The following is a 144,179-nucleotide window of genomic DNA, read 5'->3' on the forward strand; positions in this document are numbered from 1 at the left end:
TAGGTTAAGTAAAGAAATGATACACAACAGCATTATTAATATGACATTCTAATTGCTATATCAGGCATATTTTCAAGTGCAAAATGCTAGGAATTGATAAAAAGAAGTCGTTCATATTAAAGAACCTGAATGATAGAGGCCGTTTAGAGGCCTTTATTGTACCATGCTGTCAAAAACATCCAAGTGACCTTCTCTATATGGTAAATTTCTCCAAGAAAGATTGTATACAAGCCATTTTAATAGCGCTTTTTTTGCCTCATAGTTTTTTGATTAGATAATGGTGAGAGCAAAAGAAATGCCAAATCCTTAAACATACTGTGAAGATGACCAGTGGCATATCTGAATTACATACTAAGTCTATGCAACCTTATTTAAATTTTCAAATAGGTATTGTTAAATGCATCATTTGCCATTCTTTCACATTTTTATTCCACAACTATTCTTCTGTAAGTGGCAGCACTCCATTAATTCACATTGAGTAACAGAAGGTAGCATATATACATCATCTCAGTTTAATATCTGAGTTTGGTTGAACCATTACTTAAGATAAATAATGCAAAGATGGAGATGCAACATATATTTCCACTCTACCTGTGCTATGAAGATCTAATCTATACCCTTGTGGCAATATTTCAATAGTCCACTGCTAATACCATTGGGTATCAATCCACATTTACCCAAAAGCCATATTGTGGCTGCATCCATGGAGGCCTTTGAAACCTACCAAGCTTCAAGGTAACTAGCAGTCAGGAAGAGTGGGATGTGACAAGTTTTCCATTACTTTGAGAGAAACTGTGGGTATGATGCCTCAGAAAACTACATTCTGGACAGGAAGAAGGGCTGGCTCAAGTAAGGATACACAAAGGATATAGAGAGGAGGGCAAATTCTTTCACCCAGAAAAAGGCAAAGAACAGTCAGAAATGTGCTCCTTTTTAAGACTAAAAAAAATAAAATACGTCAGCTGCTCTATGAAACATAAAGGCACAGCACCAGGGTACCAGCTCCAGCCATCATTTCAGGAAGGTTTTATTGACACTTCTTTGCCCCATTAGTCTGAGGCAGGCCTGCATTCGGTGTCCATTGAGGAAATGGATGCAGGGATGAGGGGGACCACCAGCCAGCCTGGGAAGTTGTCTGCTGCTCTGTGTAGCCAGCTCTCTCCCAGCATGTAACACCCAGCCAGGCAATGCAAGCTGCTGCCCCCAGGCCTGGCAGCTGCCCAGGCAAACCTTGTGCCAGCCAGCATCCCCCCACCTTGGGGAAAGCAAACATGTAGCACATGCTGAGATATGCCAACAGCAAAAGATGCTAGAGGAAACTGTAGCACATCGCACTGACAGAGGAAAAGCAAGCAACAGACAAGGAAGGCAGCCAATTGGCACATCTATATTTGCAGCAGAATAAATGGGCACATGTATCCCACACATGTTTTTAAGGGCACAGGATGTATCAGCACAAAGAACTGCTGTAGCTGAAACTCACAATGGCAATGCAAGATACATCTTTTCTCACCGATTTTCTGTTCAAATACTGGAAAAAAAAAAAAAAAAAAAAAAAAGAGGGGCTTTGGAGAAGGGACTGATGTAAGTTGAGTAGTATTTTCCATCACTTGCAAATGGTAGAGGAAGGGAAGCAGGCTCCAAGAACATCAGACCAAGCCAGCCCAGTCCAATGCTGCAGCCCACAACCTATCTAACCCATGCAAAAAACTCTCAGATCAATGCTTGCTGCAACATAGCTTCCACAGATGGGCTCTGCAAATCATTGTAGGAAATGCTCTGAGACTGCAGTACGGTCAGATATTAATAAAATCTTTCTTTGCTTTTACAACAGGTTTATACATAAGTGTGATTTAGAGTTTTGTGTCAAGTTATCACCAGTGCTGCATTCCAATAACCAGCAGAAACATAAGGTGTTTCTGCACTTCACATTTCAGGATAATAGTGATTTAGGGGCTAATACAATAGCATGAGATACACATGGGGTATTTTATTTAGTTTCTTGGCATTCATATTCAAAAATTGCCCTATAAAGAAGGAGAAAGGCATTAAAAAAGTTTAAATAATCTTAAATCACAGTGAAACATTGAGTTTAAAGTGAACTGAAACATTTGGATAGACTCAAAATTGCTTTTTCCAGGAAGAGAGTCTTCATTGATGTATTAGATTTAAAATAAAAATCTCTCAGTGTGATATCCTCCTTTTTCTTAGTACTTTGCTTGGGTCATCAAAATAAAATAGGCAGTACTCTTCCAGCTGTTTAAAAACTTAGACTTGTCCTGTGATCTGCTTTCGCGTGCTAAAATCTGGTATGACTGGAACCAAAGTTCCCAGTATTGGGAACCTTTAAGTGGTTCAGCTTCCTACTTATGAAAAATCACAAATATTTTGTTTTTCTTTTTCCTTTTCCATTGCTTTTGTTTTGACTTCTGGTTTTAGGGATTTTATACTGTTCATATTTTCATTTTTTTCTGCAAGTATGAGTACAAAAACTATTTTTTTCCCTTTTCTCTTCTAATGAAAGCTGCCAGTCATCTGAACTCTTTCTGTTTTAGCATCAAGTACTTTAATAATGTTTTTTAAAAAATTAAGATAAAATTATCAGAGTTGGACACTTGGCATTTCTCACACTGTTCTTTAGTTTGATTAGTCCAGTTTCTTCCAGGCTAGCTACATATGATAAACAAGTTCATATAAAAGGGAGAGCTGAACTTTCATTATTTGGGACAGGCCAGATCAGAGCAAGGGACAGGCCAGATCAAAGTGAAATACTGAACAAGCATGGGGGAGCCAAACTGCAGAAGATACGCCTTCAAAATTTGAAGAGCTACATTTATTCATGGAGAGTGGGGGGCTATTAAACAATTATTTAAAGCTATTCTCCTTAAGACTGCTTAAAAGTCAGTCATGTTCTACTCACAGCATTCTACTCTAGTTTAAATTTTTCATTGTTAAGTTTTAGGAACTACTGTAGCAGAATAAAACAGTGAATTAGATTAATTTAAGTTCTGTTTGCTCATATAAACACTTCCTAAGTGAAAGAATTAAAACATCACTTGCTAGAGTTGCATGTCTCACTTGGTTTTATCAGTCACGCTATCAAACATTTGACTCCTACATACAGTGTAAGGGGATAGCACTTTGCTGTGGTGGTAGAATGAGGTTGGATGGGTTCTGTTCAGCTGATAAGAGACCCCCCCACTCAGCTGGGATTCTGGTAGAAAAGTTGTGATGACTGTTGAATGTACCTGTGATTTTGCTAGGGTCCATGCAAGCGTGCATACAAACAGATTGCTCCAATGACATGACAAAATACTCACTTGGAAATCTGTTTGTGCTCCAGATGTAAAGGAGTTTTAGCATGGGAATAGCTTTACTGGTGGTCTTACTGTTCTTAAGGTTGTTCAATACTTTAACAAGACTAACGCAGAAATTATGAGGTTAAATAATGGGGAAATAAAAAAAACTAACTTTGAAAAGTGTCTTCTACAGTGAAAAAAGGACCTTGCAAAGAACATCAGTAATGTATATGAAAATGAAAATAAATATGAAGAAATTATTAATTGTTTGGCTTTGCTGCAAAGAAAAATGTTTTCACTTAATTAGGGTATTAAAAAGATTTTTTAATAACATATCCACCTGTTTCTAAAATGTTCTCTTCTATTGAAAGCTATGTTAAATGCCTTCCTAGTAACTCCTGTGATTAGCATCTTTGTAGAAATCCCAGAGGACAGGCTTCTAAAAGTGGCATATGTATTTCTAAAGCATCCCTGTAATTAAGCATCTATCAGGCCTCCTAGTCAGTTCTGTATAACTGTTCTGCAGAAAATCTCTCTTTGCTTGGATAAAAAGAAGAGCTGTTTTTTAAAACTTAGAAAAAGCATTGCATTTATGTTATAAAACATTATAAGAGATTTAGATCATTTTTAACTGAAAAAAATGTAACTATTGCTTACTGGATGCAAGGATGGAAAAGCCAAGTCCGAATACCAGACCTCAGTTCTTCTTTTGCTCAAGTAAGCGTTTAGCCTCGAGTCCTGGTGCAATGTACACACAGAAGTCTTCAATCTGAACTTCAAATGCAGCACTGAAGGATGTTGGCTCCCTACTGAGCCTCTAAACAGGCTGCTGAAGAATTAGTGATCTGGCTTCCAGGTCTTCCAGCCAGCAATGATATGGAATGCCAAGCAGGTCTGCAAGTGAGCTTGATATAAGCTGATATAAGTCAGGTTCCTGGTAGAAACCTGCTGGAAAAAACATGTTAAAAAAACTTGTCAGACCTCCACCAAACAGTGGTCACCTGTGTAAAACATTTTGTTACATTCAGTATGAGGATTACTAAACATAACTAGTTGTGATATTTGCTCACTCACAGTAAAGAAAAAAAAAGTTTTTATGATCATTTATTCCCAGTAACACTGCAGCTGTATATCCACGAGAACATGAAACATATTCTCTTTTTGCTTTGATAACGTTGACACAAAAACAAATCTTTAACAATGAGCATAAGTGAAACATCTTGTCTAGGGCTTTAATATACTTTTCATCATCTGCAATCTTTAAATCCAAACTGAGCATCTTTCAGTAATGCATGCTGTAGCAATGTTTTTTATCATTTATGATTTTATCTCAGCATGTGGACTTCTTTGAAGTCCAGCACACTGGCCCTAGAAGAACGGGATAATTACAGTTCTGATTTTAAGATACGTGTCTCCACAAGTGTGAGAAAAAAGCTTGAAAACATGAACTCACCAAAGCCCAGTACAAAAAGGCAAGTAAGAGGAGTATGAATGTTTTAAAAATAAATCATCATGTTTTTAGGAAGACTCAAGACTTTCCTCTTTGGTGTTTTGACTGGTATTTCTTGTATAGTTTTAACCCATCTTATTGAACATAAGATTGGCATTTTTGGATGACTTCATTTTGTGTAATACAGAGGAAATACAGTTAAGATTGCCATACGGCCTTGCTGTAAGCTTTGTGAATCTGAACACAAGCAGCTAGAGACTTTACCATCTACACTTTGCATAGGCTAAATGTCTATCTTTACTATTGATATATAATCCTAAATTTCACCTCTTGTATAATACAAACCTAGTACAATATCTGCTTTTCATAGTCTTCAGGGAAGGAGCCAAGTTTTGATACAAGAAAAAAAGATACAGGAAAAGTTTGTATCAGCCATAAACAGCACGCTTTCAGTTGCCAGGCGCTGCAGGGTGTTCTACACGCCAGCAAGCCGCAGGCCGCCGCGTACCGGTCACAACCGGTTCCAACCGCTTCTAACGGTCGGAACATCGCACCGCGCGCCCAAACGGCGACCAATCAAAGGAGCCTGTAGCGCCCCTGGGCGCCAAAACGGCAGCCAATCAGCAGAGCGAGCAGCGCGGCTGCCCGGGCGCCTTTGGAAAGGGCGGGGGCAGAGGGAGGAGCTGGTTTTGGAGGGGAAGGTGCGCTGCGGCTCTGCTCAAGCTGCGCCCGGGGGAAGCCTCCAGCGGGGCAAGAGTGCGAAGAGAGAGGAGCCTGGAGCAGTAAGAGGTGAGGAGCGGAGGCGGTGTGCAGTGCCTCCTGCCCGCCGCAATCGCGTCCCCGAAGGGCCCCAGGTGTGAGGTGCAGCAGAGGCGCAGGCAGTGAGATTGGGGGGGAGGGGGAGAAGAGGGCGGGGAGACTTTGACCTGAAGGTGAGCCTGCAGAAAGGCGAGGAAAGGGGTTCCTTATAGTGCTTTCTTAGTAACTGGCTCGAGTTTTTCCCTACTGGACTCAGCAAAGCTCGAGCTGGTTGGCAGTGAGTGAAGTTGAGGGCAGTTGGTGGGGTTGAGGCTCTTCTGCCTGCAGTATAGTTAGTGGAGACTGGGCAGCAGTGGGCCTGGACTGGCTATGGTGGATCAGAGGCTCTGGAAGGAGCCTTGCTTCTGCTGTGGGGAGCTTGTGGTGGTGTGCCAGGTGTGTGTGCATGTGGGGGGTAGGTGCGAGGCATGTGTAAAAAGGGAAAGGGAAGCCGTGGGGGAAGCAGTACCAGCTCCTGGTGAGCAGGAAGGCAATGAGGAAGAAGGAGCTGGGTTCTGCTCCAGGTGGCTGCAGTGGTGGCCTGGAGCTGGGGCTACTCTCATGGAACTGTGAGGGTAGCAGAAGAGCTGTGATCCTCTCCCCTGCCCAGGGGAGACTGTGCTGCTGGGCTCCAGCAGCTCCCTTAAGGTAGTTACGAGTATCAGGTGTGTTGCTTTCCGTTCTTCAAAATGGAGATTACACCACTACCTCAAGTGAATGCTGCTCACTACCCATTTTGGGTGCAGATGAAACCCTGCTGGGACGGAGTCAGGTAGTCAGGTATGTTAATCATTAGCTTATGCCCTAATGTGTAGGGAATATTCAGACTGCTCTAACATTTTTGACTGTGTCTTTTGACTGAAGTTTGTGATAGCAGCTCAGATTGTTACTGTGTTAAACCTAATAATCTGTAGAGATAAAGGGTGGAGCCTGTAACGGATGAATTTTCAAACCATTGCAACTTGGTTTCGTCCAGCACTAGCAAGGGTGGAAGTTTCAGTGGGTTCTGGCTGCTGGGTGCCCTGTGCCGAGGGAAGCCGTGACCTGCCCTGCGCTGGTCGCAGCCGGTTCCAGCCGACTCCAACAGTTCGGAGTCTGCCCTGGGTGCCCAAAGGGCAGCCGATGCGGGGAGCGCGCGCCCTGGGTGCTGTGAGGAGCAGCTGAGGCCGTGAGGAGCCGACTCTCTCTCGCCTCACTGGGGGGAACGAGTGTCAAATGTGCCAAAACGGAGGGAAGCAGAGACAGAGTGGGGGAAGACCAAAGTTGAGCCTGGGGAAAGGGGCATTTCTTGAAGAGTTTAATTGATGTCTTTTTTTTTTTCCTCCTCTTCCCCCTCTCAGTAATTAAAAACTTGTCTTAATTACTACTAAGTTAAGTGAAATTCCACCAAGCAAGCCTATTTTGCTCTCAGAAATAGTACAGTGACAGATTCCATGATAGTGGCACAAAGAATCTACATTACATATGTGATATGTAGACATTACAGAACAATAATTTGCTGCTCCAGTGTAGATCTATTCTTGCGAACTTAAGTGAACAGAACAAAGCATATGCTGAAGTGGTACGATCCTCTTGGCCAGTGTAAAAGCGACATCTTCATGGGCAATGATGGAATATAAACAGGAAAGAATTGAACCTAACTTCTAGTTCCCTGGAGAATTTGTAGAAATAACAGAATTACAGTGGTGATGTGAGAAAATCGGTCTAATAGAAAAAATTGTTAAAAATTGTAAAACTGTACTTAGATACCTATCTAGAGCAGATACTTCTAGTCTTTTCTTAGGTTTTAGTCCTCAACATCTAGATGAAACATGTATGTTCAGCCCTTTCCTTCTCTACTACTACATTTTCTTCGGTGAAAATAGCAAATCAAGATCAAAGAAATCTGCAATTGTTACTAACATGGAAATGTCATGTAAATTTAAACAGATAAAGCATTTCCACTGACTGTTTAAATTAGCTGTAAATACATCAGTGTATTTCTATTTCTAAATGTCATCTACCATAAAAATACTCACTTTAAACAACGTTCAGCAGAACTGTGGGGATATGCATGCCCTTATATACCTGCCTTATAAGCCTGTGCTGAGTGTGTGCTCTCAGAAGCATCAGAGAGATGGAGCAGTTATATGAATGCAAGGTTAATACAGATGGAAGTTAATGAGGCAGTGTCTTCCTTTAAGTTGAATAAACCAAACTGGTAATATTTTGAAGTGTTTTTGTGAATGTGTTGACAACATCAAAATGGTATTTTAAAAACTCATCTTGCTGTTAAAATCGTAATGACTTGACTCTTGTTTGTGACTTTGATTGCCATAGAATTACTTCTGATACTTTGTCTCTGGTTGCATATGCCAGCTGAATTTTGTGGTTTATCAATATCTTGTAGAGCGCGTTAAACTTTTGAGCTATATAGGAAAAAAAATCTAAAATAGTATTTATAGCCATAGTAGTCATTAGTGTTGACAAAACCTCTCTTTGGTAGAGAGAAGAGAGGAAGTTTAACAGCTTTCTGTTTTATTAAGATCAGTCAAATGGATAGTTTTTCTTGCTAGCCTGCCTGAGATTGCATAATGAATGAATCTATGAGTAATTTAGCACTGAAGATGACGTAACACAGATCCTTGACAGCAGTGAAAATGTGCTTGTGAGTAAAGTAGCAAGGAATCACAAGTCCCCAGCAGTGTTAAGAGACAACAAATACCTTTTCACAGACTCATACAGAATGGCTGAAGTTGGAAGGGACTTCTGGAAACTGTCGTTTCCCCCCCCCTTCCCCCCCCCTTCAAGCAGGGTCACCTAGAGCTTTTATTGGGTGCTTGTAAAATTGACACCATTGTGACCACACATTTTAAGCCATGTGCAGTGACTTGAAAGCCATGCTCACTATGGTGTTTATCACTTTAATTATTAGATTAAGGACTTAATTAGGTGACTTTTACTGTATGTCAAGATGAAGATCGATGTTCTTATTTACTTGTACCCAGCCCAGAGATGATGTATGACTTCAAGCTGCAGCAAAAGAATTAACAATACCATCTAATTTTTGAGTAACAAAATCTGCTAGAAAACATATACTATGTTGGAGAAAGGTGCCTGACATCTCTGTTAACTTTGTTCATCTGAATAGTCTTTAGATGGAACAGTCTTTCAAAATGTGTTCGAGACTAGATAGAGTATTTTTGTAATATAAAAAATAGTTTAATTCAGGTGTGATTCAGAGCTTTCTGATGCCAGTGGAAGGCTACTGAATTCTGTGGGCTTTAGACTGTTCCATATGATTGCTTTTATTTATCCGCTTCCCTCTTCAGAAGAAAATAATACCATACACTTAATACATTGGTTGATACAATTTCTGGTAATACAATGTGCAAAAGTAAGTAACTTTTATCCATTGAAAGTGGTTTTCTACAGGTTACAGTGAAGAACATGAAATAAATAATAGCCACTTGACAAATAATTGCAAGTCTCTTAGTTGCAGTAGTTTGGCACAGGTCTTTCATGTTTGCCATACAACTAGAGTGGAGTTTCAGTAAGAATTACTAGTTGTAAAATACGAGACCATTAGCCTTATGACCTCATAGCTATGTTTGGCACCACTCCATTTAATGCATACACATTTTATCTATGAAATTTAAAGCTTATTTCTTTAATACTGATAGTTGCATTTTCTTAATGTTCCATTCATCTCCCTTCCCTATCCCCACTACAATTATCAGGAATAATGGTTGTGATGAAGTATTCGTATTTACAGATGGTTTACTTCTAGAGGTCCATGGCTGAACATTCTTTTAACCCTCAGGAAAGGAGAGTGTAAGAACAAAGCTCAGTAGCAGAATCTCGGATGTCAATATATGATTTACCAGCTGGGAAGACTTTATTCCTCCAGAGCGTAAACCTGTAAAAAATGCAAACATAAATCTAAAAAAGTAAATCTACACCCCAAATCACTTTTCTATTTTATCCACTATAATAGTTGTCTTTTTTCTAATTTTAAAAACGAAATATCATCCACAAATATTATTTGTATTTACTTATTAAAAATGTAATAGTATTTTGATGAAGTATGGACTTGAATGATTGTACCATACTCCACGTGAATATCTGCTTTCAAGAGTGTTCTAGCCAGTGTGTTTGAAAGTGTTCTCCATTTTGTGTGGGAAAAGTATTTTTGAGAGACTTGAACCTCAACACCCACATTCTAGCTGTGTTGAAGTGATGTGGTTATAGGGTCATTTTTTTTCCCTTCCTCTCTATGTAAGAAGCACTTGACTGCAGAGCACTCTGTAGCCCTTCAGCTTCAACATCGTGAAGTTGTAGGAACGCAGATAAAAGTTCTTGCGCAGCTTGATTTAGTCAAGAGATCTGAATCTGTTTACTGTTCTCCACAAACAGCTCTTTATTGCTGGATGTTTTCTCAGTTTTCACCAGAGATTATATCATGAGTGGGCACAAGCTTTACAAAATCAAGTAAGCTGCTGCAAAGCTGAAGTGATTAGCAAAAGGGGAAAACGAAAAAAAATTTTTTTTTGAAACATTTCAACTAGTATTAACTTCAGTGACAACCCAAAACATGGAATTTGAGGGGATTTATAACTAACTAAATGTCTTTAGTTTTAATCTGGTAGGTGTCCTTAAGAGCTGCCTTACATGTGTGAGCTGTAGCTGTTGCTTAGTAAGAAAGCTTATTTTTCTGTACTTGCTGAAGTGATGCAGGCCAGGACATACGGCAATGTGTACTAAAAATCAGGTCATTTCTACATGTTCTACAAAATACTTCCTCTGCTAATGAATGCAGGAGTGCTACAGACCCATCTACGCTTACCATAAGGGACCTCCCATTGCTTTGTAGTGATGGGTAATGGAAAGTCTGTTCATCTGTGGTATGTCTTAGAAACATGGTTTTCTTACTAAACAGTAATATTTAGAGAAAGAAAGCAAAAAAACATACTTGATATTTTTGGAATTCTAATTTCCTCACTACTGCTGCCATCCCCACTGTCACTGACTGTTCTTATTTCTATGAGATAATCCTCTTCAAATGGTACCAGAAGTTCAGCTGAAGTGTTGTTTGTCTCCAGTACATGAGTTTTGCTTTGTCTGTTTTTTCTGTACAAAATCTAAAGAGAAAGGATTTAGAAAATAAGAGTTACTGGATTTCTTGTGGGTTTTTACATTCTAAAGGATTTCCTTTTGCAAGAGTGTGTGTGTGTGTGTGTGTTTTAAAGCATCTCCCAAAATTTTCAGAGTATTTTCAGCACACACAGGGTATTAAACAGAAAAAAGGGACTTGATCTGAAACAAACATGACAACTTAATATGCCTATATTCTACCTCTGATCCCTTGTCTGTTAGAATTACAACAAACCTTGAAAATAAGGTTATAAAAACACTCGATGGAGTTTTGTTCTGGAAAAAAATGTGCACATTTTCAAAAGACTTAAGTATGCAGTATCTCTTGGCTGTATCATGAAAATTATTGAAAATGTCTCCATTGTGGGTACCGAGTTTTTTAAATCGGCCTGTTTGTGACAATGTGTACTCAAAAATAATCACAGTTAAAATGACTCCACTGTAAAATCACCACCTCTTAAAGAAAAGACAGAACGCTTCAGAGCATTATGTTTCAGAGGTCAGGACATTTGCATGATAGCATCTGAGATTCCTCTTGGTTAAGCACATTTCAAGAACTAAATATGATGGATTCAGTGCCTATTTGTACTTAGGTTTTTCTGCTAATGTATCATTGTGCCAATGTACACACTAGCTGCCCACATCCCTTGTGCATGAATGCATCGGTAAGTCTAGATGGGGATTTTGCAGATGACAATAAGTGTTTTTTTCTTTTTTTTTAATCTAAGCAGCTTTTCCGTGCTAGCACAGCAGACTGTTTTGACTCCTCTCTATGGACAATTTTGATGGGTTTTTTTTTCTTTATGCTATAAAGAACAACTGAAGAGCAAAGCAGAAGGGGAAAGTGTTAAAAGGAATAGTCAGTATTGCAGTGAGTATTCTTAAAACATCAAAATGTAGTAGACAAGTATAGCCTTAGAAACAAGTACGGTAGACAGAAGAGCTCGATAGTCTAGTTTTAACTTTACCCTTAATGTGTGGAGCTATTCAAACACACATCACTAGGGTATTAAAACAAACCAGAAAAATTGCAAGGGTGTTCTATTTCTTTCCCCTTGTGGCATAAATAACTCCATAAAAACTTAGACAAAACTTTTGAGCAGCAAAAAGACTTTGGTCCTGAGAACTTTCTTCATGTATGTGTTCTTCATTTTTGTTTTCATTGAAGTTAATCATGAGTATTAAAAAAAAAAAAAGCTGTCTTGTGGCTGGAGACTCTGCAAACAAGCTTCACACTCAGTTTTCTTTAAAAGATGGATTTGCAGCAGGGCTTTTTATTTCAGTCACATTGGAAACACGTACATTCGCATATAGATAGATAGCTATGAATATTTAAACTGCAAAGACTTCCATATGTTTTTATGCCAATCTGCATAAGACACAATGCTTAAGAGGCAGATCTTTTTTTACAGATCTGTGGAACTCTAAGAGATGGGAATGCAAGAACCTTAAATGACTAACGAGATTCTAGTTTGAACAAGAGTCACTCATATTTTTTGTATAAATATCAGCCAACCATCCCAGTAACTCAAGAGAAGTCACTACGTTGCAGATAATGAAGTCTCAAGGAAAGCATTTCAACAAGTCATTTTTTAAAATGCTTTTGTTATAAACAACATGTCTAATTAACAAAATGAATCACAGAAATCACTTACTTTGTAGCCTAACACTTCTGATTCATTCTCCATTGTTTTTACATGTTCCCAGTTCAAGCAGATTCTTGAATTTGTCAGTTTCCATGCGATGTTTGCTGGTGGTTGACTTGGTGCTTAAAAAAAAATTGTGATCAGGATGCAACTGAATATTAATTTGCATAGTGTAATTGAATGAGCTGCTGACATGAAAGTAACAAATGCATGGATTACTGAAATGTAAGAGTGAAAAAGTATTTTTCCAGTCCATCATTGCTCTCATAATAGTCAAAAGAAAAAATCTATTCATAGCATTTACTCTTGAGTTCATTTTAGAATTTAGGCAATGTCTGGCAGTGTCTGACAGTTTGTTACATTTGATAGTTTTTAAGTACTTTGTTCCTATCTATATTTTAATACACTGTAGAATTCTTTGCTGTGAATGTTTAAGGAAATCCTAAGAGTGGACCTAGATTTTTCACAATATGAAGATAGGTTACAAAGAATTACGCATTCTATGATGGCTCACATACAAATGTAACACTGTAGGATTTCATAAATTTTTAGCACAACAGGCTGAACAGGCATAAAAAGCCTTTGACAAATCTGAGTGCCAGGATTTTGAAAATGTGCCTGCAGGTAACTGAAACTGAATCCTGTGTGAACACGTGAAGTTGAAACTATGCCTTTAAAATACATTTCAGATCTAGAATGGCACACTATTTCCTCTATGGCCTTCCCTGCTTGGGAGGACAGCACTCAGAATGTAAGAGGAAATAAGAATTTGAAGAGAATTAAGGAGAAGAAAGATTTGGAGCAACAGGACTTCTAGGTTGTGAATACCCCAGACAAGAAATTCAAATGCTAAATGTCTGGGATCCTTCTTGTCTCCCTACAGTTTTTGTATATTGATGATGATCATGTGTAAAGCAGAAGGTACTGGTAATATGAGAATGCTCTCAATTTTTTTGTTTCCTACAGAGAGAAAATAAACTGTGCGTTGTACAAGAAAAACAGTATAGTCTGTTTTGTAACTGTAAAGAAATTCATTTTTTTTTTATTTTTCATTTATTTCCCACTGGCGGGGAAAGGTGAATCTAGGCAGATGTGATCCTTCCATAAGCATTAATGTGAGATCTGGGTGTATACTCACTTCTGTTATGAAGGCATTTGTATATATTTGCCTGTATAAACACTCATAACTGAACCGTTGTTAGTAACCCCTTTGCTTCCAGTTCATGGTTTGTACTAGCAATTTGCTCGAAGGCAGAGTATCTCAAATACTCAACCAGCGGAGTTCTTGGAAGCACTCAGATAAAGGTCAATGTCAACCCATCCAAAGATTTTTATTGCAATACTTACACTATTTCAACTCATAGGCTTTGGCCTGGAAAAATATTACAGGATGATCTTTCAAACCAAAAATACCCAGTATTGCTATACAGTGAGGTACCTGAATAGGTCATGCATAGCACTTAAAATAATCTACAGTAATAACAATTCAAAGTGTTTTTTTTTTTGTTTAGTTAAGTCCTAAGTATGTGTTCAAGTTTAACTTAATGTTGTGGCATGTTTTACCTAATGCTTGTCTTTGCTCTGTGGAGTTGAGGGTTAACCTTGCAGCATATTTCTAACATATTTGTTGTAGTATGTAGTTGTAAAGAGAAGAAGAAATAGTCTCTGAAATCTGTTGTATCTATGTTAAACAGAAAATAGAACTGAGCCTTACATAGTCCCTAATGAAGCAGTATGTTCAAAGAACATAATTTCTGCTTTCTTAAATAGTTTCCACTTAGACCTCAGGGATATGTACTTGGACCTTAAATTGATCTTAGATAAGTAGATTTCAATCAGAATTGCACATGTTTGGCAGGAAGGCTGTTCTGTTTTTGCTTAGTCTCTATAATAATGGCATGCACAGACTGTTCCAGAAGTCATTGCAGTGAGTATGACAAAGCTATTAGCTTGAAGTCACATCTCCCACTCTAGATGCAAGTTTATTATTCTTCTGACAGTCTCATACTGAAAGTGCCCACATCTCTCAAGAGACTAAAAAATTTAACATGTTTTAAAATATCAAATGTGTTATTTTGACTTTAGTTTTAAAATGAACCATTAGTACAAACCTTGGTTTGATGGAAGACAAAGTCATTGCACTGCAATAGCAGATTTACAGTCCTTCCACTTGACTGCAGGTCTTCAGCCTCTGCCTTTCATATATGTACGCACAAACAAATGCAGAGAGTGATTTCCAGAGTGCCATTTTCTATCAAGTCCCCCTTTACTCCTTGTAAAAGGGGTCCTATCCAAATCCTTGGAAATGATTTGGCTCTTGGCTCTGATTTGTTTTTTGTTACTTGCATTAAATAGTAGCTTTTATCATGAACTCATTTTAGAAGTGGGTTCTTAGCTTGCACTTCAAATAACACTGAATAGCATGTGGATAAGAGAGCAAATGATGTAAGACAGGAGGAGCATCTCCCTTTTTATGCAGAAGATTTGAGCACGTGTTTACTGGGAAGGGGAATTAAGGTATAAAAAGCAGAAACACTTCAACAGTATTACATTCTGGGTACTTAAGCATGTAATATTTCTGAAAAAATTCTGTGTTAGTCAATGTACTTTTCATTTTAGCATTGAATTTTCTATGGAACCTGCCTAGCTGCAGATCATATGCTGATGAAGCAGAGTGCAAGTGTTTTCTTCTATGAACTACAATGGCCTTAAGACTGCTGCAGATAACTTCAGAGGATAAAATGACCCCTCCTGAGGGAGGTAATATCCCTCATAATGATACTATGCAGAGGCCTATTTAGCTGGACATACGGTTCTAATATTTAAAGTTAAAATATGTGCAACTTTCTACTATGGTAATCAACCTTTTTTTTTTTTTTTTTTTTTTTTTTTAAAAAAGAGCCTTTACATAGCAAAGTGCATACAAAGTCTTTACCTAGTTTACTCCAAGAAGAAAGTCACTTTTTAAATATTCTAATGGAAAGATGCAATCATGCTTTATCATTTACAATGCCATAACAATGAAGATAAGTGTTCACTTAAACTACCAGAAGTATTCTGGTGTTGCAGCGAAGAGAGGAGTAGTCATTGCCTGATGGTGATGGCAGTGAATTCAGAGATAAATGATTAGCCTTTAAAGAGTATGAAATGGAAAAAGAGAGGCAAACTCCTTTTTGGCTCTCGGTCCAAATGTTGCATGGACAATTTTTTGAAGCATTAGATACAATTACAATACTTGTAGCTTCCAAAGTACCCTAACACATAAAGGGCTAAATTCTGCCTGCTGTCATTTTACACTGGCTGATTCTATGCTTAAAAAGCTAATCGCATTGGTTCACTGTCCAAATCAATTACTTCAATTGCTGTATGTTTTGGGAAGTTCATGAGCAGGTCTGAGAGTAGTAATTTCCTGACAAGATGTCTTTGAGTAGGGAGGACATTTGCATTATCTTTGTAGCTAATCCAAACAAGATGGATGATTTGGTTCAGCAATCAAATCATGAATTTTTATCTCTTTAATGCACTTAGAGAAGAATAGGAAGTACTTGTTTTTCTGAAAGTTTTTTTTTTTTTTAAAAAAATCATAGGTTAGAACATACAAACTCTTAAGATTTTTTACATTTTTCTTCCAACTCTCCCCTTCTTGCTATTAGGAGAATGAAAGTCCAGTGAGCCTTTACGTTACTTCTGGGCTCCCCAGGACAAGAGACATGGAGCTACTGCAGAGAGTGCAGTGTAGGGCTACAAAGATGATCAGAGGGATGGAGCATCTGCCCTCTGAGGAACGGCTGTGAGAGCTAGGCCTCTTCAACCTGAGGAAGAGAAGACTGAGGGGGGATCTTATCAATGTCTACAAATACCTGAAGGGAGGATGTCAGGGGGACGGGGACAAACTCTTTTCAGTTGCCCCGTGTGACAGGACAAGAGGCAACGGGCAGAAATTGAAGCACAGGAAGTTCTGCCTGAACGTGAGGGGGAATTTCTTCCCTGTGAGAGTGACGGAGCACTGCAACAGGTTGCCCAGAGAGGTTGTGGAGTCTCCTTCTCTGGAGATCTTCAAGGCCCGCCTGGATGCAACCCTGTCTAACATGCGCTAGGTGACCCTGCTTGAGCAGGGAGGTTGGACTAGATGGTCTCCAGAGGTCCCTTCCAACCTTACTGATTCTGTGATACAACATAGTCTTTTAAGTGGCAACCCTGTCACACAAATCAAAAAGATTGAACCTCCCAGTTTTCTTGAGTCTCATCAAGTCTGAAGACTTCAGTTCGGGATTTTCTCTCCTTTAGTGCAATGTTTGCCTTGCTGAACACTACTTTGTGGGTTCAATCCCATAGGATGGTGTTCAGTGTTTCCTTTTTATCTTGGAGGATGGGCCCATAAAACCATTGGTTTCTGTTCTCAAGAACAGAATAGCGTATTTGTTGATACTATTGCAGGAAACTTAAACAATTGGTATTTAGACTATTATTTTCATGTTCAGAATTAATTCAGCATATAAATAGTATAGGGTAAATCAAGCACCCTTCACAGGTTTTATTTAAGTAAGTGAGAAATTTGGCTTCTGTTTAGTCAGAATTTAATCCCAAGTCTCCTATGGCTAAAGATTAAATTGACATCTTATACCAAAGTTTGAGTCAATTTCATGGTGACTCCAAGATTGTTATCAAGGAAGAAGTAAGTTTTTTAGTCAATAATTCGATCACTTAATGTTTTTAGGAAATGTAGGGTCAAGCTTTATTTGGCATTTCCACATTTAGCAGAGATGGATCGTATGTTGAGATGTCATACTGTCAGCACAATTTGTTGTATGAAACTGTGAATACTCACGTGACTTCTTCGTAGTGACATTTACTGGGGTGCTAGAGGGTCCTGTCCCTGCAGTGTTGTAGGCCCGAACTGTTACAAAATAGACTGTGTTAGCTTTTAGTCCTGTGATGTTTTTTGCTGTTACATTTCCCTTGACTCTGACTTTACCAACTGTGCTTTCCTTGGGATCATCTGTCCAATATAAAACCTGAAAAGTAAGAAGAAAGAACCAGCAACTAGTTGTTTTCCACCAATTACAGATTTGGCTAGAAAGCAGACACGCTGACAACTAAGATTTCAAGGAATGCTGGATGTTGTGTTTTCAAAATAAAACTAAACAGGAATACCTACAGAGAATTAAAAAAAAATCAGAGACTGAATACTGATTAAGAAAGCAAATGAAGTCTTTAGCTTTATAGATGTCCAAAAGGAAAATTTTTAGTAAGGTTAGAAATTTAAAAGCTTGGCTGTTTTTATGGCTTGGAGAATCTGAAGAAGACTCTCAGTCATCTAGGCAGATTTTAATTATGTATCTTGTCTCTAGTTTTGATTCAGTGACAGCTATTTAGACCTGCCCCTCCCTCTCTCCCCTCCCCTCCCCCCCCCCCGAGTGATTTAGGCAGGTTTGTACATGCTTCCTGTTATCTGCGTTTATACTTAAATTCTGGCCTGTCATTAGGAATGTATTTCTGATGCCTGTGCTGGTTTTACTTTTATGTACCACCCCCCCCCCCACCATGACCAAAAAAACGCCCAAAAAACTTCAACCATGTGAGTAAAGTGCATTAAGACCCTGAACAGAAATCTTATTTCAGATTACTTTGAAGTATCCCCAGTATTAATATTAAAAAAGCTTGATCTAACCCTGTCCTGGAGGCATATCCATTCTTTGCTATGGATGTCAGAGGCAGTTTACACCGGTTTCCATCCCCACTCAGTGCTTGAGACAGAATCATGTGGAAAGCAGTGTGGCTGGCTGCATCAGCAGAGCCTTGGCATTATCTGCTCCTCCTTGCAGCTTCCCCTCCGGCTCAGACCCTGAAATGCCTTTGCCTGGCTCTGGCCCCAGAACTCATCGCTGTTACTTTGTGCAGCCCTGCTTGCAATGGAATCAGGGTGCTAAGTAGGGGCAAATAGACTGTCAGTCATTATTAAATAAGCAGCTGCTCGCTGAGAACACGCGTGAGAAGCCCAAAGGTTTACCAATATGTAAAAGCAGGTGGCTTTGACAGTAGTAACTTTATTTTATTTTTGGGGAGGTGGGGGGATGGGTAGCAAGGTTAAAATGCTTCCTGTAGGTCATGTACATGCCTCTGAACCATGAAGCAGTACCGTGTAACATTTAGCTAGCATTGTGTTTATGTAAGGGAAGGGATGATAAGCTTTGTTTTATGGAATCGAGCATGAGTCCTTTAATAATAGTCATAAATGATTGTTTTGAGGTTTTAGTTCGTGTTACAGGAAAGCTTAGACAGGACTCAAGTCCTGGGGTGTAAATGCTTGTGATTATTTCAGGTGAAGTGTTACTAATGAGACTTGGATGAAGAGCTCCATTATCTATTAACTTGGAAGCAAGGGAGAAGAAACCAGAATATAAATGCATCTGGAAAATGAGATATTTGAGTATCTCAGAAAACAAATACATCTGCGCCTCACCTCATAGCCCAGCACCCTTCCAGTGTGCCTGTTCCACGCAATGGCCTTCCAGGATACTTCCACTTCTGCTGCTGAAATACTCTGTGCCAAAGTCCCTGCTGGTGCTATCTGTGGCTCTGGGGTCAGAAGAAAAAATACAGGCCTATAGTAAATGCAGCTGGTAGAGCATTTGTATAATGCAAAGATTGCTATATCAGAAATTCAGGAATATTAACAAAAATAGCAGGAGTGTTTTGGTTGAAGCAGCAGGCAAAGGCTCAGGAAACTGGTCACGAATCCCTAGCTTTGCTACCGATTTACTGTGAGCGTGAGCAAAACTAATTTCTTGGAACTGATCATTACCCACAAACTGGGCCAGATTTTGAGAAGAAGTTAGCTGCACGAATGGAGTGATGAGGAAAGCTGGACTGTTTGAGTGTGGAACTGTTTCAGAAGCCCTAATTTTTCCCAGTCTACCTAGTTGGTAGACTAATTAGCCTGTCCTTAGGGCTGATTATTTTGAAATATGTCTTCTGCTTAAATTAGGAAAATCAAGTAAAACAAAAAAAATCAAGGGACAGATTTTCAGATCTTCTGTCTCATTCTGTCTCTCCTCAATCTCCAGTCCTTAAGCTGTCTCTTTAACATCCCTGTAAAGCTGTGTCTGATCTTATCTGGGGCTTAACTGATGCTACCAGAGCACTACCACTAACAACAGTAAGGCAGCTGTTTACCATCTTCTCCTGAGTAGACAATGGATACAGAGCTCAGGGTCCCTTCTCCTTCATTGTTGTAGACACCCACTTTCACTTCAAAAGGAGAGAGAGGTGTGATGCTTTCATTTCTGTAGATGTATTTGCTTGCTTCTACTGAAGCCACCACTGCCTTTATCCATGTTGCTGAGCCAAGAAGTCGAAACATGATGATATAGCCGAAGCCTTCCCCACTTTGCAGTTCTTCAGGAACTGGCTGTAGCAACAAGGGAATCAGTCAATAAGCATTTGCAGTTATACACTGTTTTAATTGAATCTTCATTTTCTCAGTGTATTTCAGTACTATTGATTCAGTTGACGGTGCTTTAGAGAAGATGATAATGTTTGCTCCATCAGTCAATGTAATATTGAAATAAAAATCAAAATCTATTGAAGCAATCAATTTAGAAACAAAAGAGCTGATCAGCTTTAAGAACACTCTCTTTCAGGCATGAAGTTTTCAAAATTAAAAGCATCTCACTCAGCTTAGGCTGTATTTGAATTTCTATTTTCCTAAGGGGCATAGTCCTAGTTTTACAGGATTTTTAAAGGAAAAAAAAGTTGGGAAAGAGTAAATGTATATACAGAAGTGCACCTCAGCTATATAATTGTCTGCATATGAGTACAGTACTTCTTTTTAGCACAAGTGAGGAACAACTTCATGAACATACTCGAGTTTTAGAATAGAAATGTTACTGCAAGTCGACGTGGCAAAATTAATGTTTCTATTAATAAAATCTCCTGTCGAGATACGCATTAATGACTCAAACTGAACAGGCAGTTTCATCAACGCTGCATCGAGCATGAACTTCTTTATTTTCTTGAGATAAAAATATCTTCTATGTTGGCTTCTCAAAGCAAAAGAACATCTGTGAAACAGAAGATCATAACATGGAGAAAGTGTTCCTCAGCCACAGACAGTGGTGTGTGTTTAGATGTTCAGAGCTAAGAAAATTTCACTGGAAAGCAGCCATGCAAAATAGGAATACAAGACAGAGAAACGGTGGGACAGAACTGCAACCCTTTCAGTGACTCATAACTTGGAGCTCCAAGTTCTTCTTCAGTAGATAGTTCTATTATAAACAATAGTGATGTGAGAAGATATTTCAGGGCTATTTTCTTTTCTCCTTAAGTTCCTTGTAACTCCATGATAAGCTGTTTATCAAATAATAACCCTGATCTGGCATATTAGCTAATCTGTTGCTTAAGTGTTCTGCAATCATTGTCTTGAAATACCCCTTTACATCTTAGCTAGTCCTGAGAGAGTTAAACTGTGAAGGATAATGGTGTGGTGGGGGGTTAAAGGAGTTCAAGCTACTTTCTAGAGCTTTTAATTTGTTTTTTGAGACTCCTGTGACCTGAGATTTAATCAAGATGTTTAGTCAGTTCATCACAGAAAGCTGAAGAGTTGTGTTCTGTGTTGTTGGCTTGGCATAATTAGTATTTCTTCTATTTTTCAAGACATACTGTGGAGTCCATCAGGATAATTTGATTGAAATCTCTCAGGTTGTTTTTCAATTTTCATGTTTTTCCTCTCCCAAAGAGTAGATCAGTATAGTAGAAAATGAAGCAAAACAGTGCAAGATAGATATAAAGGAAAATTCAGTTCAGTCAAAGTGAAGCAGTTTAGTTTTTTAATTATTTTATTTTTTTTTAATGAGCAGGAAATCCATGACAGCATTAAAGAAACACGGTTTTGGAGGCCCTCACCTACGTTAAGAGATCAACAGAGGTCACTTTGATCAGCCTTTTGCATATATCTCTCCTGACACTAAGACACATGGCAAACATGCCTAGCCTGCCCTCCAGTCTGGATGCTTCTTCTGGGCTGCGATAGCTCCTGTTGAAGGAGATAACCTCACCTAGCTCTGAAGACATCTACCTACAAAATTCTCATTGATTTCCTAGATCTGATTTTTGTTTCTCTTCTGTAATGAAGAATCCTGAGGGCAAGAGATGCTTTGGCTAGTTTTTCCAGAGACTGGAGCCTTGACCAGGGACCTGCCTTGTCACCTGCATCTGGTTTGTGAGGGAGCTCCTTCCTGAGCTGCTTTAGGCACATGCAGAGGCTGGCAGATGGTGGGAGAAGGAGGGCTACTTCTCATTGTGCTTACTTTCTGCACTCTGTACTGACCTGTGCTCATGCATTGCAAATTGTAGTATATATTTTAACCGTTTGGAAAACACACATACTTTTGCTGGAGCACTAGAGAATTAAAGGGTTCATCTCCTTTAACATGTAATAGGATATGTCTTGTCAGCATAGGATTCCAGAATGAAAAACATGTAAACAAAACAACAAAAAATGTTAATGCAGAAAATGGCCAAGCAGATGAGCATCTTAAGCACCTTCTGCACAATGGAGATAAGAGGGTTATATGGACTTTTAAACATCTTTATAATGTTTTTCTTAAAACTGTTTATTTTATAACTTGTTACTACGACACAGAAAACCTGCTGTATAACTTAAAAATATTTCTTCTCAAGATGCAGGATGGAATCAAAGCTCAGACAAAGCCAATGGCCAAATTCCTGTAGATTTTGGTAGGGATCTGATTTCACTCATATACTTTTCCCCAATAGACAGCATAAGTTGATTGATTTTAAAATTACCTCCCACGTGATGACAAGCTCCGAATGACTTCCTCCTCCTCCGCTTACATTTGTTGGTGCCACTGTAGGAACTGGAGAAAAAACAGGATGTTGGTGCTTGCAGTTACCACTGCTATTGGCAGGAGTCTTGTCAACTGAAAGATCACAGCTTTTCCTCAACTGTTCCTCTGTGCAGCTATTCTGCCTTTCAACGTGTAGAACAGGGACTATAACAGCACATTTTAGATAGATCTGTGGCTTCAGCCTTAGAAACTTGAAAACTTGTAAACATAATTTCAATCTATGTGATACATGAGTACCCTGGTTCAAAAAATTAAAGATGCTAGTAACATCAAGTATCTGACATTATTATGCCTCATCAGCTAATGGGCAAAATGATGTTCCATTCAGACAGTAGCTGCAACACTACTGATTTACTAATTATGCATTTGTTTTATAAACATGTTGTTGTAGCAGTATATATTTTTTTTAATTGGCTATAAGCTTTTCTTAGAAAATTCGAGACTTGTAATGTGCTTTTCTCCTTTTTCACTAGTCAACAAGTGGTCAATAGTGTATGTAGAGATCAGGTAAGATGCTCGTGTCCCCAGCTAAAGGGGCTTCTGATCATTCAAAGGACTGTACAAAGATGCAAGGAAAACACTGGTATTTCTTGCCTCTTGCTCCCTCCTTTTTTCTATTCATGTGTTCATCACATTAACTTATAAATATTACTGGATTTTGTAAATTTAGTTGTGATGCTATGGATGGGATTTTGGCAGGCCAACTCCCTATCACATACCTCACTAGATTTACTAGATTTAGATGATACTGTGTTTATTTTCTGCTCTTGAAGTATAAAAAAAGAGAACTCGGAAACTGGCCATGACAGAAAACCCTCTAAGAGGTTTTTAAGAGACATTTTTTATTGTTCGCCACCTTCAAGCATTTGGTATTACTTTCAGTAATTTCAGGACTGTTCTGTTGTATACATCATTCAGCTTTCACTGTCTGCAAATGGAGTGTGTCAAAGAAATAGAAAGGACAGCTATATCTCAGAAGCTTTTACAGAGATTTGTGCAGATGAACTCTGGCCCTTCTGCAGCAGTTGTCTTCCTGTACTACCACAGCCGCCAGAGGGGCTGCTCCATCTTGCTCCTTGCTGCCTCCCTTGAGAACAAGGGCACTGGGCAAAATTACAGGTGGAGCTATGTAACAAATAAACTATTGCTGTATCAGGATCACAGAATCAGTAAGTTTGGAAGGGACCTCTGGAGACCATCTAGTCCAACCTCCCTGCTCAGCAGGGTCACCTAGAGCATGTTAGACAGGGTTGCATCCAGGCAGGCCTTGAAGATCTCCAGAGAAGGAGACTCCACAACTTCTCTGGGGAAGCTGTTCCAGTGCTCCATCACTCTCACAGGGAAGAAATTCCCCCTAGATCATAAGTAGTCTCTGTTACGTTCTTACGGTAATCTTTGATGAAACTAGTATGATGAAACAAAAGAGTGCTTGTGTCACCTAGGTTTAAACTTCTACCAGATACCAGTTAATCATCTTGTTTGCCTGATACTCAGTGGAGAAAAACGAGCATGTATCTCCCTTGGGCTTATACTTTGCTTCCTGTAATAGGTCTGTGAAACAATGACACTTTGAAAATGTCTCCAACTCTCTACTGACTATAAACAACTTGCCTAGATTAAACAACTAGTTTAAGATAGTTATAAAAAGTAATAGCCTCTTAAAAGTTCATGGTGATTTATGTCGCTATTAAATAAATATGCGAACACACTTTCACTACTAGATTCAAGCCTACATCTAAATCTTTGCCTGATAGCATTATCCCTAGAAATGTAGAAATTTCAAGAATATTTTGTTCTGTAGCCATAAAAGTTACTGCAAGTAGAAATGGACTAAACTTTTGGAGAGTTTAACATAGATACTCGATTTTGTCACTCACAATCAATATCTTTGTGCACATCAGAGGTAAGCAATTTAAGACTGAAAAGAACAGCACTAAAGGGTAAAAGTGACTTCCAAGTTTGGCTGAACTAGTATTTCACTGTTCCATGAACCAGTTGATGCTCAGTACATACATTAAATGTGTTCAGTGCTTACTGTAGTTGCATGGGGAAAGAACGTATACTACTGTTCAGCAGAGCTTCAGCTGGGTCATAGTTGAAAAAGGGCTGGAAATCTACAGTTGAGTACACCAACAGAGGCTCAATTAATTCTCAGTTCCATTTTAATGAAATCAACGGTGGCTCATTTGCATCCATAAATCTAGTAATGCTCAATCAGATTTTAGCTTGTAAAAGAGCTATTATAACAGGGAAATGCAAATTGAAATTCACCCTTTCACTGCTACACTCTGATTCTGCTTTCAGTTTCTTCTGCTAAGAAACTAAAGGTGAACTGTGTCTTGCCTATATAAACAGAAATATATTGGGACAGAATGATTTACAGGAGTGAACAGGTTAAGTAACTAAAACCTGGAGCCTTTTCATTCATTTTGCTGAGCTTCAGATTAGGCTACACTGTACAAAAACCTATTCCTTATTGCCATGATAAGTAATGTCCTTTCTACTTTTTTTCTTTCTAGATCTGCCCTTGTGCATCTCTCTAACAAGAAGCAAGCTTTTACTGATTGTACAGGTGGTTTTGAATATCATACTTCAAAAGCCCCTAAGGTGGCAGCAAGAAGAACCCTCTCCAGATTACTTTTGACTTCATGATCAGTCATGTTATGCAGAGCATGCATCTGTGATACTCTAATAGGGACTAGAAAATCTGTCATCTTCCCGTCTGCGGCTTTTCTTCAACCTGACCTATTTGCATGGAAACTTTGTGGAGTCATATACCACCCACCTTGTGGCATAGATTCCCCCCAGCTGTCTGTAAGCCCAGGCAGGGTTGCTCCCTGTATTTGTGCTGGAGGCTCTCAGCTCTTGCCTTTCGCTCTGTGTGCAGCCCTTTTGTCCAGTCACGCAATCTCTTTAACTGCTGTACTGGTCAGGAGTTCTAGATTGCTAATACGCCTCATTTGGTCTTTCTGCATCTGGCAGTCTGGCTGCTGTTGAAACTGCTGTTCTAATGATCAGTTTTTTTCCTGTTACTGATACTCAGGAGAAACTTCTGCTTCAATAACAGAAAAAAAAAATCTTGGCAAAAATCAGTGGAGTTAATACATTTTTAAGTACCTTGGGACAAACATGGCCTGTTGACAAAACAGTCTGGTAAATATTCTGAAGAGCAAGTTTTTCTGAGCGTGTGTATTTTTTGCTGTATAATCTACTGTATTTTGAGTTCAGTCTTGAAATGCAACCTGCCAAACTTCAGATTGTGGCAAACAAGATAAACACAGAACAGAGAATGTATTATAAAACCTACTTCCATGTGACTGCTTTCCTTCCTATAAATACTGATTTTATAGGTAGAAGAGAGTTGATAGTTACAAGGCTGAGAGAAACTTGAACCAAGGGCTTGGGCTTCAAATAAATTGTACTTAATGGAGTAGGTCAAAGGACTGACAGTGTCGGTCAACCAAGAATGAATCTTCTTCCCATGAGGATCCAAGTCCCGGGAAGATGAATGTGTAAAGGTTAGACTGATAGGAAGGAAGGATCCCACACTGCAGTCACTAGAAGCTATTAGCTTCAGCGAGCTTTGGATGTTTTAAGTTATTTGCTCTAGTTAAAGCCGGTATCTTGTCCCTGCTGATGCTCAGGTATCAAATATCCTCTGCAACAAAGGCATTACTTGTTTGTAATAGGATATATCAGAGTGGGTATTACCGCTTTCTATTCAAGTAACAGAACAGGCAATATAAACAGTTATACCTGGAAGAAAATAAAATGGCATTTACAATTGCCTGTCTTCAAGATGGGTGTTACGTATATTTTGGGAGATGTCAAAGGCAGCTCCAGCCTTTATTGCTGGCCCAGGTAAACTGACTGCAGGGGCAAAGCATGCTGTACCTAAGCCAAATCTGTCCGTGCTCCATGTTTTCTCCACAGAAGACCGAACACTGCAGGCTAAACGGCAGATAGGTGTGTAAGTAATCCTATTGGATGGAGCTGCTCTGCTGTACAGAACTACTAACAGCCTAGAGCTAGCAACATGTCAGCGTGAGGTACTGACTTTCTAAAAAAGACTGGCAGAAACCAGGAACTTACTTGCTGCTTTAGTTTTCAATAGTGCTGATGATCTACTTGGCTCCCCAATTCCAACACTATTGCTGGCCACCACACGAAATTCATACTCGACCCAAGGGCTTAAGTCAACCACTGTTGCTGTGTGAGTCCTACCATTAAGGACTTCAGGAACTAAAGACAAGACAGATAGGTAAATTATTATTTTTTTTCAGTAAGTAATGGTTTATGCAAAAAATAGAAGGAGCTCTCAAATTGCTCACCTGTTGAAACTGCCTGCCATCCAACTGAGAAAGGAGTCCTTGTCTGAATATTGTAGATCTGGACTGGACTATTATTATCTATTCCCGATTTCCATGATAACAGAGCAGTAGTACTAGAAATTTGTTCAACTTTAACATCTTCTGGTGGACCTGGGGGGCCTAACATGAATATGTATTTTCAGATAAGGGTATTTAAAAGAGAAAATTAATTGTGGGACTAGGCAGGCAACTCTTTCTTAGGATGGTGAAATTATTCAGATGCAGCTTCATAATAGCACAATCTCTAAGTGATGTTTTAAATGTAAACCAATGTAATGTCTGCATTACAGTTTTTAAATTCACAAGGGATTTTTAGGTCAGGAAAACATGTACCTTTATGTTACTAGTAAGAAAAACATCAGCGGGGTATGAGTTTTGTCTGGCAAAGAAAATTACCTAGTGTGTCATTTGTTGAACCATCAGCATTCACAGACCTTCTTTCTCTCAAATTTAACAAAAACTGAGGGTTGGAAAGACTGCAAGACTGCACACCACACAGTGGATCCTCTCCCATCACAGAACCTCTCTTGCTGCTGCAGTGAAAAGTTAGCTAAAACTTCAGTCCTGTCACTCAGCTGACCATAGAAAATCATCTTTCATATAATCTCAAGGTACTGGAAAGAAGACAGATCTTTTGTTTTTTGTGTCCTTTTGCTAGCCCACTGAGTGCTGCAAAGATACCCATTGAGGAGTAGGTGACATCCATATGATGGAGGAAGACTTGCCTGGGCACAGCAAGAGAAATCTGCCGTTCCAGATGGCCAGGACAAAACTGCACAGATCTCCCTGGATTAGCTGCACACCTGCATCATTTTGGCCAGCATCTCAGCTGAAACTTAAGACTCAAGGGTACACAGCATATACTGCTGCATTATTGAAATGTTGATTTAACATCCTAGAACTTCTTAAAGAACAGCTGATGTTGAGAATTTTTAATTCTTTCAGAAGATATGAGAGGAACATCTACGTTTAACAGACATACCTCTTACAATTATATCCCCTGTTGCAGATTGACTGTCTATAGTTGTTTGTACTGTGCATACATACTTCCCAGAATGATGCAGCTGAATATTTCTTATCATCAAATCTCCAACAGATGCCTGGAGACACAGGGAAAATAAACTAATTACTTACAGCACGCTTTCCATCCTAGACACTTCTATAAATTGCTCAATATTAATAAAATATTTAGCTTTTAAATTAAAATATTCATAGCTATCATCATTTTCTTTCATGTGGACGTTTTTATTACGGCTTCACAAATAAGCATCTTTATGAAATTTAATAAAGAAAAATAAAGGGCTGCAGCGCTTATAAAGAAACAGTTATTTGCCATGCATATCAGTAACAATGGAAGAATTATGATAAATGTTAATGTGGTCTAAAGACTGTGGAAAATAGCTTCATGAAGCACTATGGAATTTCAAAAACTTACTTCTCCAATTCTTTCAAAATGACGTATTCCTCTTTTAAAATCAAGTATATTGCCATTGAAGGACCATGTGAACACCACATCAACAGAGGGGTCATGAGACGCCTGGCAGGGAAGGACTATGCTTTCTCCAACTGTAACATCCATATTAGAAGGTGGAATAGTAATTACAGTCCTTTCTGTGGAGATTTTTTTTTTTTAAAGAAAACTTTTATTAAAATGCTTACAAAAATAGTAAAATCTTGAATGAGTTTTGTACCATTTGTGAAATGGTTTAAAATTGGCCCAAATGTTCCATAATAAAGAAAATTATCTCTAATACAGTGATGATTTTAGAACACTCTTACCCATACATAGCCTATTACTTTTCCAGTATCAATAAAACGAGTACACTGTGTGTCTCACAAGAGTTTGCAGATGTCAGAGGCAACATACTAAATGACCTACACGTTACTTTGTAAAGCCCATAGTTAATAGATAGGATTTCAGCTCAGGAAGTGCAGAATTCATCATTAAAACTGTTAAAAAATAAGCTCATGGTTGTTCATACTTTGAAACTCCTCTTACAGGAGACTACAGCAAAAGCAAAATTGGTGTCTGTCTTCCTTTATACATTGAAATTACTTTTTAATTTATATTACCATTAGTGGTAGTTTACTGCATAGTGTTGCTTACTTTACATCTTCAAAGGAGAGTTCTCTAAAGACAATAAGTAGCTATGCAATTTCTTTAATTCTTTACACTGAGAAACCAAGTTGCTCTTAATAAGGGGAGTAGGAGTTTGTTGAAAGAAAAAGAAATGGGTTTATATGGCTTCACTTTTGTTGACATGACTGGCAGATAGATTAAAGATAACAACCACTTTATTGTAAGCAATTCTCTTGAATAAAGCTTTTGTGCATGAAAGTGTTATAAAATGGTAAAGATTCAGAAGCACATGAATAAAACGAGAGCAGAATCTATTCAATATTACTATGTTCTGAAAATAATCTGAGAACAGGAGAAGAAAATTTGCAGGCGCTATATTCAGCATTCATTCTGGCTTAACCCTATGTGTTAAAAATGTATTTGAAAGTTCAGGATTTGTTTTACGAAGACTTGGTTTCAAAGGGTTGACACATGATAGGACATCCAACATACTACCTTCAAATACATTTTCATTCAGACTGCCAGAGTCATTGCAGGAAGTGATTAAGCAGAAATGGGCAACAGAGGCTGAAATTTGAATGACTTCACAGAGCTATACTTAGTGACTGTTAAAACAGTGGTCAAGGAGTAGTGAGGTATAATACTGCATTTTTTGCTAGCCTTTCTGGACCTCACAAGTTCCAGTGATACACCTGATGCCTTAGGTATCAAGTGGTATTTTCCAAGGAACACAAAGAGCAAGTCTATCTGGTTTGTATTGTATCATTAAGAACCTTACAGTCTAGAGAAAGTATTCTCCTAAGGAGTTAAGACCTGGAACACACTTACTCAGTTTTTTCTGCATATTCTGATTGTTTGGTGTCAAGAACGGCAGAAATGTGAAGGCCTCAGTTGATAGTCTTGAAGATCCTTATTCAGAGAAATTTCATCCCTTTTGCTGAAAGCATAAATTCCAGATGACTCAAGGGCTATATTCTTCGCTGGCCCAAAGAAATTGGGCCAATGCACTGCAATGACTCTGGCAGTCTGAATGAAAATGCATTTGAAGGTAGTATGCTGCATGTCCTATCACGTGTCAATCCTTTGAAGCCAATTTCAGTATACACTGACAGAGAACCTGGTTCCATAAATCTTAAATGAATTCCACTGTGAAGCACAGTTTTACGGTAATGTAAAAGTATCTGGGAACTGCAGAGAACCTCCACAAAGGGTTTCTTTTCTCACTACTTTGCTCCTGTACTTTTTATTTCTCACAGCTGAAGTAGAATTTCTCTCCATGAAGTATTCTTCTGTTACTTGTCATAATGCTGTTTATGTTAAAAGAAGAAAAACAATATGCAACTGTATATCAAAAATTGGAAAAGTCTCTCTTGTGATATTTGGAACTTCTCTTTGCCAGTAGGAGGTCAAGAAGTATTAGCTACTATAGCCCAATACAGTTCTCACCTCTACTGCCAGAAGACTTGATACTACTTCATTCTGTAACTCTTACTTCTCTGTATTGGATAGTTAGCGTAAGTGTGTTTTGGCCTTTCTGCAGTGTGTGAAATTACAGCATTCCATAGATAAGTAAAATACTCTTAAGTAAAATCAAATTTCTTCCTGGAAATTTTGAAGTAAAACTAAGCAAGAACTATGCAAACAAGATTGCACAGAATTTGTTACCAGGTTCTGAAGTTACATTCCCAAACTCCTAACACACAAATAGAAAATGTCCTTTTCGTAAATTCTTCAAACCTCTGTTAAGTCCGCTATTCTGTTCTACAGAAAGGAGCCATTAACTCCAGCTGGTTGTGATGAAACTGAGTTTTTTTGAAACCTTTCTTCATCAGAAAGTGCCAGCAGTATTACAGTTGCCCCTAAGGTTAGTCATATTATTACTTCTTGTACGATTATTTAATCACACATCCAAACAGGTAAAAAATAAGACAACTGCAAGCCTGTTACAAAATGTTTATAGTTGGTTTAAAAATTCTAGAGACCATTTACCATTCTGTTAAAACCTGCAGGATGCCACCTTAAGTGACAGATAAATAATGTGAAAAAAATATGTACTATGGAATCCACTATTAAAACTGTATTTTGGAATATAAGAACATAAAGGTTTCTTTTTATAATACGACAAATTTCAAAAATCACATGCTGTTTTATAAGAATTCTGCTTTCTTATGGCAGGAACCTATTTGCCAAATAAATGTTCAAAACTGTCCTATAAGGAATTATACTGGGTTTGTGTGGTGTATGTTTTTAGCAGTATTAGCAGGAAATCCATTTTAGGAGCTTATCATCCTATTGTGTTTTCTGTTGTAGCCTGCTTATATCCAGTGACACCACTGATGCAGATGTTCACTTGTGCCGTATTTTCTGCTTCTTTTATGGAGTTGTGTTTCACTCTCACCTCAAATACTTTGAAAAGCTTCTTAAAAGCTCCTGGTTATACATTATCTATCCATCTTGCTTAGCAACTGCAGATATGTGTAATACAGCAAATCCCATTCCAGCAGAGAAAACAGATAAGATGTTGTGAGTGCTTGAGGTATAATAAAGACTTCTCAGACAACGAATAAACAACTCAATGAGCAGCAATAAACTTAATTTGCACATTAGATATGCTTTTCCAAGTTCTGACATTTCAGTTGAAAATAACGCTGAAGCAATGAGGCCTATAATTGAACAGCCAAAACTTCTCCAGAGGGGAAACAAAAACAAATGTTCCCTGCAAACAAGATCATTTTTATACCATGTTGTTACTCAGTGTTTTAATAAACTTTGTAGATGCCAAACAATTTTTTTCCCCATTTTTTGAATGTGATTTTCCCATACTGTTTCATTAGGAGGTATATATGTGCTATGTGAAATGGTATATAACCCTAATGAAGTCAGAGCTGCCTAAACTCACATTTCTGGTTTTATTCACTGCTAGCTGTGCTGTAACGTTGTCTCAGATTACACATTGCATTGCACAGTGCTAACTGCTCTTTCATAATACGAGTATGAAAACCATTTTAGCCACGTGCAGTAGGTTAAGAAGGAAGTCACCCCTGCAGGTGAGAATAATTATTCTGAAATCATTGAAAATAAGTATATTAAAAAAAAACAGAGCTGCAAATTACATCTAATAATATATTCTTGTAACTTCAATTATTAGTAATGTTACATTACGCATGTTTCCTATTATCTGACAGGTTATACATTTTAACTTGTTCTTATTTCTGATCAACAAATATGAATACTTGTATAAGAAAATACTTGCATTGAAAAGATCATGCAGGAGATAAGAGAAAGAAAACATACTAAGTTTGCTTAGTTTTTCTTTCTTCCTCTTAAGTTCTCAAAGATCATAGGATATAGAACATAGCATTTCATATGCTGCTCACAGGAATATCTGTGCAAGCAGTATCTCTTTTTAAAATGTCCTTCAGCTCTGGACCAAACCACTTAGAGGACAGGACTGTACTGATGCCTAAATTTACTAATGGAGATAGACTACCCATCAGCATAGCAAAAACTTGAAGTGAAGGACTATTTTGGATGTAATATAATTTAACGCGTCCCAGAACGTACTGTGTTTCAAAGAAAGGTGGAAAACACTGAAGGGAAGATCCACCTCTGTAAAGCACCACTGGGTTGGTACTACAGTCAGAATGCGCATTTATGCCTGTAGCTCAGCCCTGCTGCAGACAAAGCTGTAGTTCTGGAGGGAAGAATTGCAGCAGACATAACCAGTCTTAAAGGTTATTTTGGTTTTATATCCAGGTATCATAGAACGAGAGAGGCAGAAAATAACCTGCATTTAGTGATGTAACTAAAAAAAGGGGGGGGAGGGCGAGAACCAGACATGATCTGCATCGGAAGCAGTAGTGTTACGCAATGAGAAAAATTATTGCTGACATCCATGCAAAGTTTGGGAAACATCATGTACTAATTTGGTGGTTGCACTTTGGCACATCTCGTCAGGTCACATCAGTTACTTGGTCTTGGGATTTGACTTACAATGAAAACTGACGTACACAAGTTCATAGTGATGGCTCCCAAAGAGGCAAGTCACCTTAAGGGACAGAATTAATTACATTATATAATTATATAATTACATTATAGAGAAGAAAATAATGGTAATGTGAGGTTCCTCTCACTATCCTTCAGAAAAAAGATCTGCCTAGTTACATGAACATTTGTATTGTCAAATTGGTCTAGCTCAAACATATTTAAAGAAATAGAGGCAAAAAAGATTGTTTTCAGGTAATGGAGTGTTACGTGTAATGAGACACCTTAAAATATTAATATCCTGGAAAATAAAATAGTCTGAAAGTATAGAAGATACCCTAACCAGTTCCTTGATTTATTAGTAATAGAATTATTAGATTGGGGGGAGCTTTGTTGAAGCAGCCATTTTAATATTCAGAATCCAAAGTCATGTAAAGAACAAAAGAATAGCTTTTTCTTGGCTCTGCATTGTTTTGGAGTTACGCACCAAAGTAGCACACAGCAACTGGGACAGAGGTAAGAAGTGGGTGGTTTCATGATTAGGAGTAGAGCATAGGAACATATATGCACCATGCTGAAGAAAATAAAACCACCTGAACTTCAGATTAATTCAGAACATCTTACTACTTTTTGCTAGCACAGCTCTGAGGACTCTTCTGTAGTCTGAGATGTGATATGAATTAAAAATGAGCTGAATAAACTTATCTAAGCACACTGCAAAAAGTCCACTGAACCTCCAAACTGCCTCTGCATCTTCTAAAAACACTGTTTGCCCAACAGCTGCAATAGTGTAGCCTATGCCTGCAACTTCTTAATGTTACTGGAATGCAGATATTAATGCTACCACACATTCCTGTTGATGTTGTTGGAGACCTGCCTGATAAACAAACTGATCATCAGAGTGGTGTGGTCACGACATTTTCTTTGCTACAAGCAAAAATTTCAAACAGTAAATAAGAATCCGTCAATACTGATTGGTACAGTCTTGGGCATCCCAGTGTGTTTCATTAAAAAAGCACATAGTCTCTAACATTCGTAAAGAACAAGAGAAGACACTAAGATACCTTTCACAACCAGGTTCCCTGAGTTTCTGGCAACTCCAAATTGATTTGTTGCTGTACAAGTGTACACTCCTGCGTCTGATTTGGTAATGTTGTAGAGCTTAAGACTGCCATCTTCTAGAAAGGAGACCCTGCAGTGGAGGCCGGGGGGAAGAGGAGGGGAGGGGGGGAAGAAAGCAAAAAATTACTTGTTAGAAGAATTGCAATAAAAAATGCAGTGCTCCTTTTAGTATTTAAATGCTCTCATTATGCTTCTCTGCTACAGCAAGCTGAACATATACCAACTTTTTTTCACCTCTGCTTATTGCTCTTTCTATCCTGGGAATATTATATTGACACAATGCAACTGACCAGTAACTGATGAAGCTCCTTTCTTCTGGGCAACTTGGAGTCTCCGAGAAGGAATTAAGACCCAACTTGCTATCTAATTGTGCTCATTTTACTGAGGGATGCACTTCTCCTTTCAGATCCCCTTGATCTTACGCTATCCTAATGTCTGAGGGCCAACTGCCTGTGCAATTTTGTCAGGATTATTAAAGGATATTAGCAGACTAGCTGAAATGCCATCTCACAAACCAAGGAACCAAAACAAATACACTGCTGTCTCACAGGGCCCCCAGACTACCCTGTTAGTGACTATGTTGTTTACACCAGTTCAGAGTATTGGCTAGATTGCTTTTAACAGTAATTCCAGAACCACTCTTGGGTTTTATGGATTAAATTAATTTCTGAGCTTCTTTATAAACCTCTTCATGTCAATGAGGTACTTCAGGATATAAGAGTTTAGACTAAGGTCATCTTTGATAAGCTTTCACTGTACTTTGTCTTACACATACAAGGGCACCACCTTTAGGTTTTGGTATTTTCTTCACAAATATATAGAGAAATTAGATTGAAAACTGAATTAAAATGAACTTCAGCAGAGAAAATAATACTATGCTGTTGTGCTGTGCTCATTTTGTATTAGTTCTTCCACCTACTCATTCCAGCTAACAGATGCTGAAGTTCTTGGCCATTTTTCCTGAGTTTAGAAGGATAATGAGCTCAAAGATATAAAGTTCCTAGAAGCTTCATGGAAATGTGTTCAGGGTTTCTATTTATAGCCCCTACAGCCAGGAATGTTACATTATTGTATGAGCACAGTCCTTACTAGGCATCAGAGAATCCGCACAGGACAGAGCTGTCACAAATCACCTCACTGTGGAAAAGCTGCACTCAAATGAGACTCCTTCCTACATGTGACAAAATTCAACCAAAGTCACACATCTAGAGAAAACCAGGCTTCAGTCATTCCACTGCTAGCAGAAACACTGCATTTTTTAAATATTTTTTACTTGACATTTAAATCAAATACAAAAACCCTTTCATATAAAGAAAATATCTAATTCATGCATCACAGCTTGGGTATTTAATATTTATTACTAACTAGAAGATTGGATGATGTAATGAATTATTAAAAATGAACAATAACAAGAGCAGAAGTTGAAGCTGACAGTAATATCATAGCCATTAAACACACAAAAAACATCACATCACCTTGCCATGTTCCACTTTTGTATTTATACACTTGTAGTTACACGCGTAACACCCATTAGGTCTTGTTCTGCTTCCTGTTACAGGTACTCAACCTCTCAACTGCTTGAGCAAAGAGCTGGACTCTGATTTCTGATCTCTTTGAAATACAAGTAACAGTCCATCTCGTAGCCCTGCCGTGGTGTCTGCAGAGAGCACGAACCAGCTCTGCCTCCACTGGAGGCAGATGCATGATTTGGAGTTAATTATCACAGGCTGTGTCCAGCTAACTGTCAGATGAAGAGGAGTGCTCCCACCTGTGCGTAGTGTGCCAGCTGATCAGATGTTGGAGCGAAGCTAGTCTGGGGGCTGTCTGTAATGGTTTAATTTTTTTTCCCTGTTTGTTCCCACTGCTGAATCAGCAGGATGCTCTAATGTGCCTCAGAGCTGATTAAATTCACCTTCAAATCTACATTTTTTACCAGCTGTGACTCATGCTGCTTCTTCCCCTCATTTCTCTCCTTCAACCCTACCAGGTTTGCAAGGAGAGGACCAGCCCCCTTCACAGTGTAAATTAGTGCTGCTTCAGTGAAGGCAAAAGAAAATGGGTTTTAAAAACAGGAGTCCTGCTGCTATGTCATGAAGATGTTTAAAAGGACATATCAATAAGCGATCCTCTACGCAGCTACTTCAGGCAGCTGAAGCTCGAGTCTGAAGTGAACAACTTAAATCCGAAGGGGTGTGTGTGTGTGTGCGCGTGCGCACACCTAATTCGTAGGTAAGAGGAGAAGTACCCAGTGGACGTGCGGTCCTGAGTCCTGCCCTGACACAGCAGCCTGAGTTAGAGCTGCGCTGCCAGGTGGCTGTCGGCGACGGGTCATCCCAGCTTTCAGCGCCAGCCCGTGAGATCCCGCTCCCAGGGCAGCACGTTATTTCCCTCTCCATTTCACACGCACCCCTGACCAGAACACGTGCCAGCCGTGCTTCCCTCACCTGTCCTGCCCGTTGCCCCCTAACGCACGGGCTCGGGCTCCACGCCACCGGCATCGTCCTGTAACGGGACACAACAGAAGGGAAAAGCCACGCGCAACCAGCGCTGTCAACTGTGAACCAATTCTTGACCTCTGTTACACAGGATATATTTTCAATCCTGTGTTTTGCTATGCAAATCTGTTCAGAGCGTTCTCCGAAGCTCAATTTTTATTCCCTGTTCGTTAGAGTACTTTTCATACTTTGTGCATTCGATTGTCTCAGCTCAGTCTTTTCACTTACACCACTCCAATTTCACATCTCTCAGTCATCAAATTTTACCCCATTGAAACATCTGGCCCTGAATAGAGAGAGATTTAAGAATGAGAAATGCGTGAGTTGTAGATCCTCCCACCGTGCTGTGCAGTGCAAAGGCAAAGGCTGCTTTCACCAACTTTTTAATAATACGGAGCTGCTGCGTAGCCGCCGGCAGGAGGATGTCCTTGCACCGCCAGCCATGGCGCAGCGGTGCCACGGCGCGGCAGCGGACACTCGGCCCGTGCAGCGTGCCAAACTCCCTGCTGATGGCAACTTTTGTCACTGGAGTGTGTAACTGAAAACGGAAGGGGTTTAGACTTCCAAGGAAAAGCTTTGTTATCTTGACAATGGTCACCACGTACTGCAGCAGTTATTTGCATGCAATTTACAGTATGATGAGTAAGTCTGAGTTTAATAATCCATCATATATCCATATTAAATTGGAGAAGAGCAAAATATGAAATGACAAGATTCATATACGACAATATAATGCTGTAGCAACCAAATGACATTTTGAGATAAGGAAGGATGAGTAAGCAGGGAAGAACCGCACTTTTCAATTGACACCACTCCGCTGCACATCCGAACAAGAGGCTACAGATGCCTCTCCTTTTCAGCTTGGAGAGGTACGTAATGACAGTACTTTAAGGGTGGCTTTAAATATGAAGAAACATGTGCAAGTGTTTCACTCCTGCCTCTGCAGCTTTTCGGAATTTAAAATTGGTTTGAATCAGCATCTTTTCCTCTCCCTGAGTTGCAGGTCAGCTGGCGGCCAGTACTATTCCGTCTTCTCTAGTTTATACCAGGTTGCAGTAGGTGCTAGAAACCATATTAGAGGAAGCAGCACTGAAGCAGTGAAAATGCTGTGAAAATGCTTGTAATGCTGAGCAGGGAATAGGAGCATGTGAGAGATCCAGCCATGCCATCTCCAGGCAAATGTACCCTGTGCCGAGCATTCGCCTGTTACACTTCACACTGAAGTACGATGGAAACTGATGTTTGAAGGCACCACGACACTTAGTCATGGGCTTGCACAATACAGGAACAGGAGCGGTGGGTTTCACACTCAAAAAACTGAGAAGCATGGCTCTCTCTGTTCTTATCTCAACGTATTTTAATGAAGAAATGCTTCAGCCAATTAAATGTAAAATTTTCCCCTGAGATATGAAGGAAAGTTATGTTACTAAAATGTTTAGTGTCTTATTTTGCCAACTAAGTCATGGAAAAATCCTTCTAATTGTGAAGTTAAGCCAGCTCTTTTGCTGAAGTTTTGTGATACTTAGTTGAGACTTTTTTTCTATATTCTTTACTAGGAATTGAGACTTGAGTAATTCATGACATCCTGGTTTATGCACTAAGCGGGCTTTGTACCCACTCAAATGCTGATTAGGTAATCTTTGGCCTGAAGAAACATTGTTATGAAATAATATTTCAACGATTAGGCAAACTAAGAATGACACGGCTCTTCCAACTGATCAAAGCATGGCTTAAAGAGGAGCAACCATGATGTGAGTTAATAACATTTCAGAGCTGTTTGAAACAGAGGTCACGTTACCTAAAGAACATTAGGAAGCTAGCAGTATGTAAGAGACTCTGGCAGAATTTATGTAGAAACACAATGGACTCTTGAGTAATTAGTCACCAGGAAAGCGAATTAAAGCAATGAATGTGAGCAATTTCCAGATGTACCGAGATCCGCTTCAGGAGAGGGAAGAGAGTGCAGAGCAGAGCAGAAAATCAGGATGACGCATTTCAAATGCAAGATGATGTGAAATACCAGCCCAGCTGGAATGAACAGTAAAGTTCCCATGATCTTCAGTGCAGCCAAGGTTTTATATTGTGGGTAGATTCAGATGGACTGCATGTCACACTCTTCCATTTGTCTTTCAAATAAAGGCAGGCAATGGGAATATTTTCTTTACTGGACTTTAGATCAAACTCCTTAGAAAATGATTAAAAAGAAGCTGTGAAACACAAGTCTCACCTGCTCAAAGGCTTGCCAAAAAACATTACTTTTCATAATATTTTAGACTCTGAAGACTACAGATAATAATTCTTAGCATTTGCATCAAAAGACAAGGTAATTCCAGGAACTTCAAGAAAAAAAGGAAAATTTAATATGTTCAATACAGTAATAGTATTTCCTCTGCCAGGAAATCTGGACTTTTGTCAGTAAATAAACTAACATCTGTCAAAGGGCAAAAGGCATAAAGATTTGATGCCAACCTGTTAAATACATCCTTGCTAAAGAAGCAGCAGCAAGAATGGAATAAGCTACTTGGGAGAAAGATGTTCATAAAGCCCTGTTTCAGCAAGGGACTGTTTAAGCATAAGCCTAACTATGAACTGATACCTCTGACTTACAAGATGCTTAAATACTTACCCAACTGATGTTTGATACCTATGCTGCTGCCTAAATTATGCTGGGTGCTACCTCTGGGAGAATAGCCCAATTAAACAAAGATGCTTTAAGAAAAAGAAGAAATGAGGACCCAGTTATATAAACCTGTAAGAAGTTCCTCCACAAATGGGCTAACTGGAAATGCCTAGAAATACCATTCCATATGTTAGAAGCATGGGAACTTTTCTTCTACAAAGAAATGATATGGTAGATGAAATTCACTTCACAAAATCCATAATATAAGTCAGCTCTACTGAAGACCAGTTCAGTGATGCATCTAGCCAACCTTCTGTCTTTGACAGTAGCCAGCAATGGGCACCACTAGATAAGGGCAGTGGCAGGGCAAGGAAGCAGTGGCAGTTCCCAGCATCCTTTCCCAGCATCAAGTGATCTGTGACTCAATGTTTTTGATCCAATGACAGTGTCTTCTTAAATAGGACTAATTCTGCCTTCAAGAAAGAGTCCAAAGCTCTCTGAACCTCTGTAAACATTTTGTCCAACAGTTTGTGAGAAGTCTTGCCCCAGTTTGTTTAAGCATAGTGTGACCTATCTTCTTTTGTTTTTAATCAACTATTTTTATTTGATTGATTTGCATCCTTGTACAGCAAAGGGCAGCAAACACTGGTTCCCTCCTCAACTCTGAGCACCTTAGAGTCTACTAGGTGTTATCCTATCTGTTTGGACAGTTCAGTGAGAAACTGTTCCCTTTCTGAGTGACTCCATTAACATACAAGATAAGCATTATATAAGGAAAGGCAAACCATACACCCACCCAAAATCTACTCAAGTCAAAGCTGTAAAGCGCTCAGACAGAATAGTTTGCAATGTTTGTGCAGGAAACATGAGACTGGGAAGAAGTGAGAGCTCATTAAAATTGTCACACATACCTTTTAAGTAAAGAATTTGAGAAATCAGGCAGGGATGATAGGTACAGCTTTTAATTAACGAGGCCAAACAAATCATCTCTGAAAGTGTTGTCTCATGTGAACAAAAGATTGTTGATGGCTATTTGCTTTGATCTTAAAAGCATGAAAGAATAATATGTATTTAACAAGGAAAAATCTGAGAAAAGAAGGAGGCCTTAGATTTTAAAGTGCAGCCAAGGTAATTTTGTGCACTGCTGTACTGTTCAGCCAGCCTGTTTTAGAGAGAGGAACAATTTTAATTCATGTATGTGAACTGCATTAATTCAATACAGCAGGTATCTCTGAAATTCCCATCCAAAACAACTGAGTTAGATTGGTGTAAAACTGGAGGTGAATAAAACCTATTTTGTATTCCTTTCATCATTCCTCTGGCTTGGTCGGCACTTTCTGTTGTTGGATCCAGTGTGCAGGTTTCAGCACTGCCAATAGGACAGTTATCTTTTCAAAGGCATAAAATAATGCCTTTCAAAATAGTGAGCCTAATATTTAGTGTGAAGATTCACCCTTCTCCTCTCTGCCTCTAACATCAAGTGTCTGACACCTCATAATGTTACTGAGGTTATCATCACCGTACTGTACAGATAAAAAGGAAGTATTCTGGATCTGAAATCAGAGGCAAAGGAATTTTTATTAGCTGAGCTCATATAAGATACCCTCATCGACACCATGTCTTCTCAGTCTCAGTTTACTGCTCAAGAACAAGATACATTGTTTACACATTTCTTCAAGTGCGCCAGCAGACACTAAGACATTAAATCCACTTTTCTAATTTTACAGAAAAGCTTTTAAAAATCAAAAATACGAGGCAAAGTAAGCAAGGCGCAGAAAAGTGAGCACAACTGATGGTGACACCTCTAGTATTTTCTTTGAAAAGGTCCCCACTGAGTCCCATCTAAGATCCAACTCTACTATATGTTTATGATCTTTGTAACTGTTTATTCTATTCTATTTTGTATGCTAATACAAAACGTCATTTAATAAACTATGTTTAAGAGAAGATTTTGCTCTTGTGCGTGTTGATATAAATGAACTTTAAAAATGACTGGTAATTAACTGGAAATAAAATAAATGCCATTATACTCTGTGTTAACTATCTGGATCAAAGTTACAGTATCTAGCTAGGGTTATTAAAATATTTTAGAAAAGAATACTATTAGCAATAGTAAAAAGTGGCAATAAGACATTGTTCCTTACTTGTTGAAAAGGAACATTATTTTTGCCATTTTTCTAGATAACTTAGGGAGTAGAATCTCTGCACAATTTGTGAACACCCACAGGTCTGGCCCTTCCCCACATAGACAACTTAGCCTAATGTCCTATTTACAGGATATGCCCTATTTATGGCTCTTCTCTTCCCTATGTCTATCTTTGTCCTATTTCTAAACAATCAATGTCATGACATAAGGCATCTAGTGTAGTTCCTGACTTAGACAAGTGCCACACAGTAAGACTGTAGCATACCGAGCCAAAAAGAAAGATTACTTGGTTTATAGGTCAACCCTGTGGACAGGACAAAATGAAACACAGAATTTATTTAGCCATTAGTCTCATCAGTCTGAATATTCATAGCTGAAAAAGTTATGATATAGTAGTATACTGAAAAGGAAGGAATCAGAGTTTGCAAAATCCTATGGTAAGAATCCAAGTGGAAAATAAACATAATTGCCACACAAAAAGTTTGCCATTTTTTTATATTTGCAAGAAGTGCTGTTTCTTACAAGAACTTAACAACCCTGGTACCTCGGAGAAAAGTTCTTCCAGCAAAGGATGGTATACCCACACTACCATTATTCAATCTAATTGCAGCAGTAATCATTTTTTATGATGATTCAGACATTATTAGGAGTTGAGATGCAGCCATTTATACAACCATGTTCATTCCAGAGGTAAAACTAAGCCCTTAGTATGAGACTTTAGTAGCATTTGAACAGTATATAAGGCCCTGGCTTATTCTCTATGTACGAGTTTAATTAACTTACAGGAATATTCTTCCCAATCTGCTTGTCAGAACATATTTTGGAAGTACAAGTATAGTACAACCTGCTGTTGCCTTTAAATTATTCTATACATAGACAACAAACAAGTTGTCTATATATAGACAGGGTGTTGCAGGGTGGTACTCACTCAGTTTTTAGAAACCCTGGACAGCAGATTCATAAGCACCTGCACATGCATGCACAGGAATATTCCAGATATGTAATAAAGGAGATGCTCATGCAGTAGATAGGTTCTTATGTTGGAGTCATTAATTTTTAACGGTCAAATCAGGAAAGGGTTTTTGGATGAATAGCTCATTTTTCCTAGTACAAGCAAATAAATTCTAAAACAGCGAAAAAGAGAGACCCAAATTTCCATTTTCCTCCCCCAAGGAACTACTACTTTGCCATCAACCATGACAAGCTTAGCTTGACCCCCTCTATTCTCCTCCTCAGTCTTACAGCATTCATCTTTGGTGATCTCCACTTCCATACTGATGACTCCTACTACTGTATGCATATGCCCTTCCTCTCACGTCTTTAGCTCATCATCACCTCGAGCTTTCTGTGTTCATTGGTTTGGCTATATTTGTCGTAGGAAACTCAAGAAAAATCTTCATTACGCTACAGATTTTGTGCTTAATTTGCATTATAGTAATAGGGACTGTGTATTCTTTACTGAAGTCTTAGATCCACATCTTTGTTTAAAAGTACACAAAGCATAGACATACTATATCTTCTTGAGCATATGAATAACATTCTATCACTTGTATGGGTCAACGAAGGGGTGTTTTATTCTGCCTTTCACTGAAAACCTTAAAACATTTGTGTTAGTTCTTATAGAAAAGGAAAAAAAAAGTGTATTTCTCTAATAACATTACTGTTCTCCAACATCTTCTCATAGGTATTTAGTCACTAGCTTCTGCACGTGGCTAGAACAGCAGTGTTAGCAGCCTCCTACAAACCTTTCATGTTGATCAAGCATTAGCCACTTCCTCAGGCTTTTTTTCCTATGCTGTCTCATGTAACCCTTCACTCTCCAAGGCACCCCATAAACTCCTCTCTAGAAATCTCTTTGTTCATCATGCCTTTAGCTTAACTGTCTGTCATGATAATCAATAATGTCTTATTATTTCTTGTAATATCCTCCCCAACGTATCTCACTCTATCTCTTGCCTCTCCTTTTACTCTTTCTTTGAACGTTTTTTGGATCAGGCCCTATGATTTGGTGTTTATACAGTACAGCACAACATACTTCTCATCTATTACAAGTATTCCTGCATCCTATGGCAGTACATATAATACATATAATAAATACAATGGCAATGATGTGCACAACAGCACAACTTGGACTGGAGGGGAAGCACAGAGGGCTGCATTCTATCATTTTTTGTTGTTGTTGCCTATTCCTAATTATGAACCCTGATTCAAAGCCTGTTGAAGTCAACAGAAAAGCTCCAGAGAGAGTAGCTGGCTTTGCATTAAATCTTAAGCATCAATCAGATTGTGTGGGAAGAAGGAATAGAACATGGACCTGAAAGGCAGACAGGGCACAACTCTGACACTTACTGGGCTTCAGTTTATTACAACACCATATGACATGGAAAAGTGACAAATTGCTTGGGACATCTTCAGCATGTAGTATAGCCCCTCAGAAAGGTTCACCTTAACAAGGTTCCCAGGAGTCGAGTAGGATCAATTTAAAATTCTATTACAAAGATGTCATACAGAAGGGGAATCGTAATAAATCCAGTATCAGGCAGGTTGTCATTCTACTTTAAACATGAGAACATATGGTTCATTTGCTTATTTGATGCTCATAATATCTGATGTGCTAAACACTATTTCATTAAGTAGTCAGTAACACATGATAAAATTAGGTTTATTGGCTCGTTCCATTATGAAACTCTCTAAGGAGAGAGTAAAGAAAGGAGAAGCCCTTTTCTTACGTCTTATATTGCACTATTATTTTCTGTCTACTGCCTGCCAGCACTTCATTGGGTCAAGTAGCAATGGGGGTCCCCTTCTGCCTTCTTATTACTTGCAGTGAATTGACTTCAAATGGAAAGATAACAGAGAAAGAAGAAAAGGGAAAAACAAAGCAAAAGCAAGATTAGGAAAAATAAAATATTGTCTTTTTCTTCCCCTCATCTTTGCTCATTCTTCCTTTTCCCTACATCTCCCTACTCATCTTTTACTCACTTATATAGCTTCCACTCCCCTGCCTTCCCTCTCATCTTAGAGAGGAAGACAGAAATAACGGGAAACATGGAAAACAAATTAAAAAAAGGGGGGGGGGGAACATTGAAGGTACTTCAGGTCAGTGAGAGATACTTCCTAGCATTCCTTTGCTTGTAAAGCTTTTCTTATGCCAATATCATCAATTTTGTTAGATCAGCAAACATTTCTGCTCACGCTTACTCACTGTTAAGTGAGTACTGCTATGTTTATGGTCCTGAGAGATTCAGTAACACTACTGAGAAGTAAGCTTAGACAAATGTTTGCATATTTATGCATGCCTCTACTCAATGCTGAGAGCAGGAAAATACCACTATGGTTTGCAATTAAATATATGTGAAAATATTCCTACCTCTACTATCTTTTGTAGTATCATCTTTTGCTGCTACCTTTCATAAAAAATAGAGACCACTGTACTTCAAGCAGAAGATACTTCTTTTAGACAGAATATCCTTGCGACTCTCAGCATTCCCTTGGGAAAGGTGTAATGATGGGTTTTGTCTTGTTAGTGTCAAATATGTAGTAGCAGTGTGGCCTGGGAGATAAAAAGCCAATGCAATTCTGCAAAGCAATCTCTGCAGTAGTTTTCATATCTTAATGTGTAGCTTCAGACCAAGCACTGAAGGCAGGCACATAAATCCATGTCTTTGATTTCTGTCTACCTAGCTGTTAGCAAGGAATAGAACTGAAATGATTAATAAAATTTAGCAGATGTGGAATCAATTCCATTGTTTCCCTAAGTAAAATCAGAATTTCATCAAGAGATACACTTTATTTACATTCATGTTGGCTTACAGTGATGCTGTACAAGGTATCTGGTATTGCTCTGATTACCAGTGTGCACAATTCAAGTGTTCTAGTTCAGAACTAGAATAGAAAGTGAACTACTTTACAAGCACACAGGCTCTGATGGGATAGAAGAGTTAAGGCATATCATTAGTGCTATGCAAAGCTTCTTGTGATAGAAAAGCAAGAATGATAAAATGGAGGTACACTTAATCCAGGCTTCAAAAACTGGACTTCAAAAATAAGTATATTAATATCATATTCCTATTCACTTAACCATATTGCTATAGAAAGCTGGGAATAGAAGAAGGGTAAGTGTGAGAAAGTACACTGTACATAAAACTAGCTACCAGCACACAAGTGTCTATACTACCTTTATCTGCAAACACTGACTGCTTAAAGCAGGCTGATTTCTGGTACTAAGAGAGATAACAGGGCTTTTCTTTGCCTCTGCTACAGATTTAGTGCAAGTTCAATATAACCTTTTTCCTCCAAACACTGTGGATAGGTTTCATTCACCCAACTTTGCAAATCTGAAAGTTAGGCATCTCATTTAAGATGGAGGTGCCTGCCAATTAAACATAAATAACCATCTTAAATTGCATATTGACTTCAGCTAAATGAAAGTGACATGGTATCAGTCCTCTTTTGTTAGTACAGTAGTACAAAATTTGGAATTTTCAATCTATTTTGCTATGATTCTTCCCCTCAAGCATTATTTATTTATTTTAAACAAAATGGGTATTTTGGCAGTCTTCAGCACAAGCTTAACACACACTGCTGACAATCTGATAATTGAAATGTTTCATTGCAGTCTGTAGGACTGCTCTGACTCATTTCTTCTCAAATTGGTTCAAGTCAAAATGCTATTTCATAGAACATATTTGGTATATTACTTTTAATCAATGGACTGAGAGCTTTAAACATTTACCAACAGATGGCTTTTCTTTTATAATTTTCTTTTTCTAAATCTAACAGTAGTTGACATAAATACACACTTTTCCCCAAATAATAGAAATTTAAAGTGGAATAAAATTTCTGACTCCAAATAGCATAGCAAAGTAGATCACAGCTACAGGAACTAAGAAAGCTGCACAAGAACAGTCCTGCTTAGGAGAAGGATAGGGTAGTTCAGATGCAGCATATGGCTGCAAGCAGACTGGACCCCCTTTAGTTAATAAAGCCTATAGTGTTATTGCATTTTGCATAGGAACAGGAGAATCCCTCAGGGTTTGATGCTCCAAAGCTGTAAGACCTCAACAATTACCAGATAATTCCTCCCTTCCCCTAAAGAAATCTACAATTACATCTACTGAAGTTTATTTGCATAAGGTTGTTGAAAGACCACTTCTCATCTGGGTGCTCAATTGTCCTCCCATGTTTCCTTTGATGAATGGCAAGAACTTGTATGCAAAACATCAAAACCAAGTGTGGTATGGGAGAAATATCTAACCATATATGAGGGATGTTTACAGCAGAGAATCAGTTCTCATCCTTCACAGAGATGGAACTGAACTGTGTCCTACAAGACTAGCAGTCAACAAACACTGAACATATTTTATTGACTTATAGACATACTTTGTCCACTCCTAAGACAACATTTTGAATATCTGCTTATTACTGATTAATGCATAGAAAATGCTGTATATGACAAAGCATTGTTTCAGCCTACCTTAGTCCTATGTTTTCCTTCGACTATCACTTGAATTCTGGGTGAGGCAAATCATGTATGTTTACATGCATTCACTAGTGTGGGTGAGGATCCTTGACCTGTGATGAGGAAATAGCACAGCTCTCCAGTAAGCAAGTGGGATTCAACTCTCATTTATTAAAATGTTTCAACAGAAAAGAATTTTTCAAAAACAGTTAAGTTGTCCATGAGGATCCTGAACCCACTGAAAGCAAGCTGACAAATACATACACTGATAACAGTGTTTAAACTTGCAAGTTTGCTTCAATATACAAATTGCTCCCTTCTGTTCTTTCTTTCTCCCTTTCCCTCAGTGGGCCTACATGACATGATGATATGAAGAAACTCTGTGCTTCTTATTGAGAATATGTAAGATACATTCATATAATTCGTATCATGTCAAACACCATCGCAGCCTATGCGAGTTTTTCCTTTTCGTCTTTCATCTTTGCATTGACCTAAAATCCACACCATGTGCCATGAAAAAAATCTTGCATTTAGCATGGGCAAACAAAACAACTTTAAATTTTGACAGTTGCCCTCTGGACAAGTAGTACTGCTCCTGAAAGACCATTTCTCAAAACTTCAACTCAAAAGGACGTTAATTGCCTAAAAGAAAACCTGAAGCTGAATTAGATGATTCAGAGAAGTTGACTGGGGGACACTGAGGGCAGGAGATTATCTGAAGAGAACAGTTAAAAACAGAAGGATTTATGATTTGACAATTGTGGAATTTCTTTGATTCCTCCGGCTGATGAGCTTGAACTCCCTCTATAAAATGGCCAGCTACATAAAACAAAAATAAACCCAACTACTCCAAGGCAAAGCCTCGAGGGTGGATTTTAGCTATTTTAGGTAATTTTGAAATAGAATACTGAACTGTAGAAAGGATATTAAGATAGGAAAGAGTAAGCAGACCTTATTCAGGTATGTTTAGGTTTGTCTGATCCTCTAATGTAAAGACCGTTTTTGGAATTTCTTTTGAAGGACATGTGCATGCTCCAACTGTCACATGTCATAAAGTGTATTCTGCAAATCAGAGCATCCAAGTAGTTGAAAATCCAGAGATGTGTTTGAACTACTGAGAAGGATGGAGACAAGAGGGGACAGAGAAAGCTGTCTCTGCCCTGAGAAGGGGATTAGGGACTGAGGACCTTCACCATTAGACTGTGGCAGTAGAGTCAAAGGAAGGCTCTTCAGACTCAGGAAATTTAAAGTACTGATCAAATAGCAGAGGCCCAAATATTGCAACTTGGTAAACAAAAAAAGCTTGAAGATTATTTCAAGATTTCTTCCTTCGTTTTTACAGTGCTTTTATTAACTACATAGCTTAGTTAGCACATTATTTACACACTTACAAACTGATGTATGTATAAGGTAGTATTACCCTGTGATATCAAGAGCTCAGAGATCAGTGAGAGCAGTTATATACAACCATCAGAAACACACACCGTGAGTACAAAGGTGAAAAAGAATATCCTTTTTCCTTTAGGGTGAAATATTCCCCAAAGGTCTAGCTGCACTATTTCTGTACCAAAAGATTGAACTGGTCTAAGACATTTTAAAGATTTTATGTGGTTTGACTTATATAGCAGTAAGTCTATCACAGTATTGCTGTCAGAGCTGAGGGACTGTTCCCCCTCTTCCCTCACCCCCAGCATATATATCCCAGGAAGATAAAGAAGGGGGGGGGGGGCATGCTAGGAGTCCATAGAAACTTTAAATGCTGCACAATAAAATAGGAACAAAACTAACAAAAGCTTTAGTTAGAATAGTTCACCTATATGTCACATCAGGATTTAATCATATTACTCAGAGCAGCAGAGCAGTTTCTTTCTCTTTATGAGCAAAGATACATGTGATTTTAGTACTTCAATTAGGTGAGAATAAAAATTACAGCCATACAAATCCTTCTTTCATTTTCTGTTTTCCATCCTAAAGACGTCTGGAAAAAATATTGTACAGATTATTTATTTTATCTTCTTTAAAATTGTGGTGTTATGTATTTTGTCATTTAATAACTGAAAAGCCCCATAAATACTACTTTGCACCAGTGGACACATTGGCATAGTGTTTTGTACATGGAAAATTTAAACTACTTTCTTCTTTGTCTCAGTGTAAAATTTTTTTTTTTTTAAAACACCTTTTGCTAAGCAGCAGAAGGTCTTATGGGATAGTCAGAAATCAATACATGTTTATAATTATTAGTAAATTAATACCAAAGTACAAGTAAATGCCATATGCAATATGTAAATATTGTTTTGTTATAAGCAAATCTGATGGGAATAGCCTGATGCTGGAGCCTGACAATCCAGTCTTAGTCAAGTTGTGTTGTACATCTTAGACAGTGCTGATCTCCCTGCTGCCATACTCACAAACATCATAAAAACTTGATATTACGCTTGGCAGTAGCATGTAGAAAACAGTCAGTATGCATAGGAGTAGACTGCATTCAGTAGGAATGAACAGGCATTTTCACTGAACAGACTACACAATCAAAATGCAAGTAAGTGAAAGATTTGACTAAACACTAATTAGAAAAATACTTCTATTTAATAACCAAGCAGTTAAACAGAATAAAACTGGCATTATTGAAAAGGTGAAAAAGTCATTGGAGAGCTTTTTTTCAAAAAGATTCTACAGACACTGGCATATATCGCTGATCCAAGTTTTGCTGTGTTTCATTGTGAGTACTTATGTAAAAAGAACAAACAAAAAACCCACCTCTCATTAGACTTGCACTTTCACATACACTTTTCAGATTAAAGCTGTGTGCAAAGCAGCAAATTAAAGGTTTAATTTACTTTTATCAGCACTGTATGTCGCTGCAATATGGAACAGAAAGATACTTCTGTGTCATAGTTCTGGATATCGTGTTGTTTCAATGAATTATAATCATTTTAAGTCTTACGCAATCTGAACCAACTTCCCTGAGCAACTGCTACCGTATGCATTATCTTGCATTTGATCTCCAGAGCTTTATGGATGACTGATTCCAGTCTGTGAAAACAACGATGTGATAAAACAGCATTGCTGTTATTTGCTGACTGAAAGAACGGCTGAGAAAGATTCTTAAATACTGTTACCCATTTCATCCGTGTCTACATTTATACATACAGAAAGCACCTTGTGAATGAATATATATTGCATTACTACTCAAAACTCACTTCAGTGAGTAGCTTTTGATTTTAATGTCTTCTCATTTAATTAACATTAGCTTGTGATAATGTAGTTAAATAAGCAATTAGCCTTGACATCAGAAAAACTCTGTCAAGACCATGCAACTACGTATTATATATTTGCGGTTATTTTGAAGATTAAGACATTTTAAAATTAATATTGTTAAATTTAATTACTCTCCTGTGAAAACTAGCTTCTTGTTGCCATGTAAATTTAAAATGGAAGAGGGAAATGTTTAGTAAACCAACGTCCAGACGTTATCCTAAGTCATTACTTACGACAAGTTTTTAAGGAACATACAGCGTTTTGCAGTTGCTTTTCCTTGCAAAGTTTCAGAAGGCTAGAACAATTACCAAGTCAAGTTACCCTCTATCTCACAGCATTAGGGTTAACTCATCCTTTTTTTCCTACTTTGGTCTCACCATACCAACACCTTTGTAACAGGCCATTAAAACGAAACAAAAAACAACCAACTACCTGAAAGACCTTACATAAGCAGGCACCTTTCCAAGAAGGACATTGAATGGTTAAGTCTGTTCTCTCTATTCGTTTGTGTAGCACTGAGCACATGTGCTCTTGCCCACGGTGTGCAGAAAAACACAGCAGTGCTACTTTAGAAATATATCAGAAGGTGGCACAAAGTTTCTTCCAACTCCCTTTCATGCCATTGAGTAAAAAAGTTTGATGGTGGTTTGAAGGAAGTGAGTATGGGGGAAAAAAAAAAAAAAGAAAAAGAAACCACACTCACAGTTAGGGAATGTAACGCTAACCTAGTCTACTGGCAAAATCTTGTCTAAGCATTAAAGACAGACTATGGAAGGCTTATAGCCTATGGGTTATTACACAACCTGTACAGATGCTGAGCAATTATGCTGCAGCCTGAGGGTATATTCCACTTTCCTAAAGCCTCCATTGATGTCTCCTACATGAAGCTGATTCACTTAGGCTTTGAATGTGGTAAACAGTCATTTCTGGTAACACTGCAGTGAATTAACTGCTGATGAACGCAAACATACGTATCATACAATTACCCATGTGTACTTAATTTAGCTTTGTTCTCAATCAGCTTTATATTCGCAGAATTGTATGGCCACTGCTAAAGATGAATAGGCCTCTGGCATCAAAGTTTGCCATCAATGAGCTGTCAAAAGCAATATGAAGTCAGCTGTGTTTCAGTGATGTTTAAATAATGTTAAAGCTGAGAACACCCAACAATCAAGAAACTAGTTTATTACAGTACCTTTTGTTCTGGTGCAAAACCTCTGAGCCCTTTTTCCACTTAATAACTGCTCTGGGAGAAGCGCTTGGTTTACATCCAATTGTAACTTCACCTCCGACTTGAACAACAGACACTTTTTTCACAGGATTTTGGGAAAAATCAGGGGCTGCAGCTAAAAAAAAAAAGAAAGAAAAGAAAGAATAAAGAGCAGAATACATGCAGTTGACAGGTTAAATGAACTTGCTATTTTTTTCTGAACAACATGGTAGGAGAACCCAAAATTGTTTTGCATTTTTAGTTTCTGCAGAAGTAGGTAAGTTAAACAAAAATGTATTTAAGTATCAAAGAAGGGAATATATTGTGTCCTATTTATCTTACCATTTCTAAACTGTATACTTGGAAAAATACTAAAGTGATGCAGCATTCTGTAGATCTGACAGTCTTTGCTTAGGATAATCTGAAGATTGGAAGATAGGGTTCATCTTAGACAAAGAATGAGATTCATGAATACAATTATGTTAGCAGAATAAAGATCTTTCTCCTCACTCTCGCCAGAGATGTTTCCTTGCAGAGAGTTCAAGCATATTCAGTTTTAAGTACAATTTTGCTGTGACTTTCTGTTCACGAACTGACTCAGATTTCTGAACGTGTATTTGTTGTGCATAAGGATTTGTCCATTACTTTATGGGGAAACTCACTCTCTGAGAAAGGGAAAACAGAAATACAACATTTAGGTGTTGTTAAAGTCTGCATTTTGATGGTTTCACTGGTGTGACTGTTGAACAGCCTTTACATTTGGATGTTTATGCAAAGATACATTTCATACATGAACAAGTTCCACTTTACATGTATCTCTAGTCGCTGTTGATATTTACTGTGTTTACACATGTATGTCATGTTCTACTTAATACCAGTTCTTCATGCTCTCTGAAATGACTTTTTAAAATTGCAGAATAACTAATAGTAACTCATAATAGTGAGAAACAATATTAAATAAACTTGCATATATCTTGTAAGTTATACATATGCAAACAGAATTTTCCCCCCAACACTCTTCCCAAACAACCATGAAATCAAGAACATCATACATGAAGATTAACTAGTAAAGAAGTATGCACAAAATTGAACTGCCAGGTAGAATTTAATCTACTCACTTAATTTAAAACCTCTGAAAGGGCATCCTATTCTATTATCTACTCATTTTAACGTTTACTCACCTATCACCCGTAACTCAGCATTGGCATAAATAGTATCATATTTGTTTTCTGCAACACACTGATAGAGGCCAGAGTCTGCCATATTCAGCATAGTTATGATAAGAGTTCCATTTTCTATTTGAATTCTCTCCTGATAAATGGAAGAAAAAGGTAAAAGACATTGACAGAAGCAGTGAGCGAACAATTCCAAGGTTTTCTGGTACCGTATTAATGTACCTGATCGTGATTCAGAAGCAGAGATGTTATTCTTTTAAGCAACATGGACAAATATATCAGAAAAGAGATTGTATAATCTCTAATCTTATAGGACCACTGAGTTCTTCAAAGCATTTGAAGAGCACTAGACACACATTGAAGAGTCACTGCTTTGAGAGGTTTCTCCACCTGCTCCAGCTGTAGCATGTGTTTAACCGCTTGGCAGATTGTAGGTTTATGTTTATGCTTTACCACAAAGCAGACATTGTAGGACAGGTATGGCTGCACCACCCAGGGAGTCTTAAACATCTTCCATACAACTCCGAAGAACTGAATGTGTGCAGCCCTTTCTGATGATATGAGCAAGTATGGTCTACCCTTCTTATCTGATTATATGAATCTAGAGGACAGAAAAACTGCACAGGAAAGCTCAAATATAAAGAAAGCTTCATTAGATCTGCATTATACTGAAAAAGATTTACTCAAAGTAAACACTTAAGTTCCTTTTGGAAATCCACACATGAGCTATTCAGATCAGATTGAGAATAAGCTCTTCATGGGCTGAATTCGTATTCATACGAAGTTGCTCTAAGCTTTATTGCAATTCTGTAAAACAGGTAAATGTGGGCCAGTGCTTGGTTTGTACATTCAAAGTAATTTGCCTTATTTCAGCAAATAGTAAAGCCTGTTTTGTGCTACAAGCATAACTTGGACTCAAATATTTCAAGATTTAACTATTACCAGCCTTTACAGATGTTTTAACAACTGTATCACAAAGTAAAAAATGAAGAGGAAGAGAGAATACATTCTCCAAAATGGATCAGTACACAAGAAAACCGTAATAGGGAATATAATTTCATCACCATAAATGCAAACTGAAACTACAAGTATTACTATGCTTTAGTCTGACTATTGCCTCTGAAGAATTTAATGGGACGATACACTGTTAAAGTATACAATACAGTCCTTTGTTGAACAACTATAAGCATCTAGAATGTATTTTGTTAACTGCTGAATTATGTGATCTAATTTGCTAATTGTCAGAGACAAGCCTCTTGCTCTATTATTAGATACAGGCTGTTCAATGGACATCTTCTGTGTGTACATCCAGAAGGAAGAGTGCCACCTATTGAGCCAAACTATTTCTTTCTTCCCCACTGGGTTCTCCTTGGAGGTCTCCCAACCAGGAACTGACCCAGTCCAACCTTGTTTAGCTTGGAAATTTGATGAGAGCACTGCCTGCGGTTGTATGGTTGGTGTATTGCAAGTTAATTAACAACATTACATTACTTATCCACTGTTAATTTTTGAGGCTCTTGCTACAGATATCTTCTGCATACTTAGTTTTACCTTCAGGCTGTTTGCTATCCTCTCAATGCATTCTATTTTTACAAACATCTTTTGAATATAAAAATGCCTTGTGAAGTAACTAGCATTTCATATACATGTTGAATCAGTATCATCATTCTCAGCTAGCTCTTTTGAACTATGCAGACAAAGAATAAAGCACAACATATACACAAGCAAAAATAACACAGAGATGACCAACCAGGTAGCCACAGGGAAAGGTTTGTCAAAAGTAGACAACATGCTCAAAACCAGCTCTAAGGTAGAAAGCATATGGAATATATTTCTTGTATGATATTTCCAACAAGAGGGATGACAGAGAATATGTTATAGCTCCTTTGTACTTTCACCTCCAAACTATCCATTTTGTCCATTGAGTGATAACATTTAGTATTTTCTTGCCTGAAGTATTCCATTTACAATATACTGTAAGTACTGTGAAAGTGTACACTCTGTAGAGTTTTTATCCTTTTTTATTGAAACGATACAATTGAAGAGTGACAAACTCTTCAAAGAAAGAGAGAGGAGTGAAGGAAGGAAACAAAAATCTTGCTTAGGAGGAAGCAACAGTGAGTAAAATTACCATGTTCTAAGAAACTGCAATTCAAATAAATTCTGGCTAGCCTTTTCAGATGCTAATTGGGCTCTCTCTAGGACTAATCCAGTAGAAAATCATATAGAAGATAGATTTCCCTCCAAATTGTTCAAATAAGTACTAGTAAGTCAAATAAATGCTGGTGCTGTGACTTAGCACATGCTAATTTACACCATGTTTTGGAAATGCTTCTGTATCTGTTTCTGCTGGACAGAAGTTAATCATGGTATTCATTTTTCCCTACTAAATAAAAATCACATTACAGATGGGCCTTGCCATTTTATGCCTGAAGGATGCTTAACAGATTAGGGAAAATTGGCCTCAGAAGAATACAGAAAGCGAAGAACCTCTTGCCACAGATTGTTTTCCGTGAGGTAGCCAACAAGTGAAGACTGGACCATCCAAAACTTGACCATCACAGAAGATATTATACTGCTTTAAAAAAAGCCAAAGCCAAGTGTATGTTAACAGGCTCACCAGTTTGCAATACTGGCTGATACACTTTCCCCACAGACAAGCAGTTGTCATCCTACAGGTTTCCTGAGTTAGAGACTGCATCTACAAACATGTATTTATTAATTCTAGTAAGGCCTTTCTTTCACTAATTGCACTTACTACTTTTGAACCTGTGCATACTTATTACTGTATCTTGTAGCAATTAGATGGTCTGTAAGATATTTTGTGCAAAGATGGTGTGGGTATGTATATATACAAAAAATTGTTGATACTATACATGTTTTCAGCTGAGGCTTAGTGTTGCCAAAAGTTTATACTACTATATTTATTTTTCATTAAAGTTAAAAAACTCCTGAGAAAAGTGATGGAATGTAAAATAAACACCATGACCAAACTGTGAAAAGAAAGAGGCATGTAAGAAAGCAAACAGGAAGATAAGAACCTTACCTCTGACATGAGAGGCTGGCCATTTTTTAACCAGCTGTAAGAAGGACTTGGTTTTCCTTTGGCCTTACATTCCCAGAATAAGTTGTCATAGATAGACAGAAAGGCATTTTGGATTTTTTTATCCCATTCAGGGAGTGCTGAAAAGAACATGCAAGCCATTTTAAGTAGGAAAATGGTGGTTACGCTGGAGGTATGCTACAATTAATGAACTGAATAATGCTAATTAATATTTGACCAATGCATTCATAACGTATTGCAAGTGTATTCTAGACAGCTATTTTCTATCATTAAACTTCAGGACCAACTTGAGAAAATGTTAGAAAGTGGCTAGTGATCAGGAAGTCCAGCTAAGATTATTGATTTCTACAGCCTAAGTTCACAGAAACAAGCAGTGATTTTAAGTGCCCCAAGTTCTAGATGTCCTATCTGAAAGGACTGGAATACTGGTATTCTGGAAGTCAGCCCTCCTCTTGAGGTATTTCAGTCTGTAGACCAAAAATAGAAGTATCAAAATCATTACTCAGTAGCTAATAAAAATGATGGCTTGTAAGTGACACCATTCTTATCAGTGAGTCTATTGATTCTTCAAATATAAATTTGCAACGCAAATACAACATGAAGAAAATAAAGCTATTCAGATTAGACTAACATGGTCTGAATGTTTACAATGTCTTGTAAACAGCCCATTGTCACAAGTTTATTGCTATGTAAAAGGAAAGTCTGTAGGAATCATGTTTGAGCTTCACATACATCCAACTAAACACTTAAGGACTGAAGTGAGCAGGAATTAACTCGAGGGAGGCTGACATTTAGAATATGTCTAACTTCTAACTTTGGGATAAGACAAAAGCCACATGCTTAGCAAGGAGTATACTAGGTCAGATCCCTCTGACTCCAGCCTCTAGAATAAATGATACTATCTTAGTGTCCTGTAGAAGATTCTTGGCTGGGTTGTTGAAGTATAACTCTGTATACTCCATATTTAGTCCTTATAAAGGATAGTTCAATTTTAGGAATGGAATTGTCATCCATTGAGACAGTAAGAACAAGCTGCTGAAAAATCTCTCCCTCTATAGCTCTTAGAGCTATGAGGCTGGCAGATAGCTGCTAATCATGTCCTGACAAAGTACCCCTAGGTCATCCAACATCAGATCCACACAACTCCAACAACCCAGTTTACAAAATGTGAAAGTATCTGGGATAAAGAAGTTGGTGAAGCTCACACCAGGCTTAAAAGTAATTCTAACTACTTGGCATCTTTATTATTCTCAAAACCTAAGATGCTGGATATAGGTATCACACACAAAGAGACCAGACAGTGCCTGGATCAGAAAGCTTGTTTTCTAAAGAAACAAGCTATATACAGAGTGAATAAAGACACAGACGTACAGAAATTAAACAAGTAGTAGTCAATAGACTACTACATAGATAATATATCAGATCACTCCTAATATGGTAAGGAAACTCTTACGCAAATGCTTCATGAATGTTGTTGATATATTTAGCCAGCAACAAGTACTAGCTAGTTTACAGCCCACCATTAATAAGCACTTTTTTTCATTGTATAAACCTATCATAATTTTGTAATTATATCTGCTGTTATTACTCATGTCCAGGTAGTCTTCTGAACTTAAATGGTACTGCTTGATTGATATTCAGTGAAAATTACTGGGCAATGAGTACAAAAATAACTCTGTAGAAGCACAGAAATTAAATATTCAAAACAGCAGCAAATGACTCTGCTACTGGCAAACATTTTGGTATTAGACATGGCTGCAGATCAGCAGCTTATCAGTGAAGTCTGCATCTCTTCACTAGCATGGACTTCCTTAAAAAAGGAATACCTACCACCATGGTCTTCTCAACAGATATTAATCATAGGCTCATAACTTAGCTTTTTGTAGTTTTGTCTTCATTGTTGTTTTATTTTTCCCCTCTTCTTTTTAAAGATTTATGAGCTAAAGAGAAGATCTCCACAAGTTCTTATTCATGTCAGAATAAGTTCATCTTCTCCATATGTATTTGGAATGGGAATAAAGAGCGTATAATTCACGTCGCCTATAATGAAGCATCATATGACTTGATTAATTAATCAAGGCAATTAATGAGCACAGGAAGGAAGGCAGAAGAGAAGATCAGAGAAACATTATTCTATACTTTTAGACAAGGAAGAATCAGACTGTGGGAGCACGATGAGCTTCCTCTGCTATGCTCTCCCTGTCAGTCTATCAAGCAATATGGTTCGACTAGAACAAAAGGTGAAATAGTGTTTCTCTCAAACCAGAATCTCATGAATCTTTCCCTGATCTGCTTCTAGAGGAGCACAGCTTTATGCTACTGTGACGTACTGAGAGTAAACCTTTTTCGCTGCTCTTACTGTTTTGTTTAAGTGTACTAGGGATTTTATGCCTCATCTTAACCTTTACAACTTCATCATAGCACAGCCCACATTTCCAATCTGAGCTTTAATGCTAAATATCTTCATTTGCTGAGGATTTAATTCAGTGAAGGTCACTGCAGACCTCCAATCATTTTTTTTAATCAGCTTAACCTGAACTACATTTCATATCTTCAGTAAGAGGCTAATAGACTTCATCTGCAAAATGCATCTGCACACTACCATACTCTAAAATAAATGAAGAAATTAATCTGCTTACCATAGACAAATAATTGACCTCTTGCAGTGTTTCTCCCTCGAATGTTTCCTGCGATACACTCATAAGAGCCTTCATCTTCTTGCTGAACATCTGGGATTTCAAGTACTCCTTTGGTTTTGTCTTGTTTGATTTTCCTCGTCAATGAGTTTCCATCAGACCTCTTCCAACTAATACTAGGGACTGGACTAAATAATTACATTTCATTACGGAGAAAGAAACAGCATTAGCAGCAGAGATAATGTGAAATTCTTTCCTTGTAGCTTGAGGGAGGAATGGTCAAAGACCTTAAAATAATAAAAAGAAATCATTCATGTTTCTACAAGTGACATACAGAGGTTAGTAAGAGTGTGGTTTTATAACTCAACTAACTTGTTTTGGGAAACCAGTCCTACAACAGGACTTCATCTCTCGATCAGCAATACGAATGATTGCTAGCCCAAATTTGATTTTGCCACAGTAACTCTTAGTTAGGGCCAAATCCCACCCTTAATCACTGATAACAGATTGAAGTAAAGACTTTGGAAGTGAAAATAAACACTACTGCAGCAATGAAATATTGACTGGTTTTCAGAACAAACAAAATTTTCTGTACCATGAGAGGTATTTTCACGTCTTGAAGCATTGGACAAGAATTCAGAGGGGCTAAAGACCAATAAATCTTTTTTCTTTCTTTCTTTTTTTTGAGAGGGAGAGAGAGTCAGAGTGGAGGAGCCAGGAAGACAGTTGAGCAAGGAAGTGGGAAAGCATTAGACATTGAATTTGAAAGGAGATAGAGAAAAAAAGAGTATTTCTTGTTTCATGTTTCTGTAGCTTTTTATCATTTTCATTTATATTTGGATCAATGGATTCTATGCAATAAAAAACAGTCAAGTGGAAGAAAACTATAAATACTTCTTGGATTTCTGGTAATATCACAAACCACACGAGCCTTGCTTTCACGATCTATTATGTCACCAGAACTCTTAGAAATATTAACAGCCTTGGATTTCACAGTTTTTCTGTTTCTGAAAACTAAAGCTGCTTTTTCCTAAGCAGAAGAGCAGTTACCTTTTGAATAGTTTTTTCTTTTTACAGAAGCTTTGACTAAATGCTGACTACTTTTCCATTGTAAGCAACGTCAAGAGCAAACAGTACAAAGCTTTAAAATAACTTTCATGTAAATTAGAAGCATGTATTGTCCTTCTCTGATATTCCCCAGCATCTCTAGTCTGGCACTCCAACTTTCAAAGCATTTATTGCTTGTTAGCTGAAGACTGTAACTACTCACACTTCAAATTATTTAGGTCTGTTTTAAATCCTTGTTTATTGACCAGAGAAACTAAGTGACTAACACACACTGGAAAAAAAAAATAAACTAACACAGGCAAACTTAGACCTAAATCTTGAGTCTGTTTGGCCACGGCATTCACGAGATCACTCACAGGTACCAAGAATCAGCACCTGTAAATAGCGCAAGTGCTTGTCCAATTAAGTGAACTGAACAACTGGCAGATGTTAACAGTAAGTACAGATGTATAAGCAAACAAAAGACTACATACAAGAAAATTAACAGCTAAACCACTCTGAAATATGATGAACACCACCCAACATTTGCTTATTTCTGCATTGCCTTATAAACTCAAAACACAGGGCAGGTACACTGGAAGTTAAACATTCGCTCAATGCTAGGCGACAGCGCCTCTAATCTATCCCCTTGCCTGCTCTACAAAACAGAACTAGAGACAAATTTAACCAAAGGATCTCCAAAAGCTACTTAAGAAGCATAATAGTTTAGCTAGCCAGCCTTTTTCATCGTGATAACCAAGCCGCCTGTGAGAGTGGTTTGTAACTATACACAATCTGTACTAGATTTGGAAGTTAGCCCTGTATGATAAATATACACACACACTATTTGTATTTGTACACACAAAGTTGACTTGCACATGACCCCTCCAACACAGCTCAGCAATCTCCTATTCAGAAGAGACTGGGATATGCCAGACATTATAAATCAAGAAAAGAACTAGAAAGGACAACTGAGATTTTATTCTTCTATCATCTATGTTGGTTCAAAACCTAAACAGCTGCTTAAATCCCTAAACTTTTCAGACAACAGTAGCTGCCATCACCACTTTTATTATTTGTCCTTCACTAGGAAGGAGAAAACTATTCTTCCAGGTACAAACCTGTTTAGTATTATATTAATTTATCCCTTAGTAGGAACCTCAGGAGGTCTTATCCATTTTTGTCAAATACAGTAGGTGGTCTGTTAAAAGGTGCAATTCCCCAATAAATCTTGTATAGTATCATTCATGCAGAATTTCTGTAAACTGGATTACTTTTCAACCATTGAAGAAAATGCAGCTCTTGCACCAACTGTCTGTTCCATTATCACCATTATCAGGTCAAGATGATAACTACAGATATTTGCAGTCCTGAAATAGATTGATACAGACTGTAGATAACAAAGGACAAAAGGCCAGGTTTTAAAGTGCTATTGAATATCAAACAATAGATGAATAGTACAATAGAATCATGCAATGCACTGAATGCCAGAAGCGCTTAACTACTTTGTTCAAAACTACTTCTGGATTTTTCTTTTTTGGGGAACAGATAAAATAAACACAAACACGTGTGAGAAAACAATTAGATACATTCATTCACATTCCACTATCTGGAAGTGTTACATCTAAATATTTCCCATTCCGTAGCCTATTTCATCTTAGGCTATTCATGAATAAGGAAAGTCTACAGCTGACCCCAAGGCCAGAGACAGGACTGTAGAAACAAAGATCTCTTCTGTCAACTTGTCAGGTCAAGTTTACCAAGGTTTGAGCTGAACATGCTGTCCTGTTTTCCTTATCCACACCAGATAGCTATAATGACTTCCTTAGGGATGTTTCAAGGCAAATTCTCATTTTTACACATTTCAAACACTTGTTATGAAGAATAAGGCCATTCTCTGATGTTAACTATAGCAGGATGGCAGATATAAAACTCAAGAGTTTGGTTCATCAACTTTGCTCTATTTTAATATGTAATTACGATAAATACTTAACAGTATTTTGTTCTCCTGTTGGGGAGACCAAGCAGTCTAGTTTTATCAGGAGAGAGAATTTATTTATTAAGCCAGCAGCTCCTTGTCAAACTGAATTATAGGTTAAATGAATGTTGCAGACTGCAGGAGGATCAGTATTTCAGCTGTGTGACCATCATCCATAAAAAGAACCTCCATTATCAAGGCAGTTTGTGAAGGTCTGCATTTCTTCACTTTTTTTTTTTTTTTTTTTTTTTTGATACTCCACGATCATAGGCTTTCCAGTGTCTTCAATCACTATACTTTGCAGAAGGTAGGATTTTACCTGCTTTCACCTTCTATGTTACTTACATTTTTACAACACAAACCCTTAGCAACAACCTATTAGCACATACCATATGAAACATTAAGATAAAATTCTAAACAGCTTTGAAAAGAGTGAACTTAAATTCACTTTAACAAAGAGAAATTATTTTGTTACATGCTATTTTTATTTTACAAGTTGATACTTTAAGAAATGAAGCTGTCCTTTCAGTATAGATAAACATATAAAAAACTTAGTTCAATAGATACAGTCTTGTGAATTCTTGTAGGACTGTATGGCATAATCATATTGTATCCAAGGCCAGCATCTGACATTGTTACAGACTAGTACCTTGCAACACAACAGAAATGGGGTGGTCCTGCAATAAAAACAAACAATGACTCTCTTTTCATTTAGTCAATGCCAATAACCAGATTCAATTACGTAATTGTTTTAGGTTAGAAATTTTCACAGTATCTGAAAAGGTATGAAAAAAGCTATGAAAACACTCTTCATATTTATTATAGTTTATAAACTGTAAAGCCTTACTTTCACCTGAGTAAATAAGAAAATAGTGCATAAATATTAGTGTCTTTGTCCATAAATCTGTAGTTTATTTGAAAGCTTCAGAGTATCTAGGAATACTGGGCACAGATACTAATTTTTATTTATGCTCTGCCATACAGATGGCAGAATTACAAATTCATAAGTTACCAACTTGGACAGAAAAGGAGATGGAAGGTATTTTTTGGTTGTGACAAGTCTTGTCACCTTGAACAAAAAATTAATTTAATTTGTCTGCTGCATTACACCCTGCACCAAAATGAAAGTTTCTTTTTTGCAAAGACTCAACAGCCAGCTGATGCATTGCACTCATGCCTTGTCTTTCATCCTATGGGTCTGAGAGCTCTTCACAATGAAATTAAGTCTGCAGTTTAGATAACGAAGACCACACCTAGTTACACAACTGAAACTGAGTTGAGATTTGAAAGCTGCTATCATGTCTGCATTGACTAACACAGGGTAGAATTATAATCCAATTATAATTAAAATACACAGGCTTCTAACCATCTTACTATATTATTTAGGAAGCAACAAAAAAGCAAAGTTATCTGAAACCTGATATTGCTACCCATTATGAGGTGGCAGCCTGAGGTCAGAGAAAATCACTGGAATCAAAATGCTCACCATAAATGAGTTTATGAGAGAATCTTCCAGAAGTTCTACAGCTCACCACTCAAGGTGCAAATCCTAACAATTATCAGGAGCATGGGTTAAAAACAGCAAGCTTCACTTGTAGCAAAAATGATTCATATGCACACATGCACATTCTTCAAACCTTCCATTTGATCCTTCTATAACTGCTTATATAAAACCCTTAAAAATACTAGAGCAGCTCTTTAGTCTAGAAGTTAGGCCTAGCATTTTTCAGTAAATTGAGTGAAGCTGGTCACATTTGGAATCCACCTGTGATTGCTCAATTATCTTCCTAATACTAACAGCCAGCTAAAAAAAAAACAAACAAAAAAAATATCAAAAAAACCCTCAAACACTTACCTAAATCTAATTACAGAAAGAAGATGTGGCATCTTCCAACAAGCAGCAGCTATTTCAGGTTTAAAAAAGTCCTGTTACATGATCCACATATACTCCACAACCTCTGTCAACAGCGACCCAACTGCAGAAATTCTGAACGAATTAACACTTCTCCATCATGGAGAATAAGATGAAATCACATATATTTACATAAATGAAACAGGTGCAGTTGAATTCATGTACACATACATGGAAACTATTTTGTTTTTGCTCCAGCTCCTACTCCTACTTTCAGGAGAGAAAGTTTTGGAATCCTTCAGGAAAAAAAAAGAGAAAAAAGAAAAAAAAAAAAAAAAACATAGTAACTCAGCTAAGCATACTTGTAAACAACTCCATTTCTATGACACAGAGTGTCCTCAAAGAAGGAACGAACAATTTATGTACATGGCATGATTAATATAGCTTGAGTCAAACCATGACTAAATATTGGCATAATATTAAATACTGCCAACATAATGCATATTAGTGTAGAACACAGTCTGATTTCTTCTAAAGAACTGCCACAGACTGCAGTATTTCAAATAGTCAAATAGCCATTTCCTACCTGAGTTTACCACCCAGCCAAGGAATTAAATAACATGCATATTCTCGGTACCAATGATCATACGGATGTATACGACTTAAACTCCTTTCACCCCCGACACATTTCCAACAAGGAGAGTAATTTACTTTCCAAAAGCTTCTCCTCTACTCACTGCCCGTTCTACAGACCGGGCCTCAGCCAAGAGCCTTCCCGGGGTCCCTTCCCCCTCGCCGGGGAGGGCACGCCAGCACTCTGGCAGCCTGCTCTCCCGCCTCACACGGGAAGGGGCCGCTGGCGGCCCACCGCCCCCCACTCCCGGCCCACCGCCTAGGTCTCTGCCGCGTCCCACACCGCGGCCTCCGAAGCCCTTCGGAGAGGCGACGGCATCTGAGGCGGTGTGCAACCGCCGCTCCCGCCCGCCCTCACCTCACTGCTCCGGGCTCGCCTCTCGTCGCCTCGGCCCCGCTGGAGGCTTCCCTCGGGCGCATCTTGAGCCGAGCCGAGCCGAGCCGAGCCGAGCCGAGCCGAGCCGAGCCGAGCCGAGCCGAGCCGAGCCGAGCCGAGCCGAGCCGAGCCGAGCCGAGCCGCAGCGCACCTTCCCCTCCCGCCCCAGCTCCTCGCTCTGCCCCCCACCCCTTCCCAAAGGCGCCCGAGCAGCCGCGCCGTTCGCTCTGCTGATTGGCTGCCGTTTTGGCGCCCAGGGGCGCTACAGGCTCCTCTGATTGGTCGCCGTTTGGGCGCGCGGTGCGATGTTCCGACCGTTAGAACCGGTTAAGACCGGCTGTGAGCAGCACGCGGCGGCCTGTGGCCTCGTGGCCTGTGGAACACCCTGCAGTGCCTGGCAACTGAAACCGTGCTGTTTTAGGGGTGCGTGGCTTTAAGCTGTGCTCCTAGGGCTAAATACTGACTCTTTTACCTCTTTATATTTGTCTTCTTCAAAACAAATTGGGGTCTATAATGGACTTGAAGCGTGCTTGCATGTGTTAACTATGATGTCTTAGTGTAAGAAGCATGAAGGCAATGTTGCTACAAGGGCTGCACTAAGAATGCTTCTTTCTGGAGAGCTTCCTGAACCCCACAAAAGCTGTGACGTGAGGTATGTGGAATGTATCTGTTTTTAGGGGTCCTATAGTCTTGCTTAAGAAGTACTTAATTGTGGTTTTGAGTTCTGCTAAATAAAGAGGCTTAAAGCTCGGTTGTAATTCTCTTGTGTTTGTATTTCAAATGTGGAGGAGCAATGTCTAATAGGTATGACTTGTTGTTCCACGTAGAGCAGAGATGCTATCTCTCTAAATACTGTGAAAGTACTTTCATTTAAGGCTTCTGGAGACCAAAACCACAGCAGGTTGCCTACAGATGTCTTAGATATGAGAGTTCGGTTATTCATAGTACGGAGGTAGCAGCAGCTAACAGCACTGTCTAAGCCAGTGGACTAACAGTATGAATATAGAAAATTATGGATAATGGCAGTGTAGTTCTGAAATCAGAGAGAGATAATAACCATTAGTGCTTGTGGCAGATCAGAGGTATAGCTCAACAAATGTTGAGCTCAATTGATTTTTAACATAAACGGACGGTAATAAAGACTAGAGTTTTAGTGGAATTTAGGCAACTAAAGGTACAGATGGCTATACTACTGCATTTATGCGTGCCTGACTACAACTGTAGACAGCTGGAGGTAGGCTCCTTAGAGCTTTTAGCAGTACTACTGTCACCTACGCACCTCTAAATATCCAGCCTCATCTAGTAAGTTGAGATTATTTCACCTGCAGTCTTTTTCCTCTCCTGCTTTGTTCTTACATAAATGTTAGCTGTGAAATAATGCTTTTCCATTGATTGCAATGTTAGTGAAAAATTCGGAACAAGGCTTCACTCAATCACAGAGGAGAAAAAGCACCCTGAAAAGAACAGTAGTGCTCTCTATTTAACTTCTAACCTATTCTAAAAATCTATAAGGAAAACATTTTCCAGATGCTCCATTAAGGATTCTTTAGTCAGAAACAGCAGCTCTCCAATATACGTATAATCTACTATATGGACATTATTTGTATGATATCAAAAAAATGTGTAGTAAAAGGGTTAGTGCACATGGATCACTGGTGTTCACTCAGTGGAACCCAGGGGAAATATAGCAGACCAGTTTCAGCTGCAGTCTTGTGTATAAGAAGGAAATGTACACTAAAGATGCATTAACCTCAGTCATTCCATTTACTAAGCACAGGATAAAAGGTACCGTACTTGTTAAGGGATTCATTATCCATATGTCCTTTTAGTCCACTTTTTTTTCCCCTAAAAAGGTGCATAAAATGGCAAAACCTGTGTGCCACATTAGCATGACTTGCCTTCACCCTTCAGTAAGAAGGCATTGTTTTGTGTATATCATTTACTCTTTTTGAAATGCTTTAATAATAGTCAGTGTATCTCCATTACATGCATTCCATGCAACAGATGGAAACATAAAATGACAACTTGAAATGTAAAGCCTGCAGTGACTCACATGCAATTAAAGAAGTATTTAAAGAGAAGTAGCTTGGCAGTATTTGGAAAGGAAAATAAGCTTTAGCAGAAATATTCCAGTCTGGTACTTGTTTGGACTCCTCCCTCCACCCCCAAAACTGCATATGCCTATGAATATGGCTCTGTAGAAATACTCTTCTTCCTCCTTAAATAAAAATTAGCCTTAAGATTAGTTTGTAGAAAAATCTCACCTGAAAGGAAAGGCCATTTTTCCTCTTACTAACTTTTTATTGTTTTTTTTTTCCTCTGCTTCTCAATGTAGCTTCCACAGGAACTTTTGATTAATTTGTGCTGTCTGCAAGTCGGGCTTTTAACCTCGGGGAAAGCTCTAAACACTTTAAAAGCTTACAACTTAAAAAAGGATTGTCAAAGTGAACTTAAACTAAATAGAGGTCAACAATCTAAGATTATTTTAGCTTTTCTGAAGAAAGTGTATGCTCATTGGAAAGACTAGTTTTTTTAGACTGGTTACATTTATTCAGTTAACCATTACTCTTTGAATACAGAGCACCTCTTGCTGTTTTAATTGCAATACTGCTTCTGTAAATGATTACGACAGCATAAACAGCGTTGGCAAAATATATGCTACTGCAAGCCTGAAAGATTTTAGCAGGAAGGGCTACTGCTAAGACTGCTTGGGACTCCACACCATCTTTGTGGAGAAGGGAATGGTAAGAGCTATATGAAGCTCCACTGAATTCATTCTAGACAGCTTACTATGTGCTTTTGAATTTCAGCCCATTCCCCAAGTTTCGTTCTCACACAGAAAACATACTCAGGTTTTGATGCATCTGCATAGATTTGATGTGAACCTGCAATTAGACCACAGAATGCTGAAAACTCAGTCAAGTCTCAGTCCGAAGTAAACTCTTCGAGTTATAATGTGGTGGTGGTATTTTTTTTTCTAATTCAAACAAAGCAAGCTTCAGTTTTGAGATTTTCTTTCTCATTTCATTGGGAGCATGTAACACAAAGCCAGTCATAAACCAAGATAAATAAGTTTCACAAATTCACATTCTGACAAAAAAAATCTACTCTGCCATTTAGAAAGAAACATTGTTTTTCACTGTAGAACAGTGTTATAACCCATATTTTAATAAAACCCCCAAATCTTACTTTCCAAGGGCAAAGCATTCCAGTTTAACAGATGAGCCCTTCGCTGCATATGTTGTTTCTGGAAAACGTACTTCAATCTTTGGTTCATACTCCCCCATCACACCTGTTGAACATCAAAACAGCTAGCACTCCAGTTCAGCCTCAGACCTGTCTAGTACAATAGAATTGCAGTGTAAAGGAAAGAGTGGTATTAACAGTATTAGAGCCTTACGCTCCAAACATGAGCATCAACAAGTGATTCCCATGGGGCAGGCTTGGACTTCTGGGTGAAATCCAAACCTGTGCTGAAAGGTTATGTTAAATCTGTAAGTTTTTTGCATTTAATAGTAAAGTGCATAACTTTCATACAGGTTCTGTACATACAGGTATGATTTACTAGCACATTAATGTTTTAGGGAGAATTCAGGGCTTAATCTCTGCTAACCTTAATACTGGCCACTTTGAGCTATGACTGCTTTTCAGGACACCCGATAGGTTATGGATGCAAGTGAGAATAATGGGACTCTGTCTGAAATACTTAAATTTAGAACTTGTTTAAAATGTGCATTCCAGGCTCCAGAATAGCTGATGTAACTACATGTAATGATCACATTTGAAAATCTTGCTGAACATCTGATAAGCAATAATGATATTTTTTTTAGTCTAAGAACATAATTCTCTACAGATTTTTGTTAGTATTCATCAAGACTGCTTTGAAAACAGTATCAGTAAGTTGAAATTTAAGTGATCAAATTTATAAAATAAGCTTTGTGTAAAAATTTCTCAGGTGTATTTGTCTCATTGGGAACATTTAATTAAAAATGTGAAAAATATTTGTGTGTGTGTGTGTGTTTTACTTCAAAACAGTTTACTTTGAAACAGTTTTCTAGATTTGGTATTAGAGCTATACCTATTTTATTAAATTTAGGAATCTTTGCCAGATTAAAATCTGTACACAGGCAACCCTGGGACTGAAAATATTAACATGATATTTGGCATTCTCTTGCTATTTTTCAGTGACATTGAACATTATCTTCTTGTTCATGTACATTATCTTGCTGTACCCATCTTAGTTCAAATCTCGTTTCAATCCCATAGAAGTGGAATTATGCCCATTGAACAGCTTTTTACTGAGTCTTTTATGTCCACTAAGATTTATAGCAGTATCAATTTCAAATAATTGATGATTACTAGTTAGTGTTGTGTTTTTTTTTTTTTTTTTTTTTTTTTTAAGATAAACATGCTGAGATAACTTACCATCACTGCGGAGAATGAGAGGAGTAGGTGGCCCCTGTACACTTTGTTCAGCTTTAGCGTTAGTTACAACACAAGTATAGTTGCCCACATCAGATGGCTCTACTTTGGCAATGTACAGATTTCCTGTTTCTTGTGAAACAAAGCGACGGCTATCTTCCTGAACATATAAAGTATTATTGTTGAAGATCCATGCATAGGACAAACCTAGAAAACACCGGATATCAAATCACGTATCCTTTCCATTATAGTCTGCTTCATATTAGTGCTTAAGTGTAAGATAGCCAGTTGAAAGAAAGTCACAAAAGTTTTTGTCCTCTTTTTATTTTCCTACATCAGTGTATTTTTACATAGGAATGGCAGTGCTGGAATGCTATGAGAAAGCTGTTTTAGTAAATAATTTCTAGAGGAAGTGCTATAACTTTCACTTTGCACATCAGAGGACCCGTTGCTGATCGCACAGCGTTATGGCTCTCTTCACTCAGACTGTGTAAAAAAAGCAGGTAACCTGCCGTTTTATCATCAGGAAGGGGGAAGAAATCAGCCTCACACGAATATTTCAGAGAAGTTCATTTAACATTAACTCCCATTGCACATTTAATCCTTCTCATCATCTCTAGCTTTCTCATCACCTACCATACTTGCATATTGTTTCCTGTCCTGTTTTATTTAGATTCATTTCTTAACTCTTTTCTACCACCTTCTTTCATACCATGTTTTACAATACATGCCTTTGAATAGTCCATCTCTGGTATACTGCTATTGGTACCTTAGCAAACTAATCTGTGGCTTATAAAACATTGCACTGCAATCTATATATGCCTTCAGGTTTCTGTCAGCCCTTTGCACAACTGCTGCTCCTTCTAGCTGCCTGACATTTGACAGCTGGCTGCAGCATTTGGTCATATTCCAGCAGTGGCACAAGAAGTATTGAAATTTTTAATAAAACACAGTAAATAAGTTTCAAGTTTAGCTTTTCTTAACTAAATGTATAATTCATAAGCTAAGTGTTCTGCCGACAGCTTCATTTTAACACGTTTCCCCTGTCAACAATCCCATTTGAAAAAGATTATTTATGTTCCCCACCACCACCACTACCCCAGTTACGATATTGGTACAGTATGGTATTCTGTCTGCAAACTCTGATTATTTTTTGGAGTTTTATGTTGTCATCCTCTATAGGACTATCATTAGAAATGATGTGTCTCCAGGAAACAATCAATGACTTTTTCTATACTTGGCTAAATCCTGATGCAGGCTGCTTTTTACTGTTGTCATAGTAGTTTTTTGGTGTACACTAAACCCAGAGGATGCAACAATTCCTGAAATAGTGTACTACTATGCATATATTACATTCCATAGGATGGTTTCAAAGTCCTTCATGGGCATTGCAACAGGTTGTCCAGAGGGACTGTGGAGTTTCCATCCTTGGAGATGCTCAAAGCCCAACTGGTCTTGGGCAGTCTTTTCTATCTGGCCCTGCTTGGACCAGATGATCTCCAAAGCTCCCTTTAAACTCCAATTATTCTATGATTCTGCAATCAAAGATGTATTCCTGCTATAGGAACTAGTGATGAAGCTCAAATTAAAAGAAGCTAAATTCTCTGTGCAAGACAGACTGTATGAATCCTAATAAAGTCATCCAAACCAAATCTATGCTACAGAGAGCTTCTTCATGAGGTCAGTCTACAAACTGAGCTCATGAATTAACAAAAGAGCCAGTTCTTGTCTCTCCTGATTTCAATTCTTGGCAGTTTCCAGTGGACCTTAGCTTCCAAAGTTTCCATTACTCTCTCCATCTGTCTGTACTGCACTACTGCCTTAGGGCCTGTTGATGAATTCTTCCATTAAGTGGGAACAAGTGCAAGCCCTTCCTTTTCATATTTAAATCCTTTCCCCCAGTATAAGGGATATAAACACTACCACTCATCTAACTGCAGATTCATCATCACCAACCCCCAGGCCTGACTTGCCTGGAGTGTAATTCGGATCCACTAAATTCTGTAGAAGCCCTAATTCTAATTGACTTCAATGGGAATTGGCAGGGGGCGGGGGGGGGGGGGAGGGGAGAGCCAGACAATGAACTGCAACCTTGTTCTCTTCTAAGGCATAACACTAACAGACTACTTTCTAATAAGGTATATTTTCTTAGGAAGTTACAGTAAGCTAAAATAGTAAGAGATATAATTGGCGAGAAAATTTAATGTAGCATTATAAAAGAAGCTACTATTACTTAAACATTTCAATTTTGGGTCAGTTGGAATAAATCAGATTTGTATCAGATCCCTTAAATGAGCGAAAGAAAGGAGTAAAAGGCTCATGCCATCACTTTTAGGGTTACATTCATTTGCATGAGTAAATCAGTGGCTGAGTAGAGACTGTAAAAATAATACTGAGCAGAAGATAGTAGGGGCAAAGAGGGGAAATTATGAAAAATAGTAACTAGCTAATGAAGTCTAGCTAAAAAACTGAAAATAGTTGTTGCAGGCTGCTTTACTGAAGAAGAAAAAGTTACAGTTATCTTTTGCTTGATTTATTTTTTGTTTTCCATTTAACCATAAATGAAAAGCAGAGTTGTTGAGATCAGCCTTTAACATACCTGTGATAGTCTCAGAATTATTAAACTTAAGAGGCAACTGTGAAGGGACTTCAGCATAAGAGGTCTTATACAAATCTTAACCATCAAGCACCAGGGATTTTCATTATTTTTTTTTTTCTATTTTATTTATTTTTCTTTTTCTTCATAGCGCTACGTATCTGTAAGTTCTCTTCAAGAGTAAACACTCCCCATATGATACTAAAAATGAAATGATGTGTTTGAAGTAAAGGAATGGAGAAATTTCCATATTAGTCCAATTTTATATTGTTCTTCTCATTATAGTTAGTGTCATGTAGGAAAATAAAACGTGTGAAGTAAAACCATGATCGTGTTAAACTTGCATAAATGTACCCACCTTCCCACCTTTATCCCACTATATTTACAAAGATTAAAAAATAGATAATATAGCATCATTCATCCTTGATGTAAGTGTCTTTGGAAGCATCTTTTGCTGTCCTGAAAAGAATACATATCCTCCAAAGTGTGTGTTAGATGACAGAATTATGCTATTAACAGTGGACAAATGTCATTCTTCCTGGTTTGACCTCTGTGCTTGAATTGCTTATACTGAAATTGATAAAAGTTTTCACTGAGCAAAGGGTGCCACTGTGTGCAGTGAGATACACGTTGAGATGATACAGGGTCAGTCCCTGCTCAGTGGTGTTTTAGGTAAGTGTTAAGCAAGCAGAATTTAGTCCTAGATGTTGAGATTTTTTTGCAAACTTTTGAAACAAATTGCATAAAGTTGAACTTGTTCTAAAGACAGAGCATGATTTACCCTTAGGTTACAAAAAAAAAATGCTAACCTTTCAGCAATTTCACATTTGGATAGAATCCCCCTGCTACCTGTATGTGCAGGTAATGACAGAAAATAAAATTCAGAACAGTATGAAAGTTTCAGGATTTATTTTACAAAAACATCTACAGCAAAATAGAGCATTCATATAATTTTTGCCCTCTATTTTTTAATTTAATGCCTATATGTCAGCCTCACAGGGAAGCTTAGAAAACATGAATCACCTTCAGCTAGTTATTTTTTAAATTCTATTCAGCTGTTGCATAATAAATATCTGACTACAGCTCCTATTAGCATGTACTGTTGATTGCTCTCAGCCCAAATCAACATATTTGATCACAGAACACTGGAAAACGTTACTTGTTCTCAGAAGACAACGATCTTGATGCTATTATTGACTGTGTGAGGAGATGCCTTGAAGTGTACAGAACTGCATTTACTTCAAAGGGGGCTACGTGTCAGAGGAGAGATAATTACGGCAATATGGAGTTAATTATGCATATGCCAGAGCATAGGCAATTTATTAGAGCTGTAATCCTAGGTTATTCTATTTTTGTTTAGAGCCAATAAAGAACCTAGAGCAGGATAAGGCAACTAAATCCAGGTAAACCTTGCAGCTGAGTGTATCTAAAGTCACTAAGCATTGTAGTGGTTGTGCTGAACATTAGCTAGCTGTCTCTGCTTAGGAACTGTGTGCCCAAGTGATGTCAATCTCCCTGCTCATACCCGAGGCCTCTCAGAAGGAGGTTAACCTTACTTTCCGGACAAGAACTATCTGATAGGCAAGTTCTGAGGTTGGTCAGGCAAGAGGAGAATATTGCCTAACCCAGTCAGTTGTGAACTATTTCTTCCAGAGCACAGCTGGGAGAAGAACAGCTGATAATCACTTTTGATACACTAGTCTAGGGAATAAAACATTTCAGTGTTTTCCTCAGCCTGAGCAAGTTCAAATCAATATTGCTCATTCTGCAGGAGAACAGCTAAAGGCTAGTCTCACAGAGGAGACTTTCTACCCCTCCTGTTGAAGCTGGCAGAAAAGAATTAAAGGTTCATAGGAGCATTGAGTTATAAGAGCAGAGAGAAAATGACTCTGAACTGACAGAAAATGTCTCTAAACTGATGACTAAGGCACTCAGCTTTGTAAAGGGAGATACGTTTCAACCTTATTTTAAGATTATTTTATCAAATATTTAATGTAAATCATGGAAACAACCTGGGGGAGGGACTCCCAAGACCCTTTTTACCTAGAAGTCCTACTGTTTTTCTTTTCATATCCTCTGTACTTGTTCCTGCACATCCATTCTTCTGTTCACTGGCTTCATGTACTCCTCTTTCACCTGCTCTTCTGCTGGCTGAGAATTTGGCATATTCTTCCACCAGGCAGGTCTACAAGTCTCTCACTTTGAGAAGTTTTTTTAGCTAGCCCTGCTATACTAATTGTACTACAGAGAAAGGCCTATACTGTAAAGATTCAGATCTTGCAAGTTCTTATGCATGATTAAATACCAGTGAATGAGTGATCCTGTTGCTCCCAATATACTAACATTCTTAAAGCTCCATGAGGGCCCAGTTTGCAGAAAATAGGCTTTATATCAGATTTCAGTTCTGAGAGAAGAAATAACAGCCCAGCCCAGCCTGTAGTCAAGCCCATTATCATTTAGTCAGCAGCTTCTTAATCACAATCAGTTCAAACTCATACATAGCCATATATATGAAAGCATTTTCAGATTGTCTTCTTCCCCTACCTCCTTTTTTGTACCTCTTAAACCTACATAAGACCATCATATTTTTATGAGTAAAACAATACTATGTTTTAATCACTTATGGAAAAAAAACTCACCTGAAGAATATAAGCTAGAGAGACTTTTCCCAGAGAAAGAAATACAGCTTTCCTACCCAGCACTTGAGAGCCTTACTAACAAACAAAAAACATTTAGGTGCTCAACTTAATAAGGCATGTTAATGAGCCTCATAAATAACAGCAGCTAAGCCTGAAGAGAGGCATAAATAGGTGCATAAATAGGGAAAAAGGAGGAGGGAGGAATGAGGAGTCTAGTGTGGGTCAGATGGTTTGTTTCCTTTTTGAATAGAAAGTTACTTTTTTTTTTCTTTTTTGTTTTGTTTGTTAGCTGCTGCAACTTTTCTAGTACTTTGCTAGGTCTGAGGTGTAAGTAATGCCTTTAAAATATATAATTTTTCTTTGAGTCTTGTATTTAGCTTTACTAATATTTCTTAATAGAAATTTAGAGTAGATTGACTTTTAGAGTTAGAAGCATCAGTATGACTATAATAGCAGTTGTGGGAGGCTTTTGTTCTCAGAGAATCAGTTTAACATCTAAAGCTATTGTGAAAGTTTTTGGAGTAACTTGCAAACTATTGGTTCTTGCTTCTTACCACCTAATTGCCTAGTACCGTGTATCTCCTGTTAGAATGAAATCGGTTACCTCTCTTGTAGAAACAGAAATAGGTTCTCTATACACTCTGAGTAAAGAAGCATATATGTGCACACAAAAGGCAAAAGTGGATAGTTCTTGTCCAATATATAAAAAAGTTAAACTTGTTTGAAAATAAACTTTGTTAAAATGTAAGCTTTAAATGTTTTAAATGGTGTGAATGTGAAAAAGCATTTACAGCATGCCACAAACACACCTGAGTGATGAAATAACATCTACCAAATATATCTCCCTGTGAATCTAGCAGCAAGCCTAACTTTAAACTGTTTGTGAAAATTGACAATCTGTCAGAGTCTCTGTAGTGAAAGAAAGATGGGGAGGTAAACCATTCTTGTATAGATACCCTTGATAATGGAAACATCTCTTGAGCTCTCATTCTCTATCTACCTATTCCTAGTTCTGGATTTAATATGCTAAAGAATTTAAGATCATGAGAGCTCCTTGTTTCCTTAGATCCTCTTCCCCTTTCTGCCTCTTCTGTCACTAGAAGAAGCATGTATAGACTTCCTAGGTTATCAGGAAAGCAGAAGGCTTTAGTTAGTGCCCCTTAATCCCATTAGCAGTGTAATGATAGTTGCTTCAACCAACTGCTGCACAGAGCTATTAGGTTTCTTCTTCTCCCCCCCCCCCTTTTTTTTTTAAAGTCGAGGTGGGGGGAACCACTAACTGTCGGAATCATGTTCCTCTTTCCTCTGTGCAACCATATGTGTAGGGCCAGGTTTGTCAAGTGACTCATCCAAAGGGAATGAATTGCCTATCCATAAGAAGGTGTGCATGAAGGGCTGCGCCCATCTTCTGTTGTCCCTTGATGTGTATGCTTTCAGTTACATGGATAATTTCCTTCTAATACCATAGTCAGCATTTTTAAGCTGAACAATTAACTTCAGTTTCTCTCTAAACGCTTGTACTAGCAAAGGTCCACACCAGTTAAGGATTGTATCTATTAAGTTGGATGAGTACTTCTAAGAGCAATCTTACTTGGTACTGTGTAGAGCACATTGTATAACTTGTATTGTCTTAGTATGTTTGCAACTCTTTTCCTGTTGATATGGTGTATTTTCCAAATTGTTTAATATCTAACTAATTTTTCATCAATTCAAAATGCCTTAAGAACGCTTCCAGTTAATTCATTGGAAGCTATGTGTAAAGCTGGCAGTCCATCTTCCTTTGGGTATTGTGAGTCAGAAGCAAGGGCTTCAATTAAAAAAAAATTTTTTTTCTTTAGAAACAACTTCCTAAGCATCCTGAAATAGTACATAACCTATCATAGTTCACACCATGTCCTTAATCCCTAGAGCATATAATTTTGGATCACAAATACAGTGTTTATGGTTGACAAAGTTTCTGTTCTCTAGAAACTTGTTATATCAGATAATACTGTTTTTTGTGCCTCTTGGTCAGCAACTCACATTTCCAGCTTAAGGAACACTGTGGCAGAGAGTGTTCATGGATACCATTTTGTCAGTTCAATTAATCTGGATTAAACTAACTTTTAAATTAATTATTTGTTCTGAATGTTTTATTATACTCACTCATATTCATCAAATCATAATTTTACCCTACAGCAAGAAGAAAACATGCAGCACACTGACTCAGGGATGGATGTGTTGTCTTTCTGTCTGTCCGACTGATATATCTCAGGAACACTTTAAAGCTTTTTCTATCCTTAAGGACTGGGTTACACTTCTTGATTATATACCTCTTTCATATTGCTGTAAACATTGAGTGAACTGACATTGTTTCTCTTTTCAAGACTTGCTGGGTTTAAATTGATTGATGGGTTTCTCTGTATCTCCAATATAATGCATTCACTTTATAGATCACTATTTAGCTTCTTTTCTTGAGAATTTGTCTTGTAACGATTTCTTTAAGAAGAATCGAGGAAACATTCCTGTGAGCAAAGCTTCAGCACTAGCACATAGTAAACTGAAGTTCCCATGGATATGTGATCACTTCATGGGAAGCTGGGTATGAGTGATCCAAGAATTGCTGATTCTTTCAGTCTTGAACAAGCCAAATTGTTAGTTAGTCTATTGATATTTTCATTTTTCAATAAATAATCTCTTCTCTAGAGTAAAAAATTTGATCATCTTTAGTTAGTTTTGCTAGTAAACCATACTTTTACTCCAGATGTCAAAGGAGTTGAAGTGATTTTGATGTGGTTCTAACTGCGCTAGTGTAGACTTAGGAATGTCTATTGCTTCCAACTTTTTAGAGTAGGTATTGCAAAAAAAATCACAAAAGATGACTCACTGAAGACCTGCTCGCTTCCAGTAGGTAAACAAATGGGATTAAGAAAATAAACATTCTGCTGCAGCAGTGCACATACATGTTCAAATCTTTATAGTGCTCTATAAATACGGCTGTTGGAGGCAATAATATAGCTATAAAAAGGGCAAAAAGGAACATCTTACCCTATGTTTAGGGATGTTGTGTATGAGAAAAGGAGTCTGAAATACTGTGCTGAGTGCACTGCTCTACTGCTTCATTGCACATCTCCTGGACTTTACCTTATCCAGAAAGGAAGTCCTCAAATACATGTAAATTCAACAGCCATATGGTTAAGAAGCAGTAGTAGGCAATGACAGGAGGAGAAGCAAGGCAGCCCCAGATGAAGTTTCTGGAAAACCCATTTTATTGTTATTCAGAGTCACAACTTCCAAGATTACCAAGCAGCCTGATCTAATCAGACCTTTTTTAATCAAGGGGTTGGACTAGATAACCTCTAGAGGTCCCTTCCAGCCTAAATTGTTCTATAATTTTATGATTATCAGAAAGGAGAAAATCAAAAACAAACAAACAAAAAAAAATTATCATGACAGAGCTAATGTGTAGAATTCAGTATTCAAACTACCACATTGAAATAGCAAGTGCTGAAAGGCAGAATAGTCACTTCACTCAAATTGGAAGTGATTTTAATGTAGCAGGAGCTGCTGCTGTTGGTGGCTGCTGTTCTGCTACTCCACATGAGTAAGGAGCTGAGATAACCAGGTATAGATAGGAAATACTCTTTCAGACCTTTATATTTTCTTTGCTTGTGTATCACATGCAAGGAACGATGTTCCAGTCCTCAGATAACCATAGAAAATAAAAGGGGGCCCATAAGAAATGGAAACCCCAACATCCTTTAAAGAAATGAAATCCAAATTTATTTTAAACCATACACTTTATGATTTTATCTTTAAAAACACTGTCAAGAACGTATAAATGAAAAACTGATGACCAGCTTCCTAAGTCTTCAGTACTGTACTGAACAAGCTTCTATTAAATTTTTGCTTCAGTCAATTTATAAATACATTGAGACTATTTAATTATACTTCTTAGACCTATTACTGTCTCCAGTAGCTCCTTAACATTATTTAGTCTTGCTAACACCTCCTTGCTACATCTGTATCAAAAGAAGTCCTGTTCTTTTAAGCAGACAATTTTTCCAGTTCTTGAATACTTTGTATTGATTACAGCGGATCTAGAAGCTGGTCACTTGAGGCTGAGACTGAGACATAGGGAATCATGAAAATAAGAGCTGAGAAAAATTTCTGGATTCTTTCAACATCTTCCTAAAGCTAAGGCTCAGTTTAGTTTGAATTAAGTTTGGTATTGCTTCCCTCTGAAAATGGCTAATTCTGTGGTTGATGTAGGGTCCAGTTCAGCCAATAGTTAAAAAGGCATGCATTTATCATCATGAATACTCTAATGAGAGTACTTGATGCTGAAAATCAGAACATCATAACTGACACTGTAAAGAAGATTTCAGTGGCGTATGCCCAATGAATGATGACTTACACCTTTCTTTGAAAATACTGCTTTAAGACAACCTGAATTTCTTTTTCTTTAAAACTTCAGATAGGCTGCAAAAATTCTAGAGCTAACCTGCCTGTGAACTGCATAGGCTACTTTTTGTGAGCTGTATATCCTTATTCAGACTACGTGCAACGTAGAACTATTCTCATACCTCCATGATGAGGTGGAGGACCACAAAGCAGAACCACTCCTTGTCCTTCTCTGACTGACACCGTGCTTCTTGTTTTGGTTTCAAAATTTTCAAGGTCTATAGAGAGAGGAAAAAAACCCCAGTTATTATTTATCAGATTTATTCCTAACTATAGTCTTAAGCTATGCAACGCTTGCACAGTTAAAATCAATAGAGGAACATATTTATATGTTCAATAGTGTAATATAATCTCAGTATAAGATACACTGTATTGGTATACCATAAGAAAAAATACATTTTCCAACCTAGAATCTAGTCTTTCAGAACTTTTAAAACACTGATTCCTAAAGTAGTTGTTTCCTAAGCCAGTGAGTTTATATTAAAATTCCTAATTGCAAAGGTATTGTATTATTCAAGGACTTTCTCTAGTATCATTTTTTGGAACTTATTAGACTCTTAAAAAGCCTCCTAAGTAAAAAAAGACATTTTAGTTTGTTTTATTTTAGCAATAAAAAGCAGGTGTGCCTTTTTATATATGCGGATGATAACTAACAGTATTAGGATTCCAACAGTGTACGTATTTAACTGACTATAAAAGTACATCATATTTTTAAGCAGTGTCTTCTGTCCTGGAGCTGTCTACAGTAATTGGCCACATTTTAATTGACTTGAATGAACTTTGGCTCTGGTTTAACAGGGGAGAGTGAGTATACTTTCAGTAGGAAATAATGTGATGGTTTAAGGAAATCTCCCGTAAAAACATGTCTGTGTCTTATCTCCCTTTCTTGATTTTCATGGTTGACTGTCAAATTTTTCTTATTTTTTACTGAGTCTACCAGGACATCTCAGTCTTTTCTGCTTTTTCGTAATTTACTAAGATCTGGAATTTTCTCAGTCTTACACCTTTTAAATAATATAACTTAAATTACAGAAGATGATACAATTGATGTACTTCAGAACTGATTATTTACTTTTTAATCCAACTCTCATCCTAATGAGAAGACGTACTACTTTTGGCAGAATATTTGAGGAAATAATTGCTTGAAATACTTGCGAAATACTTACATTCAAAATCTGTTTTAATAAAATATATAATACCAACTTCTCCTTAAAGCTCATTGTATCATAGTCCTATATACTATTTTGCTTAAACTTGTTTTATTTATCTTGCTACAGCTTTTCTTTTCAAACAATTGTCCCTTTTTTTCATCAACTGAATAACTGCCTGATCCAGTGCTCAGTAGAGAGAAAGAATTCTAGTTGGTCAAAGCAATAATGATTACTACCTGTATGGGCTCAGCTATTTATGTCAATATATCAATTTGCTCCCTCTTACTTGAACTTTCCACAGTTAATTTTTCTTTTCCTCCTCTTCATCTCCTGTATATTGGTCTCCTGTGAAGACACTGGCTACTCAGAGGTGTCTGAATTGAATTAGGCAGCTGTGGTACCTCCTCACACTGTCCTAGTCACAATAGATGGTATCTGTCAATATACAGGGAAAGTGTTTTAAACTGTGATGTTCTTTTAATTGCCTGCCTGCTAGATCTGTGGATTGCAGCCTAAGTATTTGGGGGGGGGTGGGCAGAAGTGAAGTGTTCATAGTTTTATTCCATTCTCTGGCATTAACTGAAAAAAAAAGGTTGGATGGATGTAGTATGTCTGACTAATAAGTGTTTAGATTCATACTGAAAAGTTTTATGGTGTATTATCTGAATGTGTGGATCCACTTAAGCTTTTACTTTTTCTGAAAATTTAATCTGAGAAAATGAAAGTAGTTTGATACACTAATCAATGTTTTTCTTTTTCTTTTCGTACTATGTGAGTTAAAATTTTTATGAGGAGGAAAAGACCAAGCACAAAATATTTGGGAGGAAAAGTGGGCCCTGGGTACAAATGTCAAGATAGCACGTGGGAATTCACTTAAGCTAGCTGTCCTGAAGCTCAGGTGGTCTGGAATAAGGGGCCAACTTTTTATACGGAGGAAGACCCTTGAAGGACTCTTGAAGGCCTGCTGTGTCCCCCCCCACCCCCCCCAAGAGAGAAGGTTGGAAAAAGGCAAAATGATTTCTGGACATGTGATTACCTTAAAGACATTATCCTAGATAAAGCATTCAGATCTAGGATTCAGGCATTAGCACAAAACTAGTCACTTTTCCCTTTCCCAGCATTCTTTTCTTTTAATTATTAATACACACAGACTGTGCAGCTTCTAAATAAATGCTTTAAAAAACAACAAAAACCCTTTTGAGCGGTATGGAAAATGCAGGTAGTATAACTAGTGATTTCCCGTGCTTTCCCTTGTGGTAAATTTTTGCAGAGCACAAAATTTAACTGGTAATGAGAGATCAGAGAAAGAAGAAAGTAAGAGCAGTGCAGAGTTAAGCAAAAGATTTTCAAGACAATCCAGAATTAACTGTGTAACACTTTACCCTGAAATTGGAATAGATTTGGGAAAGTGATAAGTTCCTAGTATCTTAGTTCAATGACACAATATGTCATGATATGATTTTACTTTCATTTAGGAAACTGCATCACCTGTCTAGGTTCTTCATTTAAAAAAATTGATAGGTATCTCTGATTTAAGTATTGAATGAGCAGTAATATTAGGTGTCCTATGGGGATAGTATATGGGGAGAAAGTTGGCCTTGCCTTTTTAATCTACACTATTCAACCTTAAGTTGAGTATCAAAATCTATATGCAGGAATCCTACCTCTCATAGCATGTTTATAGGTCAGTTTTACAAAGCAGCTCAGTTCTTCACAGTGCTGGAAAGATTTTCATCCCATTATGCTTACCACAGCTATAGAAAGTAAATACAGAGGCACATAAGCAATCGTTTAATCTATGTCTTTGGCCCAACACAGACACAAGTATTTGTTTGTCCTTCCTCACGGATACTTTCCTAAAACATTTTAGACCTCTAAGGACAGAGATTTTCTTCATTCTATTCCAGTGCTTGGCTTTCATAGGTCTTTGTCACACTGCATCTTCTAGCAAAAAGTCCCAGAAATTTGGTAGGCCTAATTAGGAATGATCAATAGTTCCTCTATCTGAAACTGGTTTTGATAGATGTTGTACAAAATCAATTAATAAATGTCTCTCTCTCTCTCCTGTAAAGAATCATTACATACTTAAAAAAAAAAAAAGGGGGGGGGAGAAAGAAAGAAAAAAGAAAAATTAGTAAAAATAACTCATTATGGAAGTCATAGTCTTATTTCACCTCTTCATCTTTGTTGGACTTTTTTTCTAGGCAGACTCTATCTCCCAAGAAATACTATGGCACCTCATTCAGATGTGATATAGTGATGAATTATGAAACTATCTTTGAGATATGGCCCAGGGTGATAACAGAGAAATGAGGTAGACCATCAGGAATAATTTTTTTTTTTATTTTATTTTTTTTACTGGAAGCAATCTTTCTGCCTGAAATATTAAATATTATACATTCTTTTTTCTGTGTGCATATGTTTATGTGGATGTTCAGTGATTAATTACAATCTAAAGTGTTTTAAATATAACAAAAGTAACCTGAAGATGAATGTAAATGTAGATATTGTGTTTGGCTCTTGTTATTCTGAAAATCTGGCTACTTCTTATAATCCGATGTTACTGGAATGTGTGACCCTCAGAGTGCTTTTATACCAATAGCAGCACAAACACTCTGTCATCCCCATTATTGTGTTACCTAACATAACTTTATAACGTAACGAGACATAACCTAATAAAGCATAATGTTGCTTGTCAAAAAGAGTATCAAAGAAAATAGCAAAGATCAGGTGTTTGGCATGCATTTAGATTGCTGACATGCACTTAGGAATAGCATGACTATTTAACAGATGGTATATTTGCTAACTTCAGTATTTCTTCAGAGATCTATAAATAAATTATCACCTAGTTCCTGCATAATTCGTTCCATTCTTTGCCCGTATTTATCTCACTTTGTGAACAATGAGTTGCCTCACATTGCATTGCTCTATCCGCTGTGAGTTTTAAGAAAAAAAAAAAACCTTTTTTCAGCCCTGTGCACAATGGCGGATTGCTATTGGTATAGCACAATTAATCAGTCAAATGTGATAATGTGGTCATGTAGAATAAGCAAAATGCTCAGGTGAACAAGTGATTCTTAAAAGTGAAGTGTGCAGATATATGTACTCAGTTGTGTGGCAACAAATCATCATCTTCAGCTGGGAACGTTTGCAGACCTAAGCAAGAAAGATCCATGCTTAGAGCAAGCAAAATATGTTATTCTGTGGAAACTGAATTAGAGAATGACAAGACTTTCTCTGATAGAAGTTGAAATATTTGAGATGAAGGAGGCTCAGTTCCTCTCCAGATATAAATACAAGAATCGGGATGGAATAACGGGATGGATCTCTGGCTGGTGTAAGTTGCTATTACTCCATGGAAGCCAACAAAATTGTGCTAATTATGCTGATTTATACAAGCATTGTGGCCTGCAAGTCCACAATGTAGATATCCAATTACCATAAAAACAGGAAGTAATAGAATGGCTTTTTCAGATGAGAATAAGCATCAGGATAGCTTTACTAAATACTGAGCTGCAATGAAAAGAAGGCAAACAAACCCAGCGATCAGTGAGTTGTTTAGTTCAAGTGATGGATGATGATACATGGAGATAGGTACAAATGGAATTGATATACACAAATATTTCCTGCTAAGCCACTCGTGTTACTGAATTAATAGGCTTGATGATCAGTCATGCAGTACGATTCTTCAGTGTTTTAATGCCAAACACTGACGTAATTGCTGATTGCAAGGTGAATATATATCTCTTCTACTTCCTTCACCCCTCCCTCCATTACCTACATGTCAGATCTTTTTTCTTAATACAAAACTACCTTATGAGTGTTAGAGTGGCAGGTTTAACTTGCACAACACTGTGTGCAGGAACTTGAAAGGTTATCCTGGGGTTAGGGAGTTATTTTTTAAATACATGCAGTAGGAGCAGAAATCTAAGTAGCAGCTCATCGTGAGTAGTAGCTCATTTGTTTTGACCTCCTGATCATGTGTTTCAAATTCCTTAAAGTGTGCAGGTATGGTTATATCACTTTCAAACCACATATTGATCAAGGACACCTTTGAAAACTTGCAGAATGTTCATCGTTCTCATTTCATACATAGTTTAAAGTAGGCTGAGAGAAATCTTTTCAAGATATAATTTAGCAAGCAAGATAAGAGAATTAATTGAAGGAAATAAAAAATGTCAAAAGAGAATCTTACAGAAGAGATTCTTTTTGTGTCCAGATTAAAATCCTTTCTGTTCATACCTAATCCACTGGTGCTTTCTAACTTGTGCTATTCTTATAAACCCACTTATTTGATTATTTTTTTGCTCAGCCAAGTTGCACATATTGTTTTCTTCGGCCTTTCCAACTGTATTAGTATCACAATCACACTTGGCACTGAAGTGTTACAGACCTGACACTGGAATGAAGCCTGTCTGGGTGGGATAGGATGGGATAGGATTTAAGTAGTGAAGGATGAGCATTAAAAGTCTTAACATTTGTATTCAACTGCCCCCTTTCTAATAACTCCATCAGAAATGTCACAGTGTTCTGAATTATAGAATGGAAATGCCCTAGTGGCTATTTCATGATATTTTCAGATATTTCCATCCATTTTGTTCTCATCTGAAGCTGAAAACATAAGAAAAGCTGTCTTCATCATATTTCTGCATTTGTGGAGCAGCATTTCTTCTGCTGTCTGTGTCAGGCTTGAGAAATAATAACACTTCTATGGGAGAAAGGTGTAGGCCTGGGAATTTTTATTACATTTTAAAATAGGAGACTGTTTGAATATGTCAGTGAAGCAGTTATGGAATTTTTGAAATTCTGGGTTGCATTTTAACAGTGTAGGCCCAGGATTATACACAGCACAGTTCATTCTAATTTTTGAAATTCTGGGTTGCATTTTAACAGTGTAGGCCCAGGACTATACACAGCACAGTTCATTCTAAATTTAGACACTTTTTTTTTTTAATGTCTTGTATTCTCATCAAAAAGAAAATATTTGTTGGAATGAAGGTTAAGTGGTTTGGATATGAAAGAAAAAGATAAAACCAAATTAGCACTAGGTCCTTGAACAGTAAGCCGAATCAGAACACTTTCACAGAAACATCACTATGTTTGAGGTAGCCCAGTTTAACCAATTCCCTCAAAAAAAAACGAAACTGCATTCTTAACATGGTCATACTTCTGGATTATAGAGGTAGCTCAGAACTAACTATAATCTCTACTAATTTTCAGGAGAATTTTCTGGCTCTCTTAAGTCTGGCTCTCTGAAGACTTTTAATCAGTCTTCAGGTGACAGTACAGGATAGGAACAAGGTAGAATTTGATGGCAAAGAATGTTTCCAGCTCCATGCAAGGCTTCACTAATTGTATTTATATGGTGATAATTAAAGCATACATAAGGTTCAGTAGTTTGACTTTTAACCAAATAATGCTCTTTGTTACATATTATTTTTATAATGCAAAAATACTGTAGATAAAAAAATAGAAAAATATTTTCTATTTGAAGAATGAACATAGGACACTTTTGTATTACGAAGTAGCAAACAAGGAAACTGGAGCATTTTACTGTATGAAATTGTTACAGACAATTAGAGAAAGTCCAATTTATCACCCTGCATAATTACTAATAGTTCGTCTGAATTAATGCAATTTCATGCTTTCATGAGCTTTTGATTTTTTCATAAATATTTTGTCATTATATAATCCCAAATATTATAGCAGTGATTACTTATTCTTGAAATAGACAATGAGTGCGAAGACATTAGAAGTAAGAACAGTTTACAAATTAGCAATGTTCCTGACAATAAAATTAATAAACTTTTCACATTTCCATTGGTATATGCCTATTTGTGATAAATCATACCTATTCCGATTTCTTCTGTTTATTTTATTGAATATGATATATTACAATATGATTTGTATTACTGGATGTGATGTATCACAATACATCTTACCTTGCAGGGGAAGCTGGTAAAAATTATAAACTCAGCAGTTCTTAAAAGAAGCTAATTTTTATGATTTGCTCTAAGTGTTTTTGTCATCTATGATTATCGGCTGACTGTTACTTACCTTCGTTTTTCTGTGACTGTAATGAGTACTACTGTTAAGTATAGGTTTAAATCTGATATCCGATTCAGAGGAGTCAAGTCTGTTAGAGATCCAAATTGAAAAACTGGGTGCTTATTGGAGCCTTAAAATTGGGCTATCATATCTCAAATTCTAGGAGCTTCCAGGTTTGTTTAGATTTGGATTTTATTATGCTTTTTGATACACATGAAGTCTTAAGCACTTTCTTTGGGCTTTAAGACTTTTATATTCAGAGTGTGCACATTGACAAAAGGTCATGATTATGTGTTTCAGATTGCTCCAGAAGACCTCCAGGTATATATAGCCTTGCTTCTCGTTTCTATTTGATACTGTTATATTGAATAGCTCTTCAGGCAGATCAGTACAAATCCTTTGCAGTTTGGTTACTAATAATGGGTGTTATAGAAGTGTTTTTTATTTCTAGAATTTTTAATGTTTTAAAAATACTCTCAAACAGGAAATTAAACATATTACATGCTTCTCGAAATAATCCCGGGAAGGATTTAATTGACCTCAGCAGGGCTTTTTGCTTAGGTTTTCAGGATTTAGTGCAGAATAAAATTTAATGCTGCTATATTAAATCACATGAAAAATACTACTTAAAACAGTACAGTAGGACTGCATTCAGAGCCCTCAATGCACTAATAATGGAAAGGAATGGATAACTGTCAGTTTAAGTAATCCCTCTTAACTGCCTCATGTGACTTGTTTAGACAGAAGCTAGTCAATAATACAATAATGCATACCACACTGTGCAGTTTAATAAAAATACTTGTAACTTCATGTTTCAACATTTGAAATAAAATGGAAATAAATCCAATATATAATTTAGGATATCGTGAAGTGATCTAATGAAATTCAATTCCTCATTAAAAAGCTTTCAGATAAAAATCCTTAGCATTTTGTTATAAAAGAGACTTTTCAGCACCATAGAAAAGTGATAGCAAAGATAACTCAGATTGAGAATTAATGAGTTCAGTTTCAATAATGATAACACTGAACTTCTCTTGTAAAAATAAAACATTTTGAACATTAGTTAGTGCTCATTGTAAGTAGCCAAATTCAAAGGCAAATAATAAATGTGATGTGTTTCAGGACCTACTGAAATCTGAGTTTAAATACCCTGAGGTAAATTTGGACCTGATTCCTGTCTTGTCATTGTTAGACAGTAGGCTGCAATTCATCTCAGTTATGTATATGTTGATTCAGAATGGAAAATGTTAGAATCATAGTGTGCATTTAAATACGTAAGTCTTTCCTTTTAAATTCATGTGATGTGATCCAGAGACAGTATTATGAAATAAAACATTTATCATATGCTCTGTCTTAAGGTTTCCACTGCTAAACTGCACCTCTTATATCCTGACTGTAAAAACCATTCGAGAACAGTTAGCTTCTAGGAGGTGTAATTGGTGACTTTCCCAGAATCTTGGAATTAACCATTAAACCTCCCAAGTTCCAATGGATTTGGTTATTGTTGGTAACTTACTCCTAGAGTTGGCTCTGTGAAGGCTATGCATTCAGAAATCAAGCCCCAAAAAATAAACAGACTCACTCTCTTCAGATATGTCCCAAAAGCGTGGCTAATTTCATTTCTTACAGCTTTTACGGGAAAGTAAACTCTTTTTCAGCTTTCAGAAGAGTAGTAAACTCACTAAACAAATCCCCTAACAGTTCCTTTGTCTTGATTATAGTGTCAATACTATTAATCTATTTCCCTTTACCTTCTAATCTTAATTTTTTTAAAGGTTCTAATTGATTTTCTATGAATTCAATTTAAGATTAAGAGCAATGTTATCTCTAATTACGGTGTTTGAAAGCTTAAGCACCTAAATGTCTCCTTCGACCAGGACAGATGAAAACTGGCTGTAATTCCTACTTTTGTTCTAGTTTTCCATCTGATGTAAACGGAGATGCATCCCATCTCAGTTAAAATAAAAACTTGCCAACTTGCCTTTTTATTTCCTCCTTGAGAAAGCCACCAGAATCATATGCCATTTCTCGTAATTTAAAGCCTTTCTCTTTGATCTAGCACTGATTGCCCTATCAGAGCAGTTTGCCAAACCTTCAAGACTTTTTCCCAAGAGGGAAAAAACCACAATTATCAAGTCTTGTCCTTTTCCAAAGCTGCCTATTCAACCAAGGAACTTTCAGGGCTCCTATATCTGTATAAATGGCTTTGGAGCTTCTAAGGGGAGTGGAATTGTAATTTACACATTAGGATCCTTTTTTACACACAGGCCCCTTGTATTCAATTCAAGTTAAATGATATGAATAGCCAATCCAGGCACTAATTTTAAAGGTGGGGAACAATAATTTCTGCCACAGCCTGATTGTCTTTTTCAATTAAAGAGTGAAAGTGCCCTTTGCAAAGTAATATCAAGCTCCTCTAGAGGAAAAAATGGAAGGTCACAATTAAATTAAACAGGGAGAGTGAGGAGAAAAAAGTCCTTAGCTGACATGATTTTTGTTCATGCACCAAGAAACCAAGTATAAAGAAACATATGCTCTGAAGTTGTAGTGCTGGTCTACATCTGCTTTTTGTTATTCTTCCTTTTTTACAGAGTTAGCAGCATAAAATATTAAAGCTCTCTTTTGAACTGAACACATGAATTGTACTGAACAGTAAGTATTGATGGAGCCTTAGGGCTTTTACTCTAAACTCCATCTGCAGGCCAGAGGCATATCTGAGGATCTGACCCTCTCAAAAGGAGGGGAAAGTAAGAAATATATTTTTAATATTTTATATTCCTGAACAGTTTTCTCACTTGTCACAGCAGAGTTCATTTGTCATCTGTCATCACAGAATCACTTTGCCTTCTGCATGCATTTTCTCCAGATTGGAGTGTTCTTAAAGACAGATTTTTCTCCCCAGTCTAAATCTCATGGGCCAAATTTATCCGTAATAGAACTATACTGGTTTGACTGACTTATAATGGAGATTGCCCTGTCTCCCTGTGTCAGAATGCCTCTTGGCTCAGGTATTAACTTTTATCCCAAATGAGCTTCTTTTACTTGTATTTGCACACCCTTCCACACAGATCTGGTTTCTCAGTCTGTATGTAGATGTATAGTTAACTCAGGCTGATTCACTTGGGCTCTGACCTTCTCACTGGCACTGAGCAGACATATTGAGAAATATGCAGCGCTCTCCAGTCCTGCAGAGAGCGCTATTTTCTTCCAAGTTAGGGGTCCCACAAGCCACTGAATACCTCCTGTTAAGTACCCCACATTGACTTCAGGCTATTAATTTTTTTTTAAATAATGCTGTATAATGCACTAATAAATGCAATAAGAAAAGTAGTAAGGAAGATCCGGATGTCATGCATTATTGCAAGATTGTTGCAAATGTGTATGCATATTTCAACCCTTTCAAGATTCTTGTCCAGCCCTTTTGGAATTCAGCCCTTGGGAGATCTCAATCCAGTACGGAATTATTTCTTGCAGTATTACTTTGAAATATCTCCAAACACTACTGTTTTATCTCACACATTGCAGCTGCAATGCCATCAAAGATTTCCTTCTAATGGGAATTCTGAAATTCACCTGAGTGATAGATGTAAAGGATTTTTCAATGCAAATCTTCAGTGTGGGATTTCAGCTATGGTATATATTATTAGTTGTTCTTTCAGTAATGTTTACAAATGAAGATTTACTGCTGTGTGCATTCACCATACCAGATCTGGCTTGTTTATTGATAAAAGCTATGCTTGTGGCCTTACTCATTCACATCATGTGAAGTACTGAAGTAAAATGAAGTACTGTTCTTCCTCCTGGAACATAAGATGTAGAATGAGGAGGTTTCTCTTGTATTTTAGAACCTTTGTATTAGACAGGATCAGCCTTTGCTACAAAAATAAGTAATAAATTAATTTCATTACTTTTTATTCAAAGAAGCCACTCTTTCATTCCAAAGAATTTAATTCATTTTTTTCTTTCTTCCAAACCTTCAACTATGAATTTTTATTTTTTGTCAAGCTGAAGGATGAAGAAGCTCATGTGGACATGATAGATACTGTATTCAGTAGTTTATTGGAATCTAAGTCATATAGTCTGCAATGAAAGTAGGGCAGATAAAAAGAAAATCACCCACACTGCAAATAAAGACTGGTTTTACCCTTCAAAAATATTAAATTTTATCAATCAGAATCTAGCAGCTCTGGAACCTGTGGATGCTTTGTTATCTACCATATCTCAGTCACATATATTACTTTTCCAATACAACTTGCAATGGGCTGATCTAGGATAAATACTTTTATAGGAATTACAGAATAGTGAGTAATATGTAACTGGAAGATAATCTTCAGATACTTCTACATTCCTTGTTACTGCTTTATCTGACCAGCTCACTGCCTGTAATGCTCCTTACAACATCTCTGTGATGTATATCTCCATTTGACAGATAAATAATTTGTATACAAAAGCAGTGAGAGGCAATATAATAATAGTTTTGGCAGCTAAAAATTAGACATCAATTCATCCTAATGGAATGAAACAGCTTTAACAAAGTGTTAGCCTTGAACATGGTGGTTGGATACTATTAGAGAGATGACATTAAATCCAGTCAGGAAAGATAAAAATGCAACTTCGGTCTCTGATAGTGCTCTGTCTAGCATGATATTAAATGAAGGAAGAATGTCACTGCCATCAGCTCCAGTTCTTGTGTTTAACAGGAAGTGGAGGGCATGACTACATGGGGTGTGTCAGTGTGCGTCAAATGGGCTCTGAGAACCCAGATCAGGCTGAAACCTTTAGGGAATGATGTCTATTATGTAGACATACCCATATATTCTGTTTTCTGAGATTTTCAGGCTGCTCTTTTTGTCTCCATGATGTCTGGATATTTGCATAGTTTTATTGTGTTTATCCGAGCTTTAAAATAGAAACACTATTAGTACTCTTGTCTCTTCCTCTCACTAGCAGGTGAGACAGTTCCAGTGGTCTTCTAGTTACTGTTGAATGCTGGCTGATGGTTTCTGCTTTTCTTTAAGCGTGTGGCAGCCTGTGTGTACACAGACTTGTATGAAGAAATAAATACAAAAAGATGGATTGAATGTAGTGAGGTCTTGCCTCATTTTTGGTCTTTGTGCAAGTAAGCTGCATCATGTATAGCCTCAGTTCCCTGTGAATATTCTTAAAGTAGCCTTAAAGGAAATGTAATGCAGCACTTCAAGAACAATGTACAGACCCTTAAAGTAAATGTGTATTGGGCTCTCACAATATTTTTCCCTATCTTTGTGCAGCAGCATTGTGTAGAAGAAAAAGTTATGCTTGAGGCTGCTGTGTCTGCTCCATGGGGAATATTCATTAAGGCAAAGACCCTGGTGTAGACTCACATCATGGGGAACTACTGCAGAGTGTTGCAGCATTGGCATGAAATGTCCATAGTAATCAGAGCTGATAAATGGAAGTTCTATTTCAGTTCACTCCAGGCCGAGATGTTCCAAAATATAGATTTTACTTCCAAGTAATAGAGTGAATTCTTGGTGTATTTGTTATAATTCATTGCACTGCACCTGGCTGTACACAGGGAGAGGGTACATTCTGCTGCTGTAGTTACATTGACTGTTCAGTCAAAGTTAAGAGACCAAAAGACAATTTGAGTTGTAAGCCTATGTGGTGACATAAGGAGAAATGAAAATAGCATTTCCATTCTCCAGACAGAATCAGCTTGAATGATATGTGTTACTACTGCAAGTTTCATTTTTTATTGCCTACTCATGGGAAGAGGCAGACTGTAAGATGTCACCAAGATTGTTGGGAGAGCTGCGCTGAGCCTGAGAAGTCCAGATCTGATTTTCAGTACATTTGCAAGTTTAATGTCCTTCTACATTTTATATGTGTGTGTGTGTAGGTGTGTGTATATATATTTTTTAAAAATACATACATAATACACGGTTGTATATATTATGCTAGCTTATATAGCTAGTGATTTCTAGCCAGAGAGATAGGTTTAATTTATTCTTTTGCATTTGTAGATTATAAAATGATGTGAAATAGAGTCAAGTTTATGATTTTACCTGATAGTATAGGAATGTAGTGCATCGGGAAAGCTCTTGGATATGTATCTTTGATGGTGACCCGCTTCTGTCAGTGGAAATCTCAGCTCTTCCTCTTAATTGCTCTTCACTTAGCAGTTATTGGCTATCCTTGAGTTACTTCTGGAAACTAAATTAACAAGCATATACCCCCTTTTGAAAAATAAAGAAGTTGTAATGTTCATTTTTTGGTAGCTGACAGATCAACTGATCAGTATGCCAACCCTTGCATGTGATGATGAATTCTCACTTTAAAGACTGAGAAGGCTTTACTCAAGGTGGAAGTTACAAACATATAGTACGCCTTTTAATCGAATACAATTGTTACAGGGGGATTTCTGGACACACACAGTACCACAATAACACCAATCCAGAAGTGGATGTGCCTGTTAGACTAAAATTCATGCATGTCCAGACTTTGTAAATTCAGACTATCTGATCTGATTTAACTGTATTGATTTTTCAGTTTTCTGTTTCAAAGCATATGCTACAAGTAAAAAGGGTTATGACATTTTAAGGCATGCTGTATTGCTTTGCGATGGTTGTGTAATTTGTGTGCAGTCTAAGGTAAATAACATGATGAAGTAATCAGATGAAAAGTGGGCTTTTGATGCTAGCTGAGCATCTCACAGTCATTCTAATAGGGCTTTACAAATGTCTCAGAGTGCCATGATTTACCAAAGACTAAATGGACTAGAATGTTTTTAATAGCTTTCACCTCAAATGGTTAAATATGAATAATTATTGTATTACTGTTTTTTCCGTGGCCTAATGGAAAAACTGCTCAGGAGGAATTGTTACTTCTTAATTTATTTCAGCAGAACTTTATCTTCTATCCTGCAGTTAACAGACAAACCACACATGAGAGCACTTGTGAGCTCTGCATTTCTTCCATGTGCTCTAGTGCTAGCATGCTCATCCAGACTTCTCTGAGCAGCTCAGCCTGCGGGTGCGCCTTATCACTAGCCAACAGGAAGGCAGATGATGATATTCAGAAAAATACTACTGAGAATAAGGACACATTTCCAAGCAAAACCCATGACCATACCTTTAAAATCCATGAGATCCAAAGTGGTAGCCTGAAGATGACAAGGCTTTTTTTATGGTTAGTCTGTAGCACTGGAAAAATTTTAAAATAGGTGGTCTGATATCTCCACTGTGCCCTAGTGTGTGTTTCAGTACAGACTGACTAATCCTATTTGTGAATTTAAATTATTGTCATTGTTTCTCAGAAATGATGATTAAAAATCTTTGTAAGGCCTGAGGTCTGAGAAAGCAGCAGTCATCATGACTGTCTATCAATGATAATAGAACAATTTGACTGAGAATCTCATTTAGAACCTAAGCCAACCAGAAGTTTTAAATTAATTTTCTGGGTTTATACTCTGAATAGGTATGAATTAGGTTCATATATAATTTTTTTTTCATAGTGGAATAATTTTTTTTGTTTGCTTTATTGAACTTATTTCTACTGTTTATCTGTTAATGTCTCTATTATAGGCATGCATGACAACTAAAGAATTAGTAACAATCCTGGGTAGACTGTTTTGCTGCAGCTAGTTATAGGTATTTCCCTCAAGACCAGTTGTTTACAGGCAGTTACTTTTACTTAAAACTAATGAAATAATTAAAACAAATCCCTTGTGTGCCAATGAGAAAGATCTAGTTGAAGCAGTATTAAAGCAGTTTTCTGTAACAGGCTTTTTGCTTGATTTTCTTTTAAGGCATGAAATGCAGTTTTGATGGTCTTTATTAATAAAAGTAGATTTCTGCAAAACAGCTCATTAATATGCATGTAAATGTATTCTCACTCCCCAGAATAAGAGAAACACCAATTTTACTTATCAAAATGCTTCTTTAAACCTAGATGCTTTTCCTTTTTGTGACTTTTGGATGTGGTTGTTATTTTGCTATCTCTGTCTCTGGCACAGGAGTTAGAGATGCTGCATTTTTGCCTGAACGGGCTCTGTAGCAGTTTCAGGAGCATGGCTTTCTAGCGGCAGCAGTACTAAGGCATTTCTCCTAGTGTAGTATCTGCTCAAGGCAGGTTAACTTGCATTTCTAGTCTTACCTTCATGTAGGACAAACAGAAACTCTGACATCTGGGAAGCTTGTGTGTAATATCTGCATTTCAGTTTAGAAAGTAAATTGTGTAAAACCTGAAGTAAAACCTTCCATGTCCCCATCCCTTTGTTCCAACTTTCTCTCTTGCATAGTTCACAAAGATAATAGAGAGTTCTCTTTGACATTCCCTTTGCTTAGAATTTCGTCATTAGTGGTGACCTGCTGTTGGACATCAATACTTAATGTGGGAGAAAAAAATAAGTAATAACTGGGCTATGACTTGGGAGCAGAGCTCAAAACTCAAATCTGGGTAAGAAGCCATTTTTTTGTAACATGCTCTGTCTACACAAGCTGGATCAGAAACCAGCACTCTTAACCCAGGCTGGAAGATCCAGGTCAACAGCTCCAGTTCTTGAAAATGTGCATTAGCTTTTGAAAGCATATTACTTACTGGGTAGGCAAAGAAGCATGGGATTCCCATAGGGTTTATAGGGAACTTGAAATTTTACTTACGACAAAACAATCGATCACCAGAAAGTACGAATAACATAGGACTGCCATCCTGTGTATCTTGCTAATGCGTTTTTGTGCTCTTGTTCTGCTCACTTTCTCTGATACTCATATTTTCAGTCTGTAGCTTTAATAATCTATGCCACTTCCTTCTGTACCATATTCCTCCTGCAGCTTTCATTTGACAGCTCTGTTTTTAATACAGGATATGCCTGATACTCCAGCTGAATCTGAAGACATATTTCTCATCTCAAGTGGCATTTGTTTTGTTACTCAAAGGGCTTACTATTTTGAACCAAAGAAAAAATATATTTTGCAAATTAAGTTGAGATGTATAATAAATCCGTGTCCCATAAGTGTGAGGGGAAGAAGACCCCAAGTTTCCATAAATATCATTAGTGCAAATTCAATCTCAAAGTTATTTACCTTGTAGTAAAAAGACAAATGTGCATAAACTCCGCTGCTTGGATAATAGGCTATGTTTAATTATTTATTTTTATGATTGCAATTACATGCTAGGCAGTGCCATTCAGGGAAGAGACCCATTTGGTTATGTATTGAATGAGTGTTACAACAGCAACACACCTGCCTGCCCAGAGTTTAAGATACATTCTGAGGTATTGGATGAAATGAAGAAATAAATTGGAGAGCAACATGAAAATATGAAATAAGAAAATGTTAACTAAGAAATAACTGTTTCAAGGTAATCTATTCCACTATTCTCATCAGGTCATTGGAGTATTTTCCATGTGCTGTGGTTTTTTTCCTGTTGTAAGACAAGCTAAGACTCATAGTTTTACAGTGATATCCCTGAATATGAGCATTTTTCTGGGTGTTTTCATTTGCATGTGTAGATGACAAGCTTCAATTTACCTGTCCTTTCTCTTTTGTATGGGAAAGAATGTACAAGAATGTACATTTCTGTCACTGCCAATCAGAAGGTAGCCCACTTCTTGAAAATGACTTCTACGGTTGTTTTTAAGAACTAGAGGATTAGTGTGGGATGATAACTATAGGTTTGTCTGCTGTGGACAAATGAAATTTTACTTTATTCTGAATTGCCCCCTGAATTTGGGAAGTATCTTGGTGGGAGTTTGAAGTCTAAGTAAATCATCTACCTGATATTTAGCCCATTTAGCTTACAGTATATTGTTATGTGACTTTCAGCAGTTAGTGAGTTACATGCTTCAGGTGGCATGCTTCACAAACACAGAGTATCAAAGAACTAATGTTTAACAGCTGAAAATACTTAATACCATCCACACAGGTCCTCAAGTTGCTTAGTGGCGCGAACTGAATAATAATGGAATATGCTTCCTCCTCAGATTTTCCAGAAATTATATATGATATTTCCATTCAGGCTTGCATTTTGTCTCTGCCCAGCAGCCAGACAAAGAAAGGAGTAATTGTGAGAGGAGACAGTAGAGCATCCTTGCTTTCCACTGGAAGATGCACTCCTATGTTTAGATCCTTAATAAATCGTTTCGTAAAGAAAAGTGTGTGTTGGAGTATAAGCTGCCTTAAGCACAGTTGTTTTAGGCTAACTGCACACACAAAAATCTGCTTGAGCATGTGCCTCTCTGTTTTAAGGTGGGATTTTAGCTCTTATGCCAAGTGTTGGCTTGTTGTCAATTTAAATTTCTTTTTGGTATCAGGGAAAGCTTCTGATGGATCTACTTCCCACAAGAGCTTGAAGACAGGATGCCTCTGACCCAGTGAGCATCTTTTAGTCTATTGATGGCTATTGGTGATTCATTGGCAGTTGTATAGGCAAAACATAGAATCACTTCACAAAGACATTTCTTCTCTCTCTTCATTCTTTTCCTTACCAGTGAGACTTTCCCTTACAAGTTTTCTTTCCCTTCTTTCACTCTTTTAACTTTCAAATTAAAAGTTATCAAGTGTATCAAGCCAATATGATTACTTCTTGGTTGGGACAGCAACAAACAGTAAACAGAATTGCTTCCAGCATGTTCTGGAATTTATACTTCTTCAAGAAAAATAGGAAATAATTGTGATATTTATATATTTATACTGAACAGTCACTGGAGCTTCTCTGTCTTTTATGTGTCTTTCCCAGATATTCCTTGTTCTTTTTTACACCTTCTTTATGTCTTTATTTGAGGGAATTCCTTTTAATCTGAGCTCCCTTCCTAGCCTGTGCTGTTTTCTTGTGGATTATAAATTCCACAGATAATTTTGAGAAGGCTGCTGCAGTCTAAAATGAGATTTGTTCTGGAACTGAACAGTTTTCATCTCTGGGTTCTGTAATGATGTTCCATGTATAAAAGGTGGCTTGCAAAGTTGTTTCAGAAGAAGTGGAAAAATAATGAATCAAATTTTTAGCTTCCATTTGACCGGCTCTTGGGAATCAAAAGATCTTTGAGAAATTCAGGGTAAAAAATTATAAGATGTGATACTAGCAATACACAGTTTGATCAGCTTCACTAAAAGAGAGTCTGTGAACCACCATGACCTTTAATGTCTCCTTTGTATAACCCCAGTGACATGAGATTTGCTGTGAGAAATGGAACAAGATTAATAATTAATACATTTGCTGGTGTCTGAAATAGCGACACAAGGTTGGCTTAGACACATATTTTATTAATGAGATTTGAAAACAGTTGCTTTCTCTAAGCAACAGACAACTCAGACCTTTGTACTGTGGAAAAAGAAGTAGAGGTAAAATGTTTTTTTTTTTTTTTTTTTTTTTTCTGTTTTTTTTAGTGTTTTTCCAGGACATTAATAGAGCTCAATAACCACATATAAAAGATGTGAGGAAGATTTTTTAAAAAAGAGAGGAGAAAAATGGAGAGGAAGGCTAAAGTAAGTTTTAAAATGGTTCAAGACAACATACATACTCTATCCAATCTAGCAGAAATAGGAAACTTTCTAGGCTAGGTAAGAAAGGAATATGTTTCTTATTCTGTTAATGTAACAAAATATCAGTGTGGTAATTAGGGGTACACTGTTTCTGTGACTCCTCTGGACCTCATTATGCTATAGAAAATGTAAAGCCTAACTTTTTGCAACAGTCCCCCCCTACACACACTCATAACTATGTGCAGTATAGCAAAGAAAGCACTATCTTAAGAAATGGAAACACCTTTATTAAGTGAAAACAATTGCATTCATATTCCTTGACCTTTCAATTTTCAGAAAGTTATTCTTGTTCCTGAGGGCTAGCAGGTGTCAGATGTCTGTTTTTATTATTTATATTTACTAAGAAAGATGTTTTTAAGAATAAGTACTACTGAAGTAAGCCCAACCTTTTGAACAGAATCATCAATGATATATTAATTAACCAATATATTATACTTCATGTGCAGAATTAATCAGAAAATAATGCTTCAATAAATATGATCTTCCCAACTTACATGCAAATTGAAGCTTTGCCTTCCTGCTCAGAATTGTTCCAAATGAATTTGTGGCCAAACACTGGTATGTTCCAATATCCTGTTTTTTATGTGGGTTATTGATTGCCAAGCTGCCTCCAACCAACCTGTAGTGATAACTCATGGTAAGATCAATATCTGTGCCATTTTGCTTCCACCTTTGAGGGGAAAAAAATCAAATTATAATTTACAGATCCTATTCATATTTATCTTAAATAGTGTGCTGTAGCATACTTGTAACAATAAAAGTGTAATTAAATATCACTAAATCGTACCATTTTTCACACAAAACTACTTCTTATATGATATCAATAGTTCTGTTCTTTGAAAAATCTTTACTGCTTTTATCTTAGTTACCACTGTTCATCCAAACATCTGTAAAAACTAATTATAACTTACTCATACAAACTGAGTTACCCATCCAGTTGGGAGTATGGTATGTGCCTTGACTTTACCTATCCTGTTTTTTATGGTACAGATAGTACCTGAATGTGTTTTCAGTCCTTGCAAATGATGCCATAAATTTGATTAAAGACATGATTTGAAGATATAAACCGGGAAGGATAATACTTCAAAGGACAGAAGAAGTCAGAGAGAGAAATTTTTATATAGCAAGTTTGAGATAGATAATGTAATGATGAGAATGCTGCTATTTTAAGCATTATTTGTCTTTGTTAGTCCATTAAGTGGAAAACAGATTGTGTCTGCAGTGTTTCACAGCTATTTATAAATGTCAAAATCTATATTTTAAAGAAGATAAATATCTCTTTTAAGAATGTAAATTCTTGTAGCTTTAATGTTAGTCACATAAGGGTTGAATTTACAATGTCCCCATGAAGCCCACAGAAAGCGTGAAGGTCCTCAGTCACTGATACCTGCAATCACTGGACTTGTTGATGCCATACCTCAGGCTGTTAGTAATACTAGCAGTACTTGACCAAGTATTTTCTTCTAATATTTTACCATGATGATCTCTTCAGGCTGTGTCATCTTTGCTGACCTACATAGGCATGATGGTAGACCCCCTTCACAGAGCACAAAGACCACAAAAGAATTACTCGTGCCTCATTTTGGCTTTGCAGAAGGGTTTGTGGGAGTCCTCTAAACAAGAAGAATTTTTCTCCTTGTAATTATCTGAATGATCTAATATAAAAAAAGTTTCTTGTTTGCAGAGGTGACTTACTGACAGGAGCAGCAACATAGTGGACTATTTTCCATGGTTAACACATTGAAGCAAACTTGCACTGTAACTATAATCCTAGAATATGTTACTCTTAAATTTACAACAGTGTAAACTGATATAAACTTGGTGGAAGCTAAATTGCCAGTTGATACCAGGTGTCACAATTTTACTGTAGTCTATGTAACCAGACTGATTTCCATAGTAGGATCTGAGGATCTGACCTTGCTATGTGTAGCAGTGCTTTATTCCTAACACCTCAGAGACCTTTCTCTATAAAGTCAGACTGTACAGACAGCTGTTCTTTTGGAGGAGGTTTTTCAAACTGATGTGAAATACAATTCTGTGTTCTGAGGGGAATCTTGACAAATATGTACAAAGGAAGATAAGATCCTGACCTTTTAAGTGGGCACTTGTTTTTAAAGATGAGGAATGATTGATTAAAATATGAAATCAATTGAATTCTGTGAACGGACTCTAGTAGCATTAAATAATTTATCTGAGTCTGCCAAGCATTGCCTCCTTTACATTAAGAAATTTACATTAAGAAATTTAGAGGCAACTGTGGACTAGCAGTATTTTCTTCCTGCCAATTGCAGCTGATTTTTGACATTTGAGTACCACTGTACTGTTCATTTTTTATATTTTCCTTTGATTGGTCAGAGTTTGGGGGTTTTGTTTTGGGGTTTTTCGCTGTTGTTTTTTGCCAAGACAAGCAGCATTTTAGCTGCTGTCCATCCATGAGTCTTTTCTATGAAGGAGTAATCTGTAGCAGAGTCAGGATTTTGCAATACTTTATAATTTACATACAGTGCATGCTGCCTGGACTTTTCAGTTTTTTAACACAGGATATTCTGGTATTTAGTTTGCTAGTTCTCCTTAATTTCAGAATCAATCACTGAAATAACTGCTGTCATCGTTACATGGCTCATAATTAAGCTCTGTAATTGTTTTTCAAAACAAATGCAAAGTTGTTGGCTTAGTTGCCGCAAATGAATTCTTCACAGTATCCCCATAATCATTTTAATCACCATGGTACAGTGATTATTAAACTGTGCATATAGATCAGGGTTCATCTCCTGGTGGGGGCTTTTTCCTAATTAATGCGTTTACAACAGTGAAGAAAGAGAATTTATGAATTCATGTGATAGATAATGTTTTAATGACTTCCTGTGTTCTGCAGTATACCATCTAATAGATAAGAATCTTGGGATGATTATTTTAACAAAATTTAAAGCAGGGATAGCCTATGTGCTCTCTTGAACTTTTTCATACAACCATTGGAAGATCGTTTTCATCAGTTATAGAAAATACATCCTGTTGACCATTTCAGAATCTAATCTTAAAAAACAGCCGATATTCTGATGCTGAATTCAGTAGTTCTTTAAAAAACTAAGTCTTATCAAATAATACTGATAAGTCCAGACTTAAAACAACTGTTTTATGAATTCATAGACAGTTTCATATTCCTTTTGCTTTAAAATCTAACTTTTTGTAGAACACCAGTCATAGAATTTCCTCTGTAAATTCTTTATTAAGTTAAAGACTTTGAGAGCATATTTTAGTGCCCTCCCATTTTGATGTAAAGATACCAAGTGATAGATAATATATTCTATCCCTTACCATTTCTTCTGAAATTGTTTCACTCCCCATCTATATTTGCATTCAAATTTGCCAATATTCTTCCAAGCCATTAAATCGTGTTAAGTCTTTTATATTGGACTTACTAGGTTCTTTCTTCTTATGTAGACTGCAATTAAATTGTTTCAGCTCCCTTTATAGGAGGATAAACTTACAATAGATGATGGTTTACTCATATTTGTGTTACTTAATCAATACTTATGATTTACTGCTCTAATAATTCCCATCTCCAAGCAGCTAAAAAAGAGGAGGAGTAGGAGTTATTAGTAAATATAAATGTGTGAATAATGTGTGTTTTCAATGCTAGTGCAAATATGGAGTCTGTATTTTGGGTAATATGAAACAATTGTGTAAAGAATACAATGAACTATCTTTTTATATTGAAAAAAATACTGATCTAGCTCAAAGTGTTCACAGTAAAACAGAAGCACATGAAACTAATAGAAATGCAGAATACAGATATTTTTAGGGCTTGGTTAAGAAATGTAAATGTTTCATTTTGCATGTGTTCAGTGCTAAACTGTACCTGTAAACTTCTCTGATACTTAAGCTTCAAATGTCCAGCCCGGGTAGACTTTCTTCTAAACCACATATTTGCTGGTACCAACAATCCTTTCTGCACCCCAAAGTAAGTGTAGCACAGGTGAGGAGACAGAGCCTTCAACCTGGAACACCACATTATTGAGATATTCAGAATAAGAAACTTGTTTCGATGTTTGGTCACCTATAAACTTTTGGGTAGGGGAAATTTTAACTTCTGATATAGTGTTATATTTTCTGATAAATAGATAATTCACCAGCTGATTTCTAATCATATCTCTAAGGACAATACTATATAATAGTTAAATAGTTAAAATTAAATCAGTCCCATTCCTATGATTAGTGAATCTGGAATAGAGTAGTGTCCATGGAAACTGTTTAGAAAAAGGAAGAATTTTCTTTCAGAAGGTGTGCTTTTGGTGGAAATTAAATGTCAGAGTTTATCAATTTTGGTGAAACTAGTAACATAAGAAAGTTAAAAGAATTAAGGAACTAGTAAAAGAATCCACTTAGATAATGTGCAAATATTTTGACAAAGTCAAATATATTTTATTAAACTGTTTTACTTGTCTTAGAAAAGGCACATTTAGGAGTATTAGAATTTCCTGAAGAAACAGAAATACTATTTCATTTGTTTTCCGTCTCTACATGTAAAATCTTGAAAGTTTACAAAACATGCGTGACTCTGTCATGGTTTTGTTCCAAAGTCATTTTAGGTAAAACTTCTTTTATATATATTTTTGCCTAATGTGAACTACTTTCTATATGATACAGATGAAAGAAGTTTTTGCTTTTTCATTTTGTCCCAACAAATGTAATCATTGGAAGGAAGAGATGTTGAGTTTTCATGTAAAAAGAAAAATGTGTGATCAGTTTGTACTACCCCATTAATTTCTTCTGACTGTTAAATCTGTATGGTTGCTTTGTACAGGTCCATAAAAGCAGGCATCTGAATCAAACTCACATTGAGGGGAAAATCTCCCTTTGATAGGGTAATCTCTATGGGCATTGTTAAGTCTGATCACTCAAATTATCATTTTAATGCCTAGTGGAGCTCTGCTTGGTAGAAGAAATATTTACCTGTGGCTGACTGACACTTGGGAGGCACAACTTACTCTCTTCCTATGAACAATGAAAAAAAAAAAAACATTTCCAACCTGATCCTTTCAAGTGGAATTTTCTCTGGTGAAAGTAAGGGAGAGACAAGCACAGCAGGGGCTTTTGGAAGTCAAGAAAGATCACTGAGAGTGGTATTTAATAAGGAAAAATTCCCCTATGTGAACTTAAAAGACTATTTTCCTTCATTACTAACTGAAGCAAAATTCTAGAATAAACAAGCATATCTAAGTTTCAAATAGTACCAGTCTCCTGTCCTAGAAAGGAATATATGAAATGAGACAGAAGCTAATATCCAGACTCAATGCTGCACTTAAACTGTCCCATTTTCTTAGAGAATACCAAAATATCTGAGTTTTAGAATTGTAGGACTTTATTTCAATGAGCTTTGGGTAAAGTTGCAAGCTTCCTTATCTTCCGTCCTACTCTGTCTCCTTTAACCTTTGCTTATCCATAGACCTTTACCAGCATATTCCCCAAGAGTCATAAAGATATTCAGGACTTCTCCCTTACCCTCTTGGAAGAGTTCTCTTGGAATTGTACTTCTCCGTAAAACTGAAAAACCCATTACCCACTGGATTTTATGTGCGTTTCTTAGTTGTGTACCTTAGAGAACTTGCATGATCAGTTAAGTCTTGACATCTCGAAGTAAATCTTATTTTGCATGAAATCATGTGAAAAAGGCCGAATGTACAACAGAGATGTGTGCATATATGATCCTGTGACTTATTCTTTCAGGGACCGTAGCTAAAATAAAAATACGTTTAAGTCTTCATTAATTCTTCAAAATTGGTGATCATTAACGAGAACAAAGGCTGAATCACATTTTATTTCTACTTCCCTATTGAAGTGGAATCTGCAGTGAGTCAAAGAACAGTGTTTTAGTGAACAAGTACACTATACAAGTGTTGTCACTGTTTTTTAAAGACTATGAATAAGACAAATACTTTGGAGTTATTAAAAAGGGGTTTGTGAGTGCTAATACAACCATCTTTCATGTTAATCAAGATGAGCTGAAGGCTGCCCCAGTTTGCACATACCACTGAAACGTCAGCTTTTATCAACAGATACAAGTTACAGAGTGCAGAGATCAGATACCTAGTGCCCTTTCTTCCTCCTTTCTGTCTTTTAATTTGCTCCTCTTGACTTAAACTTTTCTACTTGTTGCCCTGTCTTATTCCATTTCTATTCATTAAAATACAAGCTTGTGTAGTATGCAATGATTATAAACATGTTTCATGCCATTTGCAATCATCCTAAACTTTGTTCCTCTGTTCTCTTCACTTTCATTTCTCTGTTATCTCTTTATCTTACTATATCATTCTAAGTTATGCTGAAATACTAAAATATTATTATTCTAGAATGAATAATGCTTATACTGCCCTTGGATTTCTTATTTATTTGTTCAGTTGACTGTTCTTTGTACAAATTATTGGAAAAAAAATGAATTTCAAACTCAGATGAAAATGTTAAATTCAGAATTTGGAGTAATCATGTAACATAAGAGGAAAAAATACGATGAGTAGTGAGTTAGAGCTGACTACCTTAGACCAAACAGGAAATGTCAAAATACTGCAGAAAACACTTGGTTGGCAAGGTATAGGTAACTTTATTTCTTTCTCAGTGTGGAAGAGAGGTAGCTGCATTAAATTGAATGACTTAATGAAAGGAAACTGTGGAACTGTGAAATGTTCATGAATAGCCTGTAAGCAGAAAAAGAAGCAGGATTCATGACTTAAGTTATCTGATAATCACTTAATCAACCACAAAAAGATGCTTAAGTGAAAAGAATTAGAAATCTAACTTGGAAGGTTGTGCTTATTTACCACCAATATCATATATAGTTACAATAATAGACCTGATATTCTACACAGTTTTGACTACACAAAAAGTTGTAGCAAATTATTAGATTGACATTTAACAGGATATTTATTTAGATTTGCTAACATATGCACTGATTTTAGAGGTACTTTTATTTTTGTTTCCACTGTAAGTAGATTTGCATTCTCTGTTACTTCCAACAGAGGAAATTAGTCTCTCTTTTCTGTAACTTAGTCTCCATGCCTATTTCAGTCCTGTATTGTTTTTAGCATGACTGTTATACAGGATTATGAAATGAAGTTGCAAAAAGTTACTAGTATAGCCAGCGAGTCTTTAAGAAGAACATAATACAATACATAAAAATATAAGACTTTTAGGAAATGCTAAGCTTAGTATCTTAAAAAAAGATACTAATCAGCCTGAAGCAAATCTAATTAATGGACACAAAAAGCATAAGAAAGTGAAAGGGAGAATGGGAGGTTTGAATGTGTGTGTTTGAAGGGGAATTCATAGCTCACTTGTTGAATTAAACCTTAACTGTCACCATCATTTGTGTGTATGGGTGGAATGAGTGGGTGGAATACATGTGTTAATTTTTACAGGTTACTGAGGAAGCTGTGTATGTTACTGGATATGAAGTGAATGGATGGATAAAGTGGAAAGACTTGAAATTCATGACATGACATAGGAGATCACACACAGAATTGCTGGTGTTGGCAGAGGCCACTGAAGATGATCTAATCTAACCACCTGCTCAAGCAGAGTCACCTGGAGCAGATTTCCCAGTACAGTGTCCAGATGCTCAAGTTTTGAGCATCTCTAAGGATGGAGACACTGCAGCCTCCCTGGGCAACCTGGTCCAGTGTTCATCTCACAGGAATTTTTTTTTTTTTTTTTTTTACTTCAGATGGAACTTAGTGTGTTTCAGTTTATACCCATTGTCTCTTATCCTGTGGCTGAGCACAACTGAAAAGAGTCTGGTTCTGATCTCTTTACTTCTTCCCTTCAGATATTTGTATACATTGATAAGATATCCCCTGAGCCTTCTCTTCTGTATACTAAACAATCCCAGCTCTTTCAGCCTTTCCTCATATGAGAGATGCTTAATCATCCTAGTAGCACTTCACTAGAGTCACTCCAGTAGCTCTGTTTCCTTTGTACTGTGGATTCCAGAATTGGACACAGTACTCAGATGTTTATCTTGAGAACAGGAAGAATGAATAGAATAGGACCTGGGTGAAGATTTCTGCTCATATAGAGAAGCTACACTGTAAAAAGGAGATAAATATTCCTTTACCAATGCAACATTTGGAAACAAATTAATAAATGAGGTACAAAAGCCAAATTCTTAATTAGTTATGGTAACTGTACAGAGGAAACTGCTGTGTGAGCAATAAAAAGCTATCAAATAAATTCTCTCTATATATTCAGTAGTATACAATTTTCCTTGGTGTCTTGCATGAATGATTTCTTGTTTTTCATTTTACTTTTCCCAGACCATTGCTTTACCCCTTTTTCCTGAGGAAAATACACTGTCATTTTTTTCAAACTTCCAACTTTTCCTCCTGTTAAATTCAGGTTTCCAGATCCTTAGTGCAACAAGGTATGTTTTAAATGTTAAGTCTACAGATGTTTACCAAGACTACTTTTTTCCATTTTTCACACCTGTTCAGTGAATTTGGAAATAATTTTGTAGGTTTTAAAATACTTTTGGGGCAACTTTCAGTGATAGGTCTTTTTATCTGTGTTAATTTCCATAACAGAAGAAGAGAAGACTATTTTTCCTATGTTCCTCAGATTTGATTTACTTACATAGCTTTTTAGGTTTTCACTCTGTTTTTTCTTCCTCCTTCCCTCAGATTTCTAATGAACAGGCTTCAAATGATGTGATAGCATAGCTATGTGATTAGAAAGATATATATTCCTTGAGATAAAGGGTGTGAATGTGAAATTACTTCATTTTTCAGTGCAAAACACTAAGTCCATTTGTATGTAGTGCACATATAGGTTATCTCATACCATACCTGAATTAACCTGTCCTAGATACGGCCTTAGCCTCAAGACCTTCTCCACATTACATTAACAACAGATTACCCTGTAAGCTGACAACAAATCCTGGGTCTCCTGAAAGTAACCAAAATCGAGGTCTTTCTAGGAGGGGCCTGAGGCTGTTCTGCCTGCCATCTCAAAAACTGCTGAGGACACCCTAGAATATGGAGGCCTGAGCAGCATAAACGCTCCAAAGCACTAAAAATGTGTGTTTTTTCTCTCCAGGACTGTTAGCTGGAAGTGTTCAGGGGTGGCCATGTAAGCACTACTACAGACAAGTAATGTGGAAAAGCAACAAACCTGGCTACAAAGCCTGACTCAGTGCAGTTGCGTAGCTACTGACATACTAACCATGTGTACTGACTGCATTAAGGTAGCGTACTGTGTGCTACCAATTAAAACAGTTAAAAGATTTACGGTAAGACAGTACTTTCTTAAAGTTGACTTCACCTGTAGTATGGGAGAGGATATCCTTTAGCTGTACAATTCAGTAGTATTTCTGGATTCGCTGAGCCCATAGAATAAGTGGTATCATATGGCTCTTGGATAAAAATAGGACCATGCAGCGTGCCCTCCCCTGTGAAAGAAAAACAGTAATTTAAGATTAAACATCTATAGTGTGTCCTTATGTATAAAAATGTCTTCTAGTGTCCTTTACTTCTGGTCAAAAATTAAAGTCTAGTGTTATGTTCTGCAGAGAATCTACCTCCAAATATTTTATTATTAAGGAGGAAATATTTCAGGACTGATTGATAATAAAATCACATAGCTCAGGTGTTTGTGATTTATTTAGCAAGTGACAGTGAAAACCAGTTTCTTTGCATGTCTCCCATGGAAATTACATGGACATCTATTAAGTCATCTCTCCACCCCTAACTTGTGCTTTGGATTGTGACTGGAAGCAGAAATGGACAGATCGTGACGTTTTATGTTCAGACCTTATGTAGCTTGTACAAACCTGGTAAAGTTAATGTGTCAGTCTTCGTATCACGCTGAAAGACAGGCAGCTCACTGAGTGAGGCCCAGCTCTGGGCAATTCAGACATCAGCTCAGCTATCTCTGTAGTGTGTTAGACTATATTGTGTGAGAGAACAGATCAGCAAACAGCTTCTGGATGATGTGGTACATAATGGCGTGGTTTTGCTCCTTTACTTTCTGTTTCTCTTGTAGATGGCCTTTGTTTCTTGTATGGGGTTCTAGAAAATCACATCACAATGTAAGGGAATTGGTCATTTACTTCTCATATCCTTTAGATCTTTTCATTTAATACTATTGTTATATACTTTAACTGGCTCTGCCCTGGTTTCAGTCTTAAAATATTTATTTTGTTTACATTTGGTTCCTTTGAAAGCATAATGGCAGAATTATATAAATGTTAACAATGGTTGTTAATCAAATATATTTTAATGGTATCAGTGGAACCTTTTCATGCCTGGTGATTTAGAGAGTCTAATTGTAACATGTAAACACAAAAACCCAACAAAACTGTGGAGTGAAGTGAGACCCATTTATTCCCTCAGAGTGTTAAGAGGTTCCTCCAGGAAAAATTTTGTGGAGATGAAGTGATTTGCTCACAGCTATAATATAAAATTAGTGACAGAACAGAGAAATGAGTCCAGATCTTTGAATAAAGCTTAGCTACTGGACTATGCTTCAGTATTCAGGTATTTACCTGAATCCAAGAGACCCAGAAAATTTGCAGTACACTTACATAGGTAGATGGAAAAAGCAGATATAAAAGTAAAAACCTAGTAGTTCTACAGTTGCATTCTGCAAGTAATATAAATGTGAGCAGTAATCATGTCTGATTTGATTCACCTATTTTATCTGCTCTTCAGTAATGAAAGAAGGAGCATACTAGGGCCAATGCGTACTGCGTCTGGTGTTGTCATATTAGCCCCAGGCAGTGCCCTCTTGTTCTATAGCTTTGTAACTCCTAAATGATTTCCTAGTTGCTGCAAACAGGTTGTGCTCTATTGGCTTTAAGAGAAGTGCTTCCTGCATCCCTGAAGATGGTCAGCCGTCCTTTTGCATTAGCTCAGCTCCTGTCTCCATACAATTCCCCGTGTCTCATTCTACTCGCTAATCACTGGAACCCCATTTCGCCAAACTCCTTCTGCAGAGAGCGTAAGCAACTACACAAAATGCACATAAAAAATCAGATCGTCTGAATCTGCTGTCAGCTGTGTACATATTGTGTACATGTCCCTTTATACTTTGCAACCACTTCAGTTTATTTCCTCTAAATTTTAAAAAGGCCAGATCAACGCTGTTGTCAGCTCTCATGATTTTGTGCGACTCTGTTTTTCTGAGAGTTTCTGAGAGCTGTTTTAATACGAATTACATGAATAATTTGACTCAATTAATGAGTACAATATTTAGTTTTTCAGAACTATAATTGATTTTTTATCTTCATTTCATCCCTGAACATTTTCAAATAAACCACAAAAGTTAAAAACTCTTATCTTCCTAGGAGTAAGATTTTTTTTTTTTTTTCCTATTCCTGAATACAGTCACACTTTTCTACTTTTAGGCTAAAACAAAGAACATTTAGCAAAAATTTGAAAAGTTACGATCAAATGAAAATGTTTTATACTTAAGCTTTATTGACCAAAGACCAATGGCACTTAATTATAAAAATGTTTTCCACATATCTTAATTGAGATACCAGCTTATGAACAATATGTATTTGTTAGGACACTTTACACTGAATTACTTTCATAAAACCACAAAATCTGTGCAGCTGTGAGTATATTTTCATGAGCAGTATCTGTGAGAAATAGCCCTCAAGAGAATTGGAGTAAAATTCAAAGTAGCAGTCAAAAAAGATTAATTTGTTTTATACCACAATAGCTGTTTGGGTAGACACTTCTCATTTTTAAGAATATCTCTTGTTATAAGGGAAATGGAATAGACATATATACATTGGTTATACTGGAGTGAAAAAATGCATCCACTCACTTTATAAAGCTAGTGTGTTATAAAGCAAGTCAGGCTAGTAAAACAGCTAAGATGAGCTAATGGTTTGAAGGTAATATTAAACTTACCTGAACATTATATGTGATAAGTGACATAACAGACCATAAAATGCAGTAAATCACATAAAAAAGTGTCAATTTCCATAAGGTTTTCATTCCACTGAACTTTGCAGGCTGTATGTGAACTTAAAGTAGGCTTCACATATTTCCTGACTTACCTATAACTAGTGGACATAGGTGAAAATCTCAGAAAATATGAAGCAAATAGTGAAAGAAGCAGTAACTCAAATATATAAGATATAATATTGCCTTGCTTTTGCCTTTGGTAAAGTTACTCAGATACCTTAAAAAAAAAAAAAAAAAAAAAAAAAAAAAAAAAAAAGCATGTGGTTTCAGCTGTTAGCTCTTTCTAGAGCTTAAATTCACTTTCTTTTTTATTTTTTATGTTGTGGTTCTGCTAGGGGTCTTCAGTTATAGAGTAAGATGCTGTAGGAAAAATAAATAGCTCGCATTTTACAGTGCCAACAGTCTGATCAGAAACATCATACATCTCCCAGTATTGACTCAAGACCCCAGATTATTTTTCCTGTTTTTCATGCTTTCTATTTTACCCTTTGCTAACACATAACACACATTTTCCAGATTGCAGAACCAAATTTTCAGGATGCAGTAATCCGTCTTCTGTGAATTCAGGTAAGGAATGAGACCTGGCACATGTAGGAAAGCAGATACCACTGGCATAGGTCAAATGTTTTTTCTCTTTCTTATGGAAGTCTTTCACATTGTTTGAAGGTAGGGAGAAGGTAATTTGTTCAGCTAACCATATGGGGGCATGGCAAAACCGCTGTCAGAGACTACAGCTGAACATAGATAAATAATGTTTATCTCTTTTCATATTCTTTTCTATTTCTACTGTCTTGCCAGATTTTGAGATTTCTATTTCACTGTTGATACAAATGATCTTGTGACTTGTCTTTTCTTTGGTAGGAGTTATTCTCACTTTCTGCGTTAATTTACTAAGCCTATTAGTCATTCTCATTACCTTCTTAGCACCCCCATGTAAAAGGTTTTCAAAAGAAACAAAATAGGAAAAGTGTTCCATTTCCAAAATTGATACAGCTATGTCGGTCTGGAATTATCAGTGGTGAGATACCTAACATACATAAAAATGCCTGTTGTAGCTGATAAGAATGTAAATATTGTTGTAAATCTCGCTCAGTGGAATTAAATTCCCATTAATGGTTCTAAATGGAATTTAGACTCCTTTGTTGTTCACAGACTTTTGACCTTTTTATACCCTTTAAGTGTCCTTAATACTGCACTGTGTCAAATGTGGACGCAGAAATTTGCATGTTCTTTAACATCTCCTTTATTGGTGACATGTTGCAACCCATCACAAAGATGCTGACCCTGACTTTTAGTAAAGGTGGATTTATACTATCATTTTGTCATCTTTAATATCTCTTGCTGCAGGATCTGCATCAGTGAATACTACCAAATCTGTGAGAAACGGTGTGTACTTTTAGAGCCAGTGCTATAATGTGAGTCCATCTGTTATTTATACTAAAGGTCAGACTGGTTGCTTCTGATTTCCTGATGCTTCTTTTTGCATTTCTGATAGAGAATGGTGATACATTTCTCCTTGTTCTCTAGATTCACTACAACTCACCATAATTTCTCCAGAGATACATATGTCAAATGATTTTTGCTTGTGTTAAGATTTAAAGAACTCAGAATTTTTAAATTTGTTGGAATATGAATATTTGCTTAAATTTATGCTTTTTATTCATAGAATTTGGGTGTGAGTCCTCAGCATGGTGTTTGAAAGCAAATATAAACTCATTATGAAATGTTTTATATGAAGTTAAAATGTATTTCTTTGTGATACCCAATCAGTTTGATTTCTTTACAGACTGTAATTATGGTAGTCTGAATGCAAATCTGAAGTATAAAAGTGAAAAAACATTCCCTTATTCATTATATGATATTATCTTCAGCCAATATGGAGATTAACACATTGGCAGTGGAGGAAAAGGAAGACTTTTTTTTTTATAATTATATGTCAGCAGAGGATTTCATTGTGCTTTCCTCTCATTGCTTTTAGACAACAGTTAGTTATATAGTAGTATAAGAGTTCTTGGGTAGTCACAGTAAATATTTAAACGCTTATGTGCTGCCTCATCCAAGCAAGGAGAATCAATTGAATGAAACAAAATCTGGAGCCCTCATTTAGTCAGCCTAGTTTCCACCCTAGTTTCCATCCTGTTCCCTGTTCTTTCCTGTTGTCTCATTCTGAGTGGCTTCATATTTAGCTCAACTGGAAATACTAGGCAGTACAAACCTGAGTAGAGTTCAGGCTGGCAAAGTCCCAATCTGTAGGTATGTATAGACAACTTCGTAGGTCAGTACAGCACACCAGCTGTCTTTTGTTTTTATCCCTTTCCCATCACAGATTCTACTTTCTATTATTTTTGCGAAGTGGAGTTGTAATTACTATTACTTATATTAAATAGATTCAGTTGAGTGAAACTGAAACTGGCCTAGGAAACATCATGCTGCATTTGTGTAGAAAGACCATATTAAGCTTGTACTTTGTGTGTGTGAATTAGCTCCAAATAGACAAACTCAAGAGGATTGATTACTCAGGGTCTAGAAATGTAGCATTCTGTTGTTTTGAGAAATTCAAAGTGCATATTGTTAGCAGTTCCTGAATTTATTGTTTGTATTGCCATAATATTTTGAGGCCCTAATAGAGATGAGGAGTCCTTTGTGCTCTGTGCTTTACAAGCAAATAGCTAGAATACTTAACTTACTTTGCAGAATTCAAATAAGTGATGTGCTGCTCTTTACTCACACGGAATTACGAAAAAACCATGGAGGGGTTATGTTACTGCCTAGGCAGATAAATTTGTAGCTTATTGATATATCCTTAGTGAAAGATCGTAAGAATAAAGAGACCAGAATAACAGTAAAACCTGTACTCTAAAAAGCTTCTAAATGTAGAACTACTAAAATTCACATAAGTAAACCAGAAAAAAATATCGAGGCTGTTGAGTTCCAGGAAGGCTGTAAATTCCAGAGGTAGTGAGTTTCTGATGAATTTTTCTTAATGTGTCTGAGATAGAGCCTTGTCTCTGATCCTGAATATTAATATGACTTTATGGGCCAAAGCTGACACTTGATTAAGAGGCCTCTTTTAAATCAGTGTAATAATAAAATACTTGCCATTACTGGCAAAAAGTAGGGGACCAGTGGCTTAGAGACTTTTGCCTTGTGGTGGTGTCATGAGTAGAAAAAATATGAAAAATACAAATAATTTTAAAATCTGTTTAATTTTCTTTGCAGCTTAGGACATCAGTAAGCTTTAATTGTAAGAACGGGAATTTTACATTCCATAGATTTTTAAATGCAAGTGAGACTTTTCTTGCAAAAACATTAGGGCTTTGGATTTAATCGTGTCAGGACCAGAACAGAATGACTATTATTTTTTTCAACCAGAAACTGGATCAGGTAGCTAAAGGACATAAGGAAGTATGACTGAGACATGAAGAGAGGTAATGGATGAGACAGTGTTGGTTTGCTAGCGGAGAAGCATAAACTTAACACGTCAGTGAAAGAGACTATGGGAAAAGAAGTGAGAAGGAGAAAAGGAGCATGAAAGCAGTCTTGAAAAAGAACAAAACTTGTCAGTAGCATAGGCAATAGGAGGCAGCCCTTCTTTCCATCTCAAAGACGTTCAGTTTGAAGTCAGAGTGTGAACCAGCAGATTTATTTACAGAGAAAAGGGGATTAAAAGAGATTTTATAGGTTTGAGCAGCAGAAACAACCTAAAACCTGTAGGATTTCCCCAGCGGGTCTTCAACTTTCATTTGTTTTCTCCCTTCAGACATTGATGTACAGAACTTTAGAGACACTGGGCTCCTTTCACATTTCAGTCTCTACTAAAAAGTAGAGTCAAATTGGGAGTAGTGGTGAAATTCCACGTTGTCTATACTATCAGAAACCAGAACCAGAAAGACACTTAGCTATCTCTGATGTAGTGTGAAAAGTCTCATCTATGAAACATGTAGGGGAAATACTGGCTCTACTGAAGTCATAGAAATTCTCCATAGTGATTTGAAGCTTGGATCAGTAGCCAATATTTTATATACAAAGCTATCTGTAAAATGACACAAAGCTATCTGTACGATGACAATCAACAGGACAAGGCATCCCTTTAATCCAGCATATATTCTCAGTAGGCTAGAGGTACCCTTTTCTCAGAGACTTGAAAAATAGTGTGTGAAAGTAGATAACAGGAGATACACCTAGGAAGCTGTGATTTCCTGGCAGCATGCTTGGAGCAGTCTGCCCAAATGCCTGCGTCATTCCATCCCTCCCTTGCCTTTTTGTGGTGCTCCGAGGTTGGGTTTGGCAGGACCTGCAGTTTGCAGTCTGGGTTTTAATTTTATAGTCCATATCGTATAAGACTGGGATGGTTAGCGCTCCTTCAGCCTGAGAGAAGGATATAGGAGTGATAAATGTCTTCAACATGAACAATTCTGTATTCCCTAAACTTTATTTCTTGAAAAACTATCCAACTCCTCCAGTATTTTTCCTAATATTTAAACAAAATGTGATGTTTCTAGCAGATCACTGAATTTAGATTTAGTTTCTAGAGTGAGGCTGATGTGTCTGAAGTAACACACTCAAGTTATATACTCCTTACCTGCACCTTTGCCTAAAGTGCTTTGTTGTGAAAACAAACAATAAGTATGTAAAATGTTACTTTAGTTACTAAGATAACCATCTGTCAAGGTAGCCAAAATCTAGTATATAAAATCATGGTGTAATATACCACAGAAAATAAATAAGTAGCTATTAAGCAAAAATCATCATATTCTTGAATTATGACCATTTTTCAATTAAATATACACATATTGATGAAAGATACTGTCAAAATCTGACACTTAAACCATTTCTTACCAGTTCTATTATGATAACCAGTATTGCTTCATCACTTTGAGCTAGCTTCTGTGAATATAATTGAGTATCAGTGAATATATTATCCATCTGTGTTTTGGTCTAACAGATACACATATTCTGATTCCAAAATAAGTAATGCCAAATCCCTGAATTCCAAAATATGATGAAATATTTGCTCATAAGATCATAGTGAATTTCACATCCAAACTCTAACTTCTGATTTACGTGATACTAACTGTATTCGTCAAATACGAAAACCTAATATTCCAGTCTCCAGAAGTTCAAGCTACAGAGTAGGAAAATTGCTAGTAATTGATGCTCTCTGGATAAAATTCAATGAAGCTTCAGTAATTTATACCTTTGGCTGCAGATGAACAGAGATTTATGGACAATTCATTATGGAGATATTTATAAAGATACTAGACCCTGAATAGATATAAGGGCTATAAATACACCAGTGTGTGAACGTTAACAATAATGTAATATTTTATTAAAAAATACAAAAAGTTGTGAACAGCAATGGGTAGTTATTCCTGTGCTAGAATTAGTAACTGTGCATGACTTCATTGGTTTTATGGAAGGATTTTCTGAAGGCTTTTATGCTGTTGTGCGAGATGTAGACAAGATAAAGGAAGCCTTTCATTTGTGCAGTGATTTGTTTTATGTCATGAACTTGGCTGTGTCCTTCAGATACAGAACTATTGTGGAACAGACATCTAATTATGGAGACAAATACCCACAATGAAGTTAGAGGGATGTGTCTTATGATGTATAGTAATCCTGACGTGTACTCTTCTCAATGAAATTTCATTAGTTTTTGTGTTACTAGGCAAGATGAATAAATAATAATGAACCTTTTCCAATCTACTGCACAACCATTTTGTTCACTGTAATTTCAGTTATAAGTGAGACCTAGATTCGATGACAGATTCTGTTTGCTGCATTGTACTGCTGTAATATTCATTTGGCACTGTTGCCAGACTGACTGAAGGCTTAATTCAATAATTTACAACACAGGAAAAGATAACAGCTATATCATTTAATATCCTGCCAGTTAAATAAATCCAGCACTTAGTTCCTGTATAACTGTTTTTGTGTAAAATGTAACTGTGCTTTGCTGTCTTAAAAGGATCATGATTAATTAAGCTCAGATAATTTTTACAGCTAGTAGTGTTGGTCAGCTCTGGATGTTTGCATGATGACTCCAAAATTCCATTGCAACTATTGATAGATGCTCAGTAAAAAGGGGGAGAGAAGAGAAACTTTTACTTGAATAACTATATAACAACTTAGCAAGCTATAGAACTTGGTTTATATCCAAAGGAAAAAAAAATGATCCGTGAAAAATTCTTCCAACCTTTAAGCACCATCTTTGGTGCTTAAGCATCATCTTTTGATTACGCATCTAGCTTTGCAACCCTAGAGTTCCATCCAGTGGCTCTAGAGGTGGAAGGAGACAAAAAGTGATTGTTCTACTGCCTCCTTTCCTTCCCCCCTTATTTTTGTGTTAGGATAAACAACATGACTAGTGCTAAGAAGGAGCTAGACTGAAATGCCTTCTTCCCCTTGCTTTCTTGTCTAGCCTGAAGTATTTGGGACAACCAAGCCTTCTAATTTCCAAGATCATTTACACAAATCATTACTATCTTTCATGTCATCCCTCTTTTTGCCCCATAGCAGAAAGACTTGTGGCAACTGCTGGGAAAATAACAGTCAAATACAACTGAATTCATAAGGATGTTATTTTTTTCATTTTCAGCATGACTATAATTTCAGTATAGAAAATATTCAGAAACCTGATGGATGTTAAGTTTGGCTAACATTTTTATAACTGACACTACATATGGTTTTATGCCTCATTGATTTTTTTTCTTTTTCTATGCATAGAGTATGACCAAAGTGCTTTGAAGTCAATGAAAGCCTTTCATATACTTTAGTGATTGTTGGATCAAACTCCTGCTGAAAAAATAAAAGCAATTGACAGTCCATCTTTTCTTAGTCTTCTCTGTGTATGCAAACACTGTGCTGTATAACATGTACTTATTCTATACTTATATGTTTGTGTATATGTTTAGAACATATACATTGCTTATACATCTGTACAAGCAAACACACAGACACATACACAGTTTAGTCCAGGAGAGAGAGAGATTTGCTAAGAATGTCTTTTTGATCTTCTATTCATATTATCTCTATACTGCGTCATAAATGATGATTGGTGTACTAAATACTTTAATGCTTGAAAAATACACCGATTCCATGTACAATAGCTATTGAACATCGACGGCAACTGCATTGTTTTCAGGCAGATACTTAGCAGCAAAAATCCAGCCAGTTTGGAATGAAAATGAAATGATGAAAAAGGCTAGTTTGCAAATAGTTTGAATATACTAAAGCAAACAACAATTCCTCTTTTGTTTCCAGAGGGCATGGTTTGTAATTTCCATTCATGTTCAGTAGAAAACATGGGAGTGTGTAGTAGCATTTTGGTTTTCATGGTATTATGAGTCCCAGACCTTGTAGAAAACTAGGTAAAATCACCATTATAAGAGATTTCAGTTGCAGGTGGGCATTCAAGCTCTGTGTACATATTATTTGAATTTTGCTTGTTTATTTAGAACGACTGGGACAAAATGGCTGCTTCATAGCTGTTTGCTTTTCCAGCTGAGGCTTAAATAACAGGCATGAATGAAACTAGCCATGAACTGGTTGTAAGAACTTGAAATCAGAAATGATTTTGTGTGTTGACAGAAAAATTTAAATTCTGGAATAATACCTAAAAATAATAGAGATTGTGAAGCTTGTAAGAGAAGACTGTGTGGAGAGAATTTATTTTCATAGCCAAAATTGACATTAAGACAAAAGTCTTTAGAACATGGGAAGATCTGACAAATTTCAGGCTGCCACCCATTTCTTGTTTGTGCATAATTGATAACTTGGGAATAAAAACTTAAAAAATAAATCATCTCAAACAATTAAGCCAGTGTCAAATTAGACAAGATTAAAAGGATCTGTATTTTCTCATATATAGTAGGAGAGGAAAGCAGGAGGTATTTATAACGTTTTTAAAACCAAGGAAGGTCTTGATTTAAGTTTGATCAGTCAAACAGGATGTTCTTGGAATATTTATTATATTGACTGACTGATTTACATATGCTTGTCATCGTAGTGTCTGGACTTGGTATGTTAACATTAAATTTGGAACTTAAACTAAAAATGATCTCTCCTGAGCAACTCAAGTACTGTTGATTGCAGAAGTATTTGTTGGCCTGTCAGGAAACTCAAGGGTCAAGCAGAAATGTCCCCTGCTTTCTCTCTTAGCCCTTTGTATTACTATGGAAACAGAGAATTGCTTTATGGTATGTGGTGTGTAGAACACATTCCTGCTCCAAGGGGATTTGACTTGATATTGTCCCTTATCCTGAAAAAAATATTCATTCCAGTTCAGCTCTGGGTTAGGCTTTCCACATGGCATAAAAGTAGAGGAATATGGAACAAACTACCCAAACTATATGCCATCTCTGCTCTTATACAGTTCTTTAGGTGTCTGCTTTTGGGTGACTGCATTGCAGTAGGTTCGATGAACCTTTAATCTCAGCCAATATGGCTGTTTTGATGTTACATACTTTCTTGTGTAGCGTCATCTGCAGATTTGGCTCAGACTTAGAATATTTATGTTAAATTATTTTTTTGGCATTATAGCTAAAAATTCTTGACTATCACAAGTAACAAAGGGAAATAGTGATTTAAACTGTCTGTATCTCAAGCAAATCTGGTTGGAATTTCATGGAACATAGCCCCGCCATTAGATACCTATTGCATTTCAGAAGCCTGCTGAAAACAATGAAGCGCAATAGCTCCCCATGAAAGGGCGTCATAATCCTTTACTGCGGAAAATATTAGGCAACCTAAATATAATTAGCATCATGTATTTTGTTATTGTGTCAAGCACTGAAAGCTCCCAGGCACTTTTAAAATAAATAGAATAAACATAGATAAATGAAACAGAACTCTGTTAAATATCATCAACTAAGATCTGCTTTATTACTGGCAATTAAACAGTAAAAGTCAAAACACAAGCTATCATTATCACTCATTGATTAAAAACCAGTTAGAACATTGCATTTCGAACTAACCTACCGCTTTGTTCATTAGGCATTTCAGCATGAGCAGCAGCACAATATTTCAAAAATAATTAGGAACACAGCATAAGCGATCAGTGCTAATGTTCTTAAATAAAATTGCCAAAGCAAATGATTATAGATCAGGCAAAAAAGAGTATTTGAAGCTATCATCTTTTGCAACTATTTAATATCTTCATGATGATCTTTCTCTGAGCAAACACAAATGAAGTTAAAGCTGTTTCAGTAATGGTATCCTAAAATTTAGCAGAAGCAACAAACATAACATGCTCATGTTGGGAAAGTGCTTATTATAGCATTTGAGTTACTTGGACAATTTTTTTCTCTGTTTTTAAAGGACTAATATAAATATTTCCAATGCATGGCAAACTGGAATTGTCTTGCTTTTAATTATTATTACTGTTCTATTTAATTCCAATATTTTTTTCTGATCTATATGCAAAAGAGTAATAATATAAATAGCAAAAAGAATCCCCAAAGAATGTAGAAAACAAATGCAGGATGATAGGGAAGTGATTGTGGCTGTACTGAAACTCTTTCGGAGCAGAGATCAAAATGGAGGAACTCAATAGATGGGGCATGTGTGACCTCTGTAGAGTTTTTGAGCCAGAATTATTCGAGTGTAAATGTCATTGCTGATGGCAGCAGGCTGAACAGCCTGGTGTGAATTGGTAAGGTGAAGAGGCCTTTCGTTACAACATTAGAGCAGTCCTTTTCCTCTTCTGTTGTAAATGATAGGTATACTCTTCATTTCAACATTATACTGTTAAAAAAAAAGCTGTGATTTAAAATACAGCTTTTCCTAGAGAGTTTTTCCTGCATTTGTTCTTCTTGAGGCACCAACTGTCCTTACAGGCATTCACATCAGAACTTTTCTCCTTCATCCGCTTATGCACTGTTTCCCTATCTGCCGTGGCGGTGGGAAGAGGCTGACTGTCTTTGATGTTCTACATGAGCCATCCCTTTCGATTCTCACATTATTAAAACAAAGGGATGAAAATCAAAAATTTTAAAACTTCTTATGAAAGGTTTTACAATAGCAGTTATGAGTTATTCTCCAGCTAAAATTAACACTAACTAAATCGTTATACAGTTGAATGGCAAATTCTATTATAGAAAAACTGACTGGGTAATTCTTTGTCTGCAGACTTAAAAGGTGACTAAGGGAGAGTATGCTTCTATGAATATTCTTTGTTATTTTGGTAATTCAAATAGAAGAGGAAAATAAGTGGAAAGCATAGAGCATAGAGAACTTCGCTCTCACTTCAGGAAAGAGCGTGTAGAGCATGGGATAGTATGTCACCTGGGGAAACTTTGTATGATCTATGCTTTTGTGTCTCGTGGATATGTTTTCATAGGGAAATACTAATCAGAAATGGTTTTCATAAGCAGATAAGAAAAATCCCAGATCTTTTCTGGTACCTATTCCACAGTTGTTGCCAGTTTAGCTGTTTGGCATCCTGTTACTTTCAGTGTTGCTTCATTCCATCTATATTTTCATTACGTTTGGTGATCTGGCTATTTTAACTAACAAAAAAAAATTTTAATGAAAATATTTTGTTTTCATCCTTATCTGGAAAGCTGTAATTTCAGGTCAAGTCTTTTCCCTTTCCTGGTTGTCAATATTATTTTGCAGAACCAAGTTTTTCCAGCTAGGATTTACACTGATCCTTCCATGCTACTATACTTAATGTGTAAGGTACTCTTTGGTGTATGTTTCCCCATGTTTTCATTTAAATACCTCCTTGTGCATATTCTTTCAGGACATCCACAGAAACTAATCCGTCACATACCTTTTCCCCACCTGGAAACTTTACAGGAAGGACAGTAAAGAGTACAGGAAGAAGAACTGAAGAAGTCCAAGCTTAGGCTTATTTTAGTCCATTTAGTCCTGTATAATTTTGTGCAATTTCACTCCTTGGGCTGGAAACAGAAATAGATACTAGGCAATCTACATTCTGAGTGGCCTGATGGGTGCTTTGTACAGGGACAATAATGAAATGCATTGAAAACATTTCGTATGTATTGCCTTTCTGTAATTTTTCTATAATCCAAAAATCACAAAAATGCTGTAATTTTGCAGAAATCTTGCATACTTGGAGTGCACATTTTTCCTAGCTACCCTAAGAACTGATAACAGGCTACTAAATTACTGCTTAATAAACCACTAAATGAGTGCCACCTGAGATAACAGGATATTAAATGACAACTATTCAGGGAAAAGTAGAACGGCAAGAGGGCTCTCTGCATCAAGGGGAAATGTATTAGTCATCTCTTCTATGCCAGTGGTGAAATTCAAACTAAAACAGATTTTTTAAAAAAGAAAACTCCATTCTGTAATGTGTCAAAGGAAGAAGCATACTCAATGTGTGGGCTACTTCTCATCACAAGAAACTTAAGGGGAGGTGGTGAATGAGGCCATATTGGAATTATGGAGATAATGTGATCAATAAAATGTATTCGTCTACAAACACAAAACCCCCAAAACATTAACATAAAAATGATATTATCAAAAACTATCAAAAGAGCTAGAGCTGATGGTAAATTTAAAGAAGCAAAGACAATGCACAAACACCCTGTTGCACTTGCATTCAGGCTCTTGATCCACTGATTTCAGTGAGGGTTTGATATTTAAATATCTGTCATTCCAATGATGGTTGGGGCCTTGAACAAAGTCAGTAGAAAGGCAACATAAAGATCTGTGCAGTATTCCTTTGTTTCAGTCCATATATCATAGGCAGTTGTCATCTACCTACAGGAAAGCTTGTCCCAAAAGGCTGAGAACGTGCTTGCTTGACTTGTAGCAGTTGGAAAATTGTATTATCTTGACTGATACTTAATATGTCTACTGTAGAGTATCACCAGCAGAGTTATGACAAACTGTCTGAAGGACAGCCCCTTGTGTCTGGGCTTTCCAGCAGATGAGATAGGGCTTCAGTTTAGACTGTTTGTAACATTTTTACATCTTACCACTAAAAGGAGATCTTACTCACTTCAGGCTTTTGCATCAGTAAGTCCAGCTGTGAGTTTGCTGTGACTTTTCACTAATGAGATATCTAAGAATAACCTTTGTGTGTCTTCGTTTGTTTCAGAGCAAAAATGAGTAATATCCTCAGAAAGGCAAATAATGCAGTGATGTTTCCTATTCAGAGAAAATATTATCCCAAGAACACAGTCTGAATAGTTCTGGGATGCTGATATGGCAGACAAGGGTATTGTGAGGGAAAGACAACAGTTTAGTGATGTGGTGACTTTCCTTGCTGATAAGTGGATTACTTCAGTAATATTCCACTGTTCCCTCAAAACCCTCTTTCTTCTTTTTTGCCCAAGCTGAAAGCATGAAGTAAAATTACTTTGTTTCTAAGAACTTCGAAGGCTGAAGTGAAAAGTACGTTTGCCATTATGTAAACATCTTTTCCATTAGAACCTTTCATTCCTACTGATGGTAGCTCACACCATGGCAATGCTCACAGAGGTTTTGATTAAAAACCTGACTTACCTAAGAAGAAATGAATAACTTTTAGGTAGTTGTAGCAAGTTGAAAAGCAGGAGCTGTTTGGAGCTAAACAGTATATATAGTGATTTAAATAGCAGCAAAAGTTATTTAGCAAAGTAATATTCTAGTATCGTCCAATTGCTACAGATTTTTAAGAACAATAGTACAAAAAAACCAATATCCACTAATGAGATGCAGTATGTGTCAGAGGAAAACATATTGCTCATTTAATAATGAGACTGTAATTAGGAAATAAAGCACATATTAATGTTGAACAAAGGACAAAATACTATACAAGAGAGAAAACAATCCTATTACCAAAGTTCCAGAAAGGTTTAAAAAGTAAGCATATAAAAGTAAAGGCATAGAAATTAGGATTAAAGTCTGTAGATCTGTCTCCTGCAGCAAAGCTGATAGATGGACTTTTAGACAGTTTCCTCTTTAAGCTGCCCTACTAGAACAATGATTTGTCATCTTCAGATGATTTTAAATAGGTTTAGGGAAGCAGAGAGACTTAGAAAAATATGAACTGTGGGTCTGGTGGTCTGAAGTCTACTCCCTGTTCAGAAACTGCCCTATTATTTGCTTCTCTTTTACCTTCTGTAGTAGAAGTCATAGAGAAAGTCTTATCTCTATCTAAATGCTAATTGTAATAACGATGCCACTGACTGTAGTAATTACTAACATGAATTCTGAAATGTTAAGTGTTGGAGGTTTTTCCAGTTCCTGAAATCATGTAATTCCATGAGAATTAAATATTGCTTTTCATTTTGTTTTTTTTTTAAGTTATCACTAATGTTTAATAGAGGTTATATAGAAAAGAGGAGTTCTGGAGAATGAAAAAGTAGAAGACAAGTAAAAAGAATCTGTTTGCATTATTATTTAAAGGCCTACGAATATAATCCAGTGTCATAAAAAATGTTTGTTTGACCTACAGTTTTACAGTATTTGGAGCTGATAGCACCAAAACTGAGAAAGCTTTAGAATCCTGATATAGTAAGATCATAGAGAGGACTGTTCTGCAGATGGTACAGATGTGACAGCTACGGTCAAAAATGGTTCACTTCTGTCTCACATATTTGCTTTCATTCGTCCCCTACTAATTGCAGTCGTACATCCCCATTGGACTAATTCATCCATATTTTTCTCAAATTACAGATCGATATGTGTTTCAGAGTTGGCGTCCCATGCACACACCAGCAAACAATTTTACTAGTAATTAAAAGAGTTTCTCTTCCAAATAGTCTTGGAAAAAAAAAGGTCTGCATCCCTAAGAGGTCAGTGTTTGTACTGTAGGCGTGATAACCACTGCCTTGTTAATACTGTATTATTCAAAATGAGTCTGTGAGCTCAAACTCTATAACAACCACATTTTCTGTCCCAGAGAAATGCCAAAAATAAAAAAAAAAAGTTACATATATACATATACGCACATATATATATACATACATATAAAGCTTTTTTCCTAACAAGAAGTTGGAGGAGAGAACAAAACAGATTTCTGAAAACCAGTTATAATGAATGTGGTAGCAGACATTCTTTAGGAATGTCAAGTAGGTATGAATGCTATGAATTCCAAGAAGTTTTTAATGTTAATTTCTGCGCTACAAGAAACTCACACACATAAACAGCAATCAATAGTCATTAAATGAAAAAAGAAGTAGCAAATCAATAACTAAAGACATTTTATTTTCAAGTTTCTGCAAACAGTGGAATGGATGATCCGTCTGTGATTATTTGTAAGTATTAGACATTGTTACAGTTCTTGAAAGTGAGTGGACAAGGTCTTCACTGGTGTCACTGTGTGTAGCTCTGCTGGATGGTAGTATAAAATCACATGAAAAATTGACCCCTGGGTTTCCATTACTTAAGTAAAATAGATCTAATCATTTTTTGCATTTCTAAACAGTTTTTTTCTGAATGCAGATTAAATCCCTTTCATTTGTGGTATCCACTCACATTTTTCCACTAGTGCAATGTTACAGACTACCGCTACGTTTCTGTTCATTTCGTGTAGTGTAGGTCCATTGGTTTAGATTGCTAGTACTTTAATTCACGCATGGTGGTGAAGATAAAAAGAGAAAGGATTTAATTGTTAAACTCCAAGGATACTCCCTTCTGTAACTATCTGATTACCTTAGCAGTATACTGGACTAAGATGCAACATTCTGAACTCTAAAATAGGGGATCTCAAAATCCAGATTAGGGTTTTCAATTTATTGTTTATATATTATAACATAACAGATTTATAACATTTGTCTATAACATTTGTAAATGAAGTACCCTACTCAAATAGTGAAAAGGAAAACTTTCGAGAAACTACTGAGAAAATGAGATGATAGCTTCAGATGACATTCAAAACAATTTCTTAAGTTAGGCTTGTTACAGAAGTGAAACATAGGCAGTGGCTCTAGACTTATTTCTGGTGATCTTTAGGCATAAGCAAAATTAAAAAAGACTGTAGGTCAAGACAAAAGTCCTCTGCAATGTGGGAGGCTACAGCAGATGTACAATTTCACCTTATTCTGTGCTTATATGAAATAGGAATTTTCAGACAACTTTGTTTGGTGGAATATACTTATTCAGGCAAACTGCAACTTCTCACGGGATTCAGTTTGGATGAGAAAGATTATTTAGATCTGGGATAGAAATGTCATGTAATTTTACTTCATGCTAATGGCAACAGGCACAACAGCTTTACCTCTGAAACAATTAAGTGTAAGAATTATATTTGTCTTGAATACAGTAGTGTACCTAACTTCAGTAGCTTACATTACTCATATTATTTTGCCATGTTAATTTTAATCTAGTGCTGACTATAGAAAATCCTCAAAATGTTTTACATGCTTAATCACCTACTAATTTCAAATTCTTGGCAATGATAATAAAGTGCAATTGAATTTTCTTTGAACCTGTTATATACAAAAATGAAAACTAAATTATTTCTAAAGTACTAGAATGCTATTTTCTAAAGTTATTAAGCATTTCATAGAAAGAGATGAAATGATTTGATATAAAACAAAGAAACTATGTGAAATTCACAATATGGAAAAAACTTATTTCATCTAATGTAAAGTAACTAATTGAAGAGATTAGGAAGCAATAATTATTTAACGACGATATAAATGGGTTAGGCCTTTCAGCTATGGAAAAAACTTACACAGTAGAGCCGTATAGAAAACATGAAATTCCAGTAATGACTTCCATGAATTCTAGCATGCTTCACTTAACTTTAAGAACTGTAAGTAATATTTTTCTGACAGTTAAATCAATACAACCTAAAATTTAAAAGTGTATTGACTCTCAGAGAAGCATCTGATTCTAACCTCTTTTTCACCGTATGTTTGTGCACTTGAGGGAATTCAAAAAAGACAAGATAGTTTTTTTTGGAAATTAAGTATAAGGAAGACTTTCTATATCTTTATCTTACCAGTACTGTATAATATCAAGTGATTTGTCACTCCTTGTATTTAACAGGTCAGTTTGATGTGATACAGCTATACTTGGGAAACATCTCAGTAATACACTTCATTGCCCCCCTTGGAATAAAAACTGCTTGGGAGGTGCTAAATGAGGTGGGTGTCCGGATGACAAAGGATACAGAGAAGGCAGAGTTACTGAAAGCCTTCTTTGCTTCAGTCTTTACTTCTAAGGGCAACCCTCAGGAATCCCAGACACTGGAGACAAGGGAGGAAGTCTGGAGAAAGGCAAACTTTCCTGTGGTCAAGGAAGATAGGGTTAGAGATCATTCAGGCAAACTTGACACCCATAAATCCATGGAACCTGATGGGATACATCCACAAGTGCTGAGAGAGCTGGTGGATGTTATTGCTAGGTCACTCTCCATGAACTTGGAAAGGTCATGGAGAACAGGAGAGCTACCTGAGGACTAGAAATGTTACTCCAGTCTTCGAAAAGGGCAAGAAGGAGGACCCAGGATATTACAGGCCAGTCAGCCTCACCTCCATCCCTGGAAAGGTGATGGAAGAGCTCATACTGGATGTCCTCTCCGAGCATGTGAAGGAAAAGGAGGTGATTAGGAATAGTCAGAATGGATTCACCAAGGGGAAATCCTGCTTAACCAATATGAGAGCCTTCTATGACGGAATGACTGGCTGGGTAGATGAGGGAAGAGCAGTGGATGTTGTCTACTTGGACTTCAGCAAGGCTTTCAACAATGTCTCCCGTAACATCCTCATAAGTAAACTCTGCAAGTGCGAGTTAAGACAAATAGACAGTGAAGTGGATTGAGAAGTGGCTGAAAGGCAGAGATCAGAGGGCTGTGATCAGTGGTGCAGTCTAGTCTAGTTGGAGTCCTGTAGCTAGTGGCAGCCGCCAGGGCTCAGGGCTGGGTCCCATCCTGTTCAACTGCTTCATCAATGACCTGGATGAGGGGACAGAGTGCCTCCTCACCAAGTTTGCTGATGATACCAAGCTGGGAGGAGTGGCTGACACATCTGAGGGCTGTGCTGCCATTCAGAGAGACCTGGCCAGGCTGGAGAGTTGAGCGGAAAGGAACCTCCTGAGGTTCAACAAAGGCAAATGCAAAGTCCTGCCCCTGGGGAGGAACAACCCCCTGCACCAGTACAAGGAGGGGGCTGACCTTCTGGAGAGCAGCTCTGCAGAGAAGGACCTGGGGGTGCTGGTGGACGACAAGTTAACCATGAGCCAGCAATGTGCCCTTGTGGCCTTGTGGCCAAGGGTATTGTTGGGTGCATTGGGAACAGTGTTGCTAGCCGGTCAAGGGAGGTGATCCTCTTTCCCTACTCAGCCCTCGTGAGGCCACATCTGGAATACTGTGTCCAGTTCTGGGCTCCCCAGTCCAAGAGAGACATTGGAACTACTGCAGAGAGTGCAGTGTAGGGCTACGAAGATGATCAGAGGGCTGGAGCATCTGCCCTCTGAGGAACGGCTGTGAGAGCTGGGCCTGTTTAGCCTGGGGAAGAGCAGACTGAGGGGGGATCTTATCAATGTGTGTAAGTACCTGAAGGGAGGGTGTCAGGAGAATGGGGCTGGACTCTTTTCAGTTGTCCCATGTGACAGGACAAGAGGCAATGGGCGTCAACTGAAACACAGGCAGTTCTGGCTGAATACAAGGAGAAACTTCTTTACAGTGAGAGTGACAGAGGACTGGAACAGGGTTGCCTAGAGAGGCTGTGGAGTCTTCTTCTCTGGAGATATTCAAAAGCCACTTGGATGCAATCCTGTGCAGCATGCTTAGGTGACCCAGCTTGAGCAGGGAGGTTGGACTAGATGATCTCCAGAGGTTCCTTCCGACCTGTTCTGCGATTCTTTGACCTACCTGAGCTAGCATGTTTCTTCAGCATCTGCAGTCAAAACAATACTTTCTAGTGCATCTTAATCTGTTTGATATGAAGGGGAGTGAGGCTGTGGTGTAATTTCTAAAATATTAATGAAGTCTTTCTAAAATCAGAGACTAGGTAAAACCTATTAAAATCAACCAAAGTAACTAAATAATTTCGTAGCCCATCTGTCCCCAGATACTGTCACGTTCCTTCTTCCTGCATCTTGCAAAATAGCTAAAAAACTTAGTTATCTTGGAAATTACAGAGATATTGACTGTCCACCTTTCAGGGATTCTTCACCACCCTTTTGCCTTCCAGATCGCTACATGTTCAGAGGCATTAGGTATTCTCCTTAGCTTTGTTTTACCAAACTATATTTGTTGTTCACTGGTGTCAGAAGATGAGCTGAATCACATAGCACGTTCCCATAAAATGGAAGTAAAAGTTTTTCTTTAAGTATCACTTTTTAGTCTCCTGGAAAGGTCATTACATGACCAGTCATTGTCTCTTACAAAGTGTTTGGAAGTAGTTTATAGAAATACAGCTTTCAGGGTCACTGTTTCCCAAAGTCATGAAAACCTCCATCTTATCCAAGAGAGGTTTAGTAGTTAGTATTCTCTTACTCATTGGTGGGTCTCCAAATGCAGCTGTATATTCAGAGACACCTTAACATTTCCAGGCTGGACTAGTTCATCCCTGCAGTTTGCTGTTAGAAATAGCAAAGATGTCACTTGTCTTAAAATATATGGTCTGCTGTTCCATTCCTAAAGGTGCTGTTATGCTAACAATAAATCTGCAAGAGACTGCAGGCAGAGCGTGGGATGTGAAGTATTCAATATTTATCATGTTGTGACCCAAAGGAGTATCAGGACACTTTACATCAGGAAATTTCTCTCTCTAATTTAGCACTTTCAAAATGATAGGCTAGAATATGGCCTGGGAGGTTGCTATTGCATCTTTGATTGAATTTGGTTGAGTAAACCAAAACACATTCTAGAAATATAGTTACAGTCTCATTTCCAAGATGAAGGTTCAGACAAGCTAGTTTGGATTTTAATATTTATATCTTCTGTAGCTAATTTTAAATTCCTGATAATTTTTACTGACGCTTTCTTTTTTCTTCATCTCTAACTCTGAAAAACCATTTTCTGCTGTGATAGGTTGAGTCCATCAGTAGAGCAATCCCAGTACTGAAGACTGCATATATGTATTTGAATGACAGAAGTTACTGGGAGTCAGCTAATACAAGGGTCATAACAGCCTTTGGGAATGAGAAGGATACAGAGAAAATCAGGATGAACGGTCCCAGAAGAAGATGGAAACTGCAAAAATAATTGGAAAACAACTCTCCTTCTTTCCAAATGGTAAAGAGTTTTGAATAAGTGAAAGGTTGACGGGGGGAAGCTCGGTGGCTCAGGGTTCAGTACTTGGCTACATTGGTTAGTTGCAGTGAAACTGGTACCCAAAGAGAGTGTACATGTATCTCTGTTCAGGGACTCTTGTTTATTCCCTCAGTATCATGCTTTTAGATCAGGCAATGCTTGTTTCTCTTTTGTGCAACTTCTATTTATATAACATTCCTAAAGGACATAACAGGAGAAGATGGGAAAATGGCTTTTGCAACTTATTATGATCAAATTCCCATTATTTGCATTACAGCATTGGCTAGAATCTGTAACTGGATCTAAGACCTCTTTTTTTCCCCATGTTCGTAAGAAGGCAGCATTTTGAAGAGTTTGCAGGCAAATCAGGCAAGACGGAAAGAAATAAGAAGCAGAATTACCCTTACTGACAAATAAGGGAACTGAGGGGCGAGAGATAAGTGACTTGCCTACAGTTACGTAGGCAATCTGTAGCAGAACCAGGTGTGGCATCCATTTCCAAGTCACAATGTGTCATGCATAAGACAACTCCTCTCTCATTTTGATATTGTTGGCAACTAGCCTTGTACAGTAGTTCTAGGGTACGGAGGAAGAACTAGAGGTGACTGCAAGAGGATGACTTGGGACTTTTGTTTTGAAGAAATAATTCTTTTCTTTCTTGAAATCTCTGGCCACTTTTCTACTCGAATCAGCTTCTCAAAATTCTGTCTGAATCTCTAATTCAGAATCTGAGAGTTGTTTCTTAACATATTAATATCAAGCAGCGTTTAAATTTCAACAACAGTGCAAAGAGATGGCTGTCATGTGTCCTTACAGCAAATACACAGAATTTAAAATAATGATCTCTGAGTTTTATCTTCATCACCCTTCTTGCCTCTGGTGCTCTGTTTAGATCAGATTATCTCATTTAAATAGCAGTGGGTTATGAAAAAAAGTCTAATCTATTCCCTCACTGTGTTGCTGTGCATGCATACATTATTTTGTTTTTCTTTATCCCTTAGGGCAGTTGAAAAAAAAAAAACCAACAACCAAAGTCACATAAATATATGAGTCACATAAAAAAGCTCTGTTGGAAAATAAGAATTGGAGGGAATATTACTCTTTTCGTGTTACTTCCACAGATTCTAGGAATATAGAGAATATTTTTATTTTTGAGTAATTGAATGGCCATTTTCTTGGCAATAATGTCTAGCTCTGCACTACAGCACATTTAATCTTTCATTAAATTAAATTCGTATATAGATCACTATCAATTTCATTCTGCAGGTCTCATATAACAGGAGCAGAAGCAAGGAAGAAAGGACTGACTAATGTTATCTAACAAACTGAATTGTCTTCCAGGCCCCAGCCCAGGGCCCCTAAGACTGCTCTGCACAACATTGTGCCTCAAATGTTTCTCATTTTCTCACTCAGTTCCATTACATCTAAATAGATTTGAAACGTTCATAGAATGTATCAAAGAGGTCCTGGCCATAACTTAAGTTTGACTGTTACCATCAAGCATATTTTAGAATGTCATGTGGTGAAAGTCAGCACAAGTCCACTGAAATCAATGAAGATAAGTTAATTTATACCTGAGTATAAACTATCACAGTGAACTAAGTAGGAGCTTTTGCTATTACTTTTAATGATGGCACGATCAGGACAAATGTGCTCTTTTGATTTACTCTTGAGAGTACAAGGACTTGAGAATATGGAACATTTAAATTTTTATCTATTGTTAAGTCTAAGTTAAAACCGAACATGTTAAAGTGAGCTCCTAGTATCTTTTAACTCTGTTAGCCCAGCATGCTGGTTTCATTAAAAGAGCATCCTGTAACAAGAAAGATGAAAATGACAAGAAGTTTGAAAAATGAAAGCTTTCTGAAAGTAAATGAAAGAAAAGGCTATATTTGGAATCATGAAACATAGGTGTAAAAATATCTTGTCCGTCACCAAACAGTACTACTTTTCCAATGATTTGTATTTCAGGACTGCTGTTTATTTCAGAACTGCTGAAAGCAATCAAGAAATTACAGGGATATCCTATACTCTTAAAATTGGTACAAGTACTTAGACTAACAAAGAGGGCAATGATTCTTGAGAAATACTGGGAAAGTACCCAAACATTTTCCTCTTAAGTTAGCCAAGGACAAAAGCTGAGCATTTGGCATTGAACTTTCAGCACATCTTAGTGGGAGAGGAAGAGTATCTGCCATGTATCCACTTTATATCTGGTATTTTTATGAGGGAGGAGGCTGGTGACAGCAGTCTCTTGTGACAGCTGTGCCAGGCTGGCTGACAATCAGAGGAAAGACTGGGTTCCTAAACAGGTTGGAATTATGTTAAATTCAGTGTACTTGGGCCTAAATGAGTGAATGTTTATTTGAAATATCTGCAAGTCTTTTAATATGAAATTCTTAACATGTTGGCTGTTTGTTACTGAAAGAGGCACTTCGTATTGACTTAAAGGAAAGTCAAATCTTGAGATTTACATTTTTAGCTGGAATCTATTAGAGAAAATATTATCTGGCTTAATTCAAGTTGTATTTAAAATACTATTGCAGTCTGCACTCTGCTTCTTTAGTTTCTTCATTTCAAACAGTTGCTGACTCATGCACTACAAAATTAATTTAAGTATTATTTGAAGTTACTTTAATCCATTTTCTTGGTAAGTGCATGAATAACACACCAGCTATTTAGCGTTCAATACATAATTACAGACAAAAGCCAGTTGTCATGGTTTCCATCATAGACAGTGTGAAGGGTCAGTTCACCCCAAATGTAACCTCAGAAAGCTCAGTTACTGTTTTGTATCTGGTTTCATATGAGTCTGTAAGTCACATGAGGCACATGAGTTAATCCCATTTATATGATTTTGTGAAGTAGGATTGTCAAATTAAGTGTTTTGAATTCGAGGAAAGTTTCAAAGAATGAGCTCCAAATACGAAACTTGAACTATGAACCAGTGCCCAGCCAGACATAAATGCACACTTTGACTTGCAGTGTGCTAACAACTTGTTGATGGCTCAATTAAGCACCAGGGATATTCAAGAAAGAGGTAAGAGGTAAAGCTGTCCTGCATAGGGTAACCATATTTCCTCCTCTGAATAATGTCTAAGGACAGAGAGGATGCTCAGGACTTACATCAGTGGCAGCTTGGGTTGTATAAGGGTTTATCACCATGCCAAGTGAATACAGATGGAAACATTTGTATTTGCTTTGGACATTAAGCAAGATTTCCTTTCATTATTGGCACCTATGCTTTGATAAGCCATGTCATTCTTACCTGTCTTGAACTTCATAAATGAATGGTTTTATTTGTCCTTAAGTGAAATGTGATTTAAAGATATTTACTACTATGGATGCATTCTAAGGCTGTGATAATCCTTAAAGTATGTAAACAAAACCATCTTTGCAGCCATCTTCCTGTACACTGCACTAAGAGGTTCTTTTCTTACCTAGGTTCACTAGATTGCTTGATAGTTAGTAATGCCATGGCTAAGAAATGTCTTTCGTGTGCATGTTGTTAACCAAGTAAGTTCCCTGTCCTGCTGCAGCTTCTTGGGAGAAGTTCCTAAATCCTGTAGATTCTCATCAGAAGTAATGGAGATAACAGATCTGATTTCAAAAATCCATTGTGGATTCTGCAATAACTGGGACCTGAACCTTATCTATACAGTCCAAACAAAAATGTCTGAGGGATTCTGCAAATTGATCAGGTAATAGATCTTAAAGATCAGAAATGACACTGCAGGTGATTTCATGTTGACTGCATAACTGGACAATCCTCCAAAACTTAAAGGGTACTTAAAAATTTTCATTCTGGGGGAATTTGAATGCTACAGTTTAGAATATCTCTTAAAAGCTATTCCCTGGAGTACAGCTTTCTTGTGATCTTGAAACATGTTTTTCTGGTTCAAAGGCAGCAGCTTGGGTTGCTGAAAATTAAAGGATATCCTAAATGAAAATCTCCATAGTCACTTGCACATGCAAATAAGTACTGTTAGTTTTGGTAATCGTGTTTCCTTTCTAAAAAATTATGATACTGATATAGATTTATCAATCATAAACGCTAGTAGTGGAACATTTTACCTGTGCTGCAGCTCATGAATGGCAGCAGAATTATTAGTTTCCATAGCAACACCATCTCCACTTTCCAAGGTCAAAAATTCCTCCCATCCAATCAGTGGAAAATAGTGTGTCTTCCTGCAACTATGTTGATATTCTGTAAAAACAGTAAGAGAGATTGGGTAATTAAAGTACAGATTCAGAACAGATATCCCAGTTTTCCCTGTGTAAAGTCATGTTCTGCTGCACCATTGGTGAGGTAGACACTAAAGATGCAATAGATGGTCTAGTCAGGATCATTTCAGCATAAAGATAATTACAGAATGACAGAAAGATCGAAATGGCGATGTAAGGAACGTGCGACATTTGAGACTCATTCGTCCTCTGTGTGTGGCATAGGGATTGCTGCCCAGGAGTGAGTTTTTCCAAGTAAGAAAACAAAATTTGTGAACCATTCACCAAACATTGCTGGATTAGGAGAAAGGGTGCGGGTAATAAATGTACTACTCTTGCCTTCTAAATGTTAGTCACACTTCAGGATGTTTCTTTTCTTACACAGATTTGGCTTGTGATCCCAGAAAGGATCCTGGTGAATGTAAGTAACAGAAACCATTACTGATGCAAAATGAAATCTCTCACAATTATGGAGAAGGCAATATAATGTCATATATGCGCGTTGTAAAAAAAAAAAAAAAAATTTTGTGTTAAGTTTATTCATAAGAAATGAAACACCTATAAAGGTTTGCATAACAATTTGCTCTAATTCCCTTTGGCATTTCAGCCAACATATGATGAATTAAATCAGAAAAAAATATCTGTTTGGCCTTCTTTCCCAAAGGGCAAACTAGTAATTTACTGTTGGGAATCAGTTCATAAAATAGCTGAAACCAGAAATCACTTAATAAAATGGGCTTACAGAATCATAAAATCATTCTAAACCTTCTAAGTGCTGAAAATTTTCCACTGAGAAATTATGCTTATAATCCACATTTATAGATCCATATTCTCTTCTCTCTTGCCTCATTTTTCGTACAATTGTGAAAAAATAGGATACAGCCCTTAAACTTATTACTTATATGAATGAGAGAAACTTTTTACATGGTGAAGAAATTGTTTTGGTAATCATTCTGCATCTCTAAGGGATCCAGCTCTGTTCGTAGGTTTTTATAAACTTGGCCTAAAATTTGTAGGTGGTCTCGGGGGAGATGGATATGAAGCTGATGTACCTTTGCCAGTTGCCATTTCAGTTGGGGAATGATCAAACTTTGAGAAACTTCTGAATTTTCCAGGAAAGGAAGAAGAAAGCATATTTCCTTTTAATCTTTCGTAAGGGCCTACTTCACATACATCTGGGGTCTGCAGAAACACTTCCGTGTTGTTTAAAAGTATAAATGGCTTGAGTTCTTTATAACATTTTGGATAATTCTGTTTAAATAGAACCATAGAAAATGCAGTTGGATGGTATCCTGTTTTTTTCCCTTAAGTCAGTTCTTAACATCTTGTTCTTGTCTCTTCTGACTTCTTTCAAAATACCTGGTGTTCATGAAGCATATTGCCGAAATCTGAACATAATATTCCAGCCAAGGCCTTCCTAATGTGGAATATCCATTTCCTATTTACACATTCGTAAATGAAGATTGCTTTTTCTATAGTTGAATTCTTTTCAGGATCCACTGTAACACCTTCTTTAAACTGCTTGCTTATACTGAAGATGTGCATTGATTATTTATACTTGAGAGTGAAACTTTGTACGGGTCCTTATTGAATTGCATCATATTTGTTTCATACTATTTCTTCTGTTCGTCAATTTTTGTCTTAAAGCTAGTGTATATGTCTCTGACACTTAGGACAAAAAAGCTACCTTTTTTTTTCCTTGTCCTTCCTAAACAAGATGTGCCCTTCCAGATCAATAGTGCAGTCATGTCAATTCTATTACTTGTTTCTGTTTGCCAGTTAAGTTAGAATTTTAATTATTTACTAAGACCTCATGTTAAATCTGCCTATGTCTTATATTTATTTTTAGATGGATAAGATTTTCATCATCTGGACCACTTTTGCTGTCATGTTCCTTCTATGACTTTGACTGTCCTCATGTCCCTGCCTTCCCCTGTGCCCAATTCTCCACTTTTTTCCAAGTCCGCCGTACCTTTTACCTTATGTCAAAGCCTTGATGATTGTAGTTTGAAGCCCTTCATACCGAGTGACACAGCTGTGACTATTACTTTTCCCTTTGTTAAATGGACCTTACTTCTGCTCAATACCTTTTCTACTTCTTAACACTGGACAGCCTTAGAGAACTCAAAACTTCTCTTTGTGTTCATTCCCAAAGGCGAGTAACCAATTTGTTTCTACGAAGATACATGACACTGCCCTTAGTGTCCTTGCTTGCAGAAAAAAAGTAACACCATATACCACAGAAAACTGCTACCTCTGTTTATTTCTTGCTGTAGTGGCCAGGAATACCACAGGGTGAAGATGCGCAAAGCATCTTAATTTGCTAGGGGGAGAGTGATTCTTGTTTACTGACAAAACCAGTTCTTGGGTGAGAATACGTTCTGTTAGTTAGCTTTTAGGGGAACATTCTGAGTAATAAAAAAACACCAGGGAACCCAGTTAGGTAATCAAATTCATCCCCTTCTAAGGTACTTGCACTTCCTTACAAGGCAGATCCTTCTGAAAAACTCCTACTTGCTCTTCTCTCTTTGAGTCTTTGAAACCAAGAAGCAAGTATTTGCTGCTGCGAGTATCAAGAGTATATTTTCAAAAATCTTATTCATATAAGTTATTGATTAATCTTCAGAACTGTAATTCTCCTCTTTTAAGGTGGTAAATTATGGAACATTTTTGTAACTATATAAATACACACACTCACGCACACACATTTTGTAACTATATAAATACATAGACACACTTTCCTGTAAGTAACCCAACTGTTTTTACTTTACTCTGACAAACATAAGGACCTAACTGGCAACCAGGCACTTAATAATTTTAACAACGTCTTTCCAACATCAGTTTCCATGGGATTATTTACCGTCAAACTAAATCAAGAATAAATGAAAAAAATGAAATATTTATGGCATAAGAAAAATCTAGTTCAGACTAGAAACCCCAGACTGGCATTAAATCAAGAAATATAACAAGATAAATTGTGCCACCCTACTCTTTGTTCTCTGGATGTAACGCTATCACTTACTGTAATTGTTATGCCACAGTTTGAACAGTCAGTCCAGATAGATAGATAGATGGAAGACAAACTATGTTAAGTATGATCATGGCGAAAACATTACATTTTCCCCTAAAAATACTGATTGCATGTCCATTTGTCAGCAGTGTGTATTTATACAAATGTATTTGTTACAGAAGTAGTCAGGATCATTTTTTGATGTTTTCCCATTAGAGACAACAAATCAGTAGAAGAGGACTCAATGCTCAGATATTTCTTAGCTGTCACTTTTTCTTCCTGTCTTTGGTGGAGGAAGATATGTATGTTCCTGGTACAGCCAGATATGATGTGTGCAGTAGATAGGTGCATATTTCAGATTAATAGATGGAAATACTGTTTTGGAAAAATAGGTGGTTGAAATGAGTACAGGAGAAATGCATTAGGTCAGTTGCGTCTCTGAACACAGTGCAGAGCAAAGTTACTGTGTGACTGGTTCATGTTGCATTTGTTTCCTATTGAAAATACTCTAGCTAGTACTGTTGTAAATAATGGATACAAAAGCATTGTGTTAATCAAATCTTTTACTTCTGGGTATCTGAAATGTGGAAAATTTCAGTCTGAATATGGGATATGAGTAGATGCATAGACTTCATGACACTTCACCTAGCATATGGAGTGGAAAGTCTTTTACTGTGTCCAAAGCTGGCAATTGTATTGCACTTTTCTTAGCAGAATGCAATTTATAAGGAGGTAAGGTATAGTTTCATTTATTCATTAAAATAGTCTGACGTATATTTAATGCATTAACATAAGTACCAATATTTAGTCAATTATTTCATATTATTATTTCATAGCTTGAAATGAGGTTTAAAGTAATGACTAGGCTTTAGGTTTTGAGATACGTGCTTTGTTCTCCTGCTTGTTTTTTTTAAGTAACCGATTTACAAGATCAAGTCTGTGACAACGGAAAAAATATACTTCTGGTGTCATACGAGTTTTCATGAAGATATGCAACATTTCACATTTCTGCCACAACAATCTGTTAGTTCTGTAAAAGTAAAAAAGAGACAGTTCAGGTGGCAAACTGACATCTTTCTGAGGTAAACATTTTCAGGCAAAGAAAATGATGAGATTTTGCTCTTACCTAAGTTCAAGCAAATTGACATTTTTTTTACCCATGGCAAAATGTTGCTGTGTTTGCAGAAATAGTAACTTTTTGACCTGGTGAAAGAGATGCTTTTTAACAACAGGGATTTGGGCTAAATTCCACAGTGATGCTAGCAAAAGAGTTTCACTGCAGTATTGGTATATTGGCATAACTAACTATGGAGAGAGATCTCTTGAATGTATGTAGGAGGAAAGGAATAAAAATGTGAAGATAAGAGGCTGTAATCCAGGGAGTGCATGCATAGCCTTTTTATTTTGCTGCCTCAGCTTTCACTGCCTCCAACTTCCACACATCTATATTATCTTTGCATTTGGCCTTAGATACTTTTTTATTCTTCATCTGCCAGGAAATAAGCTGAATCTGTCCCAGCTAGGCTTGCATACTTGGCACAACATTGTTCCTGATCTCTCTATTGTCTCCTAAGCACCTGTTTTGAAAACATCTAATACGAATTTTCTCATGAATGCCAATGATATACCACTACATTTTCTTTTCAAACTTTTTTATCCCTGAGGCACTTCCTGCACTCAAACTCTTTTCCAGATACCCATAACAGACTGAATAGCAAATACTTTTAATACGAGAGCTGAAGCAAAAGAGATCAGCAGAAGAGTTCTACAGGCTCCAGCAAGATTTACCTATGGCATTGTAGCACTTACTGCTCATTTAAAATTATTAAATGATATTTTTAAGGAAAAAGGTAGACCATCGTATTTAACTAAGGTCTCTCTATACTGATCACTCTTGTTTTCCCTGTGTCACAAAAGGAGTTGTATTGACATTTGTTTTTTATTTCTGACTACTATTGCTCTTTCTAGGGAAACTGAGAATATTGTATCACATTTACAATTCAAAGTCAGTACATAAAACCTTTGGTAGGTTTTATATTTTGGATCTTCAAAACATTTCCCTTACATGTAACAGCTCACTTGCTTTCACATGAGTTTGGAAGTTGTATACTGTGCAAGGATAAATGTGCTTTATTTATCAGACACCTCTAATTAAGCACCTCACTAGCATATGAGCAGTAATTGGCCAGATTCTATTTTTGTGTCTATGATGAGGCCTCACTTGACTCAGTTTCCCAAATGGACTCATCAGTATTGGCATAAGCACATCCTAAGGTCATAACTGGCTTACTAAATAAATGGCCCTCCATGATGACCATGGTTAAGGCAAGATGAGCAAGCTGCCAAACAAATGGGATGCATCATCCATTCTTCAGTTGAACCTATGCATCTTCTGATGATGAAGTAACCTGGCAATTCAACCATTTTTTAAACATATGAATTTCCGTGTTTTAAAAAATTCCATATTTTAAAAATATATTTTATCTCCGTATTTTAAAAATATTTTTGATTTTTCATATGGTTTTATTTTCATAGTAACAATTTAAAAACTTTATACTGTCCTTAAATATTACTGTTTTGAAATGTAGTGTCCAAATGAGGATATCAATGTAATTACAAACTATTTGAATCTGCTTTGAAGCTGAAAAAATTTTCTCCCAGTAATGCACTGCAGACTATATCTATGCGGTTAGTGTCCCATTAGTATTATTGTCATAATGCTCTGGGAAGATTTTATTGAATGATACATTTTCACTAGAGCATTCTAGATAGATGCCCTAGTTTAATGCAACAACACAAACACTTGTGTGGGCTTTCACTGTTTTAAGTAATTGTATCTTAGTAAGAAAGAGTCAATGAAAGTATTTTCAAAATTTAACCAAAACATGCAGACTGAATGGTACAAACTCTAGTACGTTACATTTGTTGACAAGTCCACATAAAATGTCTTTTAACAGTAAACTGCTTAAGTTTTAAGCTACAGTGAATATAATTGTTGTAGCACAACCACAATCCTTGTGCTTAAGCAAGCCATACGAAAACACAGAAGGATGCAGTTATAACAGCAGTGTTCTTTGAAACTGATTTGCTAGTACTTTGGGTTTTTTTTTTTTTTTCAGTTTATACACAGCATACAATGTCAATAATCATTCTGAAGGGGTTGTCTCTTGGGCAAAATAAAAATTTGCTTCACATACTCAGATTACTGTGGTGTTTCCGTGTAACTTAGGAGATGTAGATTTATAAGTTTTTGATATAAGTATGTATGTATATGTATATATGTGTGTGTATAGCACAAAGGTATAGCTCATTTCAGTCATGTGAATTGTAGTCAGTTTTTTGAAGTATAAAATTATGTTGCTATTTCTGCTCTTCGTGGTGATATGTATGATGGAAATATCTCCCTTGTGGTGCAGTGGGATAAAATTGGCCCAGAAGCTGGTTTAGTTTTAAGAGTGGTGAAGGCTTTTCAGCTCATTATTAGCCCCTGATTGGCCCATTGGCCTTTCAGGGCTGGGATAGGTTGCATAATGCCACCCTGTGTTGGAAATGTTAGAGCTCCCTTGCCCACCCAATAAACAGTTAGGGAGCTTCAGGGAATGTCTTCACAACTGCAGCCTTTCAAGAACAGTGCTGGGCTTTGTGTTCAATGACTTCAGCCATGGACTGGCTTCAGTGCAGACTTACCTACAAACGCCTTTCAGAGAACGGTAAATGGCATTCAACAGAAACTGCTTATTCCATCAGCAAATGTGCAGTCACTGAATTAAATAATTTCCTTCTTCTTTAAGAGGCCTTCTTCATGTTTTCTGTGGCTATTTACTATGTCTAGCTTTGTATATAAACATGTTTTGATTTGGGTCAATTGAAGACCCAAAGACAATGTATGGTTGCAAAGTCAACCCGCCTATTTGTATCCTCTTATACATACAGAGGATTATTGGAATTTCATTCATGCGTAGGACTGTCCAAGTTGAGACTAATATAAATATTTAACATCTAATTAATTGAGGAATGTATTGTCTCTTAAAATACTCAATGAATTATTGTTTTTCTTAAGTCACCCTATTTTACCATATGCAATGTAAAAAGTAATCGTATCAGTTTAAGTTTAGAAATATGTTGTGAACGTTAGTCTGCATTACTGATATTCCTAGAAGCAGCAGCAAGGATCAACATCCATTTACAGTGAATAAGCTTCTCATCTTTAAGATTCTGAAGTGCAATATCAAGAAACAAAGTCTCCTAGCCTGCTACAATTGTACTTCAGTTCCAGCTATATAACCACGTGTCTCAGTGTTCTCTGTTCCTAGAAAAAATTAGCATTTCTGATTTTGGGAAAATGTTTTCTGTGTTAAATTCATGACTGGGAAAAACATAGGTGCCTTTGACACTGGAATGTTAGCCTGCAACTCTTCTCATAAACTAAATGAGGCAGAAGTAGAGTGAGACAAGGTGTTATTTATCTTAGGTTGTTTGATAAAAAGAAAAACCTCGGTCATAAAAGCTTCCTAGGGCAAACTAGATGACCATACAGGAAGATGTATAAAAATGATAGCAGCATTTAGTGATGACTACCATGTTTCTAGCAACTGAGGGAAGGAAAAACTAATTTAAGCCTTTAAGTTTCTGTAGGCAATATATACAGTGATTAACCAAAAGATTGTGTGCTATTGACCTGCCATCTCTTTGCTTTTGCAGATACACAGATCCTAGAGGAATACTGGAAGAATCAACCTCATAGACAATTTCCTGTTTTGCTTCCCCTTATGTTTGCAGGGTAAGTCTTCCATTGTATAATATGCAGTATATATGAAGTTAGAAAAAGCAAAATTTATTACATACATTATTAGACCTGAAAGCATTTTGGAATCCCTGGTCTAGTTGTAAGACTCACCCACAACGTAACTCCATACTGAATCAAGATCCAAGTATTCCCCAACTTTCTATAGAAGGCTTTCACAGAAAGGAGATCCAGAAGCTTGGACTGACCATGCCATGCTCCAGTCCTTCCCCATCTGGATGATTGGGTGACCTTCACCATGGTGGCATGGCAAAAAAATATCTAGTTCCAGCTTAACTCCAACACAGTGCTTAGGTCATCTAATTCATATTTTCTAACAGGACAGACCTGACAGACATAATCCTCTTTTAGTTTCACTCTTTTGCATGACTCTGTACCAGCAGTAAGAACATTATCTGCCATCATACTGTCTACAGCGGAAAAATAGAAATTGTCCTCTTTCTTATTATTAAGCATTCAAATAATGTAGTATATGCCAAAGCAGCAGTCTTTATCAAAACTGTCTAAAATCCAAAATCTTATGTAAAATATGAATCAGCATATTTAATTAAAGATGTGGAAGAAAATTGCTAACATCTGCTACAATGTGATGACTCCTTCACCTGTACACTAGATCTAACTTCATACAAAGACTTGGGTTATGGCTTCAAAATTCATGAATCATCCAGGGTAGTCTTTCCAGTGTCAGCTCCCTTTTTCCTGTAACTAACAGGCCCACACAGGCCAAATGTGAGAGTTCAAATTCTTTAGCTAAAATAGGGCTGCTATTGGTTCATTTTTATATATGTAGGAATGAAGATTCATACATCTGTATGAAGTCTTTCCTGTAAGATTTGATAAGATGGAAACTTGAGCCTAATCTTCAGAGATTTCTATGAACAGAACAAGACAAATATTTTTCATGGAAATCAAAGTTTAGTGGTTTTCATCATATAATTTCAAACAATTAGAAGAATCTGTACTAATCACTCAGTGCAGTCTATAGTAACTATTGAACAAACATTGAGGTGTGTAGAACGACCCTAAGAAAAAGGCTCAAAAGGTAGCCTCTGTAGTTGAAGTGTAAGTATGAATGAATTTGCAATTCGGTACATTAAGAAGCACATTTTCTGAAGAGATTTGAAATCATTAAACTTATCAAACCTGAAAGGGTAACTTACAAACTAATTACCATATTCTTTTAATGTGTTAACAGATTCATTTCTTACGCAAAGAGTAAGATTGAACAGCATGCATTATTCTTCACACATTACAGGTTTAATATCTACTTAATATCTATGAGTAAAAGCTTAAGAACTCTAGAAAATAGCCTTCCAAGTATTATCAGTGTAATAATGATAAAAAACTTGATTCTGTTCCATTTGAAGCTAGTAGCAAAATTCCCATTTACTTCAGTAATGTAGAATCAGAATTAGAATGGTATCAAAAGATACTGTGCAAGTTTCTTCAAGGATAGGGATGTTAATAAAGGAATTGCTGATAAATGTTTATAATGGTGTCTTGAAGACTTCACCTCTTTTAAAATCTCATGCAGAGGTTGTTTCAATAAGATCCATATATCATAAGAACACTTCAATTTGTGCCACCAGAAAGCCTACTATTCACTGTTTTCTTTTTAATCTTTTGCTTGCTTCTTATTAAATATTCCAGATCTTTTATTAAAATTGATATTAAAGCTATTGTAATATCTTTACGGTGCTTTCCTTTCAAACAAGTAATATCCTTTAATAACAAAGCTCTTAATCCTGCATTCCTTGCATACATATACCTCTGACTGGCTGCCATGGAAGGGATGAGAGGGCATAGAGTGATGGATGCAGTCGCAGGTCACCTCATCCGGATATAATACTCCAGCCAAGGTTAAACTGCCATGTTATGCAGTAGCATAATAGCAATCCTCTGGCTGTCCTCCTCAGCGAGAGACACCTAACAGCTGCCTTGTGTCCATTCACTGAGATAGTGGATGAGGGAATTTCCCTGCAATAGCTCACAAATCCCTTTTGGTAAGTATGCAGCGGGAATTTACCATTTATTGAGAGTCCCTCTTTTTATTGTTCTTGGCTTCTTGATGTATTATATATATTTCCTGGCACAAAATTTCATTTGTGCTTTATTGCTCTAACATCTAAAATGATCTTTCTCATTTCATTGTTGCTCATTGTTTGTTATTCCTCTGAATTAGAGCTAGCCAACTTCAAATGTTGGGCTCTGCAAACACTGAGTAGACACCAAACACGAATCAGTGCAATATTTGTGTAACAGCTTCTCCTACTTAAAAAAATAATGTTAAGACTAGCTTATTAAGTAACTATTTTTCATATTCTGTTTTCTGGAGGAGGGAGAGGAGGAATAATATGCTTTGCCTACAGTGTATCAGGCACAGGGAACGAAAGAAAGCAGGACATAAGTGGTGCTATGAGTGGTATTGAGTGGGTATTGAGTGGATATTGACACTTGGAAATATGATACTTGGAATTATGTGGTAGGTAAGATGTCCTCTGGTCCCCTGGCTCCCTTACAACACTGTTTGAGTTATTTCTCTTCTCAGCAAATAATCCCGGAACTCATTAAAAAAAAAAAAAAAAAAAAGTCAGGAGGTTTTCCGGATTGAACAGAAAGGTTGCACAGAGCTGTAGGAAAAAAGAAAGAGAGCCTAGACTTTCCAGAAGCGTGTTCTGTTCTGTGCACTTTTTTCTGTTTTGTTGAAAATGCACTAGTCACTTACAATCTTCCCTTCACTTGGGCAAGTGATATAGTCAGTCTCCCTCTCCCAGGAAGGATGAGACTAAAGAAATGCCAGCATTAAGATGACAGGGATTTCATAAGAGAGAGCTTGTAACCATCTTTCCTGAAGTGCTGCATTCGGCCAAGATGCCCACATTTACCCCCTTTTGGTTGCAGTATTTTAGTCAGGAAAGGTGGCAACAGAACATTTAACATGTTCTACTGGAATCTAGCAACAGTTTTGGTCCCTTGAACTACGTCTTTTTGTGTATAGATATAGCTATCGATACATATATGTGTGGCTGAAAAAAGATCTACCCTGGAAAAAAAGAAATTCAGCGTGATCTACTGATACTTAACATCCTAGTTACAGTAAAGAATGATGGATGTCTTATGTCTGCTAGGATTTTACATTGAGATATAACATGCTGGTTATCCTATAAAGATCAAATCCCAAACCAAAGAGGACCTCCCTCCTCCCTTCATATTGTGATTTAACCTCAGTAGTGTGTAATACACTCAGGAGCTACTACAGCCATGTGGAATGAGAAGAGAATGCATGAACCAAAGAAGAATGCAGGCTAATTATTTTTGTGGATCTCAATCTCAGGGTGAGCATCCACGGGGATTCCCCAGCAGCTAATGCAATATGATTTTAGGCTGCTGTCTTTCAAGAGTGTAGAGAATGGGAGAGGGAAGAGGAGAAGAGAGATCTTTCCTCTCCACAAAATGTATTTACACCAAACCTAATACCCTGGGGAGCTGGGCTCCTCTATGAAATTCTCCTTACATTCTTGCTGGAGTCAGAAGGACACTCGCCAGCAAAGTCTAGGTGATCATCTAAGCCTTTTTTCCTGAAGAGATAAGGCTACAAGCAAAATGTCTAAGAGAAGAAGAGTGGTAGGCACATTTGGCATGTTTCCCAGTAGCTGTCCCAAATGAGTTTTACTTTATGACAGTTAAATTTGTAAATGAAATTCTCCTTTTAAACTTTCTTCCAAAAGTTAGCGTGTAGTTCAGCAGAACATCAGTGAGTTCGGTCCCTTTTGAAGTATTGGAGAAGTGCTCTTTTGAACTAGGGTCTTAGAGAAATGTCTTCAAAAGGGGAATAGTGAGTCCTCCTACTGCTCCTGCATCATGAATTCATGCGTCAGAGTTAGTATTTGTAAACAAAATAAAATGTGAAAGTAGAGCTAATTTTAGGAAAGAACCTGGGAATATGCCAAATTATGAACTAGTATTCAGCCTGGCAGAAAGTATTAACAGCACTATGAATGTAAATTATTAGCCTTGGATTTCCCCAGTGCTGTCATGGAATATTTAGATTTTGTAATAGCCATACATTGCTTTTTAGCAATAAATAAGGAGGCCTGATGCTGACCCAGGAGGACACAAATACCAATAGGTTAAGTGAATTTGAACTGGCCAACAGTGAAACTAGCTTGAATACTAAATAATATAAATACAAGCCAGGCAATACTACAATGCCAGGGTGACTTTAAGATTAGCTGAACCATATCTGTTCATTATTTTTGCCTAAGATGAATTCTGCAATCAGTTTATTTGCATGCATGTATGCGTGCATGTGTATCAGGAGGGAAACTTAATTTCAGAGCTTATTGTTTAAAAAGTAAATGATTCTGTGTGAAATAATGATCTTTACCAGTCCTTTACTTCTTGGTGATACTGTTTCTACTTATTACTATCATGTAAAATCTCTTCGGTAACCAAGAACAGAAGAAAGAATCAGTAGATTTCTATATGAG

At 37.0% G+C, this 144,179-nt stretch overlaps 1 protein-coding gene across 1 annotated transcript; it reads right to left on the minus strand.

The window, feature by feature from the left end:
- Window positions 1-9,324: 9,324 nt before the first annotated feature.
- On the minus strand, window positions 9,325-97,174 carry LOC134145618 (contactin-6-like). The gene is made up of 20 exons (XM_062585283.1): window positions 97,018-97,174; window positions 77,925-78,020; window positions 68,128-68,331; window positions 66,892-66,994; window positions 57,820-58,004; window positions 55,163-55,299; window positions 52,123-52,252; window positions 50,927-51,077; window positions 33,694-33,821; window positions 28,001-28,176; window positions 27,548-27,665; window positions 26,527-26,685; window positions 26,288-26,437; window positions 22,134-22,204; window positions 19,503-19,737; window positions 18,790-18,905; window positions 17,155-17,341; window positions 12,336-12,448; window positions 10,499-10,667; window positions 9,325-9,445 (listed from the first exon to the last, which is right to left on the minus strand). The coding sequence occupies exons 1-20, from the start codon at window positions 97,157-97,159 to the stop codon at window positions 9,339-9,341; spliced, it is 2,877 nt and encodes a 958-aa protein (XP_062441267.1). The 5' UTR covers window positions 97,160-97,174; the 3' UTR covers window positions 9,325-9,338.
- Window positions 97,175-144,179: the final 47,005 nt, after the last annotated feature.

The sequence above is a fragment of the Rhea pennata genome, chromosome 12, assembly GCF_028389875.1.
Source record: "Rhea pennata isolate bPtePen1 chromosome 12, bPtePen1.pri, whole genome shotgun sequence".
Taxonomy (NCBI): Eukaryota; Metazoa; Chordata; class Aves; order Rheiformes; family Rheidae; genus Rhea; species Rhea pennata.

Bases quoted from the DNA above. Each gene is read 5' to 3' on its own strand.
- LOC134145618 (XM_062585283.1), bottom strand. From the start codon at position 97,159: ATGAGTTATCACTACAGGTTGGTTGGAGGCAGCTTGGCAATCAATAAC. The intron at 66,995-68,127 runs GTAAGTTATCTC...GATGTTCAACAG, and splicing joins TCTCATTCTCCGCAGTGATG to GTGTGATGGGGGAGTATGAA. The intron at 28,177-33,693 runs GTATCTTAGTGT...AAATCTCCACAG, and splicing joins AGGGAACCTGGTTGTGAAAG to AAAGGACTGTAATTACTATT.